This window comes from Cheilinus undulatus, linkage group 1 (genome assembly GCF_018320785.1).
Source record: "Cheilinus undulatus linkage group 1, ASM1832078v1, whole genome shotgun sequence".
NCBI classification, from domain to species: domain Eukaryota; kingdom Metazoa; phylum Chordata; class Actinopteri; order Labriformes; family Labridae; genus Cheilinus; species Cheilinus undulatus.
The window spans coordinates 54062671-54184566 of NC_054865.1; the positions used below are offsets into that span (position 1 = coordinate 54062671).

Consider the following 121896-nt stretch of genomic DNA (forward strand, 5'->3'; position numbering starts at 1 on the left):
ACTGGCTTCTCTAGTTTATAACCTTTAAACTGTGCCACTAAACCTGAAACACAGCAGGTTCATTTCAGAGACATGCTCTGAATAAATACAACTCCTAAACAGGTTTTATAAACCGCCTAAAGGCTTCTGCATATTTTCTGACCTGTTTGTTTAATCTCTGTTCTCCATAACAAGGAGAAGAAAGCACAAAAGCAAATAAGGGTAAGAAAAGTCAAGTGGCCACACGTGTCTTTGTAGTAAGATAATGGGAACAAAGGAGGAGCAACAAAAGGCTCGGTACTCCCCTCAGCGAGTCTCCATAAGGAGTCATTAAAGAGGAAATACAGCCGGCCACACAGAGCGCCGCCGAGTGACAGCCGGAGAAAAGGACGACACGGATCCATGCGGAGGGATGACGACGCTCATTTTAAATGATCATTTATTTACACCGACACATCTAAAGACAGGGCGTGAATTAAAAGATGCAGTATTATAATTAAGTTTGAACCTCCTTAAATAAATATTGAGATGTTTGTGAGATGCATTTTATTTTGTTTGGCACATGAACGCAAACAGGCAAAAATCACAGAAACACACTGAGGATGCAGAGGAAGAGAGTGGACAAAGAAATTCACTAGAAACAAGGACAGGCCCCGACAATTTAAACATATTTAAGGCTGTTTTCAGATTTTAAAAGCAAATATAATCTTATTTAGTGATATGTAGATTTTAAAACTGGTTAAATATTGTGGACTAAATGCCAGTTATCAACAAATAACTTTTATTACCTGATGTCCTTTCTAATTTCAAGTCAATTTACAAACATAAAATGGATTTATCTTACAGGTCTATACAAAAATCTGATTTCAAGATGCATAAAAGAAAATTAAGGACCTGCAGTGTATGAGCAGATTGTAGCAGGCAGTTTAATTCTTTTTAACCAAGATGTACTTTCATACCAAGATATAGACACTGGCACATTTCAGGCATTTCCTTTGATTTCTGTCTTAAAATTAGACTAGTATCATGACCAGTGGTAGACAACTGGTGGCCCAGGGGCCAAATGCAGCCCTCCAACTTGCTCAGCGTGGCCCCCCAAGTCCAAATTGATTCTCAAGAAATTATAAAAATGAAGAAAAAAAGGACAAAATCTGCCTTGAAAGCATGAAAACAAACAATTCTCTTATAACCTTTCACTACTGACGTACAGTTGGTTCTTTTTTTTTTCTTTTTTTTTTTTATTTGATCAAAACAATTTGACACTTGTAATCAATTTCTTTTGATTTCTGAATTTTTATTCATTACTTTATTAGTTTTTATTTGTGTTTATTTTATTTTTTTCTCTAAGTTAGTTGTCAATATCATTCATTTTCATTTTTAGAAAATAAGTATTTTTTATTTTAGTTCTTTAATTATTCTTTACTGATTAAATTCTATTAATTTTATTTTTTTAAATTTTAATTTAATAATTGCTTTAATATTTCTTGGATTAATTTTTATTTAGTTCTAATACAATATTACATATTTTGTATTTATTAGTGCTCTTGAAAACTACTCTTATTTGTCCTCTATTTCCATTGTGTTTCTGTTGCCAATGGCCTGCTTTGTATAAGACACTTTTTGCTGCTGTAAATTGGAATTTCTCCTTGTGGGACTAACAAAGGAATATCTTATCTTATCTCACTCTAATATTTTTTCTTTTTAACAGTTTGAATTTTATCATATTCGCTGTACTGAAAAAGCAGCTGGAAATTGACTGAATTCAGATGTTATCTCATTAAAGTGATTATTTCAATTTGCCCTTGAGTTTAAGAAGAAATCTTTTGATAATTGATCACGACAGCACCCTTCTTCCTTTCATTGAATATCCAACAATCAAATTATTTGGCCCTTTGGCACTGACAGATTAATGTGGCCCATCCCTGACCTAGACTTTTCAGATTAATGTGGTTTATAAACGAGTATGGGGACAGTTTTTGGCAACATATCAGACAACTGGTTAATGTCTGTTTGTTTCAGTGAAATCAGCCTTGTCGACAGTATTACAAAAATACAGGAAATAAAGGCTGAACTGACTGGAGTCTAATTGATGCTGCTGCCATTGTTTGCTAATTGGTCTGTGTGACACCTGCTGAAAGCTGCTCGTTGAAATATGAAGAATATGAAATTTTACAGCAACTGTAGGAAATTTTAAACGCGTTTTTTTAATTTGAATTTTCCGGATAATATGTCACTCATTATATAACCTTGGGGCGAAAATGAAGCCACTCTAAAGCCACATTTGCACCGTTTCTCCAGAGCTAAAGTGACTAATGTCGTCATTTCTGACCGGAAATGCTCGTTTTTGTGCCCTGAGGACTCAAACTGGAGTGAAACTCACCTCCTCCTCGATGGAGACGTTGTTGTTGGGCTCTGCGTCAGCTTTGAGACTCATGTTGACGGTGGCCTCAGCTGCTGCTGCTGCTGCTTCAGAAAGTATCAAGAGTTTCCTCGTCGTGTGATATTTCCCCCAAGTGCGTCTGAAGCTGAGGTGAAGGTCCTGGTGGCGTTTGAACTTGACGAGAGAAGATGTGCCGAGGTGAGGTCGTGCGGACGAGGACGGCGGCGGAGAAGAGGAGGAGGTATCCGCGGATATCTTAGAAGAGGAAGAAGAAGTACTGCGAGAGAGAATCATTCATAAAAAGGAGAAAAAGGAAAGAAAAGAAATGACAGGCACGCGCTAAACTAAAGGTGAGAAGGTGGATTGGTGCTCCGTGTGTGAGGGTGAAAGATGGGGGGAAAGAAGTGCGCGTAAAAAACTCGAAGCCTCTGCGCTCACATCAATGCCCTCAGCTGCGGGACTGTGCGGGGGAAGAACAAGTAAACTTTTCTCATTGGAGCGCGTCTCTCTCTCTCCTCCTGTCCGTGAGTGAGCCCCCCTCCTCCTCCTCTCTCTCTCTCTCCCCTCCTCCTCCTGCTTTTCAATTAGGTCATCAATTATGTTGGAGTCCGCTGTGAGCCCTAATCAGGCTGCAGATCCGCCTCAGCTGTTGCAGGAAGAGCCGGCCCCTCCGCCGCCGCATCACCGTCACTATGGGAGACGAACAGCCAATGGTCATTTACCCCTAAAACCGCTAAAATAAACTTAAACTATGGAATAAAAATGGTACTACAGATTTAAAATGTTTCTGGTGTTTTTTCTGATTAATCTTCAGCTCATTCCGGCCACAAGAATGATTGAGGATACATGAAATAGGCCCTTAAAAAAATAAGGGAAAAAAAGAAGCAATATCGATAATTTTCTATATAATTAGATTTCATTCTTACAAGACAACAACTTTCTTTTTTTTCTTTTCTTTCTTTTTTTTTACAGTTTTGTACAGTGGTGAATTGCATTCACTTGAAAATAAAAAAAAATCCTCCTGTTTTAACACGTTACTATCTCATAAAAAAAATGGAAGTAAAAAAAAAAAAATAAAATCCTGTTTTTCCGAGAGAGTGTCTCATAAAAACAGGAAAATCAAAAATAAATAGGCCATAAACAAATCCTGTTTTTATGAGATAGTTTTGCCGTAAAAACAGGAGGATATTTTTATTTTCAGGTTAATGCAATACGCCACCGTAGTTTTGCAATTAATGTCAGGTGAAAATATTTTACCCCAAAGTAATCACAGAAATCAGGATTAAAAGATAGGATTATTTAAACTTGCAAAGCAGATGGAAACGCCCATTTCCTTGTTTTTCTCACTGGCAAATCCATCTTGTTAAGCTTCCATGTGAACCGTCTGGGCCCAGTTAGAAAGTGACAGGACCAATCAGCTTCGAGGGGCAGTACTTTCAGGTGCCAGAGTCGTGACATAAGCAAGCAACAAGAAGAGGCTTGTGCAATTATGGCAGAGGAGCTCAGCGTGGATGCTGCTAAAGCGCCAGTTTAATCAGACCTTGACAACATTTCTTCGTTAAAAGAAGAACAAAGAACAGCAGTGAGTTGTTCTCTTTTCAAAAACAACAAAAGTCGAGTACTTACATGTCTATAGTCGCCATGTTTTCCGTTATTCCTCCATAGCTGCGCATGCGTAGCTCGATAGCGGCTACATTGCGTGTTTTGTTGCTCTGATTGGCCCATAGAGATGTGACAGACCTATGTTCATCCAATCACACTCCGAGTTTTTTTCAAAGCCTCTGCCTTTTCTCAAGTTTCCTATTGAAGCTTTCCATCTGGTGTGTCAGGTTAAGGATTGTTATGATTTTCTGATAAATAAATCCAGGTTATACACATATTTTGGTGTGAGATTAAGAAAACAAAGCTTTTTTTCTTATTTAAACTTAATAACAGCTTACCAAATGAGGTAACTGTTAGCCAGGATGTTAGCCCCAATGCTACTGATCCAACATACTTACACTGATATCATCAGTAAATCCCATCTGCGGAGAGCCCATTCTCTGGGTTTTTTTTTAAGGGGCCCAGCCAGATATCCAAGGCACACCTTGACTTGCCTCAAGGCATGCTAGTGTGCCTTGCCACACCATTTGAGAATCACTGTTCTAAAGGAACCAGTTCTAAAACGACGTTCCTCCATCCTTTGATGGCAGGGCTGTTATCACTGCAGCAAAAGAGAGAATGTTCTCTTATTAGAATCAGAGCTTATTCTGACTTTGACATCCTAAAATCAGAGACATTGGATTTATTTCAAATAAATATTTTCCTCTTTTTAAAAAATATTTCTGAGCAATACTTATGTAGATTACAACATGACCATTGCATTTTGCACACAGAGGGGAAGTCATGGATTAACGGATGTCCCATGCCTCCTCATTGGTAGTCATTGAGAAAGTAGAGCTTTTTATTAATCTTGTTTTTAGAGCTTTTAAGGTTGCAAGTAAGCAGAGATGTTTGAAGGAGGCAGGCATGAAGACCGTCTCAGGGTTGCCCATAAGGCTTCTGGGGCCCTGAGTTGGAGGGGGCCATGGTGGCAGGGACAAGTTCTCTACACTGGTTTCCAGTAAAATTGTTTGGGCCTTCATAATCAGGGACCTGCTCCACTCCTGCATTTTCAGCAGAACCCCCAGATGCTCAGACCTTGGGCCTGACTTAAAACCAAATGGGACTTAAAACCAAAGGTGATCGTGTCTTTGAGGTCGTTGCCCCGACTCCCTGGAAGTCTCTATTTTCTAACTTATGTAGTGCAGGATCAACTGAGGCTTTTTAAAAGCAGCAAAACATGGCTCTTTAAACTGGCTTTACACCAATTAATGTAATTTTGTATTCTTGTACTATTCATTGTGGGAATTGTTTTAGTTTTTGCTTTTTATTATGTTGTTTTGTAAAGCCCTTAACCTTTTAAAACCTACAGGATCGCCAGCACTCCCATTTGCATATCTATGTTCAACCATGGGTAGAATTGTAACCAAATGAGATAGAGCAAAAATTCTTTTTGCATATAAAACCTGTGGAGAAACACTAACATATCATATATTCAGTGTGGTACTGTTTCCTTCCAGAAATATCCTTTCTTCTTTTGCATAAATGTAGTACAAAGCACACACATCAATAACAATAAAACATAATATAATTGAGGCTATAATTGTGTTGTTTTCTTGCAGGTCATGAATCGCACTTGTTATTGTTTCAGCATGATCTTCTGCAAACACATGTATGCTCAAAAGTATCTGGCATACTTAGAGATTTGATTTCACTACTGTAAAAAGTTTATTTCTTCTAAAAATGCTGTCTTTTTTTGCAAATTGAGCACCATTTCATTTTATTTTATTTTTTTTGCCAGAGTTTGTAAAGATGAGTGTATTTCAAAAATGAAGTTATGACCCTACGCAGAATAAATTTTTTTGTGGTTTGAAATGATCTTGTGCAACTTTTTTACAATCACAATTTTGAGGGACACAGCTGTGGTATCTCTGTATTTAGGAAAATGTGTAAAAAACAAACAAACAAAAAAACGCTTTTCATTTTTCTTGTTTTGTTTTGTTTTGTTTTTTTGCATTTTTGAGCAATTAAAATTTGTTACAATGGGCTTATCCCATACATATCATATCATATCATAGCCGATTCAAATACTCCAAAAAATGGCACTACAGCATGTAAAAATGTAAAGATATGCTCTGGCGGACCTGTTCTGTGGTAGGTCATAAAGGGTTAAAGCAACCAAAAACACACTTATCTTTTATCAAAAAATGGCTTGAGTTTATTTTGGTAAAATTAACGTTGCAGTGGGCTCATTGGACCAAGACAGAAATGTCGGTGTGTATAGTCAAACACAAATATGACACAAAACCTTTTTTTTTTTTTTTTTGTCTATTCTAAAACTGATTGGCCCAGACCAGAATGTTGACCAGGTTACTGGTCCTCAACCTGGGGTCAAGGAGGGCACCATAGATCTCAGGGAGGGGGTGCAAATCTACATCTTCTCTGAGGCTACAAACTCAGGTTTCCACATATTAACTAAAATCATGATAAAACATAATGATTAGTTAATACTTGTGCTGTCAGTTGATTAACCAATTAATCTGATTGTAGGCTTTTAATTAATTAGTCACAATTAATTGCATATGTCTATAATCTGAGAAAGATTACTGGTAGTTCTAACCCTTAGAGGTACACTGGCTATTTTGTTTATTTTCTTTCGACAAAATGAACCACTCATAAAATGTTTACCATGCTCATGTTTGGTATAATCTTTTTCAACACTATCTCAACTTTATAAAATGAAAACTATATTTTTTTTAGTTTAATTTACTGTATTAGATATAGAGCCTCCAAAAACAGAAGAAACACCACAAAAATAGATTTTTTTTTTCAAATTATTATTTAAAACAATATATTGTCCTTTTTGAAAAGAAATTACAATATGCTGAAATTATGAAAAAATACCAGTGCCGGTCCTGTACAGATGGTCCACTGTCCCCATGTGTAACATTAATTTTTATATCAAATTAAAATAGTCATATTTCCTGTTTTACTCGGCCTATCAACATCAAACAAAAACTGAAAGAAAGCTTACTGATCATGCTATTTGAAATGCAAAATGTGGCTTTGTTTTCATGCTGTCATGTGACAGAGTAGCGATGAAATCACGCCTTGATTGTGGACCACTAAAAGCTACTAACAATAGTAGCAAAACAATCAGAAAGAACATTTTTTATTTGCTGTTGAAACAGAAAAACGGAATCAAAGGGCAGGTTGTCATCTTACTAGTCAGCCTAAGATGGTGTTAATCTGTGGAATGTGGGTTTTATCAATAATAGAAATTAACAGCACAGAGTATTTACTTGGATTTCAATCAAAGTTACAAAGCTACTTCGAAAAGTTGTGTGATGGAATCAGGGTGCGATTAATCAGCATACATTTTTTAAAATCCCATTTTTCCAAAACACTGTGACTGATTCATCAAAATGAATGGAACAACCCGACCCACTTTGGGAACCACTGGATTAAATGAAGAGGTGAAGAAGTTTGATAAATAAGAATGAAGAAAAGGGGGGATCAATCGCATTAGGCCCCAAAATTGCTAAGTCCTCCACTGTCAATGTGCACGTGGCGTTTGGACCGGGCCCATTTACTGGGCCTTTCAGGGTCCTGGACAGTTTAACCTGAAAAAATCAGAATCACACCATAAACATCTTTATTTATTAAAATTTGTGGAAATTGCAGAGGCATAATGCTTATTTATAACAGTGCGATGTGATATCTGGGTTCTCATGGTGTTTGTCTAATGTGAGTTAGATCTTTTCAGTGGTGCTTTAGCTGATGAGTTTTTGGTTCTCTTGTGTTTTTGTTCTTATGTTCTGCCTTTGCACATATGTCAAAGCTCTTTGTCGACCCTTGTCTTTAAAAATGCTGATTAAATACTGTTATTATTATTGGTATCATTACACTATAGAGCAAATACAAGTAAAATCAGACAGGTTAAAAAAATTAAAAGGAGGGCAATAAAAAGACAACATGGATAAAATAGTTGGAGAGAAAAGAGGGTTAAACTATTTTACTATAGGGATAAAGATGGACTACAATGGAAATAAGAGAAGTGATAGCAGTAATGTCTGTATTTTAATGTGGACGTAGCGTGGGTGGACAAGCAGCCTGTGTTGTGTATAAAACTCAGCCCTGGATGTGATCCCAGCATGCAGTGCGTTTCCTCACAACAAGCAGGTCTCAGAGGCCACACGGCTTCCTGACTTTGTATAAGAACACAATCAGACTGAGGAGGGGGCGGCCATTTATTTTCTCTGTGCTCCTTCAGATTTGGTCTAAAAATAGTGAAGCTCTGCTGTGTTTCCACTGTCTCTGGACTGACTGACTGAAGTGCAGCTGGGGTACATACAGTACAGCACTTTGGGCCGTATATAACCTCTAGAGAGAGAGAGAGAGAGAGAGAGAGAGAGAGAGATGGCGTCAGACTCTCAGAACGACTTTCAGCTTTAAAATGATGCAGAAACTTTTATTACAGAAGCATTATTTCACATCATGTTAGAATAATGACAGACGGACAACTGTCAGAACTCTCAACACTTTCGTGACTGGTAGGTCAGGACCCAAAGGTGGGTCATAGAGGGGTTTTCAACAGGTCACCAATGTGCACCAAGAAAACACCAAGCGGACATACATCTCTTGATTTCATTTGACTCTATATTGGCTATGATGCATGTTTTTTTTTTAGTCTTTTCTTACTTACCTCACCACTTTAGGAGGCTGGTTCTCCCATTCTCAACTTTCCCACATTGCAGCCTGATGCTACAGTTAAAAAAAACATTTCTATTCTCAATAATTTACACACATACCCCATCACTAAAAAAGGAGAACAGAATTTCAGATATGCAACACCAACACCACCGTAAATGTAGCTTAGGTTCCTTTTTCTCTGGATCTTTGCTGAGATGTTTCTACACCTCGATTGGAGTTTACCTAAATTAAACTAATTGGACATGATTTGCAAAGGCACACACCTCTCTGTAGAAGGCCTTGCAGCTGGCGATGCACATCAGAGCAAAACCGAGCCATGAGGTCAAAGGAACTGCCTGCATAGCTAAGAGACTGGATTGTTGACAGGCAAAGATCTGGGGAAGGCTACAAAATATTTCTGCTACACTGAAGTCCCAGGAGCACAGTGGCCTCCAGAATTCCCCAAAAGAAGAAGTTTGGCACAGCCAGGACAACTTGGAGTTTGCAAAAAAAACTCCACGAGAAAGCCAAGCAGGCTTTCGTGTGTTTTACACTGAGGAGAGTCTTCCATCTAGCCACTCTGCCTTAAAGCCCAGATCAGTGGAGGGCTGCGGTGATGGTTGTCCTTCTGCAACTTCTGAAGCTTCTTCCATCTGAATATCACAGAGGCCACTGTGCTCTTGAGAACCTTCAGTGCAGCAGGAATGTTTTAGCCTTCCCCAGATCTGTGCTGTCAGTAATCCTGTCTCCGAGCTCTGCAGGCAGTTCCTTTGACCGCATGGCTCGGTTTTGCTCTGATATCATTGTCAGCTGTGAGGCCTTCTACAGAGAGGTGTGTGCCTTTCCAAATCATGTCCAATCAGATTAATTTAGCACAGACGGACTCCAGTCAAGGTGTAGATACATGCCAGCAAAGTTCCAGAGAAATGAAAGGAACCTGAGCTACATTTATAAGATTCAATTTGAAGAAGGAAAAAAAAAAGAATGTTGGTCAATGCTTTTTCACTGAGGCTAAGACCAATTTAGAACCAGTGCTCTGTTTCACATGAAATATTCAATAAAACACTGTATTCATTTATCTATCAATCCTCAGAACACTACTGCATCATCTTAAAGTTCATTTTAAGACATAAAATGATAGATTTCCACAGAGTCAGGCTTCTGATTCAGCAGATTTGAGAGGCAGGATTGAAGTTTTTGGGGTTTTTTTCTGCATTTTTTATGTGTTTTTTTTAAACAGGAACATTTTACACAGAAAACAATTTAACATGGAAATAAATAACAAATTAATCTTGTGCAAACAAACTGTAAAGTTACAGTAATGCATGCATGATCATTAAAATAGGAGCCTTAAAAATATGAAATAAAAAATACCAAGTTAGAATTTTTGTAAACATTTTTGAAAAGCATTTAAAAAAAAACGAATTATTGTATATCTTTAAATTAATTTAATTTTAAATAAATATGAGATCTGTGCGACTGGAATGTAACGTAGAGGCAGGAATAAATAAGCTGATTTTTCCTACTAAAAGAGATAAGGATGAAATGTTGGTGCTTTAATCAGATCATACCTGGACGCAGGGGCGTAGCTGGGGATTTAGGGTCCCCAGAAAGAATATAACGCAGGGCCTCCCAAATTTTATGTCCTTCTTAAAAGTATGCATTCTAATGTATTTTTAAACATAATTTCACCATTTTTGAGCAATTATTTTACTATGGTTAAATTAAATTTACTTGTGTTATTTCGCAGTGCTGGACTTTACCATTTGGGCATTTTTAAGGGAGGAGCAGGGCCCCCTCAGTATTTTATTTTAGGGTGTTTTCACACCTGAAAGTCTGGACTAAGGTCTGTGTTTTTGTTACATTGTATACATTTGGTTCGGTCCATTTGGGTTTCACACCCTCATTATTGCAAAAGGACTAACAGACTTTACATGATGAACCTACATGATATCGTCATCAACTACGTGGTTTGCGTGTCTCTATAGTTTACATTGGTTGGTCATTTGGCCGGCGGGCATCTGATGTCAACACGTTGAATAACGCGAGTCTTGAATGTTGTAAACAATGAATGAAATCATCATTCTTACCATCATATTATTGTTGATTTTCTACTACCAAAAGCAAAAACTTGAAGAGCTGTACATAAGGCTGGTCCGAGTTCGTCTCATGAGTTTTATCATTAGATGACAACTTTATCATCGTCGACAGGAAAGGAGAAGAAAGTATGCAATCCTGTGAGCTACTGCAACACTGACTTGGGAGAGAAGGTATGTGTTATAAAAGTCTTGAAAAGTTGAGCTGTCAATAGTGAGATACAACTTTATCTTTAATTTTATGAAAATTTCTGTGCTTGGACAATCTCCAACATGATAATGGGCACTTCTACTCCTCGCGTAACGTAAAGCAGCTACCGTTAGCCCACCCTGTCCAGGCTGCTGGCCATTATCAGTAGCGTGGGATTGTTGTGGGCTCTTCCGCGGCTCATTTTGTTTTGGTTTTACTTTGCCGGTAGTCATGTCGTAATTTTCTGTCATTGATACGAAGGTCCGAACCTTTAAAAATAATGCTTTCACACTGGGCATGAACCAGACCGTGGTTCCATTTGGTCCGGACCGAGACCAAATCTTTTGGTCGGACCAAGGTCCGGCTGTTTGGTCCGGACCATGGTCCAGGGGAGGTTTCACACCTGTCATTTTGGTTAGGACCAAACAGAAAAGTCTGAAAGTCCAGACCAAACGACGTAGGTGTGAAAGCCCCCTTATTCTATCTGATACAAATTTCAGTCTGTTGACTAATTAATTTAGTCGCTTTTGATTTAATAATACCCCTCCCTACTAGGGTCCGGGGTAATCAGTCCCCTTTTCCCCCCATGCTACGCCCATGCCTGGACGCCTTCTTTATGTTCTTTTTTTTATGTGGGCCTGTATGTCTAATTTTAGCACAAATTCAGCATTTTCATGTGTGATTTTAACATTTTAACATGGTTCATGCTCATCTTGAGGCTGAATTTCCATCTTGGACAAAATCAGAGCAGAGGCCGACAGAAATGTTCCTAGTCTTCTTCAGTAAGCAGCTGGATTCTACTTCACCTTAGGAGACGTTGAGGAACAACATACATTACGCTCTATTTCACTTTTAAGTTACATGCTTGCTGCCTATGAAATATTGACTGTGCTGCTGAGTGTTCATTAATTCATTGCACACGTACAGTTTGTCCTGTAAGAGCTTCATGCACAGGATGCTTTAACTGTATGTACATTCCTCATCTACAGGACTGTCATATCAAAGCTCGCCCACTCTGTTTACAGAGAGTCAGGGTTTTTATGTTTTTAAAAAGTTCAGCATTGAACATCATTAAAGTAATATTCGAGCTTTCGGCCTTGGATATGATATCAGAGAAGATGAGCGTCACATAAATGTTGTGTGTTTAAAGCATGCAAAGATTTCTAGGACAGATTTATTAAAGCAGATTACATCATTTACCCATTTAAGGCCAACTAAAAACAAGAAAACTGATGTATTCTATGCAGACAATCCTCAAAGCCTGAGGATTTTATTGAAAAATAAACAGCACAGAATTTAAAACTTTACTGAAATGTACAGTATATCCTGTTAGGGATAGGGATAGGGATAGGGATAGGGATGGGGATGGGGGGGGGGGGCTAGAGCCTATCCCAGCAGACATCTGGCGAGAGGCGTGGTACACCCTGAACTAGTGGCCAGTCAATTGCAGTGCTGACGTATAGAGGCAGACAACCAGGCACACTCACACCTACAGCCAATTTAGAGTCACCAGTTAACCTAATGATTATGTTTTGGTGGTGGGAGGAAGCCGGAGTACCTGGAGAGAACCCACAGAAAGGCCCTGACCTGAAGGCGAACCAGGGACCTTCTTGCTGTGAGGCAACAGCGCTAACCCCTGCACTGCCGTGCTGCCCACAATATTCCTCATATGGATTTTAACTAATCACGTTCAAGTTTGTCAGATATGAAAACAACGCCATAATAACTCTGAAGTCACATCAGGTCTACAGCCTTGAGCATGATGTCAGAAAGGACCAGCTTCATATAAATATAATTTGTGGAATTTTTTGCCATTTTCATAGAATTTTGGGAAATGTTTTTACAAATGTTTGGGAATTTACTAAGAAATTTTAGGGCTGATTTGCTTTGAAATCTTGGAATTTGCTGGAAAATTTTCAGTAATGTAAATTTTTTCAAGGGATTTTTCATCGGAGTATTTCGGCTTGATGATGAAATTTCAGTGAAACATTTGGGGAATACTCAAAGAAATTATGGGGTACTTTTTCATGGGACACTTTAAAAACATTTTTAAGAATTTTCATAGAAATTTGAAGTAATTTCTTCGAACTTAAGGGGAATTTGTGAGGATTTTGGAAAGAAAAATTTCCCAGAAATTCCTGTCCAAAGAAAAGGCAGATGTTTTTACTTATAAGACCCTACTTTTCCCAAATACATGGGAGAAACTAAGAATGCATTCCAAACAAAAGCTCAGGTCTAAGGAGGTTAAGTCTTTCCCTGTAGTGCTTTCTGAAATGTGTTTTTTAAGCCTCTGTGTCTCTTTTTCCCAAATCCATTGATTCAAGTAAAAATGCAGATAAATAATAGGGGTCTGAAACATGTGGGCGATTGCCTTTAAAGGGTTAAAAGTCCTAAAGTGACTCACTGCAGTTGTGAACCTTTTAAACCTAAAGTTGTCCCTGCCATCTCCTCGGCCAAAGATAGCTATGAGGATGTTCAGAACAAATATGTCTTATTTATACGTCTCTCTGGCTGAATTTAAACTCACAGACCTCTTCCCTCTGAGTGTTGGCATGGAGGCTTTACATAATTGAGGGCTGGGACTTTTATAGTTGAAATTATCTGGAGATGTTTGTATTTTTGAAGTCTAAATGGACTGGCTAACAACCTTGAGGGGCTCAATGGGCCGCTGCTGCTTTTCATTAATTGAACAAACTGCAGAACGGTTTATGGAGGACCTGCTGGAGCATTTCTGTCTGATGCTTTTACATCAAAACTAGTCCCACATGTCTCAGACGTTGGTGTGCCAGTTTGGAAATAACAACGCATGATAGATAATGACAAAAGGAAAGAGTTCAGGAAGCTTTCGTGTCCATAAAACTGCTTAAGAGATCTTCCTTCACTCTGTTGTACTTTAACAGTGGTTGGTCAGTGGTGGTTCTTTGAAATTACTCACCTTTAAAGGTGATTACCATTGACCTGCTGGAAGTAGCTCTGAACAAACAATGATTTTTCTAACTTCCTTTTGAGAGAAATCCTGAGAAACTGTAAAATTCAAAACATGCTGAGAGTGTTTGTAATCTTTGCAGAGTAAGAACAGTGTGTACTGCTCACAGTTCTTTAAAGTGAAACATATTTCTACAAAGTACTGTCAAATGAAAAATATGTAATGTTAAGTCTCAAGTGATTTTAAATTAAAAACATGTGTCTGGAAGGTCCAGTCACTGGTTAACCAGTTTTCCTGGCTACCATTACACCCAGAGACAAAAGCACACCCGAAACAACACCTGAGTTCATTTAAATCTATCATGAAGAAATGGAGGGAATATGGCACATGTGTAAATCTGCCTCGATCAGGCTGTCCTCACAAACTGAGTGAACGTGCAAGAAGGAGACTAGTGAGAGAGGCCAACAAGACACCTATGACTACTCTGAAGGAGTTCCAAACTTCAGCAGCTGAGATGGGAGAGACTCTGCAGATAACTGCTGGCTGGGTTCTTCACCAAAGCTTTATGGGAGAATAGCAAAGAGAAAGACGCTGTTGAAGAAAACTCAGATTCAATCTGGATACTGAATATGGCGCAGGAGAAGTGCGGTGTAGACCTGTCATCTTTTACAGTGATTTGAGATAACTTGGGCCCCGTCCACATTGAGACTGAAATGATATATTACTGTTTCATTTTGAAAAAGTTCTCTGTAAAGACAGGACTGTTTCAGGAAATATCCGTAAGCATGAAACCACTGGAAACGACTAAAAACGCCGTAGTGCATATGCCAAGTGTGTACGTAGCGCTGTGTTGCTGCCACGGAAATGCACCAAAAGAGAAGAACATCACAGAAAACTGACACAAACTTTCTTCTAGTTGTCCTTCTGGTTGTTCTCCATGTTGGATTTAAGAACATATGGTGTGTGCGTTTCGCAGTGGTGGTAATGAAGCATCAGATTTTTCTGTAAAAGCCATAACAAGCTCAGTAGCTTCTGCAGCACAAACACAACCATGTAGTCTGCTATTATTGTTTTGGCTGGACCCGCACAGGTGCCTTAAGAGAGCTACGCTGTGTGTGACGTAATCGTTTAAAGAAAGATGCGAGTAGCCGTCCAGACGGTGACAAAACTGTAGTCGTTTACGGATCTATGCACTCTGGGACCCGTTTTCAAAAAGTGTCGTTTACAGTCACCCAAAACGTCGTTTCCGTGTGGATGAAACGCCGATACGACAAAAAACTTGCGCATACACCTGAATTCATCTCCGTGTGGACGGGGCCTTGGTTATGAGTTGGCTCAAAAGACTGACTGGTTGACTGATGCATAAAAATTTAACTGCATTACAGGCTTGCCTCACATAACCTTAATTATCAGACTTGCTATGTTTAAAATAAGCGATAAAAGAGCTAAAAGGGGAGCTGTGTGAAAGATTTAGTGAGGGCCTATGTGCTGGATCTTTCAGGGGCCCAGACATTACTGAGGACGGATCTGGTCACATGCAAAGATCTCAATGACCTGAAACATGCATGTCTGTTTAACTTTTCATGCCTGCATGTTTACATCTCATGCAGATGCTCTCTAATGCACTTTGCATTTATGGCTTTACTCATCTGATTTTATACTTTGTATTTTTCAATTGTTTTTAGGCCTGACATGATCAATATCTGTAGTTTAAACGGGAGTGCAAGAGTGCTTTTTTGTGTGGCACATCAGTTTAACTACAATAAAGCTCTGTTTTCTTATTAAAACTTGCAATATAATTGAGTTCTAAGTTCTAATTTGATCACTTAAATCTTATTAGTGTAGTTAAAAACATTCAGAATCTTCAGAATATGTGAATATTTAGTGCATAAAAGACAAATCAGAGTTTTTCTCCTAATCCACTGATCCTAAATTTGATGTTTGATCTAAAAATCTTTAGGCTTCAATCAGAGGCTTATATGCAGATGATTTAATTCAGAGTAGTAGTCTTTTGGACAGTCTGAGAAATACGTTGCTTCATTAAAGAGGGAATAAAAGCTGAACGTTGAGGTGTTAATAAGTTTGTGCATGTTCCCAACAATAGGTGTTCTTCACTGCATTAGCCGTCTTTGTATCCAGCAGATAATCCAAACAGTTGAAGAGCATTAAATCAGATTTCCCCCCCTCTCTTTCTACCCACCAACACCTGACAGAAACCGAGACTGTATAGCTCAGAGGCTCTGGGTAAGCCTCATGTTTTATTTGCGAAAAGCGGCCCCATTGTCCCATAAGTCACCTCGCACAGCACTCTTCTGCTTCACGCCACACTGAGCCTGTCCGAGCGCGTTAGCGTCACCCGCTGCTAAAGCACTTAGCTTGTGTTCGCGGTGTCCTCTGTGGTACCGCCAAACATCCATTTGGAGGTCCTAGGAAACTTTGAAGCTTTTTCACCCACACACTGAGCGAGGGAGGCACGGGATGCATTTGTGACGTTTCTTTGTCCAATAAATAGCCCTCTTCATGAATACATTAAAGCTAATCAGGAACGTGGACTCGGCATTCAGCCCTGCTTTCCAGACCAAACAACATGATGGGATTCTTCAAATGAGGGGATTTACTGAAAAATAGCCCAATCTCAATGATAGCCCATTCATTTTATTTTGTTGCCGTGTTTTTCTTTACACTTGTCAGACATTGTCACACCACGAGAGCCAACAAGAACCAGCGGAGGGCAGAGAGGCTTCCAAACAATCGATACACCACACTACTGATTCATGTATCGGCATATCTGTGTTTATTTTTACTGCTATATTGAAATGTTTAAGGGGACGTCTTATGTGTCACTGCAGCTGAGAACAGAGTCAACTGGCCGGGTTTTTCGGCGGAGTAACCAAGAGGAGACACAACACAAAAACAATTTACTGCTCTGGTTTCATTTGATGTCACAGATAAACTCCAAAGAAGTTTCCCAGCTGCTATTTTACATCTGCTCTCTGTCTGTGAGTTCTTATTAAAAGGGAACACGCAGATGAGGCATGGTTTTAATATAGTCTAAAAAACAGAGTAAGTCTCATTAGGAGTTAAATTATTACTTCATGATCCGGAGGCCCAGACAAATATGAAGCTCATGTTTTATTTGCTCTGACAGACTCGCCTGGTTCTCCTCCAGCTCAGACGGACACCAAGCTGACCAGGTCAGGGTCAGGACCCTCAGTACCATTAGACCAGTGGTTCTCAACATTGGGGGTCGCGAAACACTGATAGGTGGTCTCCAGATGCCTTGAAAAAACTTCAGATATTTTTCAAAGTACGCTGTTGCCACTTTACACCAATTTGGCAAATTTTAATAAATTTTCACCAGTTTTCTCGCCACTATTAGCACATTTTTGCCACCCACATCCCATTTTTGTCCTTTTTAAACCCTTTCCACCCTTTTTTTTCTGCCTGTTTTTGCCACTACTAAACCAAATCTTGCCACTCTCCACCTGTTGTTGGCTCTGTTAAACAGTTATTGCCACTATTAATCCCTCTTTATCACTTTTTTTATGCCCATTTTAACTACATTTTACTTTTTGATACACCCGTTTTTGCCAGTTTAACCAATTTCAGCCAATTTCTTCCTCAGCTAACCCTTTTTTGCCAGATAATATCAATTTTTCATCCTATTTCACAAAATTTCTACCTATTTTCTGCCACTTTGAAGCCATTTCAGCCACTTTTTTATTCTCTTTTACCACTATAAATGCCTGTTCTTGCCACTTTAACCCATTTTTGCCATTTTTTTGTGATTTTTTTTCCACTTTTTAAAATTTTTTACACTCATAACGCATTTCTGCTACTTTAAAAATCCAAATTCACCACCTTATCCACATTTTTTGCCATAATTAACACTTATTAATTCTGTTTTTAAGAAAAGTGTTTTATATTTTTAAGAGGACTCCTTACTACACAAATGAATAAAAGATATTTGTTTCTTTGATAAGAGTGACTATTATTCAGGTTAAATATAAAATATGGACACCACAGAGTAACTTTACAATGGAATAGGATTTTGTGAGCCCACATCTTGGCTGGGCCACAGAAGGCTCTCCCATTTATCCTCCCTTATACGCAGGCTTGTCTGCACATAACTATTCTTGAATGTGCATGGCTGTGTTTAACCACCTTCAGGTGCAGCGGGGGTTCCCAATCTCTGGCACCTTTATTTTTGGGGGTCACAGGCTGAAAAGGTTGAGAACCACTGCATTAGACAGCTAAGGAGAGAGGTCTGATTTATGATGGTACAAAACATGAGCAGAGGCTCAGACAGAGGTGTCGCCGCTGGTGTCTGAAGCAGTCTATTAAAGCCCGAAGACGGAAGCCATCGTAACTCTGAGTTTACCAAGCAGGTCAAATTAGTCCTGCACTTACCAATCATAGGTTCAGTAGTAGTATTTTCTCAGATTTCTCAAAATCTTTTGATGAAGTTAATCATACTTAAAAGGTGCTTTGAACACTACTTGGAGTTTGCAGCAAAACTCAAAATGAAGTGAGCATTCATGTGTTTTACACTGAGGAGAGGCTTCTATAGCCTCTCTGCCATAAAGCCCAGATCAGTGGAGGGCTGCAGTGATGTTTGTCCTTCTGGAACTTTGTCCCATCTCCACACAGGATCTCTGGAGCTCAGTCAGAGTGAAAAACAAGTTCTTGGTCTCCTCTCTTACTAAGGCCATTTTCCACTGATTGCTCTGTTTGGTGACCAGCTCTTGAAAAAGTCCTGGTTGTGCCAGACTTCTTCCATTTGAGAATTCTGTGCTCTTGGGAACCTTCAGTGCAGCAGGAATGTTTTTGTAGCCTTCCCCAGATCTGTGCCTGTCAACAATTCTGTCTCTGAGCTCTGCAGGCAGCTCCTTTGACCACATGGCTTTGTTTTCCTCTGATATCATTGTAAGCTGTGAGGCCTTTTATAGAGAGGTGTGTGCCTTTCCAAATCATGTCCAATCAGTTTAATTTAGCACAGGTGTAGAACCATTACAAGCCCTCCAGGGCTGGCTGCTGAGAAGCATCCCCACAGCATGATGCTGACACCACCGTGCTCCACAGTGGGGATGGTGTGTTTGGTGTCTTGTCTGATGACCAAAAAGCTCCATTTTGGTCTCATCGGACCAAAAAACTTTCTTCCTCTTGACCATGGAGTCTCCCACATGCCTTTTGGTGAACTCTAGTCCAGATTGAATCTGAGTTTTCTTCAACAGTGTCTTTCTCTTTGCCACTCTCCCATAAAGCTCTGACTGGTGAAGAACCCAGCCAACAGTTGTTGTCTGCAGAGTCTCTCCCATTTCAGCTGCTGAAGCTTGGAACTCCTTCAGAGTAGTCATAGGAGTCTTGGTGGCCTCTCTCACCAGTCTCCTTCTTGCTCGCTCACTCAGTTTATGAGGACGGTCTGATCTAAGCAGATTTACACACTTGCCACATTCCTTCCATTTCTTCATGATGGATTTAACTGAACTCTGGGGGATGTTCAGAGCCTTGGAAATTTTTAATATCCATCTCTTTATGTATACTTTTCAATAACCTTTACTCTGAGTTGCTTTGAGTGTTCTTTTGTCTTCATGATGTAACGGTAGCCAGGAATACTTATGAACCAGTGCCTGGACCTCCCAGACACAGTGTCCTTATACTACTACTATACTAATGAGAGGTATCCACACAGACTCAGTGCTATGACTGCAGCCAAAGGTGACTCTGCTAAATACCGACACTACATGTTTTTATTTAACTGGCATTACTTTGTAGACATCTGTTTTTATTGTGTCATTAAAGAGTTTATTTGGTCTAAAAGCAAAAGTATGTTGACCATTAGTAATGAATGAAAGGGTAACACATCCAAGGGGCTGAATACTTTTAATAAGCACCACATGTACCATCAACACTACTCATTTGTATTTAAAAAGGAAGAAGAAGAAGAACCTTCACTACACCAGAACTTCAAGACTTTGTCCAAAAATATCTTCTGTCATTTGCCCTTCTGACATTTGTAAAGGCAGTAACTCCAGTTCATTGCCTCCACCTCTCCTGGATCTCTGTTATGTTTTCTACAATGACAACAGTGTGAGTGCCAGCAGAGGCTGTGTTTATTGTTTCATACAAGCACAAAACAAAACTATGTTGAAAAATGTTCCAAAAGTTTGGCCAGAGCAGGAGGAGATACAAAAATAAAACTTTTTTTTCTCCTTTGGCAGTCTGTCTTTCTCCCACACTTCTCTGGGAGGATTGGGTGGAAATGACAGAACTGAGATGATCTTTTTAATGATCTTAAAACTTGATGGAACATGATTGTGCTTCCTCGTACACTGAGAAACTCCTGCTGAGGGGCTGTAGCAGGAGGAAATGCTGAAGAAATGACCCCCTGGGACTGATTCAATCAACATTTTCTCATGATGTTTAGATAAAGAAGAAACTCCTCTGAGGATTTTCCTCAACATGTGAAATGATATACATTTAAAGAAAGGGCTGTGCAAAATTTTGAATACACTACGAACAAATCTCTTTGTGCTGTTTTCATATTTGTGCACTATGATCACAAAGTGTGTGCAAACTTGTTGAAAAATAAACACTTTCACAACATCCTCCCTCAGCAATAAGGTCCTCACTTCCTGTTTGTGTATGGAATATGGGACATGGAGGGTTATACTATTTAAACCAAAGGGCAGCAGATTCCCAGCGAGCAGCGGCTGGTTTGGGATCTGAAAGTCTGCTGCCAGCTTCTCAGGGGGATATGAAGTGGGTGGGAAAACGGCAGAAAGCAGGAAAAGAAGGGAAACAAGATAATAATGCAAGAGAGAGAGGGATAATTGAGCAGGGGGAGGGGATGGAGAGGAAAATGACATGATATCAGATCTTTGCTACTGCAGATTCAAGATGAAGTTTTCTTCATGGCTTAACTGCTGAAAACTGAGGCTGCCATGAAAAATATCTTTTCATTCAGGAACAGTCTCGTCACACATTTGACCATTTTATTGCAAAACTGATTTACAGTTTTACTCAGTGGAGAAGGACGAGCTTTTTCCTGTTAGCATTCTGTGATCAGATTTAGCATGTCAGGTTTTTGACTTTTAACTTTTGGTATCCTTACTGTTACGTCATCCCTAACCCTAACCCTAAGTTTAATCTAACTTTATTTTGAAAGTTTTAGTGTGTAAAAAACCGAAATGATAAATAAATAAAGATTAAAGGCTGTTAGCATTAACGAGTTAACACATTAATCTTGAAACCTTAACGCATTCAGAAAAAATAACACATTTTAATCATATGACTAAGTTTAACCACAGCATGCTCCCGTGGTCCTCCAGCGTGGATGTTTAGGTGCCTGGGGGTGAAGAGGTGAGAGGGTCAGACACAGCCAGCAGTGATGAGTGAGGAGACAGTCCCAGGTCTGCTTAATGGTGATTTTCTTTTTAAAAAGCTGGAGAATGTTAGTTAAGATAAAACCAAAACTGTAGGTACATGCTGCAGTGATGATCTGTCTTTACACTGAAGCACAACGAGTCTTAAGTTCCACCTTCAGTCAAAGCACACCTTTGCTAATGTTAGCAAAGATGCTAACAACAACACGGGATCAAGCCATGGTTGTCAAGCTACACCGGCGAAGTCAGACCTGAGGCCTGTACGACGAAGCTGGATTTTCTCTTATCCAGATAACTTCAGGATTAACCCTGGATTATCTGTACAATGAAGCTGGCTCACTTCTTACCGGGATAATCACTGTGGTAACTTATGCTGAACGGCTAACCTGCTCCAGAGCAGGTTATGTTTTGGATAAGAGATCAGCAAGAATAAAAGCACCGCCTCCTGACCAATCAGTTCTCTTGGAAAATGGCCTGCCCATTCTTAGAAGATCCTTGTTGGAGATCCTCGTCTGAATTTTTCGCACATTAAAAAAGAAAATCGAGCTCATGTAGTTCTAATCAAGGTTGCACACTGATGCTGACATTTTCATCCGTCATTTTTTTTTTTTTCGGAACAGGCTCCATCTTATGTGAAATTTTGCATCAGTCCAAGTTATTTAAATGGGTGAGTGATGATTCAAAACAGTGTCCACTGCTTCCTCCTTGCTTGCTCACCCTCAACGGACCCCTCCTCCCTCTCTCTCGCTCTAAATCCTCACTTTAAACACCAAAGTTTGCTCAATTATTATATGGATATAAACCAAGGAAATATAACTGATAGATGGGTGATAGGTGATTCAGATCAGCGCCTGTTGCTTTCTCTCTCTCTCGCTCACTCACCCCTGTCCAACTCCTCCCTCTCTCCCACTCCCGAAACCTCACTTAAAACACCGTAGTCTGCAGGTGTCATGTGAATATCAGCTATGGAAATATAACAGATAAAGGCATAGGCTACATTTGTAGCCTATTCAGTGACTGAATTAAAAAGTTGCCCTCCATCTCTCCAATTTGTCTCAGCGCTATAACGAATGCTGAATGAAGCTCTGTGTCAGGATGGATCCAGCAGGATTTTAAAGGAGTGACAGAGACTCTGGCTCGCAGCATGAAACTATTTACCACCTTTTACGAATTTTCGCAGTGAAGGCAAATTAAGACGTATCAGACCCAGTGTGCAAGGTCCGAGTGCGTGACGAAAAAAACACAGCCGAAAATCACGGACCCGCAGTGTGTGAAGACCTTTACTGCAGAAACATGGATTAATGGAACGCACAACTACTCGTGCCATCACGGTGAGGAATTAATATTAAAACACAAAATTCACTGAGGAAGCTCTGCCCCAAACATCTGTGCCGTAATAAAGTGAAACTGAGTGATCAGAGTGCTGTCCGTTTATATTGTCCGATGAATTAATATCGTATAATCTGACTAATTTACGCATTAACAGAGTCAGCAGTTTTCTGCCAGCATTCCTTCCTGGTGTTTGCTGCGGCGACAGTGTTGCTTCTGGCCCGGATGATTGATTAAAATTCCTCATATTTTTTTTAACAATGATTGTCTGTTCCTACTTGAGAAATGCAGGGTTTCTCCATGTTTACGATAGGTCAGACGCCACAAACACCACCCCTTTTATGTGAGTGCGCACTGATCCAGCTTGGAAAACCCTGGCTGCAATTAGCGAGTTGATAACCAGCTTCGTCGTACAGCTGATCCGGATTGCGAATGTCTTGATAAGTCAATCCCGCTAACCAAGAGATATCCCGGACTTGTTAATCCAGCTTCGTCGCACAGGTCTCTGGATTTGTCCACACAACAACAACATCTAAGCTAACTACTGCAATTAGGTATAGGTCGCCAAAGACTGCAGACCATCAACATCTCTGCTGACAAAGGGCGTAAAGACTACGGATGGGGATGGATATCGGGTTCTGTGTTTTTGAAATACCTAAAAATCAATAGCCTTTTAGGTCATCGATACTGCTATTGAGATTAATAAATAATGATGTTTTTTTTGTAAAGCACTTTCAATGTGCTGTACATAGAATTAAAAGAATAAACATAAAACACTTGACAATAAAAAATCTAAAATAAGATAAAAATATACTGGTTAGTGATTAGCTTGATTATTTTTTAATTTAGTGACAGCACTTATAAAAATACAAATAAAGAAAGAAAGAAACAGACTGGATTTTTAAAGGAAAATAAATCAGAAACTACTGACACCTTAAGTCTGTGTAATCAATGAATACACAGAAAGCTTCACTGATTGTGGGGTTTTAAGGAACTGTGCACATTCTCTGCACCCAGTTAGTTACAGTGTAAGTGTGTAATGTCATAGATGCAGTAAATGTGTGCAGCTTCTTGAGGTCTCGTCATCACAGTGAAGTTTCCAGGTTAGGTAAAGTCATCCTGGTATTGATCCTCTCATTTCTGACTCAGAAAGTAAGCCAAGCGTATTTCCCCAAATGCTAAATCTTTAAAAACACCAGAGGCACTACAGGAACCAGAAAGTTTCCTTCAGATGGAAAGACTAAGGCTGTACTGTAAAGTTGAGACATTTTAAAGGATGAATCAGAGAGAGTTGGTCTGCAGTCGTGGAAAACAAGAGCAATTTCTTCACAGGTTTACTGATGAAATGGAGCTTAGCGAAAGTTCATGCAAGAAGACTGTTTTTGCTCATTCTTCAGTCACCACTTATTCACATCTCTCCCTTTTCCATTATTTCTCTCATCCTGCTCTGACAATCAGCTGATTACGTACGTTCACTCTTCTAAGCACTTAGCTAATCAGATTCTGCCACAATCTGTTTGACCGATCATAATGCACCTGCCAGATTTTAAATCTGTCATTCTCTCTTTAACAGTCAGCCAGTCGTCCTGTGTCGATGCTGCAACCCTCCTCCACCCCAGCCACCTCCATTCAGTTATTCAGCATCTTGTACAGATCCTTACAGGTCTCCGGCTAATCTTATCTTGCATTTCTGGGTTCCTGGGCAGCTTCTCAGAAGTCTACTCTTCATCTGATCCTGCATCTCTCAACACCACCACCAGTGTCTAGACTCCAAGGGGGTGATCCTTTTCCTGTCGTTCACTTCACTACCCCTTCAGATATATATCGTCATGGTGGAGTCTAATCGCCAAGGACTTTGCACAATTCTCTTTCATTCAATTTGTAAAATAAATCATTGTCAAACTTGTATTAAGTCTATCCTGATTGAAATAACATTCCCCAGCAATCTCATAAATCTGTCCTATAGTGGCATCGTATCATAAAATCTTGGTCTGCAAATAAAATTTGAATCTTTTTTTTTTGAGTGACTGAACTCAAAAGAAGTTGCTGCTTAAATTTACTTACAGTACATTCAGAAACTATTCTGACCCCGGTCACTTTTCTCAATTTTTAACATTCTAAAAAAAGCTTTTTATTCTCATTTATCTACACCAAGTACCCCATCATGACAAAGTGAAAACAAAATTTTAGAGTTTTTTGCAAATGTATTAAAAAAACAAACAAACAAACAAACAAAAAAAAAACGCTAGGCAACAAAAACATTTCTGCTGCACTGAAGGTTCCCGAGAGCACAGTGGCCTCCAGAATTCTCAAATGGAAGAAGTTTGGCATGACCAGGATTCTTCTGAGAACTGGTCACCCAGCCAAACTGAACAATCACGGGAAAAGGGTCTTAGTAAGGGAGGTGACCAAGAACCTGATGGTCACTCTGACTGAGCTCCAGAGATCATGAGTAGAGATGGGGCAAAGTTCCAGAAGGACAGCCATCACTGCAGCCCTCCACTCATCTGGGCTTTATGGAAGAGAGGCTAGATGGAAGCATCTCTTCACTGTAAAACACATGAAAGCAAAGCAAACTTTCATGTGTTTTACATTTTGTATGCAATCATGAGACATAAATTGGGTTAGGGGACTTTCTGCTAAGTAAATCTGCTTAACACGAGACAATGATGACATTACATGACAAATGGTTATGAATAAGATCTGCAGGAATGCATACCCTACTGTCAAATTGTTGCTTTTCTTGCTTAACCACTCTCTCTTTTTCTCTTCTCAGAGAGGCAGGTGAACAGGCTTCTTTTTAGCTGAGGATTGGAGTGTGAACTGGTACCTGCAGAATTAAGCCACTGAGCAGATTAAAAGAAATGTGTGTTATTTAACTAAATTAGTCCCCATATTGAGATCAAAGACCCTGCTTTTTCAAGGGAGACCAGATACGCTGAGGCAGACAGGCATGTAGTCAGTAGCCGAAGCTTGCAATGCAAGACTTTGGCAAAAAAAAAGTGTCAATCACAGTTTTTGATATAGCATACAATTGAGCCACAATGCTTTTTTGGCCTAATCTGACATCCCAGATGGATTTGTTTCACACATACATCTGGAAAATCTTCAATACTAAGCGTTTGGGAAAGGGCAGAGGCTTTGGAAAATACTCGGAGTGTGATTGGATGAGCGTTCTGTCTGTCACATCTTTACAGGCCAATCAGAGCAACAAAACAGGTGATGTAGCCGCGACTGAGGTGGGCTACCGAGGAATAATGTGAACCATGGCGACTATAGACATGTCAGTACAGGACTTTTGTTGTTTTTGAAAAGAAAACAACTTACTGCTGTTCTTTGTTCTTCTTTTAACTAAGAAATGTTGTCAAGTTCTGATAAAACCTACACTTTAGCAGCATCCACACTAATCTCTTCCGCCATAATTGCACCGGCCTCTTGTTGCTGCTTGCCTACGCCGCATGAAAGTACTGCCCCTCGTCGCTGATTGGTCCTGTCACTTTCTAACCGGGCCCAAACAGTTCAGATGGGAGCCAGATGGATTCACCAGTAAGTAACAGAAACGGGCGAATCCATCTGCTTTGCAAGGTTATTTTGAGCCCACTTTAATAAAAAAATTGTGAACTGCTATTGCCAAATACCTGATACAACCCAGCTACAAAAGTGCCAAAATATCCCTTCAAAGCTGTTTGCTCTTATTGCAAGAGAACCACAGATAGCTGCCGGTGTTACACAGTGTTGAAAGCAGTGGGATATTCTAGCTCAGTGGTTCTCAAATGGTGTGGCAAGGCAAGTCCAGATGTGCCATGGGACATTGCACAACCATGTATGATTACTGTGACTACACAACTATCAAAAAATTGTACAGCCTCTTTGAAAACAAACAAATTCAGTTGTATATCTGGTATTTTATTACAGTGCTGCTGCTACATATGCATGTTTTTTAAATTTGCTGTAAAAATGACTAACAACAGGTGCAAAAAGTTTTGGATTTGCTACAACATATGCTTTAATCAACATAAGGTTGATAAAGCTGAAATGTATGCTGCAAAAATATTAGTTTTACCTTCTTTTTGTGTAATCAAATTGTTCTCAAGTGGTATAGGATTGTGAATTTCATCAACAGTGTGTTATTACTACAACTATTCATCAACTAAAGATACTGTAAGACAATTTAAAAAGGCAATTTTACATGGATTTAAAGATGGTGTGCTGTGAGATTTCTGTTGATGTTCTGGGTGCCTTCTGCAAAAAATTTTTGAAAATCACTGCTCTGGCAGAATGGATACCATTCTACCTGTTGAAAATTTTGTTTACCATTAGGTTGACCTCTAAACCAATGTTTCCCAACCATTTCTTCCCGTGGCACCTCCCCATTATGTTCCTAACAAAAGCACTGTCACCCCAGAACCCAACAGAGAGGAAAAAGTGGCACACTGCCCCCCCGGTGGGTCCCAGACCCCAGGTTGGGAACCACTGCTCTAAACCACTGTTTTAAAGTGTACAACTACATAATGTTGCTTTAAACTCACTGTAAGACAAGTATGATGACATTCAGTCAGCGCCTAAAGTCTGAATAGAGAAAATTAATCCTGTACCGCCTACCATCCTCTCTGCCTGTGGGCACTTGAGCACAGCAGACGATCTTCAGAACACAAAACATAAAGAGTGTTTGGACTCTGCTCAGCTGTGAGACACGGTCATGTTCGGGTTTTTTGGGCAGCGTCTCTGGAATGTAAACTACCCACCACCCTGCTCATAAACACTGCAGACTTCATAACAACTGTGTGAGGGTGTGAGGTCTGATGAAATCCAGTGAAAAAACCTGATTCTCACGTGTAGAAGTCCACGTCATCACATGGTTCATAAAACAGATTCAATTTGACATGATTTGGAACAACAACAGTCATTATTGCTGCTGGATCTTATTTCTCCAGGGGGGACTCCTTAAATGAAATGTGCTGCCTTCCTCTTATTAGATTAGCTGTGTGTGTTTATGTGCACAAATGTTGTGTTTGCGGTCATCCCGTTGGCGGATGTGTGTTTGTTATGTTTGGACGAAGACGCTCAGTGTCAGACTGAGACTGAAGCCACCAGACTGAACTAAATCTTCTCACTTCACTCACTATTTTCTGTTTATCATCTGCGTGACTTTTTTCTCTTTTAGGACAAACAGCACATGTTGCACATTTCTGCAGGCACATTTCACTGATGAAAATCAAACAAACAAACCTAAAACATGACTGAGAGAAATTTCCTGCAGTTGTATGAAGCCAAAAAGTGCACTGAGCCCGTAAGCTCATAAATTATGATTGTTTAAAGAAACTGCAAGACGAGGAACACAACGCTACATCACAAATTCACCTTTTTGTAGGTTTTTCTTTGTCAGAGATTTAATGTAAACTGACTGTAAGAGGCTTTCAGAGCAGCATGACGACAGACCAACATGCTTCTGTCTACCACCAGAGCCGGCTGAGAGCTACAGCGTGCTATTTTTGTAGTGTGAGGGATGAGGCAACAGAGGAGAGGATATTAAAGTTTCAGCCCGTCATTGTGGACCTGAAGTTGTGATGTGATGGTTCACATCAAGACAACACGCAAGCATCTTACAGCAAGGCTACCGTAGTTCAAATAACTGAGGAGCTGAAATAAGTTATCATGGAGAATTAATGTTTGATGAACAAATGCTAGCTGAAAACAGAGAGCAGATGCACCTTCTGCCCCATTTCATTTCACTTAAATCAAAATTAATCTGCAGTTTCATCACCTGAGATCATACTCATATGAACTGACCCTCTTCAGTTATAATGGACTTGTAGATAGGGATGTTTTTAACCCAACTTTTCCAAACATCCTAGTTTTATTTTGGATGCTAATATTATTTTACCCTAAATACAGAAATGAAATGATGTCACAAAAGCTCCCAGGGTCTAACTCAGTGATCATCAACTGGAGGCCGGGGGGCCAGATCAGGCCCCCCACAGCTTCACATCCCCCAGAAAATTCAGAAAATGTGAGCTAAAAGTGTTATGGTATTTGCAGTGTCTTTTAATTTTCAAAAATCCCTAAAGGAACCCCAAAATTAACTGCGATACAAACATTTTTTTCTGGATTTGCTTGATGCTTGAACAGTTTCAAAAAAATTCACCTGTCAGCCATTTTTAGTAAATTAGGGCGCATTCACACCAGAGCTGTTTGGTCTGCTTTAAACGAACTCTGGTCTGTTTTCCTGGATAGTCCGGTTCGTTTGGAGTAGTGTGAAAGCTCACACAAACTCTGGTGAGGACCAAACAAGCCAACTCTGGTCCGCTTGAAAACGGGTGGTCTTGGTCTGCTTCCAAACGAACCCTGGTGCGGTTTGTTTATCTGCGGTTTGTTTGAGGTGTGAAAGCATAGCGGACCAACTTGTGAACTAAAGGCAGGAAGTGGCATAAGGTGTAATGATATATGGATTTATATGATTTAATACACCTAAATACATGTCGGTACGTCATTTGGCATCTGTGTAGCCATAGCAACACATCATACTCGTGCTGATTTATTCGTCTCATGTAAAGAACGACATGCTGGACAGCGAACCGCCTCACTGGCTGCTCGTAACACCCCAATGCAAAAGCAGAAACCCCCGAACAGCGTAAATTCTGTGTTTTTTCACTTTTTATGTGGTAGAAAAGACCGGCGGAAGAAGATACATGATCTGGTTTCTTCTTCTACGCCATCTTTTCATGTTGGTTGCCTTGTGTGTTGTGATGACAGCGCCCCTAGCAGGCAGAGGTTGCAGGTGTTCAGACGGTTTGGTCCGTTTGGGTGCAAACCAAACCGAAGGAAAGTGCAACAATGTTGCAATTTCCGTTCCAAAACGGACCAAGTCCCCCAGGCTATCAGGTGTGAAAATGACATACACAGCAAACTGATTGGTAACAAAATAAAAACTATACTTTCTAAAGTTTTATGATATTTTAGGAAAATGATTTGCAGAAATGTGCCGTTCAAAAATGTCAACATGGCAGAGATTTTCAAACATAGGGTAGTCTAGTGCTCACATGAAATTAAATTCAGGTGAGGTTATGTTTTTATCATAATAAGATTATGTTTCAAATGATCAATCTAAAAAAAGAAGAAATGAGAAGAATGAGTTAAACAAGGTTTGATTTGGATAAAAAGCCAATAATCTGTACAACTGTAGACAAAAAGAGAGCAGTATAAATCACATGATTCTTTTCTCGTCCTTTATTTGATTTCAGAGGCGGTTAATGATAAGCAGTGGAAAACTGAGGAAAGATGTTTAACTTTATGGACACGCTGACTGCCCTGTCTTATGTCCAGGTAGGAAAAAACTCTTCATCTGTTTCTCACTATAGTTATAAATCCAGAATGTCTCACTCCAAACTCCGGTTTCAGGATGAGCACTGGTGTTAAAGCCGACTGTTTACTTGGAACAGATTGATTTAGTGCCTCTGAGTGGGACTGAACCCCGGCCTGCTGCCTTGTTATTGCCCGTTAGATGAGAGCCATGCCTCAGCTCTGTGCAACACAGAGGGAACAGGCTGAGTTTAGCACGTGTTTGGATGGAGAACCCGTGATTGATGCTTTGTGAGATTTACATATCCACACTTACAAAGGTCGTCCTGCTCAGAGGACTGAACTGCAGGTTGCCATAAATGTTACTTTTTTAGAAACAGGAGAAATTATGGCCACAATAAGAAGCTACGTTTGAGGTTTTCTTCTGCTGGAGGGTTAAAGTGAGGTGCTGTTGAAATGTGAAAAGATGTTAAAGCATTCAAAAGATCATCTCTTTTTGTAACTTTTCTTTAGTTTTTCTTTGTCTGCTTTTTGTACACATGGTGAGCCAAATAAAGACATCCCCATGATAGCATGCTGATATTCCCGACTCAAATGTGCCAGACAAGTTATCTGGCTGCAGTTTTATGCCACTGGGAGGTATAGAGTTGCCAGGCCATAAAAGTTGAGTGGCTGGGCAAGAAGGGCTGGGGTGGTTTTTGACCTCGATCCTGTACTTCCAAAACGTGTCCAGTCCATCTTTGAGATCATTTGGATGTTTGAAAAATTCCTGCAACGCATTCTTTAGCTCACAGGCAAAGAATGGAGGTGAGACCCAATGGCCTTGCCCTTCTACACCACACTATATGGACAAAAGTATTTGGCCACGCCTTTTAATTATCGAAATTCAGGTCAGAAGAATCATCACCTGCATGCAGTCTCCTTTTGCAAACATTTGTGATCCTCTTCATTCTGAGAGCTCAGTGACTCCAAGCATGGTGCTGGGATGGATTCCACCTTCGCATTAGATTCTTTGCAGATGATGTCACGCAAAAGTGGAGAGCTGCCCTTGGGGAACAGGAAGTGATTTATTCATAGAGAAGCAGAGAAGGGGTTTTAACATTGCCAGGCATTCAAAGTGTGAAAATAAAAAATTCTTAAACTACTTTCCTAGCCTCTACCTGAGGAAGTAAGCCGTGCAGAAACAGTCACTGCTTTTAAGTCACTTCTTAAAACTCATTTTTATAGACGTGCTTTTCGAGATGCCACCTTTTTCTCTGCGCTTTTGTTATTACCGTTACTGCTACTATTGCTATTTTACTGTTATTGTTACTGCTACTATTATTTCAATACCACTTCTGATTTTAACTTGTTTTATCACCTTTTACTCTTCCTATTCATGTTTTGAGATCCCTTACTCCTCTCATTGTTTTGATTTGATTTGATATCTTGAGTTTTTATCTGGGCAGCTATTACTGGTTTTTGCTTTCACCCTCTTGATGCTTGTATCATATTAGCATTTTCCTTCCTCAGCCGTATCTTTTACATTTATTTTTCCTGGGTTCTTATGATGTCCCGTGATATCTTAGGATGTCTTTGTTCCAATGACGTCTCAGGTTGTCTCAGTTCTGATGATGTCATGGGATATCGAAGCTCTTATGATTTCTTTAGATCTTGTAATAATGTCTCGGTAATGATGTTGTTTGGGCTGAACATGTAGTCTGGATTTTGATCTTGTTTAGGTTCTCTTGCCTTGAGTGTTCTCTTCTTGTTTTGCTTCTTTACCTCTTGTTGGGTTCTGCTGCGTTGTTTTTCCTGCGTGTCAAAGCACTTTGTAAACCCTTGTTTTTAAAAGTGCCATATAAATAAAGTTATTATTATCATTATTATTATTACTTTTTTCCTGAAAGTAATACTCAGGCAAAAAAATTAAAAAATACATTCTTAAAAGCCACCAAGAAATGGCAGCAGGCAGGAAATTGTAAAGGAAAAAAACAAAACATCTGTGGCTCCTAATGAAAAACTACCTCCAAAGTGAACCTTATTGGCTGGTCTGACCAAAACCCTGACATGAATCCCATTGAAAATCTGTGGGGTGAACTGAAGACCAAAGTCCATGCCAGTAGGCCATCAAATCTGGAGGAGCTTAAGAGATTAACAAAAAAGAAGAGACATGTTTGAAACTAAAACTACAATACTGCAGGCTGTTATCCAGCAAAAAGGAGGCACGACTAACTATTAGCATCAGGGGATCATCATTTAGACCAGGGTCCACCAACTACATTTGCACAAGGGCCAGATTCTTTTCTTGGCAGACATTGTGCGGGCCACACTGCTAATCAAGCAAATAAGATCTATCGAGGTGTTTTGATTTCCTTTGAAATGTACCTTATTTTTAGGCATTAGCATAAATTCAGTCCCTATCATCTATACTGCAGCCAGCCACAATGGGCTGATTGATATATTTTAGCCACGTGTTTATAGGGCTGTAATGTTGTGCATCACTGGGTTTGAGTTAAATTTGTGAAATCCTGATTGGTGAAAAACACGTGGTAAACAGGTCTTTTGTTTTTGATATCCAGGCAGGGAAATCGGTAGGTTGACACTGTAACCAGCAGTTCCAGTCAAGAACTCAGGAATTCAGACTCAAGACTCAGAAGTCAAGAATGAACTGATGAGTATTTATTTGTCATGCATCTAACCCGGCTCTAAGTCTGCTATTAGCAACATGCCAAACTAAAGTCACACGACTTCATGGATCAGCCATGTAGTTCCAGTCTGTGACCAGACCAGCAACAAGCTAACACGATCATTAGACCTTAAAGGTCACATATATGCAAAATACACTTTTTCTGGCTTTTCTAGCAAAATTTGTGCACCTGGCCTGTCCACATTCCCCCCCAGAATCATAAACCCCCTCCTTCTCCAGCTTTCAGAAAATGTGTGCCAAAACAAGCCGTTTTCAGATTTTCCCCTCATGATGTCATGTGGAGAGTTAGCCCCGCCCCCAGGTTTGGTTGGCCCTCCCCTCTTGGAAGAAAGTTCTGCCCTCCTCTCAGCTAGCAGCTCAGAGGAGGATCAGGAGAGCCACATCCAGTAAGCCACATCCATTGTCTGAGAGGGGCGGAGTCAGGGGCGGAGTCAGACAGCTTGTGAACATTTAAAGCCACAGACACAGAAACAGCTTGTTCTGAGCAGGGCTGAAACAAAGGAGTTTTTAGGCATGCAAAAATCCATTACTGGAGTGTTTTTTCAGCAACAAACTTCACAGGGACCTCTAAGACCAATGTAAACTCAACTTAAAAGGGTAAAATATGTGATCTTTAAAAGAACACAACAACAATAGACATGTGGTCATTATCAAAACAGTTATCTGCAACACTAAGTCCAAAATAATTGGTGCGCTGTGTAACACGAAATAAAAACAGAATGCACTGATTTGCAAATCTCATAATCCCATATTTTATTCACAGTAGAATACAAAAAACATATCAGATGTTGAAACTGAGACATTTTTAACCTTTCATGAAAAATATTAGCACATTTCAATTTGATTGCAGCAACCAGCCTCGAAAAATGTAGGGATAGCAGAAAAAGGCGGGAAATGTAAGTGGAACTAAAGAAAAACAGCTTGGGGAGCATTTTGAAACTAATTTGTTTAATTGGCAACAGTTCAATAACATGACTGGGTATAAAAGGAGCATTTTAGAGAGGCAGAGTCTCTCAGAAGTTAGGATGGGCAGATATGCAAAACCTGTGGAACAATTTCAGAAAATGTTCCTTAACATTAAACTGTGAAGACTTAGGATCTCCTACCATCTACGGTCCATAATATCATCAGAAGATTCAGAGAATCTGGAGACATCTCTGTCTCATGTTCAGTACCTTTTTTCAGCACAACCTCAACTTTATGAACTGAAAACCTATTTTTTCACATAACTTTCTATTTTAGAAAACCTGACATGCTAGATCGACTGAATCATAAAATATATCCATCGCTAGATATATGAAACAGTGTTTGGGTAGGATAGGATGTCTGCTTACAATAGGCAGACTCAAACTGCTTTTGAAGCCAATCCGCGGTGAGCTCCATATTGAAATCGCTGTCTCAACTGAACTTCCTGCCCATTAAGCTGGACTTCCTGTCAGCCGGCTAGTAAGCATTTTGGTTGACAGAGTCATAGCTTCTGCCTGTCAATCAAATGAGACACACCAATCAGTCCGCAGTGAGGTTTTCCTAAAACATAATCAAAATGATTGTGGTACAATAACCCCCCCCCCCCATTTGTTGTTTTTGAGAACAACTCACTGCTGTTCTTTGTTCCTCTTTTAACAAAGAAATGTTGTCTAGATCTGATAAAACTGACCCTATGGCAGCATCCACGCTAATCTCTTCCACCATAATTGCACAGGCCTCTTGTCGCTGCTTGCATACGCCACGACTCCGCTGCACCCGAAAGTACTGCCCCTCAACACTGATTGGTCCTGTCACTTAATAACTGGGCCTATTCTGCTCAGATGGGAGCTTTGCAAGATGAAGAAACCGCCTCAATCTCCTCGAATGATGCTGATTGGTCTGAACAGTGTTCAGTTCGGCACAAATGTTGTAGATTAGAGCTTTTCAAAATGGATTTGCCTGATGACAGAGATGGAGTCTGTAAGCTCATCTGCTTTGCAAGGTTAGACGCTGGTGTGATATCAGGAAAAGGGCATATGAGAACATTTTGGTAATTTATGCTGCGATAGCTACATTCTGCACATTCATTGTAATTCTTGATTGAAAATGAAATATTCTGAAGGCATCCCTGACAATGTCAGAAGGCCCCCTGGTTGGGAATGGCTGCTCAGCATTGATTTAAAATGACTTCACTTCACTAAAAAGGCAGAATGCCTCACTAAATAACCCTTTCATTATTTAAGCACATTCTGTCCACATGGTGCATTATACTAAATAAACTGCTGCTTAATCAGGGTACCACAAACATATTATTTATTACTTTATGATATATAATGCACATAGAGTGGGAGAAACAGGGGAGTTCTTGAGTTGGGTTAATCCACCAGGGTTATAAATCATTAAAAAAGCTTTGGTTAAAACGACTTCATGACTAGTGCTGGTAGTTCTACATCCTTGTCCACCAACGCTCAGTGCTAACAGGGAACTAACAGAGTTTTGACTGAAGTAAGATATCTGCAGATCCTTCAACATGGAATTCATGATTATTTATTATCACCCCTACAACGTGCATTTAGGTACACCTTCATTAGTAGGAACTAAAGAACTTTACACTAGAACCATTGGACACATTAACTGTAGAAATTTGGATTGTTTACATGTGTAGAGAACTAGGAGGAGGAGACTTAGGCATCAGAGGTTCACTTAAGATTCATCACGAATATCAACATTTTCATTCCTGTGAGCAGCTCTATTTTTGGCCTCTATCCTATTGCCAAATATCTCTGAACTACCCCGTTACCGCTGTGTTGACTTTCTGTTCCTTTCCTGTAGGTTTCCTCTCCTCACGCATGCCGAGTGTGATCAAACATTCACTATTTCACCAAACATGCTTGGTCTCATTCAGAACATTTCCACATGTTGAGGCTCCGCCTTGTGAAAGTTAAACACATTTCACAACGACTGCTACCTGGGCACATAACAATGAGGCTCCTGCTGAAATCTTTATTTTCTTAAGGTGGAATTTTCTTTGCAAATAGCTTTAAATTGTCACTCATTACGAGTGAAACACACCAACCATTAACTAAAAAGGAGAAAATTCAGGTTGCAATTTAGGGCTGGCAGGCATTCAGCAGAAGTAAAAGAGCAGACGCAGTGAGCAGAACTAATTTCATCAAATATTAAACTTGGTTAGGAGACTCAGCTGAGCGCTGCACGAGTCCTGTGGGATTTCCTGACGGAACGACTGCATGAGGGGAACTGGAGGATTATGGGACTTTTTGTACAGGAAGTAGACTTGTGAGGTAGCCATTTTGAAAAATGATTTAAACAAAGCATTGTGAAAAAGACCTGAGGGTGTAGGCCTGCATATTCTGGCTTTTTTTTTTTTTTTTAGTTAGCTGTAGTAATAGTGCTGGTTATGGACCTCATCTGTTAAATCTGTTGATGATGCATTCAGTTACACGGAATTTTGCCAAACCTCATCACATCTTTGGGTGTTTTTAGAGTCTCTGTATCCCAGAATAGAAGTGCCAGACGTGTCTATTCCGTGTATGGATTATAAGCTTAAAGTGTATGTATTCCTAAATACATGGCTGGGTAAATAGATTAAGGGAAATCTGAAGGTAAATGCAAATAAGAGAAATCTGAGTTATTTGGAAAAGCTTTTAAAAACCATTACAAAGAGTAGAGAAACTTAGATTAATCGGAAACTGATCATTGTCGGATGATTTCCATAAAAATATGTGATTGGTGGATTTGACTTTGTTTCTAATCTAATCTGTCATCAAAACTGATCACCTGGGATAAATACTCTGACTGACGGCTCAACTTTATTACCTGACACGCCATATGGATTTGTTTCACACATCCATCTGGCGAAAACTTCCCTAGACGGTGTTTGGGGAAGGGCAGAGCCTTTGAAAAATCACTCAGAGGGTGATTGGATGACAGTCTGTCTGCCACATCTTTATGGGCCAATCAGAGCAACAAAACACGTGACTTTGTAGCCACTACTGAGGAGAAAACTCCATAGAGAACTGCATAACCCGAACCATGGCGACTGTAGACATGTCAGTACACAACTTTTGTTGTTTTTGAAAGAAAACAACTCAATGCTGTTCTTAGTTAACCTTGCAAAGCAGATGGATCCGCCCGTTTCCTTGTTTCTCACTGGTGAATCCATGTGGTAAATCTTACCAGAGACCAGAGTGCACCGAAACCAAGATAGTACCAAGACTCATGGGGGTCGAGACCGAGGGTGAATCCCATTTCTCCCATCCCCTTAACACTTCTCCTTAGCCCCACCCCTTTTTCTGCCCCTTCAAACAGAGTGGTACGGGGAAGGGGTGAAAACATTCCCCTGGGAAATGAAACACCACTTCATTGCTGTTCATCATCACACAGTGCTGATAAACAGTGCGCCATCAGAGGTGGCAATAAAGTTTCAACCATCTTGTGTTGATCTTCTCCATATATTTATACAGTTAATAGCCCTGGTTTATACATCTACATAGCAAAAATACAATAAACTCCCATTCCTAGTAGCTAAAAAAGCAGCAACCATAGACATAATAAATATTACGTATACTTATATTATGTCAAAGGCAGCAAGTGTCATCGCCCCAGCGTAGAGGTCTGCAGCCAGATGCCTCTCCCTTTTTCCGTTGTGCCATTTCGCAAGTGAACACAGTGCATGGAGGGAAATTCATCATACCTCTTGGTTTCAAGTTTGGTCCTGAAAAATCTTCATTTATAGGGCTATGTAGCCCTTAACCCCTAGCCCTCAATTAAAAGAGAATTGGGTCACCTCTTCACCTGACGAGAACGTTAAAAACCAAGGGGTAGGGCTAAGATAAGGGATGGGGGGTAGAAATGAGATTGACCCTGAGTCAAGACCAAGGCCAAAAAAATCCACTTCTAAAAAACCATGACAAGGTTGAACAGCTAAAGAGCATTCTTTCTTTGATTTTAGTTTTCTTTATAATAAATTTAACAGATATAAACAGGGTGTCTGCAACCCTTTGAAAGCACAGCAGGCAACTAGCCTTGTAAAAAACATAAATCCTTATATGTAGTTAAAGCCACTGACAAGTCTGGAATTATTTTAAATATCTGAAAATTAGATGTTAATCTAGATGTGTCAAGTGAATGAGGCCTAAAGTAAGTGTTCAGAGGTATTTCTGACTAGAAATAAGATGGACTGAGTTTTTACAAGTGTAGCTATTTGTTGTTTTAGCAAGTGCTCCTCCTTATAATCACAAATGAAGTCGAAGAATAGCAGATCAGTGCTGGTCTCGACTGGTCATGATGGAAAATCCCGAGTCTGGCGTGTCCAAGGCTGAGTAAAAAGGCTCTCCAGTCTGAGACAAGACGGAGACATTCAAAATATGGTCTTGAGACCGGTCTCGAGTACTACAACACTACTAAATAGGCTGACCAAACCAGCTTAAATTTAAAAAATATACAAAATATGATCAGTATTGGTTGTGGCGTGAAGAAACCAGCTTGGTAGCTAACCATGTCTATTAAAAACCAACAGACAGTTTTAGTTTATCCTGTAATTCTTCTGTTAGATGGAAAAAGCTCTCAAGATGAGCTCCTGCACTTCAGTGAGTTTTAAGAACACCCTCAGTCTAAATTTAAGATAAGGATGAAAGTTTCAGTTTTTTGAACAAAGACAGACTTCAGGTTTCACTCTGGATAAGAACATTTAAAGGGAAAGGCACCTAAAGATTCTTCCTGAATCTTCTCTGAAATCCTCTTCCCTCTGGTAAAGTGTCATCTATTACAGTCTATTAGTCAGCCTCTCCTCTCCTCTTTCTATAAAGGGACTGCATGGATTTTATTTTGGAAAGTGGAGCTTCTTCTTCTGTACCTCAGGTGGATGTTTTAAGGCCCAGCAGGTGCTGTGTTGAAAGGCGGGTGCAGTAATGGGGGGGACTGAAGAAGGGTTTTTGGGATTAAAGTGAAGTGCATTACCCGTGGGCGGCCAATAGGTTGGCACTATCCCGTCGCCCTCCATCTCCCCGGCTCTGCTCCTCCAGCTGAGACGTACTTAGCACCATTCATAATGCATGGTCACCACCTCCCCCCACCCACAGGCCTGTCATGGCTCGTTCCCTTCGACAACTCAGCCCAACTCTACTTTCTCCCCTAAGAGGATGCGAGCGGCTGCATAATTCAGGAGCTGCCCGCTGTTTTCAGGGCTCATCTCTTATCAAAAATGGAACAGACGGAGTTTCTGGGGGAGTTTTACCTAAAGAGGTGGGGGCGATGGAAGATGTTCCAGTTGAGACAATGGACGTAGGCGGAGGCCAAAACTTCTCCCAACTTTTTTCTGTGAAACTTTTAACGGTGACGTCAGTGAGCTGCAGGGCTGACTGCATACATGCATACGTGACACAAACCTCCATGCAGGATGGAGAACAGAGACAGTGCTGCATTTTTAAAATGCCCAAAAATGTTTGAATTAATGTGAGAAGACTAACAAGAGAGCATCCTTCTAACATAAGCCTTCTCTTGATTTATCTACTCTGTCTTCTGATTTAATTAATTCCTCCTTTTACAAGTTATCCACAATTAAAGTTTAATCTAAACTAGATTCTTTACTTTGGCTCCATAAACTTACTCCCTAACATGTTTTGAATGTCTTCATATGAAATTATGTGTCTGAGCACAGGAGTGAATGTGGAGATCAAAGTAAAACATATTTCATAAATCAGAGTATTGTTTCAGTGGAGTTGGTAAAAGGAAACAAAAGGCCCATTGAAGCTAAGTGCAGCTGGCCTCAGAGACTGCAGGCAGACAGGTCAAGGTGACTGAGGTCACCAGGAGAGGAGAGATATTTAAGACGGACGACGAACACCTGCTGAAAAAGTCTCCGTCTCCTCTGTTAAAGAAAGATATTGGTCACATGAAAAAGCTTACTGAAAGCCAGCACACATTCAGCATAAAGGGAAAAGTCATCAAAGTTGAAAGTAAAACGAGAATTTCACTCTGAAATGCCCAACTCATTAACAATGTCTAAACCCACGTCATTTTATTTTACCTAAAATATTTCCAACATTTTTCAAAGCAGGAGAAATCCTTCATTTTTAAAGATGTAATAAGACCTTTTCTGTACATGACATCCCTGCAGAGCAAATCACAGCATGCAGCACAAGAGAGCGTCGTCGCATATTCAGAACGTCGTGGGTTTGATCCCCAGCTCCTGCAGTCGGATATCGGTGCATCTCTGAGCAAAACACTTAACCCTGTTTTGCTCCCACTGCTCTGTCAGTGCCGTGTAAAAGTGTACGGATGCATATGAATGAGATTAGCTAATAATGACAGTGTGTGAATGGAGTGAAAGGGTGTGAATGGTAACCTTGCAAAGCAGATGGATACGCCGGTTTCCTTGTTTCTCACTGGCGTATCCATCTTGCAAAGCTCTCGTCTGAACCGTTTGGGCCCGGTTAGAAAGTGACAGGACCAATCAGCGATGAGGGATAGTACTTTCGGGCGCGGCGGAGTAGTGATGTAAGCAAGCACCAACAAGAGGCCGGTGCAATTATGGCGGAAGAGATTAGTGTGGATGCTGCTAAAGTGTAGGTTTTATCAGAACTTGACGACATTTATTCGTTGAAAGAAGAACAAAGAACAGCAGTAAGTTGTTTTCTTTTCAAAAACAACAAAAGTCGTGTTCTGACGGGTCTACAGTTGCCATTGGTTTGCGTTATGTGGTTCTTGCTACAGTCTTTTGGTGCAGCTCGGCCTCGGTAGCAGCTATGTCTTGTGTTTTGTTGCTCTGATTGGCCCTTAAAGATGTGACAGACAGAACATTCATCCAATCACCCTCAGAGTTTTTTTTCAAAGGCTCTGCCCTTTCCCAAATGTTGTCTATGAGGGGTTTACCAGATGGATGTCTGAAACAAATCCATCTGCCGTGCAAGGTTATGTGAATGGGTGACCTGCAGTCTTTGTGTAGTCAGATGACAAAAAAAGCACAAGCCAAGCTCAAGTCCATTTATCATTTACAGTATTCATTTTTTATCTTTTGCAAGCTGAAATCAGAATTTGAATTTAGACTAGATTTCATTGTTCCATCACAATGGCAGGATGAGCCAACATTGTAGGAAGGAAGTCGACATACTGGAAAGGAGTCACAGGCTGGATTTGAACCCAGGGTGCCTGCTTTGGGGACAAAACCACTCAGCTACAGGGACTGAATGCACCAGCTGGTCGTACGCCTGGCTGGGCGTAACGTTACACTCAACTTAGAGCCAGGAGTTACTTAGGCTGAATCCCAATTCTCCCCTTGACCCTCAATCTTAACCCTTAGTCTCAAAATGCATGTTTCTGCGAAGTTCGAGGGCTGTCCCAATTCTCCCGAGAGTTGAGGGGCGAGTTTGAGGGCTTTATCTCCTTTAATTTTGAGATGTTCCTGGAGCTCCCTTGGTATGATATTATCACTCAAAGAAAGATGGCGGCGAATGCAGGGAACAAATCGAGCTACAAATGTAAATTTCTTTGTTAATAGAGATCTAAAAATTATGAAAACCACTCCAATATCTTAGTTTAATGCTATTTTATGGATTATTTGCCTTTTTGTAGCCTAACATTTACTTTTATTTTTACAACTGAGGGTAAGATTGAGGGTTAAGGGGAGAATTGGGATTCAGCCTTAAAGAAGTAACTTAAAGTTCTTCCCTGTGCCCAAGCTGGACTTAAACTCTGATTGAGTTATACCTTTGTGGAATCAAATGCCGAACTAGGGGCAACTGGAGTGGTTACAGAATCTTGAAGACGTTTCGCCTCATCTCCAAAAAGCTTCTTCAGTTCTGAACTGAATCCCTCTAGCCTAAGATGGCAGACGATAACCACACTTCTGCTATGCTAACCATTTATGCTGTAAATCTTTTGAGTCAAGTTTTTCTTGGAAACTGTGGAGCATTTAGCACCACCCCCAGGTTTGATTGGCCCCCCGCTTGGAAGAAAGTTCCGCCCTCCTCTCCATTCACCTCCATTTCCTGAGAGGGTTGGGGTCAGCCAGCTCAGTAACATTTAAAGCCACGGACACAGAAACGGCTCGTTCTGAGCAGGACTGAAACAGAGGGATATTTTAGACATGTAAAAATTATATTGTATTATATTAGAGTGTTTTTTCAGCAACAAACTTCACAGGCATGTTTTGGGGACCTCTAAGACCAATATAAACTCGTCTTAAAGGGGTATAATATGTGACCTTCAAGGGGTATGCAGACAAGATATCAAACATGTTTGATATGAGGCCCAACTATCTCAGACAGAATACCAACAATTTGATTTGATTCTATTATATTTAGGAAAAACCCTCATTACACACTGATTGGTGCATATCATTTGACTGACACATAGCTTGACAGGCAGATGCTACCCATCTGTCAAACAGAATGCTAGCTAGCTTAGCTGATAAGAAGTTGAGTTAGTGGGTTGGCTCTTGCCTGCCGTTAGGTTGACCCCAAGTTCGGTTGAGACAGTGATTTCAATATGGAGGCCACCGTGGCTTTAAAAACTGTATGAGTCCGCCTATTGTAACACGGCTGACATCACACAGGCTTTGTCCAGTTCTTTTTATAGTGTATGAGTTTATTACACAGTTTGATGGACATTTGTGTGGGTTAAGATGTTGATTTTGAACGTTCTGTGCCTTTTTGGCCTCTCCACACTAAAGATGGACTATTGTAGTCCATCCCCACTACCTTTTAAGGTAAGCCGAGACAGCAGCAGCAGAGACAGAGCAGCATATCTGCAGGAACATTATGACTCTAGTGAAAACAAGTGAAAATGATGAGAACGGCCCATCTAAACAGACTACGGTCTCAAATAAATAAATACTGATAATCATAACAAACTGACGCCATGATGTTTATTTGAGACATGCATCTTTTCAGAGCTGCTGGGAAGAAAGCCTTGCATCATCAAGGCTGCAGTTCATAAGCCAAATATTAGCCTTTACTTTAACTGTGTGAGCAAGACAAGGAGGCTTTAAGTCTTTTCTCTGATGTCAAACAGGAGACTGTCCAAAGTTATTACAGGTTCTACATCTTTTTAAAGATCATGCAAAAAAAAAAAAAAAAAAAAAAAAGAGATCCCAAAAGAATCTGAGTATGTCTTTGTACCATACCGAAGCACACAAAACTTGCTTTATGTTCCAGCAACAACAGAAGCCTCATATACATCTCCATAATTGGTCACATCAGCAGAAGGGCTTGTAATTATTGTTTACTGCAGCTCTGGCTCCATTTATGGTGAACTGTCTTGATCTGGTGCGGAGCAGTGAGTCTGTAATCTCAGGGATTTGCAGGGTTGCTCACAAAATTACTGTCATGGATGAAAAGATTATTTAATAACTCCTGATTCCCTGTAAGGTCAAGATTTCACACACCAGTGAGTGGCTTAGGCTTTAAATAGGAGTTTGACAGTAAGCGGTACAGTCAGGGAGAGAGGTGGTTTTAAATGAAGCTTTTGCTACTTCTGCTGACATGTTCTGTAGACAGACACCAGCGTTGAAACCTCTGCTCTTGGTGTTTATGAATTTGGGGCTTCTAGTGGTCTGAGATGCAGCGTTTGGTTCATAAATTGAAATCAACCTTGGAACCACATGTGGGAATTTTGATTATATAAACAAAACAGTTCAGCCTGAGGCCTGTTATCATTAAGCACTATCACATGAAAGAGAGTGCTTATGAAATTTCAGTGCAATTGGAACTCAGTAAGATAACTGCAGTGCTGGAATGAAAGCAGAAGAACTAGCCCTGAGAAAGAATGGTGGTACTAAACAGTGGCAACAGTGCAATTAACCCTTTACCTACTGAGTCTAAAATGGCAATTTAGACATATTTTCTTATTATGGCTGTAAAATAGTCAGGAAATGCCCTAAGTCTGAGAGCTTTGGTCCCTTTTCCCAGGAGTACTTGAGCTTGACTTTTCAACATCTGATTAATGATTATTGCACATTATATGGAATTGTCAGCAGTTTAGAAGAAGAAAAACAGATAAAATCTGATGCTCCTCTACCACATTGGGAAACGCATACACCATATGTCCTTAAATCCAACGTGGAGAACAACCAGAAGGGCAATGAAAAGAAAGTTTGTGTCAGTTTTCTGTGGTCTTCTCAAGCGGCAACCTCCGCTGCAGGAACACCGGAAGTCTCATCTGCACACATGTTAAACAGTCGGTTTTGACACACAAAATAAACTGGCTTACAGCCTGGTTCAGAACACCAAACATGTCTCATTAGCTAGCGTCTTATTGTGCTCCCACTGTACGGGGGGTGAATTTTTTTGTACCACGATCATTTGGATTATATTTAATAATAAAAATAATTCATCAGACTTAGATTTAGGATGAAAGCTGATTGGCCCCTCTCATTTGATTGACAGATAGCTCAGCAGGCAGAGGCTCTGTTTCTGTCAACCGGAATGCTAGCTAGCAGGCTGACAGGAAGTCGCGCTTAGAGGGCGGGCCGTTAGATTGATCCAAAGTTTGGTTGAGACAGCGATTTCAATATGGAAGCGTAGACAGATTGGCTTCAAAAGCCGTTTGAGTCCGCCTTTTGTAAGCAGACGACTGACGTCACATGGGGTTTGTCCAGTTCTTTCTACAGTCTATGGTCTTCTTCTCCTTAGGTGCATTTCCGTGGCAGTGTTACAGAGCCACCTACAGTCTTGGCATATGCACTACAGCATTTTTAGTCGTTTCAGTGGTTCTGTGTTTACGTGGATATTTCCTGAAACGATTCAGTCTTTACAGAAAACTTTTTCAAAACGAAACGGCAATATATCGTTTTCATCTATGGGTGGACGGCCCACCCGACGTCATTCAGACGTCTTTTTTCAGGCTAAATCTAGTCGGTCCATCATAGCCTTAATTTAGTCAAAATATAGTCATTGAAAATTGGGAATGTTTTTTCCGTCTGATTTGGTCCAAATTTCACCCAATAATAGTCGTTGAAAATATGACCATATCACTGCGATGTCTTAAAAAAGATGTCTTTTCAACGACCTGAAAATTATGTCTTTTCACCTTTCACTTTTCAATTAAATCTGGAGATGTTATTTTAACTTCTTTTCGACAAATTTTGCTGGGTAGGGAGGGCTAAGATACTGCTTTGTAACAATGATTAAAGTTTTGAGAGCTACAACTGGCAGCCAGTGTAGAGAGATAAACAGAGGAGTGGCATGAGCTGTCTTGGGGAGTAAACTTGGAGCAGTTGTGAACCTTCCTAGAAGTGGATGGCTTACCAAAATAACTCTAAGAGCACGTCTATGACTCATCCAGGAGGTCACAAAAGAACCCAGAACAACATCTCATGACTTGCAAGCCTCCTTGACTCAGTTAGGTCTGTGTTCATGATTCACCGACAAGAAAGAGACTGGGTGATAACAGCATCGATGAGAGAGGCCAAAACCACTGCTGACCAAAAAGAACACCGAGGCTCGTCTCACATTTGACTCTTTAAGGCAAGAGCAGTGAAGAAGTCACTTGACAATTAATGAGTAAGAAAATGATGACAAGAGTAGATATTCTAAGGTAAAACAGACACCTAGGCCCAGTGATGTATCAGTAAAACAAAGACATTACAGAGTATTAGCTAACACAGAGGTCTGTCTTTGAACATCTCCTGGCTGGAGTTGAACGCACTGTAAATCAGTTGTCTCCTGTTCTCTAAACCATCTTGGATTTGCTGCCAGTGATATGTGGCTTAAACTCTCAGGATCAGTGACTGGATCAGGATCAAAAGCTTTGAACTGGAATCACGTCTCATGTCATGTTTAGCCTGGGATGCTAACTGCTGTTTTCTCCTCTGGGACTGAGAGAGAGATGGGACGTTGATTGTGTTGTGGAGACACTCCCCCTTGTTCCTGTTTGTTTCATCCCCCACTTCTTTTCCTTTCTCCTCTCTTCCTTCCTCCTCTATCTCCTCCTCTTGCTCCTCTTCCTCCTCCTCCAGCGTGAGCAGCAGGATAACATACCGCCTGCCTCGTGTTTGGATAAGTTAATGCTGAGATGTCAGCCTCTGTTCTGATGTATACCACCTGCCTTGGCCTCCAGCTGACCTCGTACTCCAGCTCCCACTGCAGAGACATTCCTGTGCTTTTCTGGGGCCATGTTTACACTGCTGCTCTCCCTATCTGCCTCATCACTGCAGACACTACAGGGCCTCTAATCCTGTCATCCTAATAAGCTTGTGTTGTTCCATGTAAAATGATCATAAAAAGGAAGTGTTGCATTCAAGGATATGTGAAGTCGTAGACACAGAAATGAAACTGGAAAAGACAGAGATTCAGTCAACTGGACATCTCACCCTCAGGAGGGGAAGCCTACGAACAGCTTCAGTCAATCAGATGCCAAGATCCTCCCACTCAACACTGTGAGAGCTCATGTGAATACCATGACCTCACCCCGGCTGCCCTTTAAATGAATTAGCCCTGTTGATTTACAAGTTTAAGTCCACGCAAGATCCTAGGTGAAAGATTGATGGCAAATAAAAAAAAAAAAGGTTCATTTTAGGAGGCTGGCCAACTCTCTTATCTTGGACGTGACTCAGATAACTCAAACTCTAATGGGGCACGCCACATACACAGTCTGCTAATAGAAACTTGGCAAGGAAAAGTGCTTTTCTTACACTGTTAGTTAGTTTATATAAAGAGAGACATGCTATTCTGCCACCTGAAATCAGCTTCAGTCAAACATGTTTTTACACAGCGGGTCCTACTGGCAATATTATCAATGTTTTTTTTATATATATATAAAATTATATATTCAGACAAAGTTGTATGTAAGACTAAATACAGTGCCTTTAAAAAAGTATTTGTCCCTTTGGGTGTTTTTACCCTTTTATTGATGTTATAAATCAATCATGGTCAGTATAATTTTACTTTATAATGTCAAACTGAAAACAGATTTCTATAAAGTAATGTCAGCTGAATAAAAATATGTAATGTAAAATAAGTGGCTGCTTAAATATTCACCCCCTACAAGTCAGTGTTTAGTAGAGTCACCTTTGGCTGCAATCACTGCACTGAGTCTGTGTGGATAGGTCTCAGTCAGGCTCAAACATCTGGACTCTTCTTCTCTGGAATCTTTGCTAAACTGCTCAAGCTCTGTCAGGTTGCATTGGAATCAGGTTTGAACAGCCCGTTTCAAGTCCAGCCACAAATTCTCTGTTGGATTCACATCTGGGCTTTGACTCGGCCACTCAAGAACATTCTCCTTAGTGTCTTTAAACCATTTCTGTGTAGCCTTCCCAGTAACTTCAGCTCATTGTCTTGCTGGAAAATAAATCTTCCCCCAAGTCGAGGATTTTCCTATATTTTGCCGCATTCATTTTACCCTCTACCTTTACAAGCCTTCCAGGACTGGCCGCTGAGAAGCATCCCCACAGAATGATGCTGCCACCACCATGCTTCACGATGAAGATGGTGTGTTTGTGGTGGCGTGATGGTGAGGATTGCACGCTCACTCGGTTTGTGAGGACAATCTGATCCAGGCAGATTTACACATGTGCCATATTCCTTCCATTTCTTAATTATAGATTTAACTGAACTTTGGGGGATGTTCAGAGCCTTGGAAATGTTTCTGGATCCATCCACTGACTTCTACTTTTCAATAACCTTTTCTCTGAGTTGCTTGGGGTGTTCTTTTGCCTTCATGTTGTAATGGTTGCCAGGAATACTGATCAACCAGTGACTGGACCTTCCAGTCCCAGGTGTCTTCATACTACAATCACTGCGACACATTCATTACACTCAGGTGATCCACATTTCACTAATTGTGAGACTACTAGCACCAGCTGGCTGGACCTCTGTTGAATTAGGTCAGTCACGTTAAGAGGGGGAATATTTATGCAGTCACTTATCTCACATTACATATTGTTATTCACCTGGGAGGTGAATACTTCTAAAGGTCTTGTATGTAAAAGTCTGAAGACAGAATTAAAATGAAATACATCTCTGAGCTCCACAGGCAGTTCCTTTGACCTCATGTCTTGGTTTTTGCTATGAAATGCATTGTCAGCTGTGATGTGTGAGCTTTTCTAAATCATGTTTTTCCGTTTAACATTTTTAAAAAAGGGGTCCAATTTTTGTTTTTCCAATTTCGTTATTATGTTTTCTATAATTAATGAAATATTTGAGGAAGAGGAAATCATGTGACTCATTGGGAAAGGTGAGCATTTCAAAATAAAAGCCTACATGTCAAAACAAGAGCCATCCATTGTGCTTTACAGTATTATAATAGGCCAAAATGCTCTTTATACAATGTATGATAAATAATGTAAACTATAAACATACTGGAATTTTAATGGACTTTATTTCTATTACCTTTTATTATCTTTTATTCTCATTTCAGGTTCATACATAGCAACCTTTTACAGCATGCATTTGCTGATCATGTGTGGTAATAGTGTTTTATATATATATATATATATATATATATACTGTAAAACAAACAGAAAAATGGTTCTTTTTTTTAAATTTTAGGTCAAAAACAGAATATTGAGAATTTCTCCTGATTTTAGAGTCTGATTTCAAACAGAAAATGGATCTGCCAGAAAATACACTGACCCTTCACCCGCAAACTCTAGGCCTTTCCTTTTTTTTTAAACAATCGCTCCCACCTTCATTGTATATAAATATGACATGAGAATAAAATGAGACAATTGTTACAAAACAAAATCATGATGGATATATGGATTGATTGGGCTCTTCTTTTACACAACAAGAGAGTTAAGCATTGGTGGAAAAACACCGGACATGTTGTGTTTTTGTCTCTACATTAAGTCTGCATGTCAGTGAGTCTGCACTGATGGCTGCTATTCAGTATTTCTGGGTCACTGATTAAATCCACTCTAACCTGTTTAAGTAAAACATCCATTGCATTTTTATTTTCATGTTTGTAATTTTGTCAGTGGAAAGTTAAAAATCCTCAGTGCTTGATCAATGCTTAAGAAATACTTCTATCAAATCAAGATCCCTTTCTCATCCTCACAGACACCTGCACTGAACACCAGCATCATCTAGTGGTGAGCAGAAGAAATAACACTTACAGGGACTCAGACACAAGACTGATGATGAAACTGTACCTGTCGCCTATCACTGGTCTGTCAGTACAAGAATCTGCTCAGCAACAGACTCAATGAGGCTCAGTGGAAAGGAATGGTGGATTCTTCTTGTGGCTGGAGATTTTTTTTAATACCCAAACTTAGTGCATAAGCTATTTTTTTTCACTTCTTTTTGAGATTTAAAATAGGTGTCTGTCTTTTTATAGTTTGAATTGGCTGAAACTTTAGCTGCTGAATAGCTCTCATATAACCTGATCCCTGGATAAAAAAGCACAACACAGCATTTTTAAAACTATCAAAAATATCCTAAAACATCTTTAGCCCTAAAAACATCCTGCTGACTTTAAACATGGGATGTAGAATAGAAGTATAATACATGATCACAAAATAACACTTCAGCATTATCGTTGTGATTATGATGCCTCACCAAATACATGATAACAATCAAACTGATTATTTTTTCTCGCAGTTGAGGTTAAATCTGCATTTGAAGACCTAACTGTATCGAAGACTCAAAGTGAAAATGAAAGTAAAACTTTCATTGTTCATGAACCAGAAAGCGTCCCAGTATTTTTTGTTGAAACACTTTATTAAATAGCTTGTAACTTAAATACTATCAGCCTTGGTTATTAAACTATACCTCATTTTATTTTGCTGCTCATTTAAAAGAAGTGGCCAGTAAAAAATAATAATGGTAGGTTGGAGAGAAAGCTCATTTCCTTCCCTGATTTTCATCCTAGTTCAGCTTCAGAGGTTTTAGTTTTCAAAAGTGAAGTTTCAATGCTGTTAAGATTACTTAGTTATTTGTAAAATTGTTGACTACATATATATTACCTTCTAAAATGTTTTGGGAATAATTATGTAATAAGAAAAGCAGAACCAACATTGCTCCAGGAGGTTTCACCCAAAGACAGAAATATCCATCTGCTTGAGTAATGGCTCCACCATGTGGGAATAAGAAAAACTTCACTCAATGGTACCGGTGGCTAGAATAGCTGTTTGCATTGAGATGTATTATCTAGTCCAACCTAAATATGTTCACATTTGGTTCTTGAACAGCCGTTTTAAATTATTTTCTGTGTGAAATATGATTTGTTTCAATACAAAAAAAAGTAACAGCCAACCTGCTGATATATTTCCAAGTTTTAATGTAAAATACAAAACAAAACAGGGTTTGGTGACATGAGCAAAAAACAGTCAGTTGGCTCATTTGTCCTTCTCCTTCTGCTCCTTCTCCTTTTTGTCTTTTTCAGCTTTGGCCTCCTCGGCCTCGTGCTTCTTGATGAGCTCCTCTACCTCCTTCTGTTTCAGCACTTTAATTTTTGTTTTCCCATCTTCTCGTGTCAGGGTGGCAATTTCCACTGAAACAGTCAAAGTAACACAAAACTCAGATTAGACCAATAAAGTGGTGAGTCTGAAAGGACAGATGGAATCAAGATGGTAAAAAATGCAGTCAGTGTTTTATAGTAGCTTTTAGTTTACTGTTGGACCTCTCATGTATCAACTATAAATCATGAGCAGAGCTTTGTGAATACTATGTTTTATATTCAGTTTACTATGAATAATTCTGTCTAGTTTTCTGAATTACCCAAACTCATATTTCATTTTTCATCAAAGCAATAGAAAAATCCAAATTAAATGATGAGAAAGCAGCACTGAGCCTCACCTTTCTCTGCTGAGAGCTTGCTGACATCCATCGTTTTGTTGAGGACTTTGACAGCCAGAGCCAGAGCAGAGGACAGCGTCATCTCTCCCTCTTTGTAGTCCTGCTTCAACATGGACACTGCAGCCTGAGGACAAAGAGATCAACACATCAACAACAACATGAAGGAAGAATGCTGGACAGATTCAGCATAATTTAGACACACAGTATGCCACAAATCTGGATTTGTAGGTACAAAGAATTTTTAATCCTGTTTTATATCCCATAACTATCTATTACTGGCCAATATTTCCTGATTATAGATTAATCCTAGTTATCACACGCTCACATGCTGAGGTTTGATTATTTAAAATAAGAACGTTATGAGATTATTTATTAAACTATGCATTATTGTATCCTGCTACCCAGCCCGTATGCATGGAGAGACCAGGAGAACAATGTTGGCGCATGCATGCACATGAGTGGTGAGGAATAAAGATCATACATGTACATTTAGTGGAGCAACAAGATCAGGTACATCTATCTGCCTGTTTATCTAAAATGTTTTAAAGTTTCACCTCCTCTATAAGAGAGGAGCGCTGTGTGGGATACTGTTGTGGACACTCACAGAGTTACACACATACACACAGAGCAGCATTCACTGTGCTTTCTATTCCGCAGCAGTTTGTTTGCTGTATGTGCAGCATGAAAGCCAACCGCCCAGCAGCCCACCTCCCTTATAAAAATGTGACTTTAGTGCAGTAAATTAGACTAACGTGGAATAAATGAGGATATGGCGCTGGTTAGTCTCTAAGTAGTTTAAATATACTAAATGTAAACCTGAAGACTGTTTCAGGAGGATGAGCATGGGGTGAAAATTTCATTGAAGTTATATATCATTACATAAGTATTTATATCATTAAAAATGTTATTATGTGCACAATAATTAAATGGTATCAGGGGAAAGAAGTTCTTAAGTTTAATTTGTAGCACTGTTTCAGACTTACAGCACTGTTGTTTCCAATACAGGTTGCCTTCCAGCCTCCATAGTTGCCGCTGGGGTCACTCTGGTACAACTGGAAACCGTAGTGTTTGTCCCAGGCCATGTAGAGCAGAGAAACACCAAACGGCCTCTTCCCTGTTTAGACAAACCAACACAGCTGTTAGAGAATGTCAAAATCCATAAAACACTTTTTATAGTTAATGTGACCCAGAAAACATTTCTTCAGGCATTATACATGTTTGTTGTAGATGTCTTTTAACACAGATTTTATTATTTATGACTGACAAAAGGGTATTCCAAAGAAGAATTATGCCTAGTTTGCTTCTATCCGTATGAAACATGAAGGGTTACAATTATAGAAGAACAAGATGGTTTGGCTTTCTACCTCCAAACTGTGTGTAGGCCTGCTTGATGTCACAAAGAGCTGTCACCAACTGCTCACAGGGTATTGGCTCCTGGTACTGTAATAAATATCTAAGGAGAAATCATGTGGGTCAATAGCTGGTGATGACTTTGTTGAACTGGATGAAACTCGAGCACAAACTTTTGCCTTGTAAATGACAATTCCCTTCTAATGTACTGCAATCTACTAACACATTAAAAACATGTATACATAAAAATCCTTCTATCGAGTATCCATAAATTAACAGAAGTCTAAGAGATAGCCTTAACATTTTGCTGGTCCACAATTTTCCTCTTAAGCTCACCTCTGTGCAATTAGCCGTAACTCATTTGTCAGTACATTGGCATCGGATGTGATCCCAGCAACACTGCAGGCCATGTCTCTGAAAAAGACAGTTTCACCCAAATTAGATAACAGCACAAGTTAGCTCATACAAGTGATGAATATAAATGATTTCTGATCAGAATGAGCCAAGTATTCAAGGAGGAACAGTCATTCTGTAGTTCAGTTGACTTACTCGTTAAGTTTGTAGATCTTTTCAGAGAAGAAAACCTCATCTAGAAGTTTGTGGATGTTGCGTCTCTCTGCTGCTAACAGAACTCCATCGTTAGCTAGGATTCCAAGACAGGTTCCAGCATGACCGATTGCTTCCATTGCATATTCCACCTGATACAGGCGTCCTGTAAAATTTAGTCATTAAGTTCAGATATTACTTTGCAAAAGGCATCCATTACTCTGGAACTAAGCCTGCCAACATTCCTGTTTTTCCCAGGTTTCTCCCATACTTTTGGGCCGTCTCCCACCCACCTCTCATTTTGTCATTTCTCCTGAGGAAATTCCTGTAATGTTTGTGGCTACACCATAATAAAAACTGAATTATATGTTTTATATGTTTGTCTTGGGATACCACCGCTGCCAGGTCGTGTGTGAATCACATATCTGCATTTAAATAAAATTTCAACCCTCTGCCCCTGTGACCTGGCAACCCGTAAACTGATTCAAGGAGTGGGCTGAACTCTGCATGGGCTGACAGACAAGATTAGAGCTGAATGACAGAGTGAAGTAGCTGAAAATAACAGGACAGAACTGCTATCATTTTCGTCCGCTCTTTTGTCTGTATTCCTTCCCTGCGTTATCACAAAAATGTATTTTATCATCCGTATAACATTCAGTGCCCTTCCATCTTGGTCACTGCACATTAGTGTATGACTTTAAAAAAAGTTATGACTTGAATCGTGGATTATTTCTTTAAAAGTCTGTATTACAGTGAAGCCCAAAAGAAGAGAGACTTACCCTCTGGGGAAAATATTGTTGTTCGGGAGTCGTATCTTCGAGACTAAGCAACAAAGACAAAAATGGACAGAATCAAACAAAGAACACAAGAAAACCAACAACAGCAAACTATAAACGTGCATGGGAAATTAATTTATTCAAATACAATAACTCACCATTTTTCTGAGTCACTGAAGCCTCCTGCAAAGTTCAGTACATGATCGGTCAAACAGCACAAACATAAATATTGGCAAGAAAACGTTTAATACTACATAGAATTGCACTGATTCTCATTATGTGATGCTTAACAATTGTTTAACTTGTATCTTTATACCGGAATACATGACAGTTAGCATGCTAGCTAACTAACTGAGCAGAATGAATCTGCAATATGAACAAGCTAGCTCGTTAGCACGTTAGCTGAGCAGGTCAAAATAAACTACGTCCTTCGGCTCTGCGTCTTCAGAATGAACGTACAATCTCAAACTTCGGTTAAACATAACAATACTAGTGTTAGAACTAAAAGAAAGGTGGAAATGCCTTACTTTCCGTACTTTTCCACTGGCTGGGAGATGCACTACTTTCAGTTTGATGTTTCCTGAACGCTCACACCGGAATCCTTTTACAGTGAAGTAGTCGCTCAGCAGCGCCATCCTGCGGTGGGAGGACCGGTCCTTTTTACTCATTGAAAATGGTTGGGTATAGTTTTGTTTTTGTTTGTTTACCGATAACGGTGCTAAATCGATACTTTTAAAACTGTGCCGATGCCTAAACGGTGCAGAAACGATACTTTTAAGAAAAGGGGAATGTTATTATTATTTTTCAAGATTAAAAACACAAAAAAGCGTCTCGCACACTGCAGGGCTCCAACAATATAGTTTATTGCTCCAAAGTAGTGACGTTTCGAGCAGAACTGCTCTTCTTCAGACTCAAGTGATAAGTGCAAAAGCCCCTCATTATATACAGGTGAAGGTAATCACACAAACAATCACATGATCTGATTTGAGAGTTATCACGTGAACATGTTTCAATGACAAAAAACACATATCTACATAAACACAGTGTTAAGTGCGATATTTACAATTTCAAATGTTCAAGATGTAGTGCTTTCTTGCAAAACTCATAAAGATACATATAAAGAGTAACAATGTCTGCACAGATAGATGTAGCGCAAGAACATGTGACTGTGTAAATCCAAAATTGCACAAACAATTTTTCTTTAACTCCGTTATAATACAGAGAGACAACTAAATAGTTCAGCCAAGGACCTCCATAGTATAATGTAATGAGCATCAGGCTGGAAGCCGTCATAAAATACATTATAGAACTGGAGAGGCGCCTATAAGTACTGTGGGTGCAGTTAGTGAATCAGAGATTAACTGTCATCCTAGCAAGAGGAGTAAAAAAAAAAAAAGAGGGTTATTGTGCATCTAATCATGTCATTTTATAAGGTTCTTATTCTGAGTATACATAAGAAATCAACAAAAAGGAAAATTATAGAGCATGGTAATAAATAAGAAAATCCAGTCTCTAAACAATGTTCCATGATTTTTACAGCAAACAATTTGATGCATAAATTCATAAATCTCTAGGATGACTGAATAATGATGGCAGAGGTACATCACAGCATATACTTTACAGAAAAGGGCGGCTATCCATCTCTTCATTAAGACCTTTGGGTGATAGTGTATTGAGGGAATATTTCCAGAACAGCTCACGTTGAAGGAGAATGTTGCTGATGTCTCCTCCTCTCCGTGGGAGTGTGACATGTTCTATACCGATGTAACTTAGAGAGGCAACTGAGTGATTTAACTGGTCAAAGTGGTTAGCTACAGGACTTTTTTGTCATGGTTTCTAATGGTGCTTCTATGTTCTGAAATCCTGTTTTTTAAAGGTTTGTAAGTTTTACCTATATAAGCAAGTCCACAGGGGCACTTAAGCATGTAGATGACATTAGAAGTTTTACATGAAATAGTGCCTTTGGTGAACATACTTTTCTCTGTGTGTAGGTGACAGAAAGTTTTAATTTTGTGAGTAAAGTTACATTGTTGACACCACATTTGTAGTTGCCAGGTCCCAAGGTACTCAAAAGTGTGGGTTGGAGAGATGTCAGGGTCGTTGGGCAGTCTGCTCTCACCAGCATGTTACCTAAATTGGGAGGTCTCTTAAAAACAATCTGCGGGGGGTTTGTTAGATGATCCCTGAGGCCGGATCAGTGGAGCTGACATGCCAGTGTTTTTTGATGATAAAAGCCATGTCTCTAGGTAGAGGAGAGTATGGGATGGCACATGTGATCCTGTTGTTAGTGGTTTTAGTCTTTTTGTTATAAAGGCATTCTGCTTGAGACAGATTAGAAAAGTGATTTGAAGCCTCTTGTACCCATTCTTTTTTATAACCTCTTTGCAAAAATCTATTTCGTAAATCAATGCTTTGATTTTTAAAGTCAGCACCAGAGCTGCAGATGTGGCGTATACGATGGAACTGAGATATGGGGAGGCTTTTCTTTAAGGGAGTGGGATGGAAAGACCGTCCATGCAGTAAGGAGTTTCTGTCTGTGGGTTTCCTGTATAGACTGGTGCTTAAGCTTCCATTATTGTTGATAATTAAGATGTCCAAAAAGTTCATTTTGTGAGGATCATGTGCCATCTTTCTGACAGTGTCCTTTTTGACTCAGCACCTGCCCGCCTAGGTTTGGATGTGCGTGTAGACCTTTTTTCCTACTATTTTTCAAAACTACCCTTCATTTTAGCAAGGATAATCCACTGAGATAGGGTCTCTTTTCTAGGGGTGCCCTGCAGTAATACAGAAAGAGAGAATAGGAAAAACATTTATAAAATGGTTAAAATAATTACAAATACATACATAAAAATGTGTCCATAATCGTAAACCCATGCCCTGGTTAATAAATCACATTTTAAAACAGTTGCATCACCTTTCTCATATTGTTCAGACACAACCTCTTAGAAATCACCATATCATACCAAAGAGGGCAATCAGCCTGTTATTTGGAAATAAGTCCTCATATTGGTTGAATTTTTGATTTTCAAAAGCTGTAAGGTGTAATCATCAAGAATAAAACAAAAAAAGTCTTGACATATTTCACTTTGTATGAGATGAATCTAGAATAAATAAATTTTACCGTATTGAATTCAGTCATGAGAAAAAAAAACATTAATTTTGATATGAAATTCTATTAATGTAGATGCACCTGTTTCTATGTCTACTTAGGGCTTTCATGCAGACAGTTTTTGCACGTTTTTTCCTAGCACGCATACTCTTGGGCAAATTTGCAACCCCATGGAAAGAGCTTCGGGCCCCCACTTTTGGGTCCTGACCCACCAGTTGAGAACCACTCCAAACTACACTAATCGTAAGTAAAAAGTAATATTACTGATTTTAAAATGTACTTAAAACGTACAAGTCCCTCTACCCCACACAGAAAACTTAATTCAAGTAATGAAAGTAATCTGAGTAAATGTGGTACGTTACAAGTCACCCCTGACAGTACAGTACTATAAGCAAAGTAATAAATATGGCTAAAATATTTTTTTTACTTCTTGTTTACAAAAAATGTAAACAAAATGTTAAATGCAAATGTTATGAAATAGTATAATACACAATGGCAGAAAATGCTTTTTTTTTGCAAAAGAAACAAAAAACAGCATTGTTTACTTTTTGCCAAAGTGTTTAAACGTAATCTAAACTCTTAGCTCTATAGCAAAGTAGTTCACTTTTGTTTTTCATTAAACCAAGTTTTTTTAAAATACAAAATATTATTCTTGCTTTAAAAGCAATAAATTGATCAGAATAATGAAGTAAAACCGGATGAGGTGTAAACCTACTGTTGCTCTACATCTATAAGGCAGGACAAATGTAAGGCATAAAACAACATAGATGAGATACAAGACCACGGTACACTAGCATTACAACAGTCAGCTAATATGTAACCTACCTCACCTCCAAGAGGTGAATCCTTTTGTGAGTATTGTTCAGATACATTGCCAGATCCTCCAGTCCTGAAGACAGCAGTACCTGGATGACATTGTAACGTTTAAAAGTTATACAATTTTACAATAAAAGAAGAAGAAATTCTGCTGTGTCATTGGTTGGTTACGCAGCATGGCGTTTGAATGGGAACAGGAAGGGAATTCACTGCTAGCTAGCCGAACAAGCTAGAAAGGAACTGCGACTCACCTGCCAACGCTGTAATTGTTCGAATTTACCAAATCAAGCAATTCAAAATGCACAAGTTGTTTAATGACATGAAGTTTAAAGTCTAGCGATTCGCCTGAAATGACTTTGGAATAATGGTCTGTCCGAGGAGGTGAGTGCTTGTTCATTATTCCGATGCTAACGCGGAGCTAGCTCAATGTTAGCAACACACAAGCCTCCGTAAACCATGTTAAAGCAGGAGATGACGGACATATTTTACTCAGTACCGGGCTATGGAGCTGGCTAGCTAATAATGATCTGACTCGTGTGTGTTATTCGTAATGACGCTACTTTTTACATTATCTCTCAGTTGGTTTCACTCCACCCCAGGAACACAGTGTCCTCTGTCTGCCTCTGGTGTCAACTACAAACCGGTTTTTATGAGCTAACGGTGGCTAGCTAACGTTACCCCGTGGACAACAAGGCTGGATTTGTAGAAACACAGTCATAACTCTGATTCATGGCCCAGGCTTTATATCAATAAGACTAGAAACCCCTTAGCCTGCTGAGTATGACCTTTGAGCTGCCCGACTCTGACAGCTGGGGATAAATGTAAATGATCAGACAGAAGAAATGACAGCCCTCCACAAGGGAACAATTTAAATTTTACCGTCAGAATAAAGATCTGAAAATGTCGGTAGTCTAGAGTATTATTTGAAGCCCCAGTGAGGAGAACTTAGCTGATAATAAAATAGCTGCTGGACTAAGGGATAAACTTGTTTCTTTGTTTATTTATTATGTTACAGTGGCTGATACAATGTCTATAAAAGTATTCACCCTTACACGTTTTACTCACTTTTTATTGATTTCAAGTCAACCATGGTCAATTTAATTTACATTTTTTTTGACAAAAAATACAGAAAAAAACTTCTTCCATGTCAAAAAGAAAACAGATTTATACAAAATGATGCCACGTTAATAAAAAATATGTTATGCAAAATAAGTGACTGCATAAATTTTCACCCCCTTCAAGTCAGTATTGGGAGAACTGCAAGAGAGCTACGGCTCAGGAGGGGATTTATTTTCCAGCCAGACATTCAGCCCATCGATACAGCGAAAGCTACACAGAAATGGTTTAAAGACAACAAGGTGAATGTTCTACAGTGGCCGAGTCAAAGCCCAGACCTCAATCCAATAGAGAATTTGTGACTGAACTTGAAAGGTCATTTCACGCCTGATCCCTGTGTAACCTGACAGAGCTTGAGCAGTTTAGCAAAGAAGGAGTAACAGTGCGGTGTCCAGATGCTTGAGCCTGATTGAGACCCGTCCACACAGACTCAGCACTGTGATTGCAGTGGTGACTCTACCAAATACTTGACTCGACGTTAGTTTGTAGAAATCTGTTTTGAAATTATATTCACTTAACCTTTGTTTGTAAAGTGCAAATTCATAACCATAGTTATCTCAAGACACTTTACAAAGAGGCATGTCTATACTTCTGTTGTGGCCTGTTATGATGAAGACCAGTGTTAATCACCATGAGCATAGCACTAGCAGTATTTGGTCCCATTACAGTGGTGACAAAAACTTCCCTAATAAAGGGTCGGAATGTCGAGCAGATCAGACTCATGTGGACAGCCCTCTGCTGAAGCTGCACTGGGGTATTGACCACGATTGATGAATAAAATCAATTAAAGTGTAAAACGTGGTGGGGGAGGGGGGTTAGGCACTGCATGTTTGCCTGTAAATGAAAGCAGGATGATGTGGTTTTTGGAGAGGGGGCTTGCCTTTGTGAGTCAAAAAACACTACTCCCATATGTATGGACAAAACCAGCACATAGTTGTTCACAGAGATTTATCTGATGTGATTAAAAATCACACAAAGGCTGAGAGTTATGTCTTATTTGAATTAAATCTTCAACCCATCTGTGTTTGTATAGCTCCAAATTATAACGGAGATTATCTCAAGATGTAGGGTACACCCTGGACCGGCCACCAGTCAATGTAGAAAAAAAAAAAACAGCCAGGCACGCTCACATTCACACCTACAGCCAATTTAGAGTCACCAATTAACCTAATGAGCATGTTTTTGGTGGTGGGAGGAAGCCGGAGTACCCGGAGAGAACATGCGAACTGTGCACAGAAAGGCCCTAACCGGGAAGTGAACCAGGGACCTTCTTGATGTGAGGCATCAGCGCTAACCCCTGAGCCACCGTGCAGACCTAGAGCAGTGTTAATAATTAATATTATAATAAACACTACACGCTATTATAATAAAGAACAGCTTAAATCTATTGTTAGTAAATACTGCAGTGAAGTGTTTTTTCTCTTGGATTCGATGAAACTGATCTAGTAATAATTATAGAAATAAGAACTATGTTACAAGATGAAGCAATGATCATGGTAATACTAGCATTTGCAAATAAAATGGCAATCATAAATTATGATTTAGATTTTTTTTTCATAAATCAGTGCTATTTCTACTCCACTTTTTGTCTGTCAGTGGGTTTTAAGAAGATAGGGATAGGGATTTTGGCCTGACGCCAGCGATTTTTACTAGGATTTTGCATTTAATTCAGTGTTGTCTGTCATGACAGTGTCACATCTGCAAGTGAGAGTGAAGATGAACTCATAATAAGCCTGTGCAATATGAGGAAAATCAATTTCAACAAAAACATTCAGAGTTTGCAATGTGCTGTTGTGACTGCTTATATTGTCAAAGCATTGTAATAATATCAGTAACTCTGCAGCCACACTGGTATGTACAAGATACATGGAGGAATGTGATTTACACAGTGGAAGAAAAAGGTTTCATGTCATATAGTTTTGCATCTTTTTTGTACTGTGGTGACTACAATTTTCACATCACAGTATCTTTGTATTTTCAGCCAAAGTAAGGCTATTATGGCCTTTCTTAAGTTATTAACTCATAGCATTTTTCTCCAGTAGCATCAAGGGAAAGTAGACCAGTTTTGGCATGGATCTTACTTTTTTTTTTTTTTTTTTATATCTTTGGTGAAAATGAGCTCAAATGGAAAAAAATATACTTAAGTTGAAGTTTTCTCCCTTTTTGTTGTGATGTTAAGCTATACTGTTTATAGCATGGATGTTGCCTTTCAATTTCTAACATCAGTATTTCATTATGAAGTTGAAAGTAGTCTACTGATCTCACTGTTTTTGTTCATGCTTTAGGCTAAAATCATTCTGATGAGGGGGCATCTACAGCCGACAGCATGCAGCAGAAAAGGAACATCCAGATCATCGAATGGGAGGACCTGGACAAAAAGAAGTTCTACTCTTTCGGGGTGTTCATGACGATGACCATCCGGGCCACCGTCTACCCAGCCACTCTAATCCGTACACGGCTTCAGGTGCAGCGGGGAAAATCTCTCTACAGCGGCACGTTTGATGCCTTCTTTAAGATTCTGCGGACGGAGGGTGTCCGTGGACTTTATCGCGGCTTTATGGTTAACACCTTCACGCTGATTTCAGGGCAGGCTTACATAACCACCTATGAGCTGGTGAGGAAATATGTCTCCCAGTACTCTGAGGACAATACAGTCAAGTCTCTGGTGGCAGGTGGTTCAGCCTCCCTGGTTGCTCAGAGCATCACTGTTCCTATAGACGTTGTCTCTCAGCAGTTGATGATGCAGGGCCAAGGGGAGCACCTCACCCGCTTCAGACTCAACTCTAACTCAGAGAAGGGAAAGCCCAAAAAATTCTTTGGCCAAACAAGGAACATTATGGCTCAGATTTTTGCTGCTGATGGTTTCAGGGGCTTCTATAGAGGATATGTGGCTTCATTACTCACTTACATCCCAAACAGTGCTGTCTGGTGGCCTTTCTATCATTTCTATGCGGGTAAGTGACTGGATCATATGTGTTATTATGTATAAAGTACTACACTGATAATTTTTTGTATCTGTCTGCAGTGCATTTGTATGTGTTTGAAGAAGACCGTTCTACCAGTCTAAGCCATTTAGTTAATGTTCTGTCTGTATGTGTAATGTTCTACAGAGCAGCTCTCTAATCTGGCTCCCAGTGACTGCCCTCATCTGATTCTACAAGCCACAGCAGGACCTCTGGCAGCTGCAACTGCCTCCACTGTCACCAACCCGATGGACGTAGTCAGAGCCCGAGTACAGGTAACTGTCTCTTCAATCTCAAGAACTTGACTCTGAGATTTGTTTTGATCATCCAGTGTTTCAGAAGCCAGAAGTAGTTTCAAGATCATTGGCATATAGTACGCATTTTCCTTCTTCCATTTAAAAAAGCTGAAGGTGCTGTTATGTTTGCTTGGATATTTATAAATAGCTGATAAAATAAATATAAATAATAAGTAAGCCTATTCATTTGTATGCATAAAGCTTCTAACTGCTGTTATACTCTTATGTAGTTTGCAAATACAGTGCTGTGAAAAAAATATTTGCCCCCTTTCTGATTCCTGATGTTTTTGCATATTTATCACACTTAAATGTTTCAGATCATCAAACCAATTTTAATATCTCACAAAGACAACCCAAGTAAAAACCAAATACAGTTTCTAAATGATGATTTTATTTATCAAGGGGAAAATAAATCCAAACCTATCTGGCCTTACTTGAAAAAGTAATTGCCCCCCTTGTTAAATCATGAGTTAACTGTGATTAACCACAGTTCTTGCAAAGTTAAGTTCAGTTTCACTCGCCACAGCCAGGCCTGATTACTGCCAGATTTGTTCATGAAAGAAATGCATCATGCCACGATCCAAACAAATTCAAGAACAAATGTGAAACAAAGTGATTGAAATCTATCAGTCTGGAAAAGGTTACAAAGCCATTTCCAAGGTTTTGGGACTCCAGCCAACTACGGTCAGAGCCATTATCCACAAATGGAGAAAACTGGGATTCGTGGTGAACCTTCCCAGAAGTGGTCGGCCAACAAAAATGACTCCAAAAGTGCAACGACGACTCATCCAAGAGGTCACAAGCGAACCCAGAACCACATCCAAAGAACTGCAAGCCTCACTGGCCTCAGTTAAGGTCAGAGTTCATGACTCAACCATAAGAAAGACACTGGGCAAAAATGGCATCCATGGGAGAGTTCCAAGGCCATTACATCTGACGTAAATATAACGCAGCATTTGATAAAAAAGAACATCATGCCAAAAGTCAAACGTGGTGGTGGCAGTGTGATGGTCTGGGGCTGCTTTGCTGCTACCTGGACCACTTGCTGTGATTGATGGAACCATGAATTCTACTGTCTAACAGAAAATCTTGAAGGCCAGCGTCCGGCCATCAGTTCATGCCCTCAAGCTCTAACGCTCTTGGGTTATGCAGCAGGATAACGACCCAAAATATACCGGCAAGTCCACCTCTGAACAGCTCAAAATAAACAAAACTAAGGTTTTGGAATGGCCAAATCCAGCTGAGATGCTGTGGTGTGACCTTAAATGGGCAGTTCATGCTGGAAAGCCCTCCAATAAGGCTGAGTTAAAACAATTCTGTGAAGAAGAGTGGGCCAAAATTCCCCGACAGCAATGTGAAAGACTTATCACCAGTTATCACAAATGCTTGATTGCAGTTATTGCTGCCAAGGGTGGCACAACCAGTTATTAGGTTCAGGGGGCATTTTGTCTTTACTTGGGTTGTCATTGTGAGATAAAAATTGGTTTGTTGATCCGAAACATTTAAGTGTGATAAATATGCAAAAACAAATCAGACATCAGAAAGGGGGAGAATACTTTTTCACAGCACTGTATCAGCCGTCTCTGGATAAAGCTATTATTTTGGTTTTGGCTCACACAACTGTGTGTTTTGTTTAGGTTGAAGGGAGGACCTCAGTCATTGAGACGTTCAGGCAGCTGATCAAAGAGGAGGGCTTCTGGGGACTGACCAAAGGACTGTCTGCCCGCATCATTTCCTCTACACCCACCGCCATCGTCATGGTAGTCGGATACGAGACGTTAAAGAAACTGAGTTTGAGACCAGAGCTGGTGGACTCGAGACACTGGTAGAAGATACCGGGACAGACGGTTTCTGGACCATGTGCCATAGCCCAAATATTAGACTATGAGTGAATGCACTGGATGAGAGAGAGGTTTGTTTAAAATCACAGCCCAGGGAACAAATGGAATCACTTTAAACAAACATCTGTGTGTTAGATTTTGACATATATGTACACTAACACATTAGCTCAGATTAATATAAAGCCATTAACATTCACATGGATTGACATTCAGAGTTTGTGTTGCTGCATAACAGGTTTGTGTTGCTTTTTGTGCAATCAAGAGTTGAGAGAGATTTTAACACTGAAAGATGAAGAGGCAGGGATGAAACCAGGAGGATTCATTTTCATGAGGACGATCTCAAAGCTGAAGGCAGATAAGTAGGATTTTCTAAAAACAAACTAGCATGTTTAAAAAAAAAAATAATAATAATAATTAAATCACAAATGATCCAGTAAAAATTGGCAGTGTTGTACAGAGACCCTGGCTGTTGCCTGTAGGATCAAACGCAGCAAAAACAAATTCAAACAAAAATGAGTGTTGAGTCTTGCAGCTGCACAACCTTCTCAGTGCAATTTGGGTTTACTTGTTGCTTCTGATTGGGTTAAAACCATCACACCATTCTAAGGAAACATGGGTCAACATATATATTATTACAGCGTTGGACATTCATATGGTTATGGAGCACAAGGGAGCTTCTCATCTACACTTAATACTGCACTTCTCCTTTTACTCCTCTGATCTCACTCCTGTAACACCTCTGGTACTATTTCGGATGTCTGCACAGAGGTGCTTTACTTCACTTCATCCCCAAGTAATGCCTCAGTGACATCCCTATCGAGGGCAAAACTTCACCTTGAACAGGACAAACATGATCGCTGTTGTCTGAGTCAGGAGCATAGGAGGCTCCTCTTAGGTTTTTCTGTCGTATCCATAGACTGTAGAGAATATTGAACTCCATGATTTCAGCCATCTGGTGACTGAAGGAGGCTGAAACCAGCGTCTGATGGCTATCATGTTGAAAACAGGGCTCAACCTAGTTTTGATCAACCTTGAAACAGACAAAGAGCTTTAGCTGAGGCAGGTCAAAGCCTCCTGACAAACAGCTACACTCTGCTGGCTTGCCATGCCTCTGATTATTCAAAAATTCTGTTCTTCTAAAACCAAAATGGGCAACTTATCAAAAAGTCACTGCCTGTACCACGATTTTGGCCCAAATAATTTTTGAATCAGGATGTAAACATGTTTATTTCTGATGCAAAAATCTGTATTTTAACACCAGGTGTGTGGGTGACTTCTGGCACTTGTGCAGCAGGGTTGGAAATAAACTTTTTTGTCCGCCAGCTACTCACACAAGGGTCAGCTTTGAATTTTTGTGTTTCTAAACTGTAGCTGGCAAATCCTACTTATCTGCCTTTGATGTATCAATGCATGCTCCAGAACAGTGGTTCTAAACTGGTGGGTCAAGACCCAAAAAGGGTCACAAATGGATTCCTGGAAAAAAATTGGGTCAAAATGAATAGTAGTCGTACGCTGACACATGTCCTTGTACTTTATTTCACTCTGTTTTGCTTGACGAGGAGTAAATTCTGTAGGGATGTTTGATTTTTGCCGATATCCGATGTGCCAATATTTGCAGATTCTTTTTAGATGATACTAATATCGATACAGATATTTAAAAATGCTTTTCGGACAAGAAATTTCAGTCCTTTTGGACTTGAGGATGACCAAGGAGACAAACTTTAGTCCTTAAAAAACACTTAAAGTTTAAAGCGTGAGGATAAATAAAGAAAAAGATCTCAGCTGACATACTGTAGGTCTGTTGGTTCAGCATAAAACTCCACTGATTTATTAGTATACATGGACAAAATTTACAGTTGATATATGCTGAAATACACAGGCAAAATATTGGGTGTGAATATTGGCAGAAATTTCAAGTATCCTGTTATCTTGGATGGAAATGTCTTCAAGAATTTCTTTAGACTTTAAAAAAGTCCACCAGATTTTTGATTATTAAAGCAAACCAGACTGAAATATTTTTGCATGCATGTCCTCCTTAAGTTTCAACGTCTCTTTGTGCTCTCATATGTTTTGTTCTATATAAGGCCTAAACTGCAACATTTTTCTTTAATTTTGAAAAATTCTAAAATTTGGGTCACATTACAGAAATGTCGGTGGCTCCTGTGGCTGAACCAGCTGAGAACCACGGCTCTGGAATCATGTTGGATAACCTCTGCTGTGGAGGAAAGCAGATTGATTTTTGGATAGCTGGATATTGTTTTTTACTAGTCAGATGTTTGTTACAGTGACTTGTGTTTGTGTCCACATGAAAACCTGGTTTGAATCAGAGTTCAGAGAACCAGTAAGGGTCATTTAGATATAGATGAAGCATTCAGATAAACACTACACAAATCTTTCCCAAGTGTCTGTTTCCATATAAACTGTCTCTCTGCAGTTCCCCTCTCTCTGCCTTTTTGCTGCCTTCATTGTATAATCAACTCCAGAAGTTTGCTTTTTTACTGTGGACGACAGTAGGATTTAGAATTGTAGCTTCGTGGCAGCCTGTGTTTATCTTTTATTTACAGTTGTCTTATAACCTGCACAGTCTAAATCATAAAGGACAATTAACATGAGGACATAAAACATGCAGTACAAACTCTGTCTGTACTCTTTTAACATCTGCTGGCTGTTGGGACTTGTTGAAAACTCTGCAGTGATGAAGCTGGTTTATTAAGGGCAGATTTTGTACCCTGGTTTTGTCCAGGAGGTTGAACTTGGCTGAATTATCAAAACTGTGAGCTGAAGGAGGAAGAAGGTTCAAAATCAAGAGTGATGCAATTTCAGTGTTGACACAAATCAGTTTGAGTGCAATAATGTAAATGTTTTGTTCTTTTCAGCACAAAATGTGATTGTAAATGTTCTGTAAATCCTGTGAATAACATCTTTAAAGAAGTGTTTAAGTTATTTTCCTGTTCAAGCGTTCGGGATTACGACCACTGAAGTGTCCAAACTTCTCTTTCTGTTCAGTCTCTTTTTTGTGTTTTTAACATAACGTTTGTTGCTTTTGGTTTGAAACGGCTTTTAAAGAAAGATGATTATTTCAAAATAAAATCAAGTACAACGTTGAAATTTAAGAAGTGATCATATTTTTAAATATAAACATTTAAATATGACATTAAATGTTGTCACAGTGGAAAGGAATGAGTGCTTAAATAAAATGAGACAAGTTAATAAAATAAAAGTTTTGAACAGATTTGCTCAGGTCAAGATGAACTCTGGAATACATTTAGGTTTAATTTGCAGTTTTAAGTTTCTGAATCATATTTTCATGCAGTGGCACGTGTGCACTTCTTCATCTGTTTTTCTTTGTGAACGTATTTTACTGCAAACCTGTTCGGGTTATCTGAGGGAGAAGGGAATCAATCAAACTGCTGTGATGAAATTAAGCCTCTATTTTTATTGTCTTTTAAATCGAAGTGTTGTCAGATTACATTGTAAGTGAAAATGAGATTTTTCTTCTGCTGTTGATCAGAACGCGACTGCCATGAATAGAGCTCATATTTTTTTCCATCATGTTTTGTCTTGTGTGTCGTTGCTTCATCCATTCAGTTAATAAAACTTCACAGCTGCTCAAAATCAAACTGGCTCATTATTACCATGTAAATAAAGCTACTGAACTGTACTGTTATTGTTAATATCCAAGTTGATTTTTGGCCTGAGAATTTTGCAGTGATGTAGGAAAAATGTAAAAAGGAGGAGTAAAAGGAAGCCCAACGAACAATTTAGTGGCTAGACATGAATATTAAAGGTGTTTAGCATGTCAATAAATATTTGACGTTAATCCTGTATGTCACCTTACAAGTAATATGAACTCTAATGACCAGATGGTGGCGCCACAATCAGGAGTGAAATGCTTCATGTTTGAACAGCAGAGCCCCTATTAAACATTAACTGGATTAACTTCCTCAAGAAGTTCTTGGTGCTTTCAGATTTTCCCCTCATGATGTCATGTGGGGAGTTAGTAACACCCCCAGGTTTGGTTGGCCCCTGATCCTCCTCTCGGCTGGATGAGGAGAGCCACATCCATTTTTTCTGGGGGGGGGGGGGGGGGTCGGTCAGACAGCTCATTAACATTTAAAGTGACAGACACAGAAATAGCTAATTCTGATTTTAGACATTCAAAAATCCAATACTGGAGTGTTTTTTCAGAAACAAACGTCACAGGCATGTTTCTGAGACCAATATAAACTTGTCCCAAAGGGGTGGCCTTTAAGATTGGCCTTCAGTGGAGATAAGGGGCCTAGACCAAACCTTGAAAAACAGCCCCAGACCATTATCCCTCCTCAACCAAACTTCACAGTTGGCACAGTGCAGTCTGACAGGTAATGTTCTCCCGGCATCCTCCAAACTCACACTCATCCATGTGACTGCCAAATAGAGAAGCATGATCAGTCACTGCACAGAACACGTTCCCTCAACTCCTCATGTTTCCCATATAGTGATGAGTATCAAAATCCGGTACACACATGGTGCCGACACACCTGATACCACACAGACAGCTTTTAGTCTCCCACTGACTTTTAACACACTTTTTTTCCTTTTGATGTATTAGGCCTATTATTAGGTCAAATGCCCATCCCTACTCCAGAAGGGGTATGTCTACACCACTCAACCTGACACTTGTTGTTGGACTTGGTGATGTGAGGCTTGCATGCAGCTGCTCGGCCATGGAAACCCATTCATGAAGCTCCCACCACACAGTGGTGTTTACATTTCCAGTGGAAGTTCGAAACTCCTGAGTTATGGAATCAGCAGAGCATTGGAGACTTAGCAGTCATTGACCCCCCTCTGTGATTTTATGCAGTCCTCTGCTTAGTGGCTGAGTTGCAGATGTTACTAAACTCTTCCACTTTCTTATATCACCTATAGTTGATTGTGGAAATCCAGCAGGGATTACACTTCCCCAACCGTCTTATTGCAAGGATGGCATCCATCACAGTACCACACTTGAAGCCACTGAGCTCCTCAGAATGACCCATTTAGGATCACAGATGTTTGTAAATGGAGAGTGCATGGCTAGATGATGATTTTAGACACCGGTGGCTCTGACTGAAACACCTAAATTCAATAATTAACAGGTGTGGCCAGAAACTTTTGTGTATCTTCAGGCTGTGGTTCTAAATCATAGAGGGCACCAAAAATACCAGAAATGTTTTAGCTTAATGCTGAATGTATAGACTTTCACCTTAATTGGTGAACATGCTCCTGGGGAAAATATCAGTCAAAATCTGAAGTACCATCCTGGTTGGTCAACGTTGGTGTGATCATTCATATCTTTTTCCAACTAGGAGGATATGCATGCAACCAAATCTTTTAGTTTTTTGTTTTAGAACTTTTGACAGCAAAGTTTGAGGGTTTTTTTGCACGTGTCCTCGGGGCCCAACTTTTGTTGGATACAAGTCAGAAGGGCTCCAAGTAAAAAAGGTTTGGGAATCAAAGATTTCATTAAAATCAGATGAAGGGAGGACCAGTGATGCACTCTGAGATTGTGACATGCTGCAGGCTTTATAATGATGACATGACTATTTGATTTTCCCTTCTATTTAAAGAGAATGAAATGTGCTGAAAGTGAATTGAATCCTGCTTGTTGCTGCTTGCCCCCCTTTGGGGCCGTGAGACACTGATAGGGGGGTCTCCAGAGGCCAAAAAAATAAAAAATAAACTAATTTTTTTTTTTTTTAAATTACACTGTTGCCATTTTACACCAATTTTGACACATTTTTATTCCTTTTCATCATTTTCCCCACCAATTTTAACACATTTGTGTCATTTAACACCTATACTGGTCAGTGTTAAGCTCTTTCTGACTTTTTCTGTCTGTTTTTGCAACAAAATCTTGCCACTTATGCTTAATGTTGCCTCTGTTGACCCATTAATGCCACTAATAAACTCTTTCTACACCCATTTTAACCACATTTCACCATTTGAATCACCAATTTTGCTAGTTTAACCAATTTCTGCTGATATCTGCCTAGTTTTTCTTTCTCAGTTAACCCTTTTATGCCAGTTTATATCAATTTTCCATCCCATTTTAACCATAATAACACTAATAATAATAAAAATCATCATCATCATCATCATCACAATAATAGTAATAACAAGAAATTAAAAACAATATTACAATTATATTATTATTATTATTAATCATCATTATTAATCATTATTATGTTTTTGTTACTTAAGTAGAAAAGTGGAATTCAAAAAGGAAAAAATGAATGTTGGGCAAAAATGATAATATTTATAATAAAAAAATATAATAATAATAATAATGATTTATAAAAAAAAAATAACATCAATTTTTTAAATTATCATGAATCATTATAATTAATCATTGTTATGTTTTTTGTTGCTATTTTTAGTCATTTTAATCAAAATAATAAGCAAAAAAGTCAAAATCCTGAGAGAGAAATTGATAATGATAAGTACATTTTGAGATGGGAAGCTCCATGCTAGCTTCTGAAATATCTTTATTTGTTAAATCTACAAAAAATGAAACAACTTCAGTTAATAAAACTAGAGAAAATCAAATTAAATCAAAAAACAAAAACAAACAAACAAACAAACAAACAAAAAACCCTTCAAATTTACATTTGTGAAAAATAACGGATTTTTTTTTTTATTAGACTCTATGAATAGCATCTGTCTGGTTGAAACAGAGGTATGCTAAGTTCTAAAGAGCAAATCTGAACCAACATTTTTTCTGTTTTGATATAAATAAAATGTTTATACACCATTGGGTTCTTCAAGTGTCTGCTGTTCTGTATAACTGTAAGTTTGACTCTCTGCTGCCCTCCTGTGGCCAGAGCCAGGAACTGCAACCACACAAATCTGTGACTGCAGCATAATATAAACCTTCAAACAGATCATACTTCTGTTGAGATTTTGCACAAGAGGAAGTTAAATTTATTAAGCAGTAAAGTGGAATTCAAAAAGTAAAAGATGAAAGTTAGGCATAAATGATAATATTAAAAATAATAATAATAATAATATTCATGGATAAAAAGACAGAAGTCAACTTTGTAATGTGTTGTTTGCTGTTTGGATCCTGTCCTCAAATGTGTTGCAATACTGTGTATCATCAAAAGATGGCAGTATAGCCTTAATTTTGGTTCCATTAAGAGAGGACGGCGTTTTGAACATTTCAACATGGAAAATGACAAAAATATACTTGCTTTTGTTTTACAATTTGGGTACAAGAGGCTGTTTTAAAGGTCCTGAGATGACAGATATGCTTAAGCATTTTCAAACACCTAGGTAATATGCACTGCGGGGGCTGACTTTTTGAAATATTGTAGGGGGCGCCAATGAGCCAATATTCCATGCCCACCCAAAACACAAAAGGCAGTCGTCTGAGCTTCCCACTGTGAAATTTTTGTGCCAGTTTTCATGACTCCACAAGTTTTCTAAGCCCAGGATAATTCTACTTCCTTTTCATGGCAAAGAAAAATTCACTATGGCCACGCCCCTTTCATCAATGAAAAATTTCCAATGAATGTTTGAACTATGACATGACTTCTTACAGTATCCTTAACATGAGGTTGCTTGGATGAATTCCCCAAGAGGAATTTCAAAAATTGTGTTGTCTGCAATATGCTGATTTTTGACAAAAAAATAAATAAAAATAAAAATGGTGGGCTTGACCTTCAAATTTGAGTAATACCAACCTTGAGTGATGTGCCTGGGCTAATTTCAGAATAAATGAATTAAAACCTGAAATGTTAAAATTTCTCCTTTTCACAATCCGGGCAATAGATGGCAGCAGAGACGTCCCACCATCCCACATTTCCTCTTCAAATGGTCACTTTCTCTTGGAAATAAAACCATGCAGAGACAAATGTTGTGATGAATGAAACAAACAGGGGGGCTATCTCCGAGCTGACACTTCATGGTGGGATGACAGAGTGCTCCCTGTTCTGCTCTCTACATTAATTATCCCGCCGTGTCTGGAAGGCACTTTGTCAAAAAGACGGATGAGCAGCCGTCAGAGAGGAACAAATCTGACTGGGCCGGGGTTAGAGGAAGGGCCTCTCATTCTCATGGGATGTGACGGTGGCAGATGTGTGTATGTGAGGGGATAAAAGGTTGGGTAGCCAAAGCGCTGAGAGGAAGGACAGGAGAAATGCGAAGAAAAGGCAGAGTTGTGTACTCTGCTTTGCAGCTTTGTTCAAATTTAGAGGCTTAAAAACCAGTGAAGGACAAAGAGGTATTGATAAAAATGAAGCTTTAATGTACCAGTACTGCATGTGTTTATGTGTTTCTGTGGCAATATGAATTTACACAGATAATTTCACTTTAAAACAAATCTTCATAACTTTTTAATCTTAATCAATAAACAAGATGTTTGTTTGAAGACTTTTGGATGCCCTTCCTTTGTCCCTCTCCTCACTGGCCAATAAATAATAACACTTCTATGAATTCAATCAAAAATATGGCAACTTATTTGGGAAGTTATGCACTTACAAGGCACATACTTGATTTGTGCGTGAACTAAATCATTTTTTTTCCATGAACTAAATTATGTGCATGAACTAAGTTATTTTTTTTCCATAAAATGAAGTGTCATTACCTCTGTAAGGTCAGCTTCGAGGGCAGAAACATGTTAGGGAAGCAAGAACGGTAAAGCATATATCCTTTAAGCGGTCTTTCTGTCTAAATGTGCAAACAATGATCACAGCTGTAAGAGTATTCAATACAACATATCTACCTTTTTTAAATTAAGGTAAGATGAATCTTTGGAAGAATTGATCACACAGTGTTACAAAACCTGCCACATATGCAAATTAACATATTTATTTTGTTTGCTTTAAAGGCCCAAGTATGTTAGAAAGGAATCTAGGACCCCTACCCTGCAGCCGCTGTGAGGTTTCTATTGGCAGTGGAAGTAAAGAAGAGCGGGGGTGTTTCTGCGGCAGTGTGATTAAGAAAAATATTATAGGCCAACTGACTGTAAGGCCAAATGACCTTAACTTTTGGTTTCCAAAATCTAATCAGGTCATCGTTGAGTCATAGTGGACATTTGGACAAAGTTTGAAGAAAATCTGTGAAAGCTGTCTTGAAATATCACGTTCACAAGAATGTCCGGGACATATGGATGGAAAGGCTGAAATCATTGTGGCTCCAGCCTCGGTCTATTGCTGCTTGGTGAAATAATAACTGAAAAATGTATCACTGACTATCACCAGGGTGAGTCAAAAGTCCGCTATCTTTGAATTTAGTCTTTAGGATAAAACATTCATAAGTTAGTCTCATTTAGCCATTTTTAACCTTAATAGTGTTAGTCCAGTTTTAGTCAATAGATTATCCTGACATTGTAGTTTTTACTTTTAGTCAAAGCATTCATTCTCTTTGCCTGAATCTAGTGATAAATCATGCTTGTTCATCTATGCACCCTGCAAAACACGAGATATGTGATTTCTACAGCTGATAGACAAAAGGCCTTGTCCACACAGAGACGAAAACAATATATTTCTGTTTTGTTTTGAAAAAGTTTTCTGTAAATATGGGATCATCTCAGGAAATGTCTGCATAAGCACAGAACCACTGAAAACAACTGAAAACGCTGTAGCATATATGTCAAGCCTGTACGTGGCGCTGTAACGCTGCCATGGAAATGAATGAATGAATGAAATGAAATGAAATGCACCAAAAGATAGAGGAAGACCACAGAAAATGGCCACAAACTTTCTCCTGGGCTGTTTTCGAATTCGCCTACTATACTAGCCATACGTACTGATTTGCCCAAAATGTAGTATGCAGTATACGAACAAATGCGAAAGTTGCAGTATGCCAAAAATACCCAGATGACATACTGATTCGGGAAAGTTTCACAGTATGCATCGGACCAGTCTGCTTCGCCTACTGTTTCCCACAATGCAAAGCACCGGGTCAGAGTTTGTAATAGCAGAGAGCGGTAGAGCTTTCACCGGAGCAGCTGACGATTACAAAAAGTGTCATAACCTTTTATCCTTACCTTTTTAACATGTACTATGCGAAATAAGTTGTAATAGGGTCACTGTTGTTTTTGTTTTGCTGGCTCGTAATGGCCAGAAAAGGGCTGTCAAGTGTGCCCTTTCACTGCACTATACATGCTAAGCTAAAAACAACAGCTACAAAAATCCTGTAGCGTCGTTTAATATTGACCAGGGTATGACGCACTTCTGTATACCGGAAACCAGCTAAACCTGGCCAAGTGTTATGACCCTGGGTCATATTGTTTCTGTTTTACTGCACATGTGCAGCTCTGTGTGTCCTCCCCTGCAGTGTTGAGTGTGTGAGTGTGTCTCTGTGTGGGTGTGTCTAAGTAATTAGGAGGTGATGCAGGTGGCTGTAGCTGATTGGATCATTGAAGAGGAAGGTGCTGCTGCTGATTGGACCTGACCACTCCCCCAGCCTTTAAATGTTAGCTGCCGCAGTCTGCTCTCACCTTCACCAGCAGCTCTGTGATCTAAAACTCTAGTTTTTGTGACTTTGTGAATTGTGTGACTGGAGTATTTAGACTTAGAAATTAGCTTTAGTACCTTGGTGCTTAGATTGTGATTGTTAGATTTGTGAATATTTGTGTTAAACTTTAAGCTCTTGGCAGCAGGGAGTAACCACTTTGTTAATTTGTTTGTTATTCTTATTTATTCAATGAAACTGCTGCTTAACTTTGCTTAATTTGTACCTGGCTTCCTTGGGAGTGGGATGATTTGGGCCACACATTGTGTTATGTCCAGGTTCCCATAGACTGGGACGTAACACCAAGCATACTACACAATAACGTCCGACTGGCAGTCATATTGCATACTACTGTCGAACACAGTACACAGTACGCAATATATACTGCATACTGCGTTTGGCAGGAGTATGCAGTAGGCCAATTCGAAAACAGCCCTGTTTTCCCTTCTGGTTGTTCTCCACGGTGGATTTAAAAACATTTGGTGTGTGCTGTTCTCGGTGGTGGTAAAGGAGCATCAGATTTTGCAGCACGAACACAACCCTGTAATTCGCCATTGTTGTTTTGGTTCGACATGCGCATGTGGCATAAGTGGGCTAGGCTATGTGTGATGTAATCTTTTAAAAAAAGATGTGGCTGTCTGTCCACACCAAGCGGCAACCTCCGGTCCTGAAAAATGAAGCCAATGCGGGAGTGCAAAACATTGCTATACCGCGAGTGTCCACTTGAGGCTGGCTGCAGGAACACCAGAAGTCCTGTCTGCACACATGTTACAGCCGGTTTTGACACACAAAATAAACTGGTTTACAGCCTGGTTCAAAACACCAAACGTGTCTCATTAGCTAGTGTCTTATTGTGCTCCCGCCGTACGGGGGTGAATTTTTTTGTACCGTGATTGTTTGGATTATATTTAGGATGAAAGCTGATTGGTTTGTCTCATTTGATTGACAGATAGTTCAGGCAGTGCCAAGGTTTTTACCCCCATAATTCATTTCAGGTGAAAATAAAGTTGACATTTTATGGTTAAATATCGACCCCGTTAGGCTTTCAGGTTAGACCCAAGTTCAGAATCCGGCCCCTGCTGTGATTGAGTTTGAAACCCCTGCTTTAAAACCAGATCCTACATATCATTTGCTCCCCTTTGTGCCTAATGCCAAATCAATGTAAACTCAAAGACTTTGAGTCTGTTCAAATACTGCATTAATTTCCACTTATCCTTGAATGAGATGACAAAGAAGATGACATCAAGGCTGTTCAACCGAATCAAAATTTAGCACGGTCTAAAGGGAATAAACCATTAGGCATGTGTGTGTGTGGAGGTGAGTGTGTGTGTGAAAATGATGTGTGGGAGAGGAGGCAGAGGAGGGTGGGGTGGTCTGCTGTGTGGGATCTGTGATCACAGGGAGAAGAAAAGGAGGGAGCACAGGGCTGGTCAACGGCAGAGAGCCAGTCTGAAGAAAGAGAGCGCAGGAGCCGGACGACAGGAGGAGAAGCCTGAACCACAAACAAAAACCCCAGCAGGAAAAAATGCCAAATTTTGAAGGCACCTGGAAAATGAAAGACAGCGAGAATTTTGAGGAGCTGCTCAAAGCTCTAGGTGAGGAAAATTTACTCTAAATAACTTCTTTAAAAGCATTTTTATTGACTGAACAATGCATGAAAATAGCTTAGCAGATGTCTGCAGTGTGGAACGACAAACGTAGCAAATCTGGCAGTATTTTATTTTGAAAGGTCACTGCTGTTTATTTCTGTCTTTTAAATGCATAAATGTTAAAATTAAAATGCATTTTACTTGTGGTACAAATTTAAGAATGCTTCCTGGTTGTAGAGCTCAGAAAGATAGAATTTACATAAAAATATCCAGTTACAGACCTTTTTAATCAAAGTGCCATCCATTTAGTCTGTATTATTTCAGCTTCCTGTAGCACAGGTTTCTGCTGAGGTTTAAATGATTTTCCTGTGTGTGTGTGTGGTCCCAAAAGACAAATTGAACACTAAAATGCTTCCCAAAAAGTAGACTACAACTGTTTTGAATTAAAGTAGGAGACAATGCATTGTTTGAGTGATGGACTACAGGGAGGACACATTGGAAATAGACCAAGGCTTTCTATCCTCCAATAGTTTGCACTGTATTTATGTAACACAGAGGGTTAACACTTTTGTTTAGAAGGACTGAATCCATCAGGAGAGCTAAACAAAGCACCAACCAGCAGCATTCCTCCTTCTCATCGCCTTGTCACTGCACCCTCCATATTTGCAACATCTGCTGATAACCATCTCAGTTACAGCTGTGGGAGGATGACCCTTTTTTTGAATAAGAAAACAAACCACTTTATTATCCAATATCTCCACCTGACAACTAATAGATGTTTTGTTTTTGCTGTGGCATGACTCAGCCTGAGAGAGACATGCCCAACTTTATTCCTTCTGTAGATAGAACAGACTTCACTTCAGAATCCAGATCTTTTATGAGTCTTTGGGCACCAGAGGCAGAAAAAAAGTGATGACAACTCAATGTCAGATGATAAAATATGAAGCTCATAACTGTCTGAAGCTCCGATTTTTGTGGTGCACCGGGGCACTAATAATTTCATCACTAAGGATGCTGAAATCCCTCAAAATACCATTGAAATGGACATAAATATGCAATTTAAATCAATGTGCCAAACACATATTCCTACAGTTCTTTCCACTTTATTAAGTAGATCATGTACTCCAATTTCTTCCTTGATCTACCTGTAATAAGGAGTCCACAGAATCTGAACCATGAAAGGAAATTTGTGTTTGGTACATTATTTCTTTGTTGTAACAATACTTCTTGGCAATAATTCTTATACTGTTGGAAAGTCTGTTTATTACCCTTTTAAATGATGCCACGTTTGTAAGGAACATGCATTTGTGGGATGAGCAGTAGAGCTTAGAATGTAGGTTGCACCCTTGAAAAATGTGCCAAATCTTCTCTGCCAATGCCAAACAGCTGATTCTGCCATCGACTCTTGTTGGGTGTTTGGTGGATTGGATGATTGAAGTTCGAAGAAACAAGACATATTGACAATTTAACAATTTACTCATATAACAAACAGGAGCTTCAGTAATGTGTGGAAGAACCATACACAGCCGCAACAGCCTGGCTCCTCCTCTTCATGCTGGTCACCAGCCTGGTCACAAACTGCTGTGGGATGGCATCCCATTCTTCAACCAGCATTTGTGGCAAGTCAGCCAACGTGGTTTTGTTGGTCACTCTGGTATGGACAGCACACCCAAGCTGATCCCACAAGTGTTCAATGGGGTTAAGGTCAGGACTGCCGGCAGGCCATTCCATCCTCTCCACTCCCAAATTCTGAAGGTAGTCTCTGATAAACCCCGCTCTGTGGGGGCAAGCGTGGTCATCTTGGAGGATAGAGTTCGGTCCCAGACTGTGGAGATATGGGATTGAGACTGTTTGCAGAATCTCATCTCAATATCTCTCTGCATCAATACTGCCTCCAGTTTGTCGGCCCTGGGGGGCAACACCATGATCAGTAAACCAGTTTCTGGTAGTTTTGGCTTCACTGTGGGCAGGTGAAAAGGAAATCAGTGTCTCCATAAAGCTTCTTGGCTGACAGTGTTGACTCTGGACATAGCACCCCAAACCATCACTGGCTGTGGAAAGTGGAAACACTGGACTTCAAGGATTCTGTGCCTCTCCAATTTTCCTCTAGACTCTGGGACCTGGATTTACAAATCCATCCATCCATCCATTTTCTATGCTGTTGGGGGTCATGGGGGGGCTGGGGCCTATCCCAGCTGTCATTGGGCAAGAGACGGAGTACACCCCGGACCAGATGCCAGTCAATCACAGGGCTGACGTATAGAGACAGTCAACTGGGCACACTCACATTCACACCTATGGCCAATTTAGAGTCAGTTAACCTAATGAGCATGTCTTTGGTGGTGGGAGGAAGCCGGAGTATCCAGAGAGAACCCACGCGTGCACAGGGAGAACAGGCAAACTCTGCACAGAAAGGCCCTGACTGGGAAGTGAACCAGGAACCTTCTTGCTGTGAGGCAACAGTGCCAACCCCTGCACCGCTGTGCAGCCCTAGGTTTACAAATGACACAAAAAATCACTTTCATCTGAAAACAGGACTCTGGACCACTGAGCCCACAATGTTCCAGTTCTGTTTGTCCTTACTCCAGGTGAGACACTAATAAGGTTGTCTGTGGTTCAGAAGTAGCTCCACACTAGGAACACCACACTTGTAGTCCATTTCCTGGACCCGTCTGTGTGGTTTCTCTTGATCCCTTGACCCCAGTCTCAGTCCAGTCTTTGTGAAGTTCCCCTAAATTCTTGAATCTGCTTTGTTTGACAATCCTTTGAAGGCTGAGCTCATCGCTGTTGATTGTGCTCCTTTTCTTACCACACTTTTCCCTTCAGTCATCTTTCCATGAATCTGCTCTGATACAGCCTCTGAGGACTGCTTTTCTCCTGCACAGGCCAAAGCCTGCTGAAAGCATGATTGGTCGATACAGCTTGAACTACACATTTACAATAAACAGAAATCAGAGCACTTCCTACATGGACAATCCAGACCCGTATGTATGTTTCTAGGTTCAACCTGTAGACAGAAATAATAATTTCTTATTCAGAAATTCTTCAGTCACATCTGTATCACTATAGTTGAATATATGCCGTAGTTATACTCTATTTAGGATCTCACTACCTGACCTACTCACCAGGCCTCCTCCTATTTGTGGGATGTAATTCTAATCTACTTCAACTTTTGTCAGATTAAGCTAATTCCTCCTCATGGAGTCAATTCAGAACAAAAAACAGGTTTCCATTCACATTCCTGGCTCTGTAAACGGAAAACAATCAAAGAGAACTGAAGTAGGTCATACTGCACTCCGACCTTGGACTCTCCTGGCCACCGTAGCTCATCTCTGTCCTAAACAGTAATGATAAAAACAAAATATTTCCGTCTGAATTTTCCACTTGGCAGTAGATGATCATAATTACATCATATTGTAATAAATTGGCTATTGAAGGAGTGTGAAGGAGTGTGAAGGAGAGAATCACATTCACTACACTGAGACGTCTTTCATACCCTGCATTAACATCTATTCAGGGCATTCAGATACCAAGCTAAATGCACTTTAGTACATAAACTGCAAAGAAAATATGATTTAAAACAATAGACAACTACGGTGCAATGCTAGTGCAGAGTGTAAAGTTTGGCAAAGATGTAGCAAATTATCATTAATCATCAATTTTCCACTAAAAAGGCTTTTATTCCCATTGTATTGTTAGTCTAGGGCAGCGTTGCTCAACCCTGCTTGACCAAAGAGCCAAATTGTTGAAAAATACATCTGCAAGAGCCATAATCTAAGTGGTGGGAAGAGGCAAAGATGGGTTTAAGTGGCATTAAAAATAAGTTAATGGTGTCAAAAATGGGTGAGAAGGGGTTAAAAATGGGTTTAAGGGGCAATAAAAATAAGTTTACCATGGCAAAATTGGTCGAAAAACGGCAAAAAAGTGGTAAAATGGGTGAAAAGGGGTTAAAATTAGGTTTGAGGGGCAATAAAATTAAGTTAATGGTGGCAAAATTGGTCCGAAAGCGGCAAAAAAGTGGTAAAAATGGTTGAAAAGGGGCAAAGTAAATATAGAACGGCAAAATCTTGGTGAAAAGTGGCGAAAGTGGGGAGAAAAAGCAGAAAAAAGGGCAGAAATTGGCAAAAATGGGTGAGAAGTGACAACAAACGAGTCACTGATTACTAAAATGGGCAAAAATTAACAAAAAGGTGGAAATATTGGCAAAAAAAACCCAACAAAAATTGGCAAAATAGGAAAAATGTAATTTAATGCCAAAAGGCAGCTTAAATGGGCGAAAAGTGTCAAAAAATTGGCAAAAATGGGATTAAAGTGGCAAAATTGGCCTAGAAATGAAAAAAAAGTGGAAAAAATGGGCTTAAAGCAGTAAAAATGGCAGAAAAAAAGGAAAAATGGGAAAAAAGATTGCAAATAAAGGCAATGGAAATATACTGACAAAAAATTAAGGTTGACAATTAAATCCTTCTGTAAAAGGGCTGGAAACAAACTGATTAAAATGACTTGCAATGGATAATTTATGAGGTTAAAGTTTTCCTTCATTTAAGGTTTTCTGGGGGAATAATATATCAAATTAAGACATAAAAGAGCCACATGTGGCTCAAGGGCCACTGGTTGAGTATCACTGGTTGGTGCCCGAGCATGTTGTCTCACTGCAGCCTTGTCTCTGTGTTTCAGGAGTGAACCCCATGCTGAGGAAGGTAGCGGCGGCAGCTGCTTCCAAACCTCATGTGGAGATAAAGCAGAACGGAGAGCAGTTTTACATCAAGACCTCAACTACCGTCCGCACCACCGAGATCAACTTTGTCATCGGAGAGGAGTTCAACGAGGAGACGGTGGATGGGAGGAAGTGTAAGGTAAATACAACTAAAACAGCAGTTACAAGTTCAGAAGAGGAATATAATGGACATTTTCACTTTATATACCACCTTTCTTTTAGAGAGTAATAAGATTATTGACCTCCTTGGATGTTTTACCCTTTTATTGAGTTTCTAAATCAATCATGGTCAATAAAATTTTGCAGACAAAGTTCACAAAAACATGTCAAAGTGAAAACAGATTTCTAAAGTAAATTAAGTGCCTGCATAAATATTCACCCCCTTCAAGTCAGTATTTAGTAGAGTCACCTTTGGCTGCAATCACAGCTCTGAGTCTGTGTGGATAGGTCTCAACCAGGCTCTCTTGGAAACTGAATAAGACCCTATATTTTGCTGCATTCATTTTACCCTCTATCTTTACAAGCCTTCCATGGCCAGCTGCTGAGAAGCATCCCCACAGCATGATGCTGCCACCATCGTGCTTCACAGTGGGGATAGTGTGTTTGGCGTCTTATCTGATGGCCAAAAAGCTCCATTTTGGTCTTATCAGACCAGCTTGACCATGGAATCTCCCACATGCCTTTGGTGAACTCTAGTCCAGATTGAATCTGGGTTTTCTTCAACAGTGCCTTTCTCTTTGCCACTCTCCCATAAAGCTCTGACTGGTGAAGAACCCGGCCAACAGTTGTTGTCTGCAGTCTCTCCCATCTCAGCTGCTGAAGCTTGGAACTCCTTCAGAGTAGTCATAGGTGTCTTGGTGGCCTCTCTCATTAGTCTCCTTCTTGCAAGCTCACTCAGTCTGTGAGGACGGCCTGATCTAGGCAGATTTCCATTTCTCGATTACGAACTTAACTGAACTCTGGGGGATGTTCAGAGACTTGGAAAGTTTTTTTTTTAATCCATCCTGACTTAGACTTTTCAATAACCTTTCCTCAAAGTTTCTCAGTGTGTTCTTTTGTTTTCATAGTGTAATGGTGGCCAGGAATACTGATTCAACGGTCACTGGACCTTTCAGACACAGGTGTCTTTATACGTAAATCACTGAGACAGATTCACTGCACTCAGGTGATCCCCATTTCACAAATTGTGGGACTACTTGTCAAAAATGCTAAATCATATTGACCATGATTGATGTATAAAATCACTTAAAGGGGTTGAATACTCTTCACAGCTCTGTATCTTCAAACAGGTTTAGAAATGTATCATTAAAGCAGGAAGTTGAGACTTTGTAGCTCGTGATATTGACATAAAGTCTCTGGGATTTCCAATTTCACTGCATCTCTGAAGGGTCGGCCAACCGCTCAGTCTGAAGCAGCGAAACGACTTCTACAAAACTACTGATGGGAGCAGACTAGGACAAATTTAAGGGGCTGGAGGGTGGAGTCATCTCTCTGCTTGGAAAAATGTAGAGAATTGTATGCAACAGACTGAATTAAAGAAATGGTCAGAGTGCCAGCTGACCTGATGGTTCAGTCACATGCCCCATGTATGGAGGCCATTGAGTGCTGCAGGGATGAAGTATTTTTGAAATTAGTCATCACGCAGATCCCAACTGACAAAATCCACTGGATTTCTCCATCGGTTTTTGGATTATTGCTGGCTTCCAAATGTCATTTTGTGCTCTCACACTCATGAACACGCTGGATGTGATGACTTAAATGTCCCAGACAAATGATACTGTCCTTGTTAGCTAGTTTCAAAACTCAGTAAGAGACACTACAGATGCCTTTTGTGTCATAGAATTAAACACTGATATCTGCAGCTTGTGTATGGAACTAGACACACTAACATGCTCATTCATTTTTGGCTTTAAGGACTCTTCTAACACACTCTATTGTCCTCATAGTTAGTGACCTGGGTTCAACTCAGGCCCTTGAATCTTTCTCTGCATCTCCTATCCTCTTCACTGATTTTCCTACTCTATCCACTGTCTCGCCTTGCAAATACCGGCATAAAAAGCCCCCCAAGTAAATGTGATTGAATGAATAATGATAAAACCTAAAGTAGGTGATCCTAACTCCTCGTCCTCGGTATGGGTAAAACTACTAAAACACCAGGTCCTGTATTTTTCAGCCCATGATATATCCATCAGCTCAGAAAGATCCTCCAGAGTCACAGATTGTTGTTCAAGAAGGGCGAGGTAGCATTCCTCCAAACAAATCCACTGGATTTAGAAAAATTGTGAAAAATTCCCTTGAGTCTCATATTTTACAGAATTTATGAGAAACTAGCCACAGAGTTAAAACTGTAATAAATACATTCAAACTGGTTTGAAAGAAAAAAACAAATCTGACCTAAAGTATGTGAAACATGAAAATTTTTACGGATGGTCCCTGCTGAGTTTCAGCTATCATTCTGCTCTGCTGCTGACACCCTGTAAGGTGAAACTGAGGCGGTAAATATCAGAAACCTCATTAAACTCTTCTTCTCTCTAGAGCTTGGCCACTTGGGAAACAGAAAACAAGATTTACTGCAAACAGACTTTACTGAGTGGGAATGGCCCCAAGACCTTCTGGAGCCGAGAACTGAAAGGAGACGAACTCATCCTGGTGAGTAGTTTTGTTCTGGTCCTGCAGATTCAAATACAACAAAGAAAAAAAGAGGAAAAGAACAGCTGAAGACCCAAATCAATCGTAGAAAAATTAGGTATGGACAATATTGGATTTTTAATAATTTTTCCAAACTCATTTCAAGTCACACTGATACCAATAGAAATAATCTGTTGCTCCTACTGTACCTCAGTACTCTACTAGTGATGCACCAATGCATCAGCATCAGCTGATGGTGGCTGTCTGAACCCTCATTGGCTCATATGCAAAATATGTGGCTTGTGCCAATGACAGTTGGCGATGTATTTCAAATGTGGAAAACAGACAAATCTGAAGTGCATGTTGTTGTGAAAGTCAAAGCTAAAATATGAAACTAGAAAAGCACTCGGAGAGCGCAGACCTCTGCCATTAGCCCTATCTCCCAATTGGAAAGAATCCTTTACTATTAGAATCCAGACAGTGATACGGATCACTGCCAAAATCTAATCTGTTCTTCCTTATGCCATTTCTGACATTTCCTAAAAATTTCATGAAAATCTGTCCATAACCTTTTGAGTTATGTTGCTAAAAAACTAACAAACCCTGCCGATCACATAACCTCATTGGTGGGGGTAAAAAGCCATGAAAGAAAGTTGCCCTGCAAGTGTTTCCTGCACGCACCCTTCAGCTGACTGCCCATCAGCTGAGTTTGCAGCGTGTGGCATCTTTGATGCAGTTGCATTTGTCTGAAAAATAGGACACTTTAAACATTCTCCCATTAGCTACTAGTGTGTACAGGCTGTGCAGGTCGAGTTGGAAATGAAGCCAAAAAGCCTGCAGCAGGAAGTCTAGATCTAGTGGAATAGCAAGCTCCAATACGTGATGCAAAACCTCTTGAGACAAGAACACACACTCGCCAAAGATATGCACCAGACTACAGTCTCACTGCAACTTCAACTGCACAACAGCTAGTTTAAAAACTTTCATTCTTCTCTATCAAGTTAAACAGCTAATGAGGGAAGTCAGCGGATTCTTCAGCTGCTGATGTGATCCTCTCAGTGAGAGCCCTGAAATGTCTTTTATACACAGAGGCAGCAACTGATCATGGTGTTAAAACAACAAAGACTACTTTTTTAGAGGCTGTTAGCGAAAGAGTCGAACAAACCTTTTTTGATCCTCTCTACTGAATCACTGCCTCATCACATCCCCAGTACAAGGGCCGCTAATTTGATGACATTAAAGTGCTCGTGCGTAACTTGGCCCACAGCTGACGGGCATGGTCACCAACTGTGCTGGGTCTGCTTCTAAAATCCTGAATGAGAGGAAAAACAAACCAAGTTGCAACAAAGCAGAGATGCTGATGTTTGCAGCGATAACATGCATCTAACTGAGGTAGGGATAGATTATTACCAGCATCGCAGGCTGTGAGGTAGGACTAGACAATAGATCATTTTTTAAATAATATTACTATTTTTAAAAGAGATATAGAATCAAACAGGATTGTTTATAACAATATATCTTATTTTGAGGATGAGTAGTGATTTATGTCAGGCTAAAGTGGCTATACTGTAGTTAATTTATTTTAAATGTATCTTTCTTTGTGAAATAAGTTTGAATATAAAAAGTTGTATAGTGGATTTCTATGATTGAATTTGTCCCTCTAAAGTAATGAAGAATAGAATTACTCTGTTGTTCACCACTGAAAATGACTTTGGTCCCTGGTCTAGGACAGGGGTTCCCAAACCTTTGAGGCCATGACCTCCAAAATAACAGCGTCAGAGATCAGGGACCCCACCTTCCACCTAGTTTTAGGGGGATAAAGTGCATGATGTTGCACAAAGCATCATGAACAAAACTTGCATTTTAAGGTAGTTTTTATAACTTTTACTTACATTTAGCACAAATATCATTTGATAACTCTGTTTTTATTTGAAATTGGAGTCATTTTAACATTTTTTTTACAAAAATATATAAAACTTATGATTTGAAATCAAATTAAACTTCTCTTTGCTATTTGGAAAGCGTCCCCCGACCCCCGTCACTACCTCGCGATGAGGCCCACTTTGGGAACCACTGGTCTAGATGTGGAAGTTAACAATCAAACAGGTTACCTGCATCGGTATCAGCCTAAATGTATTATTAAACACCTCTGTCGGCATCACTATTTCTGTTCAGTATGCATATAGTCGGTTTGTAAATCTGCGGAGACAAAGAAAGAAGAAGAGAAAATAATGGCAACCATTCAGGAGGAAGTTTTACTATATCATAATCTGCTGAAACAACAGAGTCTGTCCTAGTTCAGATTTTTTTTTTACAACACCAACAACAACCCTCTTCAAGAGGTCATGTGCCCGGACATGAGTGCACTGAACAAATGGAACTAGACTTTAGGGCTCTAGTGTACTCAGATCTTGGCCTGGGTCCCTAACGTAAAACCACCTTCAGTCTGTAAACAGACAATGAATCACTTTGGAGCACTAAATAAAAATAACCCTTCTTTTTTAAGGAGCTTACTTTAAATTAAAAATTAATTCTCCTAAAGAAAATAAATTTAAGAGAAGGGTGGTTCCTTGAGACTATCCTGAAAATTTGCTGGCTTAAGCCAGTAAAACCTCTGCCACACCACATATTGCTTGTGTAAGTGCAGGTGTGCTGCTTCTGTACGTCTATGTACCAGTGTGGCACAGCGGATCTTTGGTTGTGTGCCATGTTCTGTTTTCCTGCTTCTCTGCTGGTTCATTTAGTTTCATTTGGGGTAAATAAAGTCATTTATTCTGCTTTGGATAACAAATACACATACACAACACATCAAAAATGGGTCTGCTCAACCTGAGTACAAAAAAATCTACCTGCGGCATAGCCCGATTACGCAGGAAAACCAGGGACCTGGCAACCCTGCTGCAGTGGGTCCTATGGTTCTCTGCTGCTCCAAAAATGGCAGTTTAATCAGAAGAATTGATTTCTGGTTTATAATGCTATGCTAACATTTAGCATGGCTAAACAGTGCAAAGCTAAACCAAATGATATCTGATTGGTGCTTCAAGTTGTGTACTTGACGATACCAGTACCTACATTTTAAACAATTTCAGACAAATTTCTGATACTGGTATCAGAATTGGAACAACTCTCATGGGTTCCACTTAAAAACTTCTCAAACTAAATTCTCCACCTTGTTAAATGAAGCATAATCATTCACACATTCTGTTGATAAGTAGGTCAGATTTATTGGCTGTAAATATCAGGAGAAAGCCTCATAATTGCCGATTCCAATTCCAGCCTTTTCAAGCTATACAGATATTATGCTGATATTTTTGTGCATCCTTAATAAAAAGTCTCTGCACCTAGAGAGAAGTCAAGGTCTGCTTCTTCTTCAGGATCAGCTCTTTTGTCTTCTTTCCAGTAAAAATGTAAATCTTGTTTTCTTTCACATCATAGTCGCTCCCAGTTGCTCTAATCCCATCTGCCAGAGAAGGATGTCTAAACAATGACTCCCATTTTCATCAGAACTCTCAGCAGATCAATGACCAGATGTTCAGATGTTTAAATGGGATGGGGTGTCAGATTTTGAGGTCACTGTCTTTAACATCAGTGACCATTTTCTGCTCCTCTTTAAGGCAGTAAATCAGCAGGATATTGGATTATTGTTTCAAAATGTTAGCATTTTAATGGTGTTTAAGCACTGTTTTTTTTCCCACTGGCTAGTATAAGAGGAGGACGAGATTGGTGCTTCACATATGACTGCTGGGTGAGAACAAAAGTAGGGCTAGAGGCTGGTTAGCTTAGAGTGCCTGTAAAAGCGTTCACCATGTTGGATGTTTTACCCTTTTATTGATTTAATAAATCAATCGTGATCAATAAAACTTGGAAAACAGATTTATACAAAATAATTTCAATTAAATAAAAAAAGAGTAATTTAAAATAAGTGCCTGCATAAATATTCACCCCCTCCAAGTCAGTATTTAGGAGAGTCAGCTTTGGCTGCAATCACAGCTCTGAGTCTGTGTGGATAGGTCTCAATCAGGTTTAAACATCTGGACACTGCCATTTTACTCAATTCTTTTTTGCTAAACTGCTCAAGCTCTGTCAGGTTGCACGGGGGTCAGGCATGAACAATTATTTTCAAGTCCAGACTAATTTTCTATTGCACTGAGGTCTGGGCTTTGACTTGGCCACTCCAGAACATTCTCCTTGGTGTCTTTCTGTGTAGCTTTCTCTGTATGCTTAGGGTCATTTTCTTGCTGGAAAATAAAAATTCTCCCAAACCGTAGTTCACTCAAAGACTGAATAAGGCTGTCCTCCAGGGTTTTCATTTATTTTGCCACATTCATTTTCACCTCTACCTTTACAAGCCTTCCAGGACTGACTGGTAAGAAGCATCCCCACAGCTTGATGCTGCCACCACCATGCTTCACAGTGAGGAAGGTCAAAAAGCTCCATTTTGGCCTCATCAGACTGATAACTTTCTTGGAATTGAGTCTCCCACATGCCTTCTGGCGAACTCTAGTCCAGATTTAATCTGAATGGCCTGATCTAGGCAGATTTACACATGTTCCATGTTCCTTTCATTTCTTCATGATGGATTTAACTGAACTCTGGGGGATGTTCAATGACTTGGCAATTTTTTCTGTATCCATCCCCTGACTTATACCTTTCAATAACCTTTTCTCTGAGTTGCTTGGGGTGTTCTTTTGTCTTATTGGTGTAATGGTAGCAAGGAATATTGATTCACCAGTGACTGAAACTTCCAGACACAGGTGTCTTTACACGTAAATCACTGAGACACATTCACTGCACTCAGTGATCCTCATTTCACTAATTGTGAGACTACTAACACCAGCTGGCATGACCTCTGTTGAATAAGGTCTGCCACTTTAAAGGGGGTGAATATTTATGCAGTCACTTATTTTATATTGCAGATTTTTATTTAATTGACTGTTTTCACTTTTACTTTAAAGAGTGCTTGGTATTTTTTTGTCCAAAAAGCCAAATTACATTGACCATGATTAATTTATAAAATCAATAAAAGGGGTGAAAACTTTTTTCCAGGCACTGTATCTCAGATGAAATACTGACAAGTGCAACCCCGCTATCTTGGCTCTTAGTCTTAGTTAAGGATTTACATGTCTGCTCCTAGGTTTGAAAGCACATGTGGTCGAACATTATAGGTTCCAGCTTCACAAATGTGCATATTTCTGTTTATTCTCTACAGTAAACTGAATGTTTCTGGTGAATTTGAATTGCTGACTTTTGGAGCATTCAGCCTGCAATGTTAACTCTTTACTGGGATCTCATAGATCAAAAGATGACGTGCTTCACTGAAACACTAATATTCTAAGTAAACCTCAGTGAAATATAATTAGTTGCAGGCCTTTTCCTTATAGAAAGCCTGAAGATGGATGGCTTAATGTCTGCAGTACAGTCATGGCTGTGGAGGTGTCAATCATCAGCCTCTTAGTGGGAAAACAAACTCAGATTGTTTCCCAGAGATAGTCCAAGCCAGCACAATCATGGCAGAGGCCAAAACCAAAACTAACCAGATGTTTGAAACAGATCATGTCTGGGTGGTGACACCAGATGTGAAAAATGTCAAATGATCTGGTCAATATTTTTCCAAAATGCTACGTAGTTCCTAGAAAATGTTATGATATTTTGCATAAACCATTACTTTTGTTTCTTCGTTATGCCAAATGAGGGTGTGGATAAACACGCCTGCTTCTCAGATTTTATGAGGCATTGATTTAAAGGAAGAAAAACAAGTCATCAGAAAATCTGAGCTCCCAAAAGGTCAGAAAGTTTGTTTAGCTGTGAACAAACATGATTGAACTTGAAGAGAAAGCAAATACTTCAATTCTCTGCAGCACCGTGCAGACTCCTAAAGGAAGCTTGTTCCACGTTTGAAAAGATAAGTGCTCATTTCACTGCCATACCTCTGCAGTTACTCAGCACTGCGTGAGCCTGCATGAATCAGAAACACTTCAGTTCCTGGCAGTTTCAGGATCTCTGAGACAAAGCATTTTTTACTGTAAACATCTGGCTCTGCTTGGATTTATGGCCCAGATGGACAACAAAGAATGAGTCCAGTTTGGCTGTGATGGAGATCTCTTCTTTACTGATTGTTACGTGCCTCTGCAGAGAAGCAATCAGGGAAATATTTGAGAGGTTGAGAGGAAAGCTTTGAACAGGACCAAATGTGTTTTTATTCAAGATAAGGGTGTGTGAGCTGGTCCATGAGGCTGTAATCTGATCGGCATGTGGGGTTAAATCATCCAGTCTTTTCAAAGCAAATATGAGATCAAATGTTCTGTAAACTAAGCTGAACTCCCTCATAGAAAACTTGATTCTGTCACTTTGGGCTGAAGATTTTAAGTGAGGTTAAAGCATAAATAAGCAGTGAGATGATAAACTGTGGTATCTTTATGATGAAATGGTCAATAATGGCCCACAGTTCAGCCTCTCTAAAGCTAATCGATGCCAAACTAAACTCAGATCTTAACACAGTAAATGTGCTGCTGAATGTCAAAAGGGGCTGATAACAGATGTGTTTATTGGAATGCTGGTATCTCAGTTTAAAATCTGTAATGCTTCTGTGAGTGGGAAAGTAAACAGTTATGGCACATAATGTGCCAAAATTAAGGTTTTTATTGCATATTAGAACAAGTGATTTGAAGTTGTACACAGTGCAATGAAAAAGTTTTTACCCCTTTCTAATTCCTGATTTTTTTTTGCGTATCTATCACACTTAAATGTTTCATATCATCAAACCAATTTTAATATCTCACAAAGATAACCCAAACCTATCTGACCCTATGTGAAAAGTAATTGCCCCCTGAACCTAATAACTGGTTATGCCACCCTTGGCAGCAATAACTGAAATCAAGCGTTTGTGATAACTGGTGATGAGTCTTTCATATCGCTGTGGAAGAATTTTGGCCCACTCTTTGCAGGATTATTTTAAACTCAGCCATATTCAAGAGTTTTCCAGCATGAACTGGCTGTTTAAGGTCACACTACAGCATCTCAGTTGGGTCTAAGTCCTCACTTCGACTTGGCCACTCCAAATCCTTTTTTGTTTTTTTGAGCCATTTCTGGTCCTGGCTGTGCCAAACCTCTTCCATTTGAGAATTCTGTAGCCTTCCCCAGATCTGTGATTGTCAACAATCTTGTCTCTGAGCTCTGCAGGAAGTTCCTTTGACCTCATGGCTTGGTTTTTGCTCTGATATGTTGTTAGCTGTGAGGCCTTCTATAGAGAGGTGGGCCTTTCTAAATCATGCCCAATCTATTTAATTTACCACAGGTGGACTCCAATCAAGGCGTAGAAACATCTGAGCAAAGATCAAGAGAAATTGGAGGAACAGGCATAAAAAAACAAGCATAAAACAAGAACATTTTTAAAAATTGCATTTAGCCTTAGTTGGCTTCTCACATCATCAGCCAGATGTAAACGCCCAAAAGAACGACTGGGGTAGAATTCTACTATACCCAAGGGGTGCACAAGGCTTTGTCTGCCTATGTAGTCAAAAAAAGATCTGCAAATATTAACTAAAATCATGAAAGCAAACTATGTTCGGGATTTTGTCAATGAAAAGAAGTGGGGTCTTGAGGCAGAGGGGGTTAACTCTTACAGATACGAGCAGGTAAGGGTTGCCGTTTATTTTAAATGGATATTTACAATACGTATTTTTTAAGGTCACATATTATGCAAAATACACTTTTTCAGGCTTTTCCAACAAAAATATGTGCCCCTAGCCTGTCCACAATCCTCCAAGAATCAGAACCCACCACTTTTCACCTTTGTGTACTGAAACAAGCCGTTCTTAGATCTTCCCCTCATGATGTCACATGGGGAGTTAACCTCGTCCCCAGGTTCGGTTAGTCCTCCTTCTTGGAAGAAAGTTCTGCCTTCCTGATCCTCCTCTCAGCTGAGGATTCAGATGCCACACCCATTAAGCCACATCCATTTCCTGAGAGGGGAGGAGTCAGACAGCTCAGTAATATTTAAAGCTACAGACACAGTAACAGCTCGTTCTGAACAGGGCTGAAACAGAGGGGTTTTTAGACATGCAAAAATCTAATACTGGGGTGTTTTTTTTCAGCAACAAACTTCAGAAGCATGTTTTGGAGACCTCTGAGACCAATATAAACTTGTCTTAAAGGCATAAAACATGTGACCTTTAACAAAAGCCATGCTCCTCCGTTATGGAAACATCCTTTTGTTGCTGTGTGTGGTAGTACCAGATTAACATTCCGCTAAAAACCAAATATGTCTGATCGTCTGACAGGAGTTGACTCTCGTCTCTGCTCACAAATGAATCTGATAAATTCTTTGGTGTAAACAGAAAAAAATGCTCATAAACTTGAAGAAAAGCACTGGCCAGCAGATGAGGAAATGAGTCTCTCAGGGAGAGATGGATGGATGTGGGGCTTAATGAAGACAACATGTGGCTGACTGCACTCCATGTGAGATGGGAGGACTATAATGACCGCCAGGAGAGGCCACAGTAAAAATGAGGAGGAGGACAGATGTTCTAAAATGAACTACTCCTTTCTGTGTGGGGAACCTCATATCCTGGCTTTACATTTTAGTCCAATAATCATTGATTTCTGAAGATTAATGCAGTCCTACACTGGCTGCGTTGTGATGAGAGTGGAGTCAGGAGAAACTGTGCGTCTACAATGGTGTGTGTCCTCCTGTGGGCTGTAATTGGCGTCATTGATCACACTGTTGAGAAATGCCACTGGACCCTGGTGTTACTTCCACTTAATGTCTCCCTCGGCATCGCGCCACGTGCCAGATGGAGTCGTCTCTGCTCCATTTTTCACAGCGGTGGCCCGTTTCCCTCCCGCTCTGCCACAGCTCATGGCCCAAGGTAATGATGATGTGTGGCGCAGCAGTAAGCCATAACGCTTCGCCCCTGGGACCCCCATAAATCTTCACACTCGGACACATCCACCCATAACCTGGGGCATCCAATGCTTTCCAGCCTTTTTAATATCGGGCTTTGTCCCATCTGTTTCTTTGGCAGGCAGCAGCGTCACATTAAGGATGTGACATTAGATGGGATTAAAGCAATTACTGTTGGAAATAAAAAAGCGGCAAATATTTATTAAAAAAAAGACAATTATAGGATTACAAGTGTAAGCTCGGTCTTGGTTTGAATCATGATTGTACTACAACCACTTTCTCTCACCATCAGCTATTTTTTCTAAGATTTGTTTCATTGTTTAGTTAAATGTTTTATGTGGGGTTGTACTAAAGAGCAAGATAACAGCAGGGCTGCTGTGCATTTTTAAACATCAAATTTAAGGTTGCTTGTTTAGCTCTGGTAGTAGAGCAGGCACCCATAGACAGAGGCTGGAAAATTTCTTTTTTTAAAAGTTTTCCCCAAATGCACAAGAAGGGTTCTGGTTTGCTTCCCGTCCAATAAAAGGAACAGGGCTGAATTTCCTGATTGAACTGTCTGAATTATCAAATAGTATAATCACAGCAGGGGCCGAATTCTTAATTTCGGTTCAACCTGACGGCCAAACAATGCCAACATTTAACCATAAACTGTCAATCTCATTTTCACCAGCAATAAATTATGGGTGGAAAATGACCTCAGCACTGACGATAAATGATTTTGAGATTTAAAAAAGTAAAAATGGTAAGTTTAAAGGCTAAAATTTGAGATAAAATTCAAACTTATTGGTTCAAAAGGCATTTAAAGTCAAAATCATGTTTTAAAAGAAAAATATATGAAAAAGAAAGTTTAAATCATGATTTTTAAGGGTCAAAATATGAGATAAAAAATTGAAATCATGAGTTTTAAAGGTCAAAATATGAGATAAATTTCAAAATCATTCGTTAGAAATGTCAAAGCCTGAAAAAAAAAACAAATTTCACAGGTCAAATTATTACTTAAAATTTAAAATTGAGGATACAAAAGGCAAAATTATGAGATAAAAGTCAAAGTAAGGAGCTAAAAAGATCAACCCATGAGAAAATAAACAAAATCTTGAGTTAAAAGGTCAAAATATGAATTACAAATTTAAAATTGAGGATCAAAAATGTAAAAAAGAGAAAAAGTCCAAAATGTGAATTAAAAAGGTCAAAATAAGAAATAAAAAGTCAAAACCGTAACTTTGCTTGATAACTGAGATGCAAAATCAAGCATATGAAATGAAAACAGAAATTTATTTTCCCACATTCCTGAATTTTTATCTAATTATTTTAACTTTTTCTTATTTTTACGATAGAATAAGGATACTTTAAATCATCAGGGTTAGGTCTACATTTTTAAACTGGAGGAAATCTGCAGATCAGTGGGCCAGGTACAACTGTACCACGGTCTGGATTTGGCACCCGGGCCTTGAGTTTGACACCCCTCGTATAAGGGAAAGGTTTTTTTTTGGTCATAACCCAATTTGACAAATTCTGGCACATATAATGCCTCTTTACTATCAATACACAGTAAATTGATATTTATTGGGACACAGTTTTGCTGAGTTATTTCTGATCAGTCTAGCTATTAAAAGGGAGAGTCATGTTTTTGTTAAGGAAGACCTGTTAAAATAAGGGTAGGTAGGCTTGAGTGGGCAACCTGGTAGCCCAGATTTAAGAGAGCTGGACGAGTTTTTCACAGCAGTACAGAATTTATTAATGTCTTCTAAAATTTAAGCCCTTTCACTGGTGAAAGTCAGACTTTTTAAGACCTTTAATAGATTCCTGAGTTCTATTCAACTTTATAACATGTGCAATAAAATAAAATAATAGAAAAACAAGTCTATGGATGACCAAGACTGACCATATTAAACTACTTCGATGATAACATTATCACATTAAAAAATTATAACATTTTTATCTTGCTCATGTCGTTTCAGATCTTTGGAGCCAACGATGTGCTGTGCACCAGGGTCTACATCCGAGCGTAGCAGACCTCCACAACCATCAGAGCTCAAGTTTCCTGAAAAGCTAGTTTTCAGCATCTAGACTGATAGCGAGAATTAACATAACATTCAACATTAAAATAATCTGTTCTGATATGAAACAATTAGCACCTTTGTGGAAAAATTACAATCCATCCTCATTTTACTGCTTGTTTTCTCCTTTTGTATATAATTTTTTTCTATCATTGAAATGAAACAATTAAAGTATGAATTCTTTTTGGTGGAGTCTTTGATTAAAGTGGAAAGATCAATATGAGGGGATGGGGAAAAACAAAGCAGACTTTTGTTTTATACAGGGTTGCTTTGCACTTTTAAACGTCAAATTTAAGACCAGAACTAAAGAGAAAAACTTTTTGGTAAATGAAAGGTGTGTGAGATTTCTGACGATGGTACACCATACCAGAATAGAACTTACTGATTCAATGTTCAGGTTCTGGTTATGGGGGTCCCACCAGAAATTCTGAACATCAAACACTTAATTTCCTGCATCTTGTTGAATTTTTAGGGGAAAAAAATGCAGTGGACATTCAGTTAAACCCAAATTTACTGATTTATAATAGGAAACTGGTATTCCCTTTTTGAAGCTGACATGTTTCCTTATTTTATTTATTTTTCACGTGGTTATTTTAAAATGAGTAATTTTATATAAAACACAACTCACATTAGAGAAGCCTGTTTACTACTTTAAAACATAAAAAAACACAAAGACTACCCAAAGCTAACCTCACTTAATAAAGAAACTCTCTTGTCATAAATTTAACCATTTGAATGAATACAATAAAATAAGTTCAAAAGCCATTAATCAATGCATGAAGCATGAATCTGAATCTGAGAGTGCAACAAGCTTTATGCTATAAAGGAGGGTGCTGGGGTGGAGGAGGTGAGGCTTTGCCAGCAGTAGCAGTGTGGTGCATCAGCATTGATGCAAGCAGGGATTGGTGAGAAGTATCGCATATTTAAGTAAACTGCTGTGTTAAGAGAAAGAGCTGTGATTGGCTGTGGGAGCTGGGAGACAATAATTGTGATCAGCTGGTCATCAGCTGAGCATATGAAATACTCTGTCCTGCATGAACAAACAGTAAGCATCATATAAAGCCAAATATTAAATAGAATAATCAACAGATTTAAAAAAAAATAAGGGGATTAGCTTTATAATGTTGCAAAAAGCGACTAAAAACTTTAAAGTGTGAAAACCTTAGAAACTGACCGGAGCATGTCAACTCTACCTGTCTCTCTCTGCCTACTGTTTATAGAGCTTTTCAGATGATTTGACTTGTTTTTGCAGTTTAATTATTGATGTGCTGTATTTATTAATTGGTCACACTGAGGGGTGTGACCAATTAACACAGACAGGTACAAGCAGGCCCACAGATTTCACCAGACCCCTGATAAACCCTGAGAATGGGCCCTTCCCAGTTGTAATTAATTGAAGGCATCAATTTATGTGTGCTGGATTGGTAGCATTGATGCTAGTCTTGGTGCTACTTTTCATTCAATGTTACAAACTTTTTTTAAAGCCTGTTTATGCCAATTCTCCCTTTTTTGCATATGTTAACCCATTTTGGTACCACTAAGTAATTTTTGCCCATTTTTAATCACGTTGTAGCCATTATTCTCCTATTGCTGCTGCTTCTGTTAACCATTATTTGCCACCATTTCCTCACTGTTTATACCCATCAATGAAATTATCTATCTTTATGTTGTTGTTTTGACACTTTAAATCCATTTTGCCACTTGTAATCCATTACCCCCCCTTTTCTTGCTGTTTTTCCACTTGCTGTTGATTGTTTGCCCTCTTTTAATGTGTTTTTGCCTCCTTCCACTTATGTTTGCCACATTTGAATTCTATTTCACCACCTTTTTTACCAAGTTATGCCACTTTAAACACATTTTTGCCACTTTTAACCCATGTTAATTATTCTAAGAGAAGGCATTTAGATTTTGAAGGCTATATACTAAGGCATAAATATTTTTTTTTCAATTGTTGCTTTGAAAGAGTGGTTATTAGTCAGGCTAAAAATAAAATATGGTTATCACAGCTTAGCTTCACATCAGTCAATGATTTTGCTGACCTCTTAAGAAGACTTTTTAAGGATCTGGGGCAACCCTGTTCTTTTAAAAAATCAGCCCATCTTGTAGAAAGAAATGAAAAGGAAATGAGTTTGAGTCTATTTCAGGATATTTTAATGCCAAACACCATACTAACACTCATGTACAACATCAGAAAAGTCAATAGAAGAAACAAATAAAACGAGGTACAAACAATGTTTTTATATACAATCAGCTCTGCAGGACTTCCTGTGCTGCTTTGTATTCAACACAGGAAATATAAAAATAAAAACCAGGTATTAAAACTGCTCCAAGATTGTCTGTAGCTGGTTATGTTACCGACCATAGATTTGAAGAGCTCAGGACAACACTGGAGGGATGGATTCTGATTTTAACCTTTTATTTAGTTAGGATCCACTTTTAAAATCATAAAGGATCCTTCTGCTTTCTAAAGTTAATAAGAGGAATATGGTGTTGATTTCCTTAGACAGCATTTCATGTGACGGTCATCTCTCCATCAGACTTTTCCTGGATATCGTCAGAGCCCTTTCTAGGCTCATGAAAACAAACTGCAGCGGGGGAAAGGTGTACAAATGCTTATTTACATCCCTCTTTGAAGGGAATACAACATTCACATTTGTATTTCAGAGAGACATACAAATAGCTCTGATAAACTACGACAGGAGGGGAATTATTGCTTGCTTGTTTTGTTAATCCATAAACTGTACACAAGTCACATAGCTGACATTCACGTATAGACACACTGTACACTCGTCAGTGTTCGCTGTCAACACTGGGAATAAAAAATAAACAACTTCTGTACAGTTTTTATAGTTGATATACTGTTATAACTGAACCTGTAGCACAGTTTAACCATTTGGTGAAGTTTTAATACAAGGAAAGTGGATTGTACTGTTAACACTCCAGTACTCTGACATTAACTCAAAAAAAAAAGGGAACTGCTGCTCGGCTACATTCAGTCATCTTAAAACCACGAGTCAAACTGATGCCAAAGACTAAAGGTAGAAATGCTCAGAAAAAGGTTGACACACACAGAAACGTGTCTTTATAACTAATTTCAAAGTGTAGGGACAGCACGTTTGACAAACCACAAAGGAAGAAGGTCTCACTTTAACATCCTTTGGTTAAAAAAAAAAACAAACAAAAAAAAAACTAAAATGCTTCTTAATAAACTTCTCTGCAGACTCTAGCTTCCGATCAGTACTATGCATGTGTTCATGTACGCTACACATCAATGACATCTGATTAAAAATCTAGATATAAACAACATATTTACATAAAGTGTATGGGCGGTCATAAATTATTATTACACAGTGCTTTATTGCACCTTTACCACCGAGAAGAAAGACATTCACAGGCTCACAAGTTTACAGCTGGAAGCCAGACTCATCTCAGGTCTGAGGACAAATATTTAGAATGGAGGGAGGGACAGGTTGGCGCTCTTGGTAGAGACAAAACTGAGGTTTGTTTGTATTTCTTGTTATAAATGAGGCGGTTCTCAGAGAAAAATACTCTGTAGAGCTAGGTTGTTGAGTTGCAGCTATGAAAAATGCTTAACCTGTTTTTATTTGTCGTTTAAAATCTGAATCTCCCGCGCTAAAAAGTTACGGTAAGGAGAGCTTCTTTGCATATCTCCAGTAAAAATCTGTATCTAATATACAATTACGATTAATTATAGAGAAAAGTTGGTGTTTGAAATGTATAAAACATCTAAGTTAGTGGCGTGAGCTTGAATATTGGGACCAGGCTCCTGAATCAATTCTCAAACATTCACAAATTCATGGACTGAGGACCCAAAAAGTTTTGGCAGCTGAGTCCAGTAACAGCATGTTGGAAAATCCACATGGAGCTAACGCATTTGTCATCAGTGGCAGTTTGTCGAGTAAAGACAGTTTCTCTGTCCTTTAGAGACTCTACAGTGTTCTGTACTTCACCCTGTACTTGTTAATGTTGAGATAATGGAGGACCTCAGGGGTGCAGGTGGTTGTGCAGGGCAGCAGGCCTTCTTGTTCCTCTCCCATCAGCCACTTGCGGTTGTCGGCAGCCATGTCGCTGGTCACGTGCTCCTTGGCCCAGGAGTCCAGCCTGGCCTGAAAGCGTCTGTGCAGGCGGGTGTTGACCCTCTGGTGGGACTGAAAGAGACATTAAACCAGCTCAGACACGGCAACAATTCAAAGCCCAACGAAAAAGTCACTGATGTAGGATTTATGAGATTCTGAGGCTTTTCATAGTTATTGTTGGTAGTTAGAAGCTAAAGGTCAACTCAGACCAAAGATTTGCAAAAAGACGAGTTGAAACTTGCAATGTTTCACTCTGCAACGCTCTAAACCAGTGGTTCTCAACTGGTGGGTCGGTACCCAAAAGTGGGTCACAGAGCAGTTTTCAGTGGGTCGCGACTATGTGTCTGAAAAAAAACAAATGGTGGCAAAAGTCCTGAAGTCCTTTTTGGACATGCATTGATACTTTTAATTTTACCCCGTTTTACTGTGAAATTGGGTAAATTTAAATATTTGATCAATATTTCAACTAATTTATCTCCTCTTTTTGCAATAAATGGCTATATTTCCCACGATAATGAAGTAATTTCACAAGTTCTCTGGAAAATTGGCAAAAAATTACACATAATGATAGGGAAAAAGGTATAAAATTAGTCAGTTTTGTCCCTTTTCTTTTTTATATCGGGTGTTTTGGTTCACCCTGACGACTCTTATCTGCGCCCCAGTTTCCATTCCTGTCTGTCTTGCAGCTGCTTCTTTGTTTTGCGTTTTATTGTGTTGTGCTTGTAGCAAGATATGGGTGAAGACAGTGATAGTCAGTTACTCGCTGCGGTGGGAATTTTGCTTTTGTCAAAACAGCAAAGAAGACAAAAAACTAGAGGATCCAGACTCTGGTGGCATCCATGGGTGCTTCAATGGAATGCCCAAGGAGCTTACGCTAATTTATGCCGTGAGCTTGAGGCTGGAGATATTCCCCCCTTGTTAATTTCTTCCACTTATTCTTGGCCCAATTCTGTCAGCTAGAGGAACTGGTGTGGCCTCTAAAAGGCAGAGCAATCACTAACTCCTACTACTACTATAAAGAATAAAAAAAGAACACAGTAACAAGACCAACATGACAGTTAATGTTCAAAGACAGTTGTTTAACTGTGATGTCTTTTGTCTTTCTCCACAGATTGTCCGCTGTCATGTCTCTGAGTTAAGCCTGTTTCAGACAGGAAGCGTGATGCGCTGGTCTGGACGTCAGTTTGTTATTCAGAAATGTTTTAAACATTATCATTACTGATTAACACAAAACATGCATGCATGAAACTTGAGCCAATTCTGCAGCTCTCTGTCCGTCCTTTAGTCTGAAGAAGGCAAACGTATGTCACCATAGATTAAAAAATGTCCAAACCCCTTAATAAAAAAAACAAAAAAAAAAAACAAGACTATATAAAATATAAGACTAGGGCTGCAACAAACGATTATTATTTTTTTTTTATGACGACTTATCTGGCGATTATTTTTACGGTTGGTCGACTAATCGTGGCTATTTGGCATACTATTTTGGATCCCCGTTTTACCTTGCCTTCTTATGCATGCACACTTATGAAAACTTAATGGTTTAGCAAATTGACATGACATGAAAGTATTGACCTGATAACTAAAGTAAATTGCACACTAAATAGCGTTACTGAAAAAAACGTTACCCTAACAAATATCAAAGATGGTTTTCCGACTGATTAACGTACGGCACCAACGTTATAAGTAGGCTACTGGAATTAATCCTCGTGCCTGAAGCACAACGGGCTCAGTAACTAAATCCAAAAGATCTAAAAGATATTCATGCAACTTGCAAACTTGCCCACTCGCGGTATTTGAAGATGCGGCAGCTACAATGAGTCCTTACCGGCCGGTACTAGATTTTACCAATATAAAAACACAATAATACGACCCGTTGACACTTGAATTCCCGCGTCGACAAATTTTTATAGTCGACACAAACGATTATGTCGACGAATCATTGCAGCCCTATATAAGACCACTTCTTCACAGCATGGCCATATAACACAGAAAAAAAATTCCCTTTTTGGGTTATGTTTAAATGAGCTCATTTTATCATTCTTACCCGGTCTGTAAACAAAGCTAATGTGATGACTATATAATATTGCATTATGAACTGGTAACGTGTATAAAGCTACAGCTTTAAAAATATTACTGTGTTAAACTGTGCCTGATGAACACTAAATGGATTGAAAAACACAAAAGAAGACACAGCTAAATCCACATTTTATCATGGTAAATGCAGGGTGATAAAAAGGTTAGGTGCTTAAAGTATTTGGGCTTACCTGGTGAGCCCGTGTGAGCGCTGTGTGTCTGTACATGTAGTCCTCTGACTTGCAGACGTAGACCATCTTGTAAGAGTTCAGCTTGAACATGCACTCCATCTTTAGCTCACCGCTGCCGGCCTGCGCCTTGTCAGAGGGTCCCTTGGTCAACCTGTCTTGCTGTAGCTGCTCCCATCCTTTCTGGCACTTTCTTATCCGTCTCAGGTTCCTGAAAGCCAAAACAAAACATAAACTGTGAATAAGACTGACTGGTGCCGGAGAAATCGTCTAATCACTCCACACATCAAAGGGGTGCATCACGTTTACAGGGAAAGTTCGCACAAATTTCCAACATCTCTGATTTTATATAACACAATTTCATGTTTGTTATATACAAAATGCAATCTTAAAGCAAAGCTCTGTGATCAGGCACATGGCATCAGGCAAATTTGGAGAGAGAGCAGCCAAATTTGAGAGGACTGTCCCTTTAAACATTTATTTGGAAACCCATGCATTGTAACTCACCGAGGAACAGAATTAGAAAGGAGTCAAATCATTCGTGGGAAATGTGGATCTATAAGAGCAGCAGAGGCAGCAGTGGTAATATTTCTGTACAGTGCACTTCCATTGCACAGCCACATAAGGTTCAGATTTCATATCCTTGAAAAACATTTTCCTCATTGGAAAAGGACCCTGATTTTGTGCAGGTAATAAAAAAATGCAATTATTCACCCCACCTGAATGAAAGTTTTAAATGTGTACTTACCACTGAGGGTACAGGTGAGCGGGGACTGAAACCATGAAGCAAATTTTGCATTCAGGGCTCCACTTAAAAGACATGACAGGGAGGCCAAATTCATGTAAAAACTGTTGGAAACAAACACTACAAAGTCGCTGCCTGATCGAAAACCAATCAAAAATATGAGCTGAGGAAACTTTGATGTGCACAGATTTTCACCAACAATGTACAGAGAGTTATGACAATGAGATGAAGACCCAACACAACTTGAAAAAGAAACTGCTGGATTTTCTTTACTTGTTTTTCTTTTGATGAAGGGTCCTTGGTGCTGCTGATCTCTCATAGATTTAATGACAAAATGAATAAGGACAAGATGTGGGTGAGCCCACTGATAAATCAGTTAGGAACCAGATTTATGCAATGGGTTAAATAAGAGAAAACTTCATTTTTGTGTTTGAAAAAAGCCCTTTGAATGTTTATGGTAATGGACAGCCATCTCAAAGAAACAGAAAAGCACTAAAAAGCAAAGACAGACGGGTCTAATGTGCAACTGTAGCTTCAAAATAAAAGTGAACACGACCATGTCTCCATGCACAGCTCAGAAGTTTCAGGAATAAATACACCAACATGAAATTACAATTAGACAATCATTTTATTTACAAACCTCACGCCTCTGTACAAATGGTGTGTGCTTGTCCAGTTTAAAAACTTATGAGCACTAATTTCTGTCAAACAGTTGAAAAAATGTTTTTGCAACAAAAAGTTGCATGGGGAGTGCACTGTTTCCACTCAAATTGGTTACAAACATAACACCTAGTATAACAGACTTAAACATAACAGATTTTTGAACATTTACATTTGCCAATCACATTAAAGACCCCCTGTGGTCTGAAAACAGTCACAAAGAAAGGGCTTAATAAGGAAGAAAAGAAAACCATGACTTCACTGTCCTTTCATAACAAAGTCTTTCAAATACGAGGGCTTCCATGTCTCAAATGCAGGTCAAGGATATTGTGCAACGATGAAATCAAATTAAAAAGTGAAACCCATTTGTTTTGCTTTGCATCCATTTATTTTTGCCCCAACTATACACAATGAAAACCATCACTTCATTTAATTTCAATACAATGAGAATAATCAAACCAAAAGATTCCTTACTGCTGTCTGCTAAAGTCCAAAGTCAAACCCATGATCAAGCTGAACACATGATAAAAAACCTTACTATAATAAATAAAATTCCCATTAAAAAGGAACTCAATAATGAATAAATAAATTCCATTATTTTCTTTTAAAAAGATGGCCATGTAAAGTGCAAACTTCCATAAGAGGCATTTGCCAAAAACTGAAATGTTTACAACTAGAGACTCTTTAAGAAAACAGGAGGGCATTCAGGCACTGTCGCCGTTTTCTCCAACCCTGATCTGTTTCTACAAAACAAAGAGCTCAAACTTCCGTGGTCAGAAAACACTTCATGACACGGGCTTGCGCAGAAGTGCCCTCTTTTCTATCTCTGAATCAGGAGTTTTGTTTGGCAGCTGGATTGGCTTTGTGACAGTGGAGTGGCTGCTCGGCTGACTAGAGCCTCAGGACAGAAGCTTAAAGTGTTCAGACAAGAGGGGGCTGGAGCCTCACCTGGGCAGAAACACCGGCTTCTGGGCGAGATGCTCCCGGAGCTCAGGGGATGCAGAATCAGAGTTCAGGTATCTGCCCACGTAGTCGGACCACCTCTGCGTACGACAACACAATAAAAACATAAACTACACTGCATATACCAATGTAAGTTACAGAATTATACAACAGTTAATGAACAAAAAAGGAATGCTGTTAAGATGCAGTGATATTTAAAAGGATCATACTCAGAATTACATCATGTTGGCCAACCAGCAATCATCATTTATCATCCTCTGTTACACCAATTATACAATGCTTTAAAGAATATTTACTCCCTTGGATGTTTTACCGTTTTTATTAATATTATAAACTAGAATGGCCTTCTGAGGTGGCAGACCCACGCCTAAGCAGCGCCACCGAGGAACTCACGCTCCCATTGATTACTATGGTGTTCAAAATTCGAAGTGCGAGAAAAAACGAACGGGTGGGCGGATCAACACCAAAATCTAATCGATTCTTCCCTGTCACTATCCCAATATTAGCTGAAAGTTTAGTGAGGATCTGACTTTCCGTTCTCGAGTTATCTTGTACAAATACAAACAAACAAACAAACAAACGAACAAAGATACAGAACCCTTTACATAACCCCCTGCCGATTTCATTCCTGGCTACTATTACACCAAGAAGACAAAAGAACACTCCAAGCAACTCAGAGATAATGTTATTGAAAAGTGTAAGGCAGGGGATGGATACAAAAACATCTCCAAGGCTCTGAACATCCCTAGAGTTCAGTTAAATCCATCATCAAGAAATGGGAGGAATATGGCGCATGTGTAAATCTGCCTGGATCAGGCCATTCTCACAAAATGAGTGACTGTTCAAGGAGACTAGATAGAGAGGCCACCAAGACACCTATGACTACTCTGAAGGAGTTCCAAGCTTTAGCAGCTGAGATGGGAGAGATTCTGCAGACAACAACTGTAGGATCATTAGGATTCTATCAATACAGGCACTGCTAAATGATTTTGATTATTATCAATACTTCTTTGCATTATTTTGTGTAAAATATAAGACATGACATGAAAGATATGTGAAGTTAACAATCAAATCTTATGAGGGAATGATGAGCAAAGTCATTTGACATTACCAATACAATAAGTATTCAAAGGTGCACAAAGCAAATGGATAATTTAGTGTGAACTGTGGTGGATATATTTTGAATGAGTCTTACTTCTGCCTCTGCAGGCTCGTCAGAGTTCTCCTCTTCTGTGTCGAGCAGCTCCAAGGCCAAGCTGACAGATCCTTTGCTTTTAATGAACATCAACTGAAAAAAAAGACACAAGCCATAACATTAAATAACTGGAGTTTTGAACCACCCAGAGTCCAACTCAGGAAATTCAAGCCTTGACGTACCTTAAAGCAGTTCTCATCAGACATGAGCTGCTCCGCTTTGCGTTGGTAGGCCCCTTCTGCTGCTGCCCTGGATGTCTGTGTGGACAGTGTGCCTCCTGTGGCTTTGTTGGCACTTTCACTAAGATACATGTCCGTTACACGTGCACAGACATCATCAGTTACGAGGTGCTGGAGCTGTAAGGGAAGAGATTTAAAATGTTGTCACAACATTAAAATTAAAAGTCGGATAAGATGGCAGTACAAGTCAAATTATATCAAAGTCGGTTTTATACTACAGCAACAGAAATACAAGTCCTAGACACCCAATATTGGGTCTTCTGTAAAATTACAAACAAAAGAAGGCAGATAAACTGTCTGAAATACACAAATGTGTTGGTTACGTTTACTGAAATGTTGCCAGCATATTTGTCTGATTTAGACACTGCTCTCTCTTTTGCTTGCGGCAGATTTGGATTTTAAGCCTGATAGATTTCTGCAAATATCTGTCACCAGACTGATCAATCTTTAAGCTTCAATATGAAGCTTTGTCCTGGTCAGAGAATGGCCAAGCCAATCGGTATAATTTGAGGAGAAAGAGGTGCTACCTACAGTCGTAGTTCTGTTGAACTGCATGCCTGTTAACTAGAGGTGGGAGAAAAAACTGATTCTTAGATGCATCTTGATGTGGAGGTGGAAGATTCTGCATCAACTGATAAATGTCCAACAATCGATAATAATCAATTATTTAAATATTTAATACTGAGGAATAGCAGGAACAATAATGTGGAACTCTGATCACGTAACAGCAAGATTTAGATTACCAGTTGTTCATCTGTGAAAAAATACATTTTTATTTGTAATTTCAGATGCTGCTACCTTTGGTTCAGTGCAATTGCAAAGAATGTCATGATTTTATTATGTTGGACACAGTTAACCTGACACCCCAGATGGATGTGTTTAACACATCCATCTGGTAAACCTTCCATAGACGCTGTTTGGGTACGGGCAGCGCCTTTGAAAAAAAACTCGGAGGGTGACTGGATGAACGTTCTGTCTTTCACATCTTTATGGGCCAATTAGAGCAACAAAACACGTGACATAGCCGCTACTGAGGAGTAAACTTCATAGAGAACTGCAAAACGTGAACCATGGTGGCCGCAGACTTTTTTTGTTTTTGAAAAGAAAACAACTCAACGCAAGTTGTGATAAAACTGGCGCTTTAGCAGCATCCACGCTAATCTTTTCCGCTATAATTGCAATGGCCTCTTGTCTCTGCTTGCTTACGACACGACTCCGCTGCACCTGAAAGTACTGCCCCTCGCCGCTGATTGGTCCTGTCACTTTCTAACCAGGCCCAAATGGATCAGATGGGAGCTTTGCAAGATGGATTGGCCAGTGAGAAACACGGAAACAAGCGAATCCATCTGCTATGCAAGGTTAGGACACTGACAACAACAGAAATGTAAAAAGAAACCCAAGTGCATCTAAAGGCATCAATAATCGATTAAGAATCGAATCATAATCGTAATTGAATCTAATCATGAGGCACCTAAAGATTACCACCTCTAATGTAAACATGGGGGCTGTTGAAGAGAGTAGTTAAATACAGGGAAGGCAGCAGTTTTATCAGAACTGGCCAACATTTGATTATTTAAAATATAGAAAAGAAACACAATGGTAGCTTTAAGGTGGTAGATATTTTTGCTCTTCTTTCAACTAAATTTAAATTCACCAGCTGGCTCCACTGTGATCAATGGTATCTGCTTCCTTCTACTTCTACCACCGTTGACACAGTCTAGCTTACTTACACTGCCATCTGGTGGAAGATCTATGTAAACCTTTTTAGTTCTCCCAGCCTGTTTCATATCACTTGAGCCAGAAAAAAAATAACAAAAAATACTGAAAATCATGGTATACTGTGCAACAATACCCTGCATATACCCTGATCATGCATTTTAGATAGAAGTGAAGCTTTGTGATTCAAAACACTGTTGGCAATAATTATTTTTAAAATCTGAACTGAACTGAATACTGTAGAAAAGCTGCACGTTTTAGAGTATTTTGTGTGAAGTAATGCCAAACAAGTGTTCTAAAGGTGAATGTTCTGACCTGCCGTACGATGCTCTGGATGAGTTTGTCCATGGTGAAGGCAATGTAGGCATGGATGGTGAACATTTCTCTCAGGGAGTCCTCATACTGAGCTGGCTCCATGTTTCCATCCAGAAGATTACGCACCATTTCCAGAAACACAGAGTAATAGTCTTCAACATCCACATCCACTGCAGGAAGAAAATATAAATATTTACAATTAAACCAGGAGCTTTTTGAACTCTGAGATGGACATATTAAAGCTTTGGTCTTCATTTCTCACTTACTAGGCTCTTTCATCTTCAGTTGAATCGCTGGATTTTCATTCTTTTCCCTTTTGAGCCCCAGCACTTCTCTTTCCCAGTCTCTCTCACGGCTGTCCTCCTCTATCTGCTTCTCCGCCTGCCCGTAGATTTTCAGCAGGCGAGAACAAAGGATGTGGTGAAGACGAAGGAAGACGTACCAATAGTTGTTCACATAGAACATGTTATAGACCTCGTCAGAGCCGCGCAGCTTCTGAGCTGCCGTGTTGTTGAAGAGGAGTTTAGACTTTGACGGGCTGCTGCCAGGCAGGCCGTTATGCTTCTTGGGGGCATCTTGATCCATATCCATGTCCTCTTCCTCCTCATCTTCCTCTTCTTCCACATCAGAGAGCTCCCCTCGCCGTGCAAACAGCAGGTCAGGGATGAAGTGGTGAATGATCTGTTTGATCTTGTACTTGTCTTCTTTCTGGATGCCCACCTGCCTTTTGACGTGGTGGATGATGAGGGCGGCAGCGTCCTCCAGGATTTGGCTGTCTTCGTAGGTCAGAGTCATGTGTGGGCCGCTCGGCGCTGGCGTGGCAGTTTCTTCTGATGCTCGCTCCTGGCGCTAAAAGACACAGTCAAAATGAGATGGGGATGAAATTCAAGTTAATCTGTTTTAATGAAAAGAACTACTCTTTGCAGCTATATAATATTTACATGTGAACAAGTCATTCTGGCAGCATTTAAAGTCCAAAAAACTGCTGAAACTTTAATGTAAAAGGTAAACTATATAAGCACCATAGAAAGCTGTCAACAGAGAGTTAATGTTGTGTTACTTTTATATAAATCAGAGTATCTTAAGACCAAATGTCTCCTTACGTCATCATAAAGCATCTCAATTTCATTCAGTAACGTCTTGGAGCGTAACACTTTGGTGTCATTCTGCTTGAAGTTGATGCCTTGATGATCGAGTGACTTAAGGTAGTATTTTTCATTCTGCTCCCGCCAGATTTTGTTGAAGCCTCTCTGTGCTTCTCTCCACTCCTCTTCCTTCATCTTTAACCTAAAATAGACACAAAAAAGAACATTCAGCATTGCTTGTATAAATATCAGATAACAAAACACACTTCTAGACTTGCATAACAAACAAAAATCACATTATTAACCTTTTAAGCACTATGGGGACAGACACAGCCGGGTTCCTCTTGAGCCCATCTATTATGTCGTGGGCTTTGTCTCCATATATCCGCTGGATAGCTTTGCGATGAATGACCTCTGAAGAGCCACCCATTGTGTTGTCCAGCTTAAAGCGCAGCTGTTCCTCAGCTGACATGCGAGAGAGTCTCCGCTGCACAGTCTCCAGGGCTCGTATTGTGGCCAGGTTGGATTCCAACACAACATCCAGCTACAGGGGATGACAGTGACATGGTTAAAGAACCAAATTTAAATATGGCTGGTGATGCTGGTGTCAAAGTTGTGTTTAGATAGCTCAATCTTTTTTATCTTGTCTTTAGACTCCAGAACAAAGAGCAACAAAGAGATAAAGTGCTGCAAAGACTGAGTATTGCTCACCTCAAAACGCTCATCCTCACATCTGTAAATGTGCTCCTCATACTGAGTCTTTTTGGAGCTCACAAATGTGGAATCTTCAGACCACGATGGGAATGACACCCATGTGTCGTTCAAAACCTGCAACAGAACATTCAGTTCAATTCAAATTGAATTTTTAATCCTGATGTTTGATTAGTAACACATGAAGTGACACAATTTACTCATTCAGTTATATCACAGAAAAAAAGACCCACGTCTTTTGATCAACTACTTTTCTGTTTCATTTACATAACTCTGGATTTTTTTTAAAACTTGATTTATAAAAAAAACCCCAATATTTTGTAGTAGAAGCAGTCTGAATCCTCTTAGGATGTATTACTGTTTAACACTCAGTATTTTAAAAACCCAGAACTTAAACAGCTTATTCAATAAAAATAAAATGTTCCGTCTTTGTTTTGAAAAAGTACCTAGAGATGTGCACAGTCAGCAGAAAAATTCATACCTTGTTAAACTGATCGCTGTATTTTAAATAACTGCAATGTCAAGCTGTGCAATTACATGATTGTGTAAAAGCCTGCCAATTATTTCAATATTCAGTAGTACCTGAAAGGTTTAACACATGCCTGCAATAAAGTCTTGAATTTTACAAAAGATCCTAGGCGTGTAACAGAATTTGCATACATTAGTGGTGGGCAGTAAACTGGTATCAATACCGTCACCAGTGAAATTTCTGCCACAGAATGGATTTTTGTGACACCATTACCGGTTTAAATGCCAGAAAATGTAATCTTAAAACACAGCAGTTGAACAAATCATGATATCCTATTTAAGAGACCTCTGCTGCAGCCAGGTAAATCTATTCTACTCATACTATAACTCAGTTATGACAGAAACACCTTTTACAGGCAGACTCACCTCTCTGCACAGCGGCGTCCTTCCTGTGCATTTGGGCTGCTGGTAGCTCTTTGGCAGTGCTCTGTAGCTGGACCCCAGCCTCTTACAGGAAGCGTAGTCGATCTCCATGGCGATGCCCTCTGTTGCACGCTCCTTGGGTAAACTCTCAGCGTGGCTCGACTCCCCATGACAAGACTCTCGGTACCCCAGGAAGTTTTTGAACCATGTGAAAAGCTCGGGGAATTTTCTGTCAGTCACAAAAACATACAGAAAGTTAACAGTTGATAGCAAAGCTACAAAAAGTTTTGTGAAATAGCTATGTCAGAAACACACAAGTTAGCATTAGATATGATCAGTGTTAATTTTGGCAGCTATTTGTAATTTTAGCCTTAGTCTTTAGACAAATTGTCTTTAAGTTTTAATCCCATTTTAGTCATTTCTATCCTTTTTAGTGTTAGTCAATAGAAAGTCCTCACATTTTATTCTTTACTTTTAGTCCAAGCATTTATTTCCTTGACTAAATCTGGTACCAAATCATGGTAGTGTGTTCTATACACTCTGTCAAGGCTGGCGTCCCTACTTTCTACAGTTGAGAGACAGAAGAGATAAAGCTGCATTGTTTTTTGACAGATTTACCACCAGTAGAGAAATATCAAGGGTTTTGAATGTCTGACAAAAACTACATTACATTTTAGTCTAGTTTTAGTGATCTTGACGAAAACCAAACTTACTTTTTGTCAGTTTTAGTCATCACAGATCTATTTTTGTTACTCTTAGTCTAGTTTTTGTCATGGAAAAAAAGGGTGTCAACGAATAGTTTTAGCTGACGAAATTAACACTGGATATGATTTGTTGGGACTTGTCTATACTCTGTTTTGCTGTTTATCAAAACCCAAGTCAGATGAGGGCAAAACAGACTTGATATATAAAAATAATATATCAACACACATTGTTCATTGCACTGGATAATTTTTAAGAATTTATATAATTCAAAAATATAAAAAGATGTAAAACATTCCTTTTATACAGAATATAAAGTACTGATGTAGCTGCAGCACTGACAAGACAGCATGCTTGTTTAACCTTACCCAAGAAAAGGGATGACTAACTGGACCAGCTCGGCACGAGAGATTACTTCTTGGTTAAAAATGTGAAGACATCGCAGGAAGTTGTCGTAGGCCTCGGAGCTACGAAGAGCCTTCTTCACCTAATAAAATATTTCCAAAGAAGAAAGAGAGCAATGTTAAAAACATCAAGATAATACATTCCATGTTTAGTTTATGACAACCTAAATCTTAATACTTTAAGGCTTTAAATATTTAAACAGAATATAACATACTGACCTTTTCAAAGAACATGGTTTCTGTGCTGGTGCTGTGTTTGCTGACTTCAGTCAGGCCATGGTCCTTCCCCATTATTTTGGGTTTCTTCTGAGAGGATAAAAGAAAAAGCAAAGTTATGATTGCTGTGGACTCCCAAAGATTCTTGTTTTATTTTACAAGATAGTAAAGGTTCCAGGAGAGGAAAATGTAGTTTTTAGTTTGGTTTACAAATAGACAGCTGCAAGTCGTATCATAAATCCAGTTAAACTACACACAGCCTTGACAAAAATCCATGTTTGAAGGAACTGTTCAGGAGAAGTACCGAATAAACCTTATGGTCAATTTAGAGGCACAGGTAATGTGTGGATGATGGAAGTCTGAATGTGTAAGGACTTCTAAATAAAAGTCAAGCTTCATGAATACAGGTGCATCTAAAAGACTAGAATATCACGAAAAAGTTTTTTCCAGTGATTAAATGCAAAAAGTGAAACTTCCATATATTCTAGATTCATCTCATACAAAGTAAAATATTTCAAGACATCTTTGTTTTAATCTTGATGATTATAGCTTACAGCTCATGAAAATTAAAATTCCACTATCCCAAAATAATAGAATATTGCAAAACATAAGTCTAAGAAAGATTTATAATACAGAAAAGTTGAACTTGTGGAAAATCATGCTCATTCATGACTCAGTACTTGGTCAGAGCTCCTTTTGCACAAATTCCTGCATCTCTGCTCGTGTCATGGGGCCTATTAGTTTGTGGTCCTGCTGGGGTGTAATGAAGTCCATGTTACTCTGATAGCAGCATTCAGCTCATCTGTATTGTTTAGTCTAGTTTCTCATCTTCCAGACTCTTTATGGGGTTCAAGCCGGACCAGTTGGCTGGCCAATCAAACACAGTAACACCATGGTCAGTAAGCCAGCAGTTTTGGCTTCACTGTGGGCAGGTGAAAAGGAAATTAGTATCTTCATAAAGCTTCCCAGCAGATGGAAGCATGGGGGCTGTAAAATCTCCTGACTTTGGACTTGATAAAGACCAGTGGACTAACAGCAGCAGATGACATGGGCCCTAAACGTCACTGAGTGTAGAAACTGAAAGCACGCTATCAAAACCTCTGACTCTGGGCCCCACTGATCTTCCTCCAGACTCTGGGATCTTGATTTACAAATGAAATCAAAATACACTTTCTTCTGATAACAGGATATAGGACCACTGAGACGACAACAGTCCAGTTCTGTTTCTCCTTAGCCCAGGTAAGAAGCTGATGACATTGTCTGTGGTTCAGGAGTGGCCCCACACTAGGAACACCACATTTTAGTCAATTTCTTGGACTTGTCTGTGTGGTATTTAATGATCCATTGACTCCAGCCTCAGTCTACTCCTTGTGAAGCTCCCGTAAGTTCTTGAATCTGCTTAGTTTGACAATCCTCTGAAGGCTGAGCTCATCCCTATTGCTTGTGCTCCTGTTCTTACCACAGCTTTCCATGAATCTGCTTTAAAACAGCCTCTGAGAACAGCGTGCCCTTTCAGCAGTGGCTTTCTGCTGCTTACCCTCCCTGTGACGTCAACGATAAACTTCAGTCTTCCTAATGGTTGTGTGTACTGAACCAGAGTGAGGATGAAGGCTCAGGAAAAATTTGCAAATTGGAATTTTGCACAATATTCTAATATTTAGAGATAGTGGATTTTTGGTTTTCGTGAGCGGTAAGCAGTCATCATCAAGATTAAAACAACAAAAAAGTTGTGAAATGTTTCACTTTCTATGAGATGAATGTAGAATAAATGGAAATTTAACTTTCTGATTTAAACCACAGGAAATAAAGAACACATGTATGCACACGAAAGAGCTTTGAAAACAAAAAAACAAAACCTTGCAGCATATTCACATTTGTAAAATCTAAAATACGTAGGAAGGAAACAAACCACACAAACAGCTACAGTGTAGTTACATACCTTGATAGGCGGTGTGGCCCCCACTCCACCAGGTCTTCTGATTGGCAGGCCGTTCTGATTCAGCCTCTGTTTGTTGTTCAGTAAGGGTCTCTTAACAGTGCCGCCATGGTCGTTTCGCACAGAATCTGCCCTGTCTGGAGTAGCCTTGCCCAGCAGCTAAGAGGAGATAAAAAGCTGATTATATACTCATCCAAATAGAAACAGAAAGCATCTCAGTCAGTCTGTTTAAATATGGTCAACCTTTAGAACAGACCAGCTTAATAAGACACAGTAGGGTATTGAGTAAGTGTTCAGTGTTGGGCATTTTTTTCAAGTTTAGTCATTTACATACACAAAACATAACATTTTGCTTATTAGAACTGCCACATACAGCCAATCCACTACTTCAAAATAAAAACATAATTGCTGTTGCATGGTAGGTGAAGATTCTTACGTTCAATCAAAAGGCTACAACAAGTGTAGCTCCACTCTTTAGGATCAGATAAATACATTTAGAAACCCAACAGAGGGGTACTGAAAAAGTAAGAAATTACGGATCAGTTGTTTTGGTATCTTTCCTAACATCTGACAGTGGAAATGCACGAAACTCTACATCATACTGAACTAACTGAATCAGACAGGCCAGTCAAAACGCAGTGCAAGTCTTACCATTGAGCTGTTAGCATCAGGGAGGAACTGCCCAAACTCTGACAGCAGATCCTCCTGGTTCTTGAAGAGTCTTGCCACTTGAGTGTAGACCTCCTGCTCGGTCAGAGCTGGGGTGTAGTTTCCTCCTGCCTCTTTAGCATTTCTTTGTTCTTTCTGGAAATTGAAGATGAAACTGCAGGTCAAACTCTTGTTGCTGAGTACCAGTGGCATATTTATGCGATTTATCAGTGTTTTCTTTATTTGGGTGTATTTTCTAACCTGGTATGTGTGCAGGATTTCCAGAAAAGCCTTGTAGATGTCTGGCTGACCCTGGAAACGATTCTTGATCTTGTTGACGTAATTGATAGCGTGGTTGAACTCCACAGGCTGGTTGTTCTGAAGAGGAGGTGCACTGGACGGCGTGCTACTCACCGGAGTGTGGGACTGAACGGTGGGTGAGCGTGGAGAGGCATAGGATGGGATGGATGGGTTTGGCTGGCTGGTAGGTGTGTGAGCTGGAGACTGAATTGGCTAAATGGATCGACAGAGAAATGCATAAAAAGGTCATTCATGAAAAAACATGACAATAATAAACAAACAATACAAGTTGTGAAAAGAGGAAAAAAGAAGCAAAGTATACATGAAACTTGTTCTCTACCTTGCTGGTTTTATTTGGGGCGGGTTGGGTGGGTGCCGGTGGAGTGGCGGTGTTGGTAGTATGTGCGCCAGGCTGCGACAGACTCTGGTGCTGGTGGTGGCTCGCAGGTTGGCTGGATGCTCCACTTACAGGGAGGTTCTGAACAGAAATCCCATGAGGAGTGATGTAGTGGATCTGACCAGGTGTGGTCACGTTGACTAGATCATTGGTTTGAACCTCAATCTTATATCCAGGTGGCAAGAAAGTGTTAAACCCCATGATGAGGTCTGGGTGGCCTTTGAAGAGCTGGGACACCCGGTTGATTACTCCAGGAGTGTCTATGCTGTAGTAAGAATGAATGACATAAATTAAACTTCTGAGCTTTTCTTCTGCATGCCACACAGAAAATGTTAAATGTGAAGTTGAGAAAATCTACACGAAATTACCTCTGTGACTTGAACTCTTTCATGATATCAAGGAAATCATTATAAACCTGGGGCTGGTTCCCAAACTGTAGCTTCACTTGGTCCAGATAGGACAAGGCATCTTCTACCTGAAAAGTAAAGAGAAAAAGATGATTTTTCAGCACCTCCTCCAGGAATAAACCTGAAAGTGTTTTCAGGTCTGTATACTTTTCCATGAAGTTTTACCTTTAGCCTCTGAAACTGCTGCTGTCCTTGAGCTGAAGTCATGGGTGCCGGTTGATGAACATGTCCTTGGACCACTGCAGGGCCCTGGGACTGCACTGCCAGGCTGTGTGCATGGGGACCAACATGAGGTGCAGAGCTGTTATGTCCTTGTGCATGTCCACCTGTGTTCTGAGGCATTGTTGGCACCTTTATAAGAAGAAATGAGAGTGTTAGGATCAATAACCTCACTGATTACTCTGCCCTTCACGGAGTTACAAAAAACCCCAAGAGGATTATCAAACTCAGAAAATTTGAGAGGGTAAAAACATGGCATGCAATTGTTAATTTTTTTTTATCTTGAAGTTTAAATAAAACTTTCCACCTACGGACTCACCATGCAAGAGGCACACTAGTATTTCTGTAATTTACCATATTAAACAACTCCAATTCAGAATTTTTTCAGAAGTAAAACTGTTTTAAAGTTTTCATTAGACTGAGAAAGCATCCCATGCCTTTATATCTTCCCGTTCAGCCTACTGTTACCTCTCTCATGTTAACACTATGTTCAGAATGCTGCTGCTAGATTTTTAACAGGTAGCAGGAGGCAGGAGCTAATCAGTCCAGTGCTGTCCTCCCTCCATTGACCCCCTGTTAATTTTAGAATTCATTTTACATTTTTATCACTTGTTTCAAAATCCTTTATGGTTTATCTCCTTACCACTTATCTGACCTTTTAATCCAGTACACTCCAACACAATCTCCCTCTGATCAGTCTCTCCTGGTAGTCCCTCGAACTCAGGGTAAACTCAGAGGTAATCCCACCTTTTCAGGTGCTATCCCCCATCTATGCAAACAAGTGCCCTCTCACATTAGATCTGCTATGTAGCTTTGTTTGTTTGAATCACATCTCAAAACTATGTCAATTAAACTGTCTTTTAAATAGCTTTCTGGTTATATTACACAATGTTGTCTCTTCATTGTCACTGTTATTTGTTTTCATGCTTATTTTCATTTCTCTTTGTGTCGGTCTCTGAAAGGCACTTCAGTCAGCTTAGGCTGTTTTTGAATATGCTTAATAACTAAATTTGACTTTGCCTGAGACTTAGTACCCACCGTCTACTCCTTAGTGAGGATCTGTGATACAAATTTCTATTTTTCAACCCATCAAATTTATTCAATGAGAGATGTCCCAGTTTGGACCTCCAATTGTACCAAAAGTGGCAAAACAGAGAATGAGGAAAATAAGCATGTACTAAAAGAGTTGTCATGATTTTTTCCAGGCACATATTTGCGACCCATAAAAAGGACCTGGTGACCAACTTTTGAGTTCCCACCCACCAGTTGAGAACCACTGCTCTAGACTACACAATATACTGGTAGACATTACTCAGAGACTGACAGTCACCATTGCTAACCAGCAGACAAATCACAAGGCTCACAGTCTCCAGCGGTTTAACATTAAGTTACATTTTTGTGGTTCAGGCTGACTCTGTGCATAGAACTCAAGTAAAATCTAGACTAAAATGTATTTCAGTTTATGTAGGGTTGATCAATAGTTGGAAAACCTGGCTGATGCTCTTGTTGTTGATAGCGCTTTGACTCCCTGGAGAATTTTTGCCAACAAATGTTTGTGTAAAATGAAATGTTCTCGCTTGTTTGCTCATATTGATTTCATTTTTATTAAAAAGCCCTGAAATAAACCACTTCTCCCAGCCACCTTTGCCAGTAATGTGTCTGCATCTGCCATGTAGCTGAGAATGATAGCAACTGAGGGTGAGAGGTGATGAGCCTTTACCGTTTGCCATTAAAAGAACAGCTTCCAGGCACTTTCTGTGCTCCCTACATATGCACAACAGGTTAGTCTATCAGTGATGCTCAACGTATGGCTCATTTGTGATGATTTGTGGCTCTTTTATGTCTTAATTTGAAATATTATTCCCTCAGAAAACCTTAAAAATGAAAATTTTACCTCAGAAATTATCCACTGCAGGTAACATTAATCCATTTATTTCCCACACTTACACAGTAGGCTTTAATTGTCAATGTCTATTTTTGTCTGCATATTTCTGCATATTCTGCGCTAAATATATATTTTTTTCCTACTTTAATTCCATTTGTACTGCTATTAGCTCATTTTTGATATTTTAATCCAGCTTTTTGCAATTTTTGCCCCTTTTTTGCCCCTTTTCACCCATTTAAGCTGCCTTTTGCAATTAAATGCCACTAATTTCCCATTTTTCCCACCTTTTTTTTCTGATTTTTGCCAATTTAAGTCACTTTTCACTCATTTTGCTCCACATTTTTGCCACTTTTGGGACCATTTTTGCCACCTGTAACTCATTTTTTGCCCCTTTTACTCATTTTTGCCACTTTCTGCCCTTTTGTGCCCCTTTCTCCAAGTGTTTGCTGCTTTAAGCCCATTTTTGCCACTTCTTTTTGTCAATTTTCTTCCCTACTTGACACTTTCTCCTGCATTTTGCCATTTTTTGTCCCTTTTTGCCACTTCTTGCCCATTTAAGCTGCCTTTGGCAATCAAACACCAGTTTTTGCCCATTTTCCCACTCTTTTTTCTGATTTTGCCTATTTTAGTCACTTTTAACTCATTGTTTGGTCACCTCCCACCCATTTTTGCCACGTTTCTCCCAGTGCTTGCTGCTTTTTGACCATTTTTGCCACATTTAACTTATTTTAATTGCCACTTTACACCACTTAGATTGTGGCTCTTAAAAGTGTTTTTTCAACAATTTGACTCTTTGGGTGAGCAGGGTTGAGTAACACTGATCTAGACATATACCTAAATATCAGAAATAGCAAATGGAAGTGAGGTAGAATTCCAGTGGAGATTATTACAATTACACTTAGCACAGGACTTGCATTGTGAAACATTCTCAATGTAAGACTAAAACCTAAGATTTCTAATCCTAATGTTGAATTTTTGAGAAGAACCACTTTAAAAGGCAGCTTAACAAACATGAACTGTCCAGAAAGACTACATATTCAGAAGTCTTGTTGTTACTCATCCTTCAGTGAATTTAATAAAATATTTGCATACTTTACACACAAAAAACACAAAGGAAACTTTAGCTGGAATATGATGAGTGGCTAATCTATGACCCATCCAAACACAACAGTCCTGCCTGCAGGTTTCTGTCCGAGCCAGTACTGTTTATACTATCATACCTGGTAGCCTTGGGGGAGAGAATACTGGATTCCAGTGGATGGCTGCATGTTGTCTGCAGCTGTATCAATCAAAGTCTGGGCCGGGGTGAGGGCCCGGTGCTGTAAGCCGTCTGCTGTTCCTTGCAGTGGGGGGCGGTGTGATGGCTGTTGCTGGGGTGCAAATACTGGTTCCTGGTCCTCCACACGCCTCTTCATTGTACACGCATACTCGAAGGAGCTAATGTGGACAAAGGCAGAGGGAAAGTAAACAGTCTGTTTGGTTTGAATCAGTCTGAGACCTTTACCAACTTAATTAGTTTGAGCTCTCTTTAAGAGAGTATGCTCCTCTTACATTTATTTTACAGTGAGAGGGGAAAATTTGTGGCTGACCACAATACTTAAAAAAAAAAAAACACTTAAGAACAGGGGTTCAGAGTCTAATTTTGATTGGAGTCTTTTTTATGGACATGACAATTAAAGAAATTTCTTGGTGCGTTGAATTACAAGGTTGACAAAAGCTTCTTAGCTTGCAGATTTCCCCACTTTAGTTTAGACATAGTCTTATCCCTTTCAGATATGTCTGCAAGCTCTCTTATTCTCAATTGGATCAGTAGAGCTGCAGGGACCTTTTAAGTCAAACATATTGAAACTAAACTGCCTGTCACAATCTAGAGTTCAATGCCAATTTAAAAAACTGATATTATTTCCCATGCTCTGCTGTCATTACAGGAACATTTTCATATTAACTTAAATTTTCATTACTTGTAAAATTTGTGCAGTAGCTGAAACAAAAGCTTCTAAGGAAACTATTTGACAAAATGCTTGTTCAGGACTATCCTGAATGACATGCTGTCATTGTCCAGCAGAATGACTGTGGCAGCTGGTTAGGGACCGTCTCAAATGCATAGTGGAAAGACACATGTAAAGTTCAGCATATCGGCCTAATTTAACTAAAAATATACACCAACTGTAATGTAATTTCTTTTTTTTCACAATATGATGTTTACCTCTTGTCTTGAATTGGGGATTCTAATTGATAAAAACAGCACCAACAGGGTAATCTAGATGACCCCGATGAAGGCAACCAGCCAAATGTGTCAATCTAATAAAGTTGTTCTGTTAACTACAAGTATTGCTGGTGACATGACGGCACCTCAAATCATCACTGACTGTGGAAACTGAAGACACTGGACTTCAAGCTCTGAAGGATTCTGGGCTTCTCTGAGCTTCCTCCAGACTCTGGGATCTTGATTTACAAATAAAAATGCTAAATTTACATTCATCTGAAAACAGGACTTTGCACAACAGTGCAGCAGTCCAGTTCTATTTCTTCTTAGCCCATGTGAGGAGCTTATAACATTGCCTGTGGTTCAGGAGTGGCTCAACACCAGGATCACAACACTTATGGTCCATTTCATAGACCTGGCGCTGTGGAGTGGATCTTTATCCACTGACTCCAGTCTCAGGCCACTCCTTGTGAAGCTCCCCTAAGTTCTTGACAGTGTTAATTTGGCAGTTATTTTTTATTTTAGTCTTAGTCTTTAAATGAAATGTCTTTTAGTTTTAGTCATATTTTAGTCATTTGTACCCTTTTTAGTTTTAGTCTAATTTTAGTTGACAAAAAATCAAAAACATTTCAGTCCAAAAAAACTCCTCACATTTTAGTCTTTTAGTCCAAGCATTATTTTCTTGACTAAATCTGGTACCACATCATGGTAGTGTGTTTTATGCAGTCTGCTAAACCTGGGGTCCCTGCTTTCTACAACTGAGAGACAGAAATGCTACAGTATTGGTTTTTGACAGATTTACCCACAGTGGAGAAATATCACAGATGTTGAATGTCTGACAAAAACTACATTACATTTTAGTCTAGTTTTAGTCATCTTAACAAAAAATAAACTTACTTTTTGTCAGTTTTAGTCATCACAGATCTATTGTTGTTACTCTTAGTCTAGTTTTTGTCAAGGAAAGAAAGGCTGTCTGCGAATAGTTTTAGATGACGAAATTAACACTGGTTCTTGAATCTGCTTTTTTTGACAATCCTCTGAAGGCTGAGCTCATCCCTGTAGCTTTGCATCTTTCACTTCTAGTCAACTTCCCATTAACTACTATTTTTTGATCCAGTCTGTCCTTTCACTAATGACCTTCTGTGGCTTACCTTCTTGTGAAGGGTGCCAATCAGTGTTAATTTTGACAGCTACTTTTAATTCTCATTATTTAGATTTTTAGTTTTAGTTATATTTTATCCCAGGTTTTGAAGGATGTATGGAACACACAAACATGATCTGGTACCAGATTCAGGCAAGAGAATAAATGCATGAACTACAACACTTGACTTGGACTTGTTATGGACTAAAGCTAGACTGAAACTATTAAGGGTACAAATGGCAAAATGTGACTGAAACTAAAAGGCATTTAATCTAAAGACTAAAATTTAAAATAGCTGTCAAAATTAACACTGTCTTACTGAAAAACCAAACTCCTTTTTAGTAAGTATTAGTCATCCAAGACTGAGGCAAGTCTCAGTCTAGTTTTTATCATGGAAATGTCAGCAAACATTTTTAGTCATAGTTTTAGTCCATGAAATTAACACTGGTGTCAATGATCGTCTTCTGGACATGTTTCAAGTCACAATTCTTCCCCATGACACTGGATGTCTGTACTGAACCAGAGCGAGACAATAAAGGCTCAGAATGCTCAGAAATATTGTGGATTTTACACAATATTTTGAGATAATGGATTATTGATTTTGAATGGCTGTGAGCTGTAATAATCAAGGGTAAGACAAAAAAGTCTTTAAATGCTTCTCTTTGCCACTTTGAGATGAATCTATAACATGTAAGATGAACTTTCAGTAGTAAACTTCTACACCGTGTTGTAATATTTTGAGATGCACCTGTGTATGACAGTTCAGAGATAGGACTTTTGGCCTATATCTTTAAGCCCAACTCTAACCATAGATCCCACACGTTTACACAGAAAAGTAATTTACTGACGATCCCTCAGCTAACGTCACTGCAGTCGTTCAGAGCAGCGCAGACATTGTGCTCACTGCCCATTTCGGAGAGCACAGCGGCAGAGCGCACGGTCTTTGGTCGCAGAAATCGTCTCTGTCGCAGATCCGATTTCAAAAATTCTTCACCGAAACGCGAACCAAAAAAGCCAGAAAGCGGAAGGCGGCGCAAATTGTCGACTAGCGTTACAAAAAGGCTAACATTTCGCTGCCAGTTAACACTTTTACAGTCGAGTAGGCGCTGTCTTCTCGCTGTGGTTCGCTCGCCGTAGCCCTGCCTCTTCCCCTCCCCCTCTCTACCAAACACCGAGCTTAGCTTAACGCCATCGGTTCTCGGTGAGCCGACCGCTTTCGCTTCTCCGATGGCTGACGTTAGCTTCGTCCTAGCTCGAAGTTATGTGACAAGAAAGCGAACTTTAACGAGCTGGCACGTTGAATAAGCGAGTGTCTTTTTGTGACTCTCTGGGTTTTTACTGGTCGTCACTTGTAAACGGAACTGCACTTGAAAAATCCAGCTGAGTTTAACGTGTCGGCTAAGTGACGTTACCCTTGCTGCTGCTGGGTAGTACGTGTCGAAAAGAAAACAACCACGCTTCACCGCAGCTGTCAGTGCGACAACACAGTCAGCTGCTTAGTTTCAAACATGTAGGCTACAGTAACTCCAGAGAACTCAAATAAATACCAAATCCTGCTATTAATTTGGCTTCGCTTATTGGTTTGATCAGGGAGAATGCTCGCTAGCTACAAAGCTAAGGCTAGCCTTTACATTACGTTAACGTCGCATTAACATCAAGTTGAGCAACAAAGTTCAGCTGTATTAATTTTGTCTGAAGCATTACGGATCTATTCTCCCATCATAACTCCCACTTTAAGATAACTATTTATGACGGTCAAACCGATAAAGCTACAATGGACTGCAAGGAAACTGCATGTTGTCAAGTCAGTCAGCTCATCGCTAGCATGCCAGCTAATTCATGGTAGCCGCTTAGCTTGTTAGCTGAACAGCTAGCTTGACTAACTTACCTTCGCAACAAGCAAGCGTAGCCGCGGATAAAACCCCACAATTTATTTGGATATATAGTGAAAACACCTTACCGTTCCATCCCACCATCAAACCAACAAGTGTTAAGACTGCTGTTTGCTCTGTCCGGCAAGGTTACAGGAGCTAGCCTAATGCTACGATAGCACAACAACCAACCCCCCTCAGCACAGGGTCTCATCGGCTAACAAGCTAACAGTACTTCTACTTACCTCTCAGGGCTGCCACCAGCAACGATATGTCCCACCAGTGTAACAGAGCCCGAACAGGAGACCGCTACTTGTACATTCACCTGGCCGTGACAAAAAGTGAAGTTTGAAAAAGTGGTCCTGAATGGAAATGTCAAAAATGAATGTGGTCGTAGAGGCTACGTCGCTAACAACAGTGTATGTATGAAGCGGTGTTCCTTGAACATAGAGGCGTGTCTATCATAGAGGCGGGCTGGTCTCCTCCCAGTCTAAACTGGGATTGGTCAGCTCTCCAGAATGAAAACAAATCCACTAAAAGCTGTGGACTGGTTGGTTTATGGTCACTAACTGTATGAAGGGTGAAAATAACACACAAAACTCTTGATATAAAAAGAATACTAAATATAAAATTTTAACTCCAAATTTCCAGAGGTTAATTTGGTGATGAAATAATTCCCAAGTCTTTAAAAACTCTGCTGTGAAGTTTCAGACAAGTCCAGGGTTGGTGGAAGTTTTTTCAAGCCAGAAGTATCAAAACCATATGCTTAAATGATCAAAAATTATTTTATCACAACATATATATCACTTTTATTTTTACTTCCCAAACATTTGTATTCCTTAATGTTTTACTTCAAGTGACATTTTTATGTTTTGATGTGATTTCACATTCATTTTCATCACCTTAATTTTCCTCATCACTTTTTGTTCCTTCCACCCTTGAAGCGTCTTTCCTGAAATGATAAATGAAAATGTCTGAGCTGTTAATGATAAATGATGAATGACCAAAACTATGTAATTTTCCGCTATTTTCTTCAAATCAATCACATCAATTCACATTTTGTCACTTTATTTTTTAATGCAACTGCATTTTTATCACTTTATTATTAGATTAATATGAGTTTTTACAACCTCTACTTTTATCATTAAATTTTTGACTTTCACTCTTCTTATAAGTAACATTTTATTTCCACAGTTCCTGCCACAGAATCAGTCTTGGCAATTATAGTATGATCTGAG

At 39.5% G+C, this 121896-nt stretch overlaps 5 protein-coding genes across 13 annotated transcripts in view; 2 read left to right on the forward strand and 3 right to left on the reverse strand.

The window, feature by feature from the left end:
• The window catches only part of LOC121511698 (RNA-binding protein, mRNA-processing factor 2a), a 20256-nt gene extending 17151 nt beyond the window's left edge, over window positions 1–3105 (reverse strand). For 3 of the 5 annotated variants that reach the window (XM_041790483.1, XM_041790477.1, XM_041790488.1), the window contains exon 1: window positions 2360–3105. In XM_041790483.1, the coding sequence (XP_041646417.1) occupies window positions 2360–2653 (294 nt within the window). In that variant the 5' untranslated portion in view covers window positions 2654–3105. The remainder of the gene's footprint in view (window positions 1–2359) is intronic. The other 2 variants (XM_041790461.1, XM_041790469.1) reach the window with 2 other exon arrangements.
• Window positions 3106–49731: 46626 nt separating this feature from the next.
• Window positions 49732–53584, reverse strand: LOC121509919 (proteasome subunit alpha type-4-like). The gene is made up of 9 exons (XM_041787723.1): window positions 53466–53584; window positions 53097–53121; window positions 52942–52984; window positions 52166–52328; window positions 51953–52030; window positions 51631–51719; window positions 51250–51380; window positions 50267–50390; window positions 49732–49961 (listed from the first exon to the last, which is right to left on the reverse strand). The coding sequence occupies exons 2-9, from the start codon at window positions 53097–53099 to the stop codon at window positions 49807–49809; spliced, it is 786 nt and encodes a 261-aa protein (XP_041643657.1). The 5' UTR covers window positions 53100–53121; window positions 53466–53584; the 3' UTR covers window positions 49732–49806.
• Window positions 53585–57044: 3460 nt separating this feature from the next.
• LOC121514959 (solute carrier family 25 member 44-like) lies at window positions 57045–66681 on the forward strand. Of its 3 annotated transcripts, none has more exons than XM_041795460.1 (4): window positions 57045–57125; window positions 60265–60933; window positions 61090–61217; window positions 62876–66681. In XM_041795460.1, the coding sequence occupies exons 2-4, from the start codon at window positions 60306–60308 to the stop codon at window positions 63065–63067; spliced, it is 948 nt and encodes a 315-aa protein (XP_041651394.1). In that variant the 5' UTR covers window positions 57045–57125; window positions 60265–60305; the 3' UTR covers window positions 63068–66681. The 3 variants fall into 3 exon arrangements, with proteins under 3 accessions (XP_041651394.1, XP_041651376.1, XP_041651384.1); XM_041795442.1 differs by having other exon boundaries at window positions 57069–57244; XM_041795450.1 differs by lacking the exon at window positions 57045–57125 and adding an exon at window positions 59866–59880.
• Window positions 66682–74974: 8293 nt separating this feature from the next.
• Window positions 74975–93628, forward strand: LOC121511621 (cellular retinoic acid-binding protein 1). Its single transcript, XM_041790389.1, has 4 exons — window positions 74975–75150; window positions 79819–79997; window positions 82394–82507; window positions 93347–93628. Exons 1-4 carry the CDS (start codon window positions 75081–75083, stop codon window positions 93395–93397), a joined length of 414 nt encoding a protein of 137 aa, XP_041646323.1. The 5' UTR covers window positions 74975–75080; the 3' UTR covers window positions 93398–93628.
• Window positions 93629–95502: 1874 nt separating this feature from the next.
• LOC121508322 (paired amphipathic helix protein Sin3a-like) lies at window positions 95503–121086 on the reverse strand. 3 transcript variants are annotated; one of them, XM_041785105.1, is made up of 21 exons: window positions 120904–121086; window positions 116661–116877; window positions 113502–113687; window positions 113298–113404; window positions 112873–113194; window positions 112494–112745; window positions 112236–112388; window positions 111588–111743; window positions 109652–109735; window positions 109397–109515; window positions 108330–108555; window positions 107436–107552; window positions 107030–107268; window positions 106743–106926; window positions 105906–106488; window positions 105640–105809; window positions 103552–103725; window positions 103370–103462; window positions 102160–102254; window positions 99810–100017; window positions 95503–97614 (listed from the first exon to the last, which is right to left on the reverse strand). In XM_041785105.1, the coding sequence occupies exons 2-21, from the start codon at window positions 116853–116855 to the stop codon at window positions 97396–97398; spliced, it is 3882 nt and encodes a 1293-aa protein (XP_041641039.1). In that variant the 5' UTR covers window positions 116856–116877; window positions 120904–121086; the 3' UTR covers window positions 95503–97395. The 3 variants fall into 3 exon arrangements, with proteins under 3 accessions (XP_041641039.1, XP_041641030.1, XP_041641047.1); XM_041785096.1 differs by having other exon boundaries at window positions 109652–109738; XM_041785113.1 differs by lacking the exon at window positions 95503–97614 and adding an exon at window positions 100314–100362 and having other exon boundaries at window positions 99876–100017; window positions 109652–109738.
• Window positions 121087–121896: the final 810 nt, after the last annotated feature.

Excerpts from the sequence above, each read along its gene's own strand:
- LOC121509919 (XM_041787723.1), bottom strand. Across the intron at positions 51,720-51,952 it reads TTACGGCTAATTGCACAGAG|ATATTTATTACAGTACCAGG; the intron begins GTGAGCTTAAGA and ends ATTTCTCCTTAG. Across the intron at positions 50,391-51,249 it reads GTATTGGAAACAACAGTGCT|GCTGCAGTGTCCATGTTGAA; the intron begins GTAAGTCTGAAA and ends CTTTGTCCTCAG.
- LOC121514959 (XM_041795460.1), top strand. The coding sequence starts at position 60,306 with ATGCAGCAGAAAAGGAACATCCAGATCATCGAATGGGAGGACCTGGAC. Across the intron at positions 60,934-61,089 it reads TTTCTATCATTTCTATGCGG|AGCAGCTCTCTAATCTGGCT; the intron begins GTAAGTGACTGG and ends AATGTTCTACAG. Across the intron at positions 61,218-62,875 it reads TAGTCAGAGCCCGAGTACAG|GTTGAAGGGAGGACCTCAGT; the intron begins GTAACTGTCTCT and ends TGTTTTGTTTAG.
- LOC121511621 (XM_041790389.1), top strand. The coding sequence starts at position 75,081 with ATGCCAAATTTTGAAGGCACCTGGAAAATGAAAGACAGCGAGAATTTT. Across the intron at positions 75,151-79,818 it reads GGAGCTGCTCAAAGCTCTAG|GAGTGAACCCCATGCTGAGG; the intron begins GTGAGGAAAATT and ends TCTGTGTTTCAG. Across the intron at positions 79,998-82,393 it reads TGGATGGGAGGAAGTGTAAG|AGCTTGGCCACTTGGGAAAC; the intron begins GTAAATACAACT and ends TCTTCTCTCTAG.
- LOC121508322 (XM_041785096.1), bottom strand. The coding sequence starts at position 116,855 with ATGAAGAGGCGTGTGGAGGACCAGGAACCAGTATTTGCACCCCAGCAA. Across the intron at positions 111,744-112,235 it reads CTGATGCTAACAGCTCAATG|CTGCTGGGCAAGGCTACTCC; the intron begins GTAAGACTTGCA and ends ATCTCCTCTTAG. Across the intron at positions 107,269-107,435 it reads GTGAGGATGAGCGTTTTGAG|CTGGATGTTGTGTTGGAATC; the intron begins GTGAGCAATACT and ends CATCCCCTGTAG.